The sequence below is a fragment of the Oppia nitens genome, unplaced genomic scaffold (genome assembly GCF_028296485.1).
Source record: "Oppia nitens isolate AA-2021 unplaced genomic scaffold, nextdenovo-longstitch-racon4-pilon3 scaffold2_pilon_pilon_pilon, whole genome shotgun sequence".
NCBI classification, from domain to species: domain Eukaryota; kingdom Metazoa; phylum Arthropoda; class Arachnida; order Sarcoptiformes; family Oppiidae; genus Oppia; species Oppia nitens.
The window spans coordinates 4,255,930-4,380,861 of record NW_026533210.1 but is presented as its reverse complement, the minus strand read 5'-3'; the positions used below and the strand labels follow the sequence as shown (position 1 = coordinate 4,380,861).

Genomic DNA, 124,932 nt, shown 5'->3' with positions numbered 1-124,932 from the left:
GCTGTTAACAATCACCAGTGCAATATGTTTTGATGATCATTATAATTTTGAACGCAAAAAATATACTAGATATAGATGCGTATGACACCCCAGTGCCTGCCTAATGTGCATAAATTATACATTACTAGTAGCACACATACATATATAGTTATACAATATACTAGTGCACACATACACATACATACTGTCAACTAATAATTATTTTTCTAAATACTGTACAACAATATTTCGTATCAAACAGAATATTCTGTATAAAGCACTGGTAGTGTCACTAGTATTGAGAGTTATATACAATACAATTTACTAGAGAGAGTAAATKTCTAAATAGATAGATAGATAGATAGATAGATAGAGAGAGAGAGAGAKAGAKAGAKAGAKAGAGAGAGAGAGAGAGAGAGAGAGAGAGAGAGAGAGAGAGAGAGAGAGAGAGAGAGAGAGGACTGGTATGTACTGTATGTATATATGATATAAGGATGATATAGCATGCGCTCAGTTAGTTCACTTGAATAGCTCGTTTAAAGATTGATTTTTAGCCAACAATTTCTTAATAATAATAAGACCATATATTTGAGTTAAACAGTAGATTTCAAACATTTTCTTATTTGTTTTTTATTTTGTTTTTTGTTTGTTTGTTAGTTAGTTATAATCTTTTAAAATATTTCAAAATAGTCACATCTTAAGGATTTTTATGACAGTTCTCGAAACTTAATTAAATGATTTTGTAAAATATTATTTTCTGTATTTAGCAATAAATTTGATAATACTATTTTTGAAATATTATTGTTTTAATTATTTTTAAATAAAACTTTTATTATCAAAATACTGTACTAATTATTACTAAATATTTAACATTTTCAATAGCTACACACTCAAATACACACACACACATACACACACATACACACACATACACACACACACATACACACACACATACACACACATACACACACACACACACATACACACACACACACACATACACACACATACATAACACAATTATTGAATTTTATAGTTTACTTAAGCATTTAATATAAATGTCATTTTGTCACTGAGCGTCATAGTTGTTGTTGTTTAGCAGTAAATTAAAACTAATAGATTTAATCTAAAAGCAAACAAAGTATAAATTAATAAACTATTTATTATGAAATGCTTGACTCAATTATTATATTATGATAGAGTACTACTGTATTAGTTTGTCTATAATTTTAAACATATTTTTTGTTTTGACACCTAACTTATTATTTTGTTTAACATAATTAAAATTTAAAAATAATTTTTAATCTAGTTAAAAAAACAAATGTACCATATATTTAAGTTTTATATTTTTAATAATAAAATTAAATTAAATACTTATCAAAATGTATTAAAAATTTCAATGTTTTAAGATAAAACAAAAAACATGAATTTTATTTCAATTTCATATATTTAAAGACATTATATCATTTCATTTTGTTTCAGATACCATAGCAAGTAATAATGTAACCGATTGTTTGGCTATAAAGTAAAATCTATAATAAATTTGAATCTATAAATAAAATAAAAAATAGTTAATATAAACAATAAATAAAAAAATACTTTCAACAAATTATTTTATTTTTAAATATAAATATTATATTGTATTCTATTATTATTTTTATTCAAATACTGTTTGATAATAATTTTATTTAAAATTAATTTTTAAACAATTACTGTCTACACATTAATACAGTTCAGTTATGATACAATTATTCAATTATACAAATACAGTATTATAATAAATTATACCAATATTACATACATTATTTGATTAGGAAATTTTATAACAATTTTTATGATTTAAATCTTGATAAATATGTTTATTTTTAAATTAATAATCGATCAATATTTTTTTATATTGTTTAATAAAAATTAATTTTAAAATTATTTTTAGATCAATTTAGTTTAATATATTTTTATTATTAAAATAATATACAATAAGATTTTTTATTTAAAAATTTTAATAGTAATATTTAATACATTTTAAATTATGTATTTTCAACAATTTTATATAATAATTTATAAATAGTATACATTTAAAAGAAAAACAACATTTTTAGTATTATTGCTATTTAGATACACTTTTATAATTTTTTTTATTATGTATTACATTTTATTATATTTTTTATAATATTTATTTAATAATAAATTTAGTTTATTTATTCTAAATATATTAAACTTAATTAATTTTAAAAACTAATAATAATAAATTATTATAAATAAATAACAAACTTTTAATACCTGTATTATAATTATATAATTAATATTATTTTTCAATAAAAGAGATTATCATTGTTTTCATTATAATGTGTTAGTTTTGGTATCATATTATATGAATCGTTATCATTGAATGCYTGCTCTTTGAAAAGTTTCCACAATTTTCGGAAATTATTAGCATTTCTTTTACCGAAACGTGACGGCACTCGGATGTTGAGAGCCGACTCCTCTGCCGCTAACGATGTGTCCAGCATTAGGATGAGCGACAATATTACGACTACAATGGCTTTCATTATCATTGAGTCAAATAATTTTGATAATTTCATTTTGATTGTCAAATAAAAACTATTGCAAATAAAAAAATGAAATCTTCAAAAAATTTGATGATTTATATATAATATATTCTACAAATTATATAAAACACTTTATGTGTACTAATTTTTATTACTATTTGTTAAAGTTTTTCAATTTAACTGATTTATAATAACAATGTTTAATATATAAATTGTTGAATTTTTGATTTACTATAAAATTTTAGTAATTAAAATTTTCATATAATTAAAGTTTATATATATTTAAAATTTAAATTTATTTTATAAATGTTTTTAATCACTTTATTTTGTATTATAATAATTTTGATTAATCTACAAATAATATTATTTAAAAAATATTATTTATAATTAATATATTTAATTAATAGTTAATACAAAATAATTAAAATTAAAAAATTTGATTTTCAAACATACCTTTTAGATGACTGTTAGTATTCCTATGTCTAACTGTCTATCAGATCAACCGATTGATTCACTGAGTGGTATGAATTGAAATGATATAAAATAACTGACTTCAGAACCATAAGCATAGGTATTATCTATTAGTTTTTATACCCAAACAATAGGGACTGACTATTTTTTTAGGTGGATCATCATTAATCCTATTGTTATTAAACAAAAAAAATGATCCTAATTTCTAGCAAAAGGGCATAACTCAATTGTATAATAAGCCAATAATTATCTTTTGATAATAATTACCTAAATAATTATTTTTAATAATACATTTATTTTTTGTTATTAAAAGAGTTAATAATTATAATTTTCAACTTTTTCTCATTTAGTTAATAGAAAAAATGAATCAATTATGAAATTAATTTTTAAGATATAGTATTAAATAATTTGCATTTTACATTGTTATCTATTAAGTGACTTATGCCCATTTAATATTATTTGGCATTAGAAATGTTATTAGCAATGCAATGCAAATTTAATAAATATATTTATACAAAAATATTATTATTTGGTCCATAAGTTGTTTTTTTGGACATATAATACAATGCTTTGGTAAACCCAAGGGGTCCTTCAAATGGCATAATGTTTTTTTGATTCATTAATTATTTAATCATTTATCTACTTATAAAAATTTGTTTACTATACAGTATATTGACTAATATTTTGTATTATAGAATTACCCTATTATCATATTATGTTTAATAATTTATAAATTAGTTTTTAACAAAATACAATATTAATATATTAATGATAAACTAAAATATAGACATAGAATCTGTAGGTTTGAATAATATTTTTTATTAGCTATTGCTATAATATTTATTAAAAAATTAAATTTTTATTTTATACATAAATTGGCCAATAATATCGAAGTTATGTAATAATATAAATATTTTGTTTTTAATAAAAATAATAAAAACACTTATTGATGTTTTGCATAATCTTGTTAAATAAGCAAAATACAGTATTAATTACAAAAATAATAAATTGAGTTTATTTAGTATAATAATAATATTTTTTAATTTTTAATTAAAATGACAAATAATCATTTCCTCATAAAAGTAAGTATTTAATTAAAAATAATAGAGTATAATGTTTATTGCATTAATTACAAATCAATAGCTTTTTAATTTTGTTATCAATAATTGTTATACAATTATATTATATTATATTTTATAAATAACTATTTACTGATGAATAAAATGAAATTTTTATTATACTATTTAAAATTTATTTATAGTATGTGAATACCGATATTTAATTACAAACACTATAATGATACAATAGATTATTATAATGCTAATTAGAATAATAATTAATTATATTACAGTTTATTTAATTTGCTTATATTATATAATATTAATAAAAATATTAATAAAATAATTATAATTGCACATTTACTTTAATATTATATGTGGATATTATAAAATTTATTAGTAATTAATAATTAGATTTTTAACATTGAGGATCTTTATTTTTAATATATTATAAATAATATTATATATATATTATTTGTTTACTTTCATTGATTAATAGTAAAGTTAAAAAACTACTTTTTCTTATAAAACAAAAAAAACTTAATCTAAAAATTATTAGATATATTTTATGTGTGTTTTTCAGATAATCTTTAAACATAAAAATTATTATCAATAACTTGTTTAGATGTAACCCATTATCTCTAATATAGATTGTCTATCATTACTGACAAACTTTCATCTAATCTATAGGTCATTAAATGAGTCTACTATTTGGTCTTAACATTAATACATATCAATACAATTAAGTGGTTATACTATTCATTATTATTGTTGTTGATGTTGTTGTGGTCGGAAAAATAGTAATAAATTATGAAAAATATTTGGCAAATACTAGTCATTAATTTTGTTAATTGAAACGATATGTCGCACTTTACTTGTTTGCTTGACATTACATATGTTTGGCAAATGCTATGTAATATATTAATTACAGTATAATAAATAAAAGAGTTAATCTTCTAATGATATATATATATATATACTTTATATACATATACTATATATAATTATTGGTAACATGATTTCTCTGTGATTAATCTGAGGAAAAAAAATAAATCAATAAAAGTGATAAATTTTTTATGATATCCGATATATTGTAAGTACAGTACTTTCATTACGTCTACCTTAAGGCTACGTCAATACTTTAGTATAATTACAGTATATTCATAATGTTGAGTATATTCATAAAAGACTTTTGTAAATTTAATTAATATATTTTAATAAATTGTCTTATATGTAGATATAATGTTTCTAAAATTTCTACATAATAATTATATTCAAAAAATAATTTTTAGCAAAATAAAACTATCAAATTTCCAGCAAATTATTTTCATTTATAGATATTTTTACATTTCAAATATTTGAAGCATATTAATTTGAATATATTAAATATTACATATTAACTAAATATTTTTAATGTTCAAATTGTTTACTTTGAAGATTAAATAGAAATTAAAGATAAATTGAATTTTTAAAAAATGGTTGTAAGCAATATTTATAGATACATTGTATACGATATTTATTTTATATGTATTTATTTTACATAGTAAAAACTACCAGTATACTATAAATATTATGTTAAAAATTATACAGTACATAAAATAGTTGACTCTATAAAGTATATGATTAGTTTTATTGAAAGCCAGTGATAAACTATTGAACTTTATATCATAAATGTCAAATGTCTATATAAATAGGTCAATTAYRTATATATAAATATATATAATTATTTTAGGAATAAATCTCAGTTTCATTAAAAAATATTACATTTATTATTAGTAATTATTACGGTAATCATTAAATATCATATAATAATATCTACGAATTGGATAAACCAAAGATAAAATTATTATAATTCTACACTTAAATTGAATGTAAGATAATTGATATGACATTTGACACCAAATTACTAGATTTACTGACATTTTTTATTCAAACTAAAATTGCCGTCAATTTCTTACTGCTATTCATATGATGGACTCTATTTTATTATAGCACTGAAACTATTAAAGTTATTAAATATTTATAAATTAATATGTTTTTTGTATTTATTTAATTATAACAATCTCTCTCTCTCTCTCTCTCTCTCTCTCTAAGTAGGTATGTACTGTATATTACATACTTACTTAGAGAGAGAGAGAGAGAGAGAGAGAGAGAGAGAGAGAAAGAAAGAAAGAGAGAGAGAAATAGAGTATATATATATATATATATATATATTGTGTGCCTATAGTGACAAAATAGAAAATATAAGGAAAGGTCAGAATATTGCAGTGAAAGCAAAAAAAATGATTATTTGTTTGTCTATTATTGAATTTAAGCTTAACTTTAGCGCTGATTGTTTAACATCAGACGTGACAAAACACTTTAATTAATGCTTTGTCTCTATATTTTGCTTACATTTGTGTTGTTTTCAAACAACTTTCAAATAATAAATTTTCTTATTTATCAAAATGACATAACTCTTTACAAATTAGACAGTTATATAATAGTTGTTATATAAAGTAACTGCTGATAGAGCTGTATATACCATAAGTGTTTACATGTTTACTGTCTTAATACAGATAAATAGTCGGACAAAATATAGTAGTGAATCATAACTGTGATTGTATATCATTGTTAAATTGATAATATGTCTAAAAAGATTGATTTTTTTATTAAATAAAATATTTCTTTTATATTTTTTTTTATTAAAGTACAAGTAGTTAGTTATACACGTGTATATCAAACCAGTGTATAATCTGTAATTTGTTTACTATTGTAATAATCTACAGTTTTTATATCACAAAAATGTATTAAATTTGATTTTTTTAAAACTAATGTATATTCTCTTTGATATAAAATATTTAATAGAAAACCTATTACAATATAAATGTATAGTAAAACGTGTTTTAAAACAAAAATAATTAACTATCATATTTATCCATTGCTTTGATAAACTTATAGATATTATACTTTAGCATTACATAATGATATTACATCACATTATTGAATGTTATATTTTTCTAAATCAAATGCTATATACGGTATTTATATATTGTATATATACTGTATATATATATTCAGTAGATTAACTATTTCATAACCAATTAATAATTATTTAATTAATAGTAATTCTATTAAATTATTAATTATATTTTGTTTTATTAATTGATTTATAGGTATTTACAAATATGTAAGTTATGTAAGATATTCACTAAATGCGATTCATATGTTAGCTTATTAATAAAACATACATAATATTAAAGTTATTTATAAATAGTCATCTCTAGTTTTGTATTTATTCAATATTTAAAATTAATTATAATAATAACAATTAATTTATTTAACATTTAGATTTTTATTTAGTATAATTTTTTAATATAACATTTGTACATTTTAATAATTTAAATAACAATAAAATTAAGAGCATTTGATTATTAAATAATCAATTAAAATTAAATTAAAATTTTTTACATTTTATAACAAAATTAATATATTATCATAAATTACATAATATCACTCATTTTGATCATTTAGTGGCTTATAAAGCATTGAAACAGTTTTTCTAAAAACTTTATTATTATTTTTAATAATATCTTTTGTTATTTCTTTGATATGATTTTTAGCCTCTTTTGTAATCTGATACATACAACCAATTGGATGTGGAGGGGGTGCCCGATGACAGGCCATCACATAGAGACCGAGTAATCCCTGACCAGCTTTCAAAGCTATAGGTGCTGCTGCTATACCAGTGCTAAGWGCCTAAAGTTTWTAWTAATAATGATTATTATAAATTAATTATAWACATAAATTGTAATATATTCAATAAAATTAAYCATACCAATGGTAATGCAAGTGGCGATATTTCATCATATATCTAAAATATTTTTTWWAARTAAATAAAATTAATTAGTTTTATTTCCAAAAATTGACAAAATATTTAAATAACAAAATAGTGACAATTATGAAATAACATACCTGTCTATTAACATTTGATTTTAGCGGCAACAATGTATTCATCATAGGATTATAATAATCATCAATTGGATAGCAATTGATAAAAGTTGTACACAAATTATTAATTAAAATAACAATAATAACAAACTCAATGTTGATAACAAATTTGTACATTTTGTGGCAGTTATTGAAGATTATTAGTAAAAAATAACCAAAAAATATAATATAAAAATTAATAAAATATAAACTTTTAATATAAAATTTTGATTTCAATTTTACTGATGATTTTTCTACGACTAACGCTTTGTTTATATACATATGAAAATAACCCGATTATAACTAAAAATAAAAATATAAGTACATTAAACTTGAATTTACAAAAAATATGATTACATAACTGTATTTTCATTTGTCGGTTAGTATACTTTATTTAGATATTTGTTGTTATTGTTGTTGTATTACTTGTTAAACTACTTTATTCTTTAAATTTTTATGTATTTAAAAATATTAGACAATACTATTGCATCATATTATGCAATGCATTGTTATATTTAGTAAATTTATTTTTATTTATATTATGAATGGGATTTTCTGATATCTAGAGTTCATGTAATAATTGAATTAATAAATGTATTAATAATAAGAAAAATAATAAAAATAATAAATAAGCATATTAAACTTAAATATTAATATATTTGTGATATAAATATTTATGGGTAACATTATAATTTATTTTATAAAATTACATAATACTGTAATTATTTTAAAACTATTATTACGACTGTCGGTAAAATAATATCTAAATGTTTAATATTAATGGACAGTAATGACAATCAAAATTGGATCTGAGTTTAATTAATACTATCGGTAACTGCAATGCCGATCACCTATGCAACTGAAATAACCCAAAACATAATTGTTTAGAGTTATTATATGCAAACAATTTTAAATATTGTTTAATATGAATATAAAATAATTATATATTTAACGTACAGTAATATAATGTACTAAAACATCAAATAAATATATAAATTTTAGAATGACTTTTAAAGTAAGTAAATTTTATTTTACTAAATAATTAATTATACATTTATCATTTAATATATTATAATTATGAAAATAAATCAACAATATTATTTCTTTATGATATTATTAATAAAATAAATTATAAAAATTTACAAAATTTTGAAAATACTTATGATGTGTTTAATTAGAAATACCAAAATATATGTCTAACAATAATTTGATCAATAAATTGTTTTTTAACATATAATGCAATACAATACTAAAGCCTAGAAGTTCAATAAAATAATATATAGATATAATAGTATCAAAATTTAAAGACAACTGAACTATACTTGATTTTGAATAATAAAAACTATTATTAAAATTATTATTTCTAATATAATTTAGATTAGATTAATATTTATAGTAATTTCTATTTTGTATTTATGCAAATTTAACAATAAAAAAATGAATTAATTGATAACACTCAATTAATTCATTAGACATTTATGTTTTTATTTATTATAAAGAAAATTCAAATAACATTTTTACAATTTAAATAATAAAATTTAAAACATTTAAGTATTAAATAATTTATAAAAAAGCAAATAAAAATTATATACATATTATAAAAAATTACTAAATTATCACAGATATAACTGTCATATTTGATCATTTAGTGGCTTTACAAGCATTGAAACAGTTTTTCTAAAAACTTTATTATTATTTTTAATAATATCTTTTGTTATTTCTTTGATATGATTTTTAGCTCCTTTTGAAATCTGATACATACAACCAATTGGATGTGGAGGGGGTGCCCGATGACAGGCCATCACATACAGTCCGAGTAATCCCTGACCAGCTTTCAAAGCTAAAGGTGCTGCTGCTATACCAGTGCTTAGAGCCTAAAGTTTATTATAATAATTATTATTATAAATTAATAATAAACATAAATTGTAATATATTGAATATATTATTCAAATTAATCATACTAATGGTAATGCAAGTGGCGATATTTCATCATATATCTAAAAAAAATTTTAGAAATAAATAAAATTAATTAGTTTTATTTCCAAAAATTGACAAAATATTTAAATAACAAAATAGTGACAATTATGAAATAACATACCTGTCTATTAACAGTTGATTTTAGCGGCAACAATGTATTCATCATAGGATTATAATAATCATCAATTGGATAGCAATTGATAAAAGTTGTACACAAATTAGTAAATAAAATAACAATAATAACAAACTCAATGTTGATAACAAATTTGTACATTTTGTGGCAGTTATTGAAGATTATTAGTATATTAGTATAATACAATAAAAAAATAAACTTATATACAATTTTAAAAAGAAAGTATATATTTTAATTTGACTGATATTTTCTATGACTATCGTTATGTTTATATACATATGAAAATAACCCGATTTATTCTTAATACTAAAAATATCAGTACATTAAACTTGAATTTATAAAAAATGTGATTACATAACTGTATTTTCATTTGTCGGTTAGTATACTTTATTTAGCTATTTGTTGTTATTATTATTATTGTTGTTGTATTACTTGTTAAACTACTTTTGATGTGTTTAAAAAATGATATACAATAATATTGCATCATATTATGCAATACATTGTTATATTTTTTATAATGATTGAGATTTTCTGTTATACAATATTTAAAGTTTATTTAATAATTGTATCTACAAATTTATTAAAAATGAAAAAGTTGTTTATAAATAATAAAATAAGCATCTTAAACTAAAACATATTTGTAAAATCAATATTTATTGTTAACATTATTATTTATTTTATAAAATTTTGTTAAGTAAATATAAGTATTGTTAAGTAAACATAATAATACTGTTATTATTTTAAATCTATGAATTGTATAATTGTTTAAGAGTTATTAATATATATTTTAAAATTTTAAATTAATTAAAATTTTTACTTTTATACAATTTATAACTAAAGTAATATATTATCAAAAATATTTTTACTTATTTTGATCTTTTAGTGGCTTATTAAAACAGTTTTTAAACTTTATTATTATTTTTAATTATATCTCTTGTTTTTTCTTTAATATGCAAATAAATTTCAGATATTATTAATATTTATCATACAGTTATTTACTATAACATATATATACTGTATATACTAATAAATATAAAAATTTTATTAAGAATTTTCATATATAATAATTTTATTCTATATAATTATTGTTACATTATAATATTTTTACAATTATAAACAATATTTCAACTTTTATAATAAATAAAATAAAAATTATAAATATACAAATAAACAAAATATTAAAAATACTTATTAAGTGTTTATTTAAAAATACCAAAATTTAAATAATAATATTATTTATTATTTATAACTATTACTATATTTTAAAACAAAATAGATTATTAATAATATTATTAATTATATATTGTTATATTTGATGTATTATTACAATTATTTACAATTAAACTATAGATATTTTGAGTAATTTATATATTGTAGTTAAATGAATTGTTATCTTATGTGAAATGTTATCTTATTACTAAAATATAAATATTATAAATTTAATTGAATTCTGTAAGATAATTTTAAATTATACTTATTATTAATAATAATAATTAAGACAACTGAATAATATTTCAATTTAAATTATAAAAACAATTATTAAAATAATATTGATTAATATTAATATTTTATTATTAATAATTTAGTTTTTAGAAAATACTTTAATATTAATACAATAATAATCAATTTATTTATTTATTTAACATTTATGTGTTTATTTATATAATTTATTTATATAACATTTGTACATTTTTACAATATAAATAATAATAAAATTAAAAACATTGAGTAATAAATAATGTATTAAAATTTTAAAAATATACAATTTATAATAAAATTAATGTATTATCAAAAATATTTTCACTCATTTTGATCATTTAGTGGCTTATAAAGCATTGAAACAGTTTTTCTAAAAACTTTATTATTATTTTTAATAATATCTTTTGTTATTTCTTTGATATGATTTTTAGCCCCTTTTGAAATCTGATACATACAACCAATCGGATGTGGAGGGGGTGCCCGATGACAGGCCATCACATAGAGACCGAGTAATCCCTGACCAGCTTTCAAAGCTATAGGTGCTGCTGCTATACCAGTGCTTAGAGCCTATAGTTTATTAAAATAATTATTATTATAAATTAATCATTTACAAAAATAGTAATATATTCAATAAATAAGTATTATTAACAAATTAATAAAATTAACCATACCAATGGTAAGGCTAGTGGCGATATTTCATCATATATCTAAAATAATTTATTTAAAGTAAATAAAATTAATTAATTATATTTTTTATTATCATTTACATATTTTTCTAAATAGTAATAATAATAACATACCTGTCTATTAAAAGTTGATTTTAAAGGTACTAATGTATTCATCATAGGATTATAATAATCGTCAATTGGATAGCAATTGATAAAATTTGTACACAAATTATTAATTAAAATAACAATAATAACAAAATAAATGTTAACAAATTTGTACATTGTTTTATTGAAGATTATTAGTAAATAATACACAACAACAAAATTAATAAATATTGAAAATGTAATTTAGTTTTACCGGTAAAAATAAAGTTTTGATTTTAATTTTACTGATATTTTCTATGGCTATCGTTGTGTTTATATACATATGAAAATAACCCGATTTATTATGACTAAAAATAAAAATATCGGTACATTAAACTTGAATTTACAAAAAAATATGATTACATAACTGTATTTTCATTTGTCGTTAGTATACTTTATTTAGCTTTTTGTTGTTATTGTTATTATTGTTGTTGTATTACTTGTTAAACTACTTTATTTATTTTCTTGATGTATTATATTTATAAAATATAAGACAATACTATTACATCACATTATGAAATGCATAGTTAAATTTAGAAAATTATTTTTTTTAATTACTATGAATAGGATTTTCTTATGTACAATATTTTTAGTTCATTTAATAATTGTAAGTTACAATATGTAACCATAAATGTATTAATTGTAACAATAATGTTTTATATAAAATTAATAAATTATGCTTATTAAACTTATATTTGTGAAATAAATTTTATTTTTAATTCATAATAATAATGTAATAATAAATCTAAAACTCTATAATTGTATATAGTTATTATATGTAAATAAATTTTATGTAATTCACTTAAATAAACATTAAAAAATTATAATATTGTCTTTTATATAATTTGATTTTATATGTTATTATCAACACATTTACTAATTTATATTTATAAGTTATAATTATTTAATTAAATTAACAATATTATTTTTTAATGCTTTTCATTGACAAAATTTCAAAAATACATTTTATACTTAAATTAGAAAAAATTGTTATTTATAAAATAGTTTTACTCAATATTTATAATTTTGATAATAATTTTTTCAGTCTTAGTTATGACGACAGGTATAAAAAATATAATATTAATTGATAACAACTATTAGTTATGATTTTGAATATTGTCTGCAATCAATAATAAATACTTTAAAATAAATTATATGTTTTGTAATAAAATATAAAACAAAAGCAATTAATTATTAGAAATATTACACAGATGATATATCTAGTGAATTATCAATTATCTAGTATTTTAACAAAATTGTAATTTTTTATAATAAAAATTTAAATTATAATCAGAATAAATTAGATAGTTAATATAAAATGATTAACATGATATTATATACAGTAATATATATTATGTATAGTATATTTGTATATCATTAATCAAATTGATTAATCTATTATAAGAATTTTTAAAATTACTAAATTTAATTAAACCTATATCTTATGTTAATTTAATAGCATATTATACAATACATCTATAATATTTTGTATAAACCAGATTTACTATTAATATTATAATTTATTATTTATTTGAATTTATTTAATATAAATATAATATATATTTATAAATCAATTATTTGACTTATTATCGTTATATTATTTTTTTGTAGTTTTATTTGTTGAGCACTCATTTCATTATTTAATATAAATGATTAATTTTAATGTTTTAAAAAAATTATATTTTATTTATCTTTAAATATTATATTACATTTATACTTATAATATTACAAAATTAGTAAAATTTATTAAGAAATTATAATTGTATTTCTAAAACAAAATATATTAATTTCAAATTAATAAATTATAACTTATTATAGTGATTTTTTAAAATATTATATACTGTAAATACTAGTATAAAAAATTTGTAAAAAATAATTATTATTTTAAAAAACAAAATATATTTTACATCACTTAATTAAAATTCAAAGTTATTTTATTGATATATTTATTTTTAAAATATAATTTATTAATACAGAATAATTTTTTAACTGAAATTTGCAATAATTAATAAAATTAAGTTAAAAATATATGACATTATTATTAAATAACTTGATTTACAAGTCACTCAATGAAAATCTTTTTATGAATTGTTTTCTGTTGGCGTCTTTTTTCTCAATACTTTAACATTATTTTTAACATTACTTTTAACAATATCTTTAATATTATTAGCCATATGTCCTATTCTTGTATAATGATTTAGACAACCAAGAAAACTGTTAGACATATGACAGGCCATAGCATACAGAGCACCGGCATGTACTGGTATTGATACTATTGCTGATGGTATAGATGCCATAAACTTCTAAACTTATAAAATGATTATTTTAAAAAATGCAATTAATATCAAATAATTTCAACAACAAAAAACAATTAATTTACCAATGGTTTCATTAAAGTGTCACTCAATTGTTTAGATGATATATCGTCACTTATCTAAAAAATATTAATTAATTTTTTAAACTTTTTTATTTTAAAACATAATTTTATATAAAAAAAATTATAGATACATACATATTTATTTATATTTGAATCGGATGATAACAGTGAATTGACAATTGGTTTAGTCATATCATTAGTAGGATAACAATTAATGATATTTTGTGTCAAAATATTAATTAATAATATTATAATAAATTTATATTTTGTTAAGTTCAACATTGTGCTAACCTAACAATAATTTAATTAAAAATTTTAAATAAATAACAGCCAAAAAATATAATTTATATGTTATTTAGTGGTAAATTTACAATCTTAATAAATACTTATTTAAACATAACGTTACATAAACAGTTAATAATATTTTATAACATATATTATTTATAACTAACTAATATTTTGGTACTTCAAACTTGAACTTAATATTATGATTACATAAATGTATTTTTTGTTGTATTACTTGTTTAGACAACCTTTTGCAGTGTTCTCACGCTTAGTCATATCAATAATCACTTTTAAAATACTATTATATTATATTATGTAATGTTTTGATAGATGCATATAATTATGATAGTATTTTTTAGAAACATTTAAATATTAGTTTTAAATTATATCGATTTTTATAAATAAACGCAAAGTATTGATAAGTAAGTATAAAATTTCAATTGTCATTAGTTTCTAAAAAATATATTATTTTATTTTGTATCATTAATTATATAGACTTATTTTTTAAAATATATTCATTGAAAACATAATTACATGTATGTATAAAAATTAATAATATATTTAAATTAGATTAAATATTATAGAAAATATAAATTCTTAAATTGCATTTAAAAAATTTGATTTTCAATTAATTCTTATTTTGTGATCTTTTTGATGATTTGTTTTTTCCATTGATTTTCTTTTCTTTTTTTCAAAATTTTAATAATCCTTTTAGTAAATCTTTTGCATAATGATTAAGACAACCAAAAAAATTTGTAGACGTATGGCTATGACAGGCCATAGCATACAGGCCTACCGCATGAATAGGTAACGATACTATAGCCGACGGTATAGATGCTATAAACGCCTAAATTATTAGAAAATACATTATAACAGTAAAAATATTAAATAAATTTAAAAATCAAGTAATCCTACCAATGGTTTCATTATATTGTTAATCAATTGTTTTGATGAAATATTATCGTCAATTGTCTAATAAATAAATAAATATTTTATTATTTTTAAAACTTTTATTAATACTGGATTTATGATAATAACAAATCCTATATATATWTAWAYATTATACAATTTATTATGCTTTTGATGACTTAAAAACTGTTGATAAATAAATTGAAATTAATCATTTTTATTATTACTATAAAATATTTAAGTGTCAATATTTTTTTTTAATTATTTTTTTTTAATTTTTTGTATAGTAACAAAATTTTATATGTTTGATAGATACTGTATTATAATGACAGGTCATCACATAAATACAATTTATCAGTATATACAGTAAGTATATTATTGTATATAACTATTAAATTAACTAAAAAATATGAATTAGATACAAATATCAGATAAATAACTATCATATATATAATATTTAATAATATAATTAATTAATATTAAAATTTATCTAACAATTAATAATGGCAGTACTTTTTCAAATATCTATAATAATTTATAATTATAAAAATTTATTAAATACATACGTGTCTATTGATATCAGAATTTGATAATAACAATGAATTGTCAAATGGTTGTGAAAAATCTTTAGTAGGAAAACAACTTATTATATTTAATGTTAAAATATTTATAAAAATAATAATAAATTTATATGATGTAAATTTTAACATTATCATAGAAATAATAATTTAACTAATTTAACGAAAAATAAACCAAATAATGATCAATTACTATATTTATTATATAATATAATTTTTCTAATTATTATTACTATTATTTCAATCACATCATCCCATTAGCATTAAAATGATAAGAATAGCATAAATACATACAACTAACTAATATTTTCGTACATTAAACTTGAACTTAATATTTATGATTAAATAACTGTATATTTGTTGAATTACTTGTTAGACAACCCTTTTGGTGCTCTCATATATATACTGTATAATCATATCAATAGTAACTCCTAAAATGCTGTTACACTAAATTATGCAATGCTTTAATAGTATGCATAGTACCGGTATTATATTTATGATACTATTTATAAGATATTTAAACATTATTTAAAAATTATATTATTTTTAAAAATTATATTTAAATTTATTAACATATAGATAAATATTACAAAATAATTATTGTTTTATACTTTATATACAGACAGATGTTTACTTTGAAATTACTTTTGTATATTTAAATTTTAAATATGTTTTTATTTATTAATAATTTTGTATATGTTGATAAAATAATTTTATTTAAAAATTTTAAAAATAATTTATTTAACATATATCGTAAATAGATTATTATTATTTTTTATATAAATAGTTAATACTCTATCAAGTATTATGTCTAAAATTTAAAAAAATTAAAAATTAGAAAACATATTTACAAATTTTTATATTTAATTAATAACATAATTAATTTATAATATTAAAATAATGTATAATAATATATAATTTATATGATAAAATTGTTTGTTTACAATTTCTATTTAAATTAAAACATTATTATCATTAGTGGCACAGTTATCATATTTACAATTGTTTGTATCACTGTTTTCTATATTAAAGGGTGGGACCCACCCGCCAAACTCTTTTTCCAATAGTTCGGCTACTCCTATAGTCAAGTGGTCATTATATGGTGCGGCCACCACTTGGCAACCCATTGGAAGACCATCTTTGGTCAGTCCTAATGGCACCTGTGTTACAGGATTACCAGTTATGTTAAATATCATAGTATAGCCAATATTATTTGTGTTCAATAGTGTCACATTATGTTTGGGTGCCGTAAATGGTAGGGTTGGGTATATGAGCACACCATTGTCACCTATAATAATAATAATATATAAAAAATAGTTAATATGAAAACTTATTATTTTTATCAATCAAACAGACCTAATAATTGGTTTAACTCTAACTTCAGTTCCTCTCCTTTGGTGACATATTTCTGAAACTTTTCCGTATGTCGTCTTTGATTAGGATTATATAGATTATAGAGAAGTACATTAATAGTAGTACTGAGCCGAAACTGTGACCGTCCGATCATACATTTGGCTAACTCTGACCAACCGTGTACTTCGCCGCATCTTTCGGTAAGTTCTGAGCCGAGATACGGGGCCTCGACGTTGGCCAACGAACAGCACCAAATCCATACCGAGTCCTTCATATTGCGCAACACTTTATGTTCGGCTGGTCTACCGGTTTGGGTATCGAGAAATTGTGTCACTCGTTGTATGCATTGTTTAATATCTTCGGATACATTTGTTTTGAATGGATCGCCGTCTTCAAGCATATAATATATTTGTAATTTTTTAACATCCAGTTTCTGATCCAATTTCAAATGTTTCGCTGCATTGCCGGCACAGGCCGTCAACATTGGCTTCAAATCACTGGCATATCGACACATGGGTCCGATTTGTAGATACTTTTCCCGGTCCGGATGTCCCACATCTGGAAAGGTTTCTGTTATGGGAACGATATCTGGAGTTGGCTTATGACCAAAAATACCGCAAAAATATGACGGTATACGTATTGAACCACCCAAATCGGTGCCAACACCAACTACACTTCCAGCAGCAGATATGAGTGCGCCCTCACCTCCCGAACTGCCACCCGATATACGAGAGTTGTCATAAGGATTATTGGTTCGACCGTATATTTTGTTGTTAGAGTCCCACCACAACAGAAACTCCGGTACATTTGTCACACCTATTGGTATAGCACCGGCATCTCTGAGATTTTGAACAACTCTAGCGTCCCGTTTAGCTTTTGTCCCTTTTCTTGAGTAAAGACCAGCAGTAAAAGTCATGTCCTTAACAGACACACACTCCTTAATGGAGACGGGAATGCCTAGTAATGGTTTTTGAAGTATAGATTGGCCATTAATGGGCACCTGACCGGCCAATTCAAGTGCAACCAATCTGTCCACTTCACGAGCCTCGGCAATGGCCGCATCAAAACGATTGCCAATCAATGCATTGATTAACGGATTGACACTTTGAATGCGTTCAATGTATGCTTTGACTAAATCCTCGCTTTTAAGCTTTTGTTATCAAATGAAAAATAAATAACAAATATTTATTATTTTAATGTTTACAAAACATATCATTCAAATAATTTTATTATGACATTATTAACATTTGATATTATTTGTACAATTTAATAAATAAATTTATTTCCAATGAATTCATTGTTATAATTGCTGCACAAATAAACAAATGACTTATATTTAATTGTAATACTCATATAATGATACAAAAATATGTGAAAACTAAAATACTTGTCTAACAACTGTTTTGCAATTAAAAAACATTATTTAAAAAGGAAATAAATATAAACATATAATTAAAAAAAAATAATAATACAGTGTATTTTTAATTTGCAAATTATTAAATTATCATAAAATGCAATGTACAGGTATTTTGATAAAATGTAATGCTTTTTTTGGTAATAAATTTAATATATAATACAAAAAATAACTATTAAATATCTTACTAAATAATATCTCATCGCTATATAAATATATATCTTTTACAAATATATAATTTAAATAAAAGTGTCATAACAAAATATATACACATATACATACACACAAACACACATACCTTTCCATTTTTTATACGTTTGCTTAATTCAGATGCCGGCTCAAGTAGTAGACAATTGGAAAGTGGAGGCAAATAGTTTTTATGAGACAAATATATACTACCGACACAAGCGGTCAATATGTCGGCACATAAACGGACAGTTCTTAAAAAATAATACTCCAATAATTTCATAGACATCTTAATTGTTTACTATAATAAAAATAAGTTAGAGTTTAATAGAATCTGTAAATATAATAATAATTATTAAACAAAACAATAGTAAATAATATTAATAATATACTATATTATGTATTATATTACAAAAGTACTACAAAAAGTAAAATAATAATATTGGATAATATTTATCTTATAAATTATATAAGATGCTGTTATACAGATATTGTATACATTAAATATTGAAAATAAATATAATTAGTTTGCTATTTAAAGTTAAACAATTTACCATTTATTGTATGAGTACTTTATATACTGTATATACAGTATTATTAACTTTTCCTTCTATAGTTTTACTCTAAGTGAGATGATCAGGGAAAATTATATTTTATTTTTATCACACACACACACACACACATACAATGTACTCACAATTTTTATAACAAAAAATATCATTAAAAAATTACTAACAAATAAATAAAGTTTTAATAGACATTATTTAATAATTATTTCCCCCACACGTCATATAAATTTATATTCAATAATATAAATAAATTTTGTTGTTTTGATAATATCGTCGGCGCACATGACATAAATAATATGACTAACACTTTAAATAATAGTTTTTATTTGACTTTAATATACTCTAAAATGATTGACATTAATAGACATTGACAATACTGTATATATATATATATATATATATATATATATATATATATTATACAGTATATACACAATTCAAGGTTTCACACTATCAGGTCCGTGGTTATTAAATTAGATATTTGTTTAAAAAATAATGGTTTTATAATAGAAATATTTTTTTAATATTTAAACGATAATAGACTGCATAGCAATAGTAATAAAAATGCCGTAAAACATACAGAAATCCTGTATAACAGATGAAAGACTATTGAACTTATATTATGAGACATTTTTTTATTGCAGGTAAACATTGTTGATATTTTTTAAATTAGCAAATATTTGCCAAAATGTTTGGCATTACTTTTACTTTCAAAATAACTATTTATTTTAAAACTAATAGTGCAATAATAAGCACAAACACAAACAGATACTTTTTTGAATAATAATTTTTCCTCAATTATTAAGTATAAAATATAATAATTTAAAAAACTCAAAATATTATAATATCTTACAAACTATACATAAGTTAATTGTGTTTAGTATTTCCATATCATTAACGATAGACTAACAGATAAAATCAGGAAAAACAAGTTATAAAACTTAAAGTATCCATCAAATGTATAATAAGTATTAGTATTACTTTTAATTTTTTTATTCAAAAATTATTAAAGTTTAAGTAGTTCATATAAAATGTCATATAATTTTTATTTTTATTAACTAGTTTATAATATTAATATAAATTAGAGTTCTATATAATAACTAGATTACAATTATTTAAATTTATTTTTTAGATAAAGATAATTAAATATTATATATTATAGTTTAATATTATGTAAAAAGACTTTTAATCTTACCTTATAATCAATATCTAATATATACAGTAATGCTAAAACTTATAGTTTACTTATTAATAAAAGAATTAATATATTTGTATTATGTTTTATTATTGTTTAAATATTTTATTAGATGATATTGTTTATATTAAAAAGTAATTATTAAATCTTTATAAAATTACTTAGACTTATAGTTAAATTATATTAAATTTTGATTATAAAATAATAGTTATTATGATTTTTAAAAATTATAATGACAACTGAAAAAAGTTATAATGACTATTGAAAAAATTGATTATAAAAATATATTTCATAATATTTAATAGATAGAAAAATACTATTGTTAGTTATTTATATTATTAAAATTAAATATAATACTATATTTTAATAATTTACTAATTAATAAAAATATATAAAACCTTATATAGATTTTTGAAAAAGTATTGTTGATTTTAACCATAATTGTTGAACACTTTGCGATTTTCGTTGTATAAAATGATGAATAGTTTGCACATAATATTCACAATACAATAGAAAAACTTCACATAAGAGTTGTCCAAAAAATATAATATCATCACAAAGTGTGTTATCATCCAATAAATTACAATAATAGACACTCATATTAATTAATTGTAACTTATATTTTTTAAATAAAAAACTATTACGCTTTAAGATTTCTTTTTATCTGAAAATATAAAAATTTATGTCATTTTATCTAAATCATTACTAATGTTTTTATGATATAACTAATTTTTGTTGAATAGTATAACAATATTATGTACAAAAAGAGAGTAAAAGGTTTATGAGTAAACTGTTTTAGTTTTTTCAGTCAAAATAACACTTAGCCTTCAATTTTTAAAGGATATCCGGACATTATATTTATATTTAATATTATATTTTAACCTTTAAATGTAAACAAAACTATATATTAAGTTTTTTTATAGTTTTAGACAATATAATTGATATGAAATAACTTTCAATTTTAATATTAAATTTACATTATACTCTATATAATTAGTCAATAGAATTGAATTTTATGTAAAAATTTTTAATTAATAAGACATTTAAATATTATATATAATACATTATTATGACATAATCTTTCATATTATATTTGATACCAATTTTCTCATATCTCTCGACAAAAAAATCTGACTTTACTTATATGGCTATTAAGGAAATTGTCAGATCTGATCCTCAGTTGACCACAACTGTTGATAAAGTGTTGACTCACACCACAAAACAATTGTCGAAAAATTTACCGCTAGTTTTCTAATAGAAACTTATGACCAACAAAATAAGCAAAACTTAAATTTTATTTTTAAAAATTATTTTAGTTATAAAATTTAAAATTAAGTAATTAGTTTTTATATCTAAAATATTAAAAATAATAACAAATTTTGTTTAAGTTTATTATAAAACTAAACAATGTATTGAAGATTATTTTCATTTTTAGTAACCACATTTGCAAATAATATGGTTATGATTTATAAATTAATTATTTTATTAAAACATTTTATAATATAAAAATAATCAAAATTATATGACAATAATTTACTTTGGCATGAATTATGAAAATATCAATAAATACTTCATATAAATAAAAATATATATATATATATATCAAAAATTATATTATAAATTAGATTAGAAAACATTATTAATAAAATTAATAATAAATATTAAAGTCTTAAATCAATCATTTATGCGCCACTTCTTGATAAATATCAAACTCAGCACATGTCAGGTCCCTGGAGTTACTGCCCTGAAGTCGCCACGTTGTGTACCGGAAAACCTGGTCATCATTGGGTATATACAGCAATAGTATATAAATAATTTGTTTCATTTAATTCAATTAAATGGTTTCATTAATTAACTTACATTGAATCTGCTGGCGTACGGCACAGTTTGGATTAATACAAATCGATAGGTTTTACCCTTTTCCAGTGGACAGTCGAGTTTATTTTTATTGTAACCCATATTACAGGCATTTTCATCGATACCAAGATAGGGCACCTCTACATCAAACATACCACCCGTTCTCAACGATCCGTAAAGTTTGACATTATCGGTGTTCTGGTTGGCCACAAAGTCTACGGTAATATTGACCGATTCTCCGGCCCGAAACTTACACGGRCTTCGGGTACAGGGCTCAATGCGCAATGATTTGATTTCATGTTTGCCTATATAATCAATATATTAAATTAATAGTATTTAAATTTAAATTATATCACAATATTTTTACCGCAGTCTCTAAATGGCCACTCTATCGTTAATACATAACATATTAAACAATAAAATATTATCAATGAAAACACTACATTAATCGACATTTTAATGTTTATTAAAAATTTATTTTTAGTAAAAAATCTGTTGAATTAGTATTTTTTAGAAAACTTGTGTAAAACCAAATTTTTTAATTATGTGTTAAAATTGTTAATAATGGCTAAAACTTTGATATCCATAAAATTATAGTAATTATAAAAATAGTATAAAACTTTCACTTTTGTCGCAATCAATGTTGTATTTATAGTTGAACTTAAATATTTCATATCTAAACTGTTACATAATTATTATTATGTAATTATTTAGTATTATTTATTTATTTCAATATGATGGTACTTCCGATGATCTATAATCCAATTTTTACTTTTTTTCAATTGGCACACTATTGGAAAATTATTTTCAATTATAACTTTTACTATTTTTTTACCTTCAAAATAGATAAAAATAGATCAGTTTCATAATAACAAATATACGTTAAATTTTATTTACACAGATTTAACCTCATGAACTGAACTAATTAAGTAAAATAGTGGTTAATAAAAGTATGTAATTTTTTCACTTATTTAAAAAAATGTAATAAACAGATATAACAAATAATTTTATTTACTGAAATTACAATTATATTATTTTTGACTGGATAACTTTCAATATATAATTTTAAAAACTTTATAATAAACAAACAATATAAAAATTATTATAGTCAAATTATTATTATTTTTTAATTAAAACAATAATTTAGTCTGAAAATAAATTAATTTATATAAAATTTTATGTTTAACTTAACACTTCATATTAATTATATAAGTTTTGGTAATTAGATTAAATTCAAAATGATATAATAAAAAATTAAAAATCTCGATATAGAGTATAAATACAATTAAAGCTTTGACAACATATAATGCTTATTGTAAACAAAAAAAATAATTGAATAAATTAATCAAAATATAACATAAAGTCAATTGTCATAATAATTCAAAAGCATTTGGAGTAATGGCATTATATAAGTAGTCATTAATTGATTTTATCAATAATTTTATTTTGTTTGAAAGTAATGGTTCAACAAGTGATCTGACAGGGACTGACCCAACCACCAAACGCCCGTTCGAGCTCTTCAGCAGCAGCTATGGTCAGCCTATCGTTAAGTGGAGACGATATAAGTTGAACACCAATGGGTAGACCATTACGAGTGAGACCCATCGGCACCGATGTAATGGCAACGTTCAATGTGTTAAATAGTTGAGTATATGCAACGTTCCACACCTTAAGCAGTGTTGCGTTATGTTTGACGGCTTTCCCATAAAAAATTAATAGACAATCAATTAATGTTAATTTTATTTATTATTATTTTTTTTAAATATATTAAAACAACAATACCTTCTTGAGGATGTGCAGGAAATACTAATATACCATTATTACCTATAGAATCAAAAAAAATAAAATAAAATAATAGTACCGTATATTATATATAAATTATAGTGAAAATAATAAATTTCTAGTAAATCATATCTAATGTATCAGTGATTCAAATAGTTTACCTAAGAGTTTGTGCAAATCATGTGTTAAATTGTTTTTCATTTCTTCAAATCTTTTCTCATCCAATGAATTAGCTATCAGTTCCGTCAGACACAGTATGAGTGCACAAAAAGTATGGTTTGAAACACCTATTAAGCTCTTCAATAGCTCTTTGAATGGATTAATCTCTCCGTTATGATTAGCCAAATGTTGTGCCGTTGTGTACGTCGTCTTATCGCTCATAGCGCACAACCATATCTCGAGACCGTATTTAAAGTCTTTGAAGTAAACCTTACGAGAAAGTGATCCCTGTTTAGTGAAATGACCGATCACTTTATGCATGGCATCGGATATCTCCGGTTGTATTGGAGTATGAAATGGGTTGTCGTCGGACTCCATGTAATAAAAGCGAATGTTTTTGAAATCGACCGGTTTGTCCAATTCAAGCTTCGCTGCCGACGGACCGGCCATCACACGCAACATTGGCTTCAGATCGCAAGCGTATCGACACATCTAATACAGAAATGACAACAAATTAATGTTACAATCATTTGTCAAACTAATTATCGATAATAAAAACAACTCACGGGTCCGATAGAGAGCAGTGATCGGCGTTTTTGCGACGGCGGCGGATATACCTGATCGGGATCTAAGACTAGCGGTGTTGTCTTGTGGCCGAATATACCACAGAAAAAACAAGGCATACGAATGGAGCCACCGATGTCAGCGCCAACCTATCAGTAAAATAAATCAAAATCTTAATAATACTGTAAAAACATCCAATTTATTACTATTGATATGATACTAACCCCAAACACTGAACCACACGATGCTATAAGAGCAGCCTCACCACCGGAACTGCCTCCCGATATCCTTGACTTGTCATAAGGATTATTGGTTCGACCGTACAATTTATTATACGAGTCCCACCACATGCCCAGTTCGGGCACATTAGTCATGGCTATGAATATTGCTCCAGACTTTCGCAATAACGATATGATTTCATTGTCTTTTTCAGCGATAATACCTTTTCTTGTGTAGAGACCAGCTGTCAAATACATGCCCTTCACGTACATCGTGTCTTTGGCAGTAAAAGGGACGCCAATAAATGGCAACGAAAGAACCGATTCATTATCATCGCGACTCTCGTTATTACTAATGGCATGTTTGATACGACTGTCCACTTGTTTGGCTTCATCGATGGCATTGTCGAAATCATTTTTAATGATAGCATTGATATGTGGTTGTACTTCACGGCACCGGTCGATGAATGCACGCACCACTTCTTCGCTTCTCAACTATATAGGTGTCGATATTTATGATAAAATATATTTATATATTAATATATTATAATATATTTCAGATAACAATCAATACTTTACTAATATATGTAAAAACTAATTATATTTTTAGTAGTACAGCAATTGGGCGGAACATATTATTGTATTATTATTTTGATTATTAATTCATATCAACTATAATATGTGCAATATTTCTGATAATCTATTAATAATCTATTATTTCTTAGTAAAAAACTTAGTACAATGTAATACAATGTAATCTATTTTTAAGATTTATAAACAAACTAAGAAAAAAATGCCAATAAAGATAATAAAGATTAACCATTAGTTAAAATATACACCATTTGCTGATTAAATATATTTGAAAATTATGAAACATTAAAATAAAACTAATTGTAAATATACTAAAATAAACAAAATTATATAATTTTTAACAAATATTTGTAGTTTAAAGGTTAATACAATATTTTTAATGATAATCATAGTTTATAAATCATTAATACTGTAGTTACTGATAACAATGATCAAGTATTATCAATATATATATATATATACTGTATATACATTATTGAAAATTACTAAAAAATTACTATTTAACTCATTAATCATATAAGTCTAAAGTATTACAATATGATAATGTTTTTACTAGAATTTTTAATATTTAACTAATCAATTTGTCAAATAATACAATAATTATTATTAGCTAATTCAAAAAATATTGAACAGTAATACAGGGTTAGGCATATAAGGCGCAAAAATATAAAAATTCATTATAAAAAAACTACATGAATTAAAAATCTGAAATAAATTTTATAATGTGAAAAAAAGACTAAAGTTTTGGTAAAAAATAATTTTAAAAATTAATAAAATAATATAAAATACAAAGTGATATTTTTAAAGATATGCATATTTTCATCTATATATTAAATAATGAAAATATCAAATTTTCAATATTTTTTCCATAAAATCTTAATTTTTCAGGCCTAATTTAATAATATAAATTTTTAAAATTTAAAAAAATTCATTAAATTACTTTAAACTTAAATTTTACATTATTCATGGTTTTATATTTTTTTAGTTTCATAAAAATCTAATTTTTATTAATTTTATTAAAAATCACTTTTACTAAACATATGACATACAATATAATTTAAATAGTTTATTTTTAAAATTTTAAAACACAAATTAAAAAATTGTGTTATTTGTGAAAATGGTTTTTTTATTATTTAAATTTATTTTATCTTTACATTATTTTTTTAATAATTATTATTTAAAATATTATTTAGAATACTAAAAAGAATGTTTTTTGAAATTTTCATTTAATTTGCTAGTCAAATATTTGATTTAAACTAATATTTATTTTAAATTTAATTCCTATTTTCTATTACTTTAAAATATTTTAAATTAGTCCAAAGTTTTAATTTATCTTCTATTAATTGTAATGAATAATATTCAATCGAAAATTAAATATTTATAATCGTAAAAATAAAAATAGAGCAGTTTTTAAAATTTTTATAATTTTTTATCAATTATAAATTTTTATATTTTTTAAAAAAATTATAATTAATTAAAATTAACTTAATTAGTAAAATTTGACTTGTGTTTGCTGTAATTCAACACAAACTTAAGTTGATTTTTGTGAAAGATTTACATGATAATCTTAGTTTTACTAATATTGTAGTCAGTTTTTCCACAGACGGTATATTAAAATAAAAACACTATCATAAAAATTTTAAATTATTTTTATAAAAATATATATATAATTGATAAAAATAAATATGAAAATGACAGAGATATAGCGTTATTCTATTTTGCGGCATATATGCCTAACTCTGTATAACTTATATTATTGAAATTATAAACTCAATTAATTACATCTACTGTAACGTAGAGTACAAATGTAATGCTTATCGTATATAAATCATTAAACTTATAAAACAATAGCAAACAGTTGTTTTTAAATCATTTGTTGAAAATGTATTTTTGAAAACTATATATTTTTACATGTATGACAACATTGTGTGTGTGGAAACCAATTAATACAATAACTTTCATACAAAACTTGAAAGTATAGTTATATAAATTTACTGTTTATATTATATAAATGATCCAATATTTAGATATTTTTAGATAAAATAAACAAATGCTTACAAAATTTTGCGATAGATATCATATGCGATGGATAGACACATATGAAAACATACATTAAGTGATTTAAAAGCTATTTTAGAAACCATTAAATTTTTAAACATTAGATGATAAATATATAAATGTCATATTTATAAATTTATTTTGTTATAAGTTATGCAAAATCTAATAAATATAACATAAAATATAATTATTTTTTGAAAATTTTAAATTTAGCATAAGATTTACATAAATAATTAAAAAAAATTCACTAATAAAAATTTGACATTATATATATATATAATTCACTAATTTAATTCAATTTAATTTATTTGTGATAAAAATAAATATTAATCAAATTATAAAACACATAATTTGCATATCCGGGAGTAAATAATTTTAATATATGATATMTTAATACTAAATTATTAACTAATTCAACATTTTATTAAAATATTAATTTAAWCAAYTTTTATAAAAAATTATCCTGGATACAATTTTGTTTATCATTAAYACACACACACAYACACACACACACACACACACACACATACACACACACACATACACACACACACACACACATACACACACACACACACACACACACACACACACACACACACACACACACACACACACACACATACACACACACATACACACACACAATCAACATTATTATTAAACTGTATAAATAAATAAATTAATAATAATATATACAAATGATCGTTGATTATTGAATTATCTCATAATAATAATAATAATATTTATAATATAAAAGTCTAATACCCTTCCGGTTTTGATATCATTGGCCAAATCGGTGGCACTCTTAAGGACAACTCTGTTGTCAATTGGCGGCAAATATCGCAGTTTTGTCGGATGCCAGACACCGATGATGGCCACAATAGTGTCCAAAATTATCCGCAATAGTCGGGCCACAAATCGTTTACCGCTTTTGATTGACATTTCGCTGATTTCACGTAAAAAATTGTGCGAAACTTTTGTCATACTTTTCAATCCAAAAATAAATAAATAAAATAATACAATAATAATAACTATTATTATATTTAAAACTAATGTTTTATAAACAAAACTTAAAATCTTTTATTTTTGTCGGTTTGCTATTTAATTATAAACTTCACAAATATAAGTATAATTTTTTTTATTAATTAATAACAAAAATATTAACAAAACATTTTTTCTTTGGTTAAAATAATCAATACTTTGAGTGTCTCTTAACTGTAGAAAAATATTCAACAAAAAAACTAATTCAAAATATAGAGGAAATTATTTACTTTTCACCCAAAATACAAACAATTTTTTGTTTTACTTATGACTAAAGCTTTATAATAATTATTAAGTTATAATAATTAACACAATTATATGTATCACTGGTTTTCATATCAAACAACTACAGTGTAAACTGCAACTCGTAATGCAATGCAATATAATTATTGGGAAAAAATGGATTTTTTCCTTAAAATATATGGTTTGCTATATATCTGTATATATGATATATATTATATAATTTACAGTATTTTATATTATAAACAAATATAATATGCTTTTTTGGATGACAACACACACACGATATGAAACACACACAACAACACACAAAACACCTATTATAACGATTCAATCAATTTATTACTTAATATATTACTTATTATTTCAAACAATATTACATTACTAATAATAATACTAATACTATAATATACTACATATTCTAAGCACTGTAATAGTTGTTAGTGTATGTCATTTAACAGTAAACACATCTCACAGTTATTAAAATAATATTAAAAATATTAATAATATTAATAATATTAATATCATATATTAATATGTATTTACACGATATGTTTAGTTTCCCTTTCACTCTCTGTGTGTGTGTTTTGTGGTGTTATGTTTTGCTCATATGTTTTATGCATTCATCGCAATAATAGTGTATGTGTTGTAAACATTTTGATGTCATTTATTATGTTTGTGCCTATAGTTTATAACACCAGATGATAGCATCGATACTATAATGTATGTATGTATGTAACACAGTGTGTGTGTGAGAGAGAGAGAGAGAAAACAAATTTAAGGAATTGAAAGTATTTTTTAAAAACATTTTAGCCTAGATTTAGGCGAAATTAAATATTTGTTTTTGTTTTGTTATTTTTTTGTTAGTTAAACTTTTTTTCCCATCAATTCTTTTGGTATTTGATTTTTAAAATGAAAAATATTTTATTGTAATGTAATTTTTATTATATACTAAGTTTTTAAATAATTTTAGTGATTAAAATTAGTTTTGTTTTGACAATTTTACTGATAAGCTAATAAAATTGTAGACTTATTGTATTAATTTACCTGTACTATACAAAAACATGTAATGTTTGTATAAAAGTGTTATTTAAATAATTTTCATCAATATTATATTGAATGCATAAATCATATTAATAATTAAATCGTTTAAAATATTTTTTAAAGATTTTATTTTATACACTATATAAAAACCTTGATTTTTTATTTAAAATAATTAATTACACACATTATTTTTATTTTAACGTTTTTTATATTTATCATATTTAAAATTAAAATTAATTGAATATTTATCTTTAAACTTTTTTTTGACTTGACATTAAAAATTGATTCATCAATTAAATAAAAACACTTTAATTTAAATATATATTCTTTAAAAACAATAGATTTAAAACTTTTGCATATACTGTACATTAAATTACGTTAATTATATAATTGTTATAAATATAATAAAATAATTTTATTAATATATAGTGAATATAAATAAAATTACTTTATGATAGTGTGTTTTRCGAGACAATTAAATTACTGTTTTATATTTAATTACTTATTTATATTACTGTATAATATGATAATACAGTATAACTTATTATAGTCTATAGTCTGTACTATAGTAGACTCTATAGTATATCAGCTACAGTGTATCTTATAAATTATAATCGATAAGTACTGTATTTTTTGACTAATGTTTTTCAAGGAAAATTATTTCAAAAATTAAGTACAAAAAATGTATAGATATAGTTAACGATTAATATTTATGATATTAATAATATGACATGATAAATTTATATAATTGAATACAAATTGACCAAGTGCTATTGGACTGTAGGTTAACTTACTATTACATATATAATATAGTAGTAATACTATGACTTTCATGTACATTGATTACACAATTGTTTGTACCTAAACGGCAATTAAAAAATAGGTAATAAAAATTATAATTATTCAATAATATTCAAGTAATATTTAATATTGATTTGATTAATAGTTGGAATATTCCTATTGATACAGTGATAGTAAAATTGCAATATAAAATGATTACAGCTGTTTACACATAATTTTGTTTTAGATTACTAGCCATAAGTATTTTGTTAAATATTTATCAATTATAAATTATTAGKATTTTTGTTAGAAATTATAATATAGAGATAACACTTATTATTATATTTTAATTGATATAATAATTGCAAAATTAAGCTATTTATTATTTAAATTATTTATACTAATATTGATAAACTAATTGACTATTTTTATTACTGAAAAAAATGTTTTTGAATCTACTGATAATAACAGCAAGCTTTTTGGCCAGAAGTATGACAGATGATAGTAATGTAGACATAACTAAAGGTCCGCCCGATTATGACAAGCCATGGGTKGACGGCTGGGGATTCAACGTTAGTGATCCGACTCTATGGAAGCAACTGCACGACCAAATAGTTAACACAACCCTTCAACACAAGGATGACATAAAAGTAGTGTTTTTAGGCGACTCTAAGATTGCAAGATATATGTCTGAGGGAAAGGCCGTTTGGGACGAGTATTTCCGCAAAGATGGCTATTATAACTATGGTATACGTGGAGACAGTACTCGACAAATATTGTGGCGAATGAGTCACCAGGAGTTTGAAGGATTGACACCTAAAGTACTAGTCTTTATGATCGGTGGCAATAACTTTAAAAATAATTATAACAAAGGTTTCCGAAAATAGTTTCCCAAATAGTTTCCCTTTTTTAGTTAGTTTACTGAAAAAAATATTATTTGAAATATTTATAACTATTTTTTAGGAACCGACGAAGAGATAATCAAAGCTATGGTTATCATAATAGATAAACTCAAGGAAATGCTACCGCAAACAGAGATAGTAATTGTGGGACAATTGCCTCGTAAAGGTAGTACAGATAAGAGGGCCCGTAATATACACCAACAGCTGAAAGATGATTACCAGAAGAAAACAGTAACAAAAGTGCACTTTTTAGACATCTTTGATGAATATCTCAAAAGTAATGGCAAACAAAACAAACAGCTTTTCATTGATGATGGCATTCATCTCAATGAAGATGGATATCGCATATTAGCCAAACATATGACTACTATAATCGATAAATTGTTGAAATGATAATAATAATGTATTTTGAAATAGTTATTGTATCATATTATATGATTCACAAGTATATTAAAAATTAATAAAATTATATTTTTAATAAAGTATTTAATACATATATAATATACATAAAATTATTTAATACCTATTTTTTAAAAGCAAAGGATTATCTAAATAATTCATTTATATTTACAATTAGTCTTTAAAAATAAAATATTTATTCAGAATATATATAGTGTAATATCATTATAATTTAAATAAATGTCAGTCAAAACAATTCATTTTCTGTTAATTTATTTAAATACAAATTCATTAATATTTTTTTATTACTATTTAATAAAACAAAACATGCTTTGGTTTGAAGTATTAATCTTTGTATTTCTTATTAATCTATTTTAAAAAGTTATAGCAATACGCGCGACAATTATTTTGATTTTTAAGATTAACGATTATTATGTTTTTATATTTTTCAAATTATTAAATATACTGTAATATAGATATGTGTTATTAAATAATTTGATTTATGATTTTGAGACAACAAATATGAGTAATAAAACTATTAGCAATGAAACTGATGTGAAAACAACTACACCACCATTAATAGCAAAACATAGTGATTATAGTGAAGACGATCGACCATATAGTGAGCAATCTATACGCCAAAGACCACTGTCATCGTTGAACGTTATGATCAAAAACAAAGGCTATCAGTTGAAAGAATTGATGGGAAGAGGACATTATTCACTGGTCTACCGGTGCTTATGGGATCGGTCACCTAAAATGGACATTGCCTGCAAGTGTATTGATTTGGATACTGTTGATAAAGAGTGGAAAAGCAAATGTTTGAAACATGAATTGATTGTTATAAGAAAACTAAAGCACAGACATATTGTCCGAATGTATGACATACTGGAAACACCTAATATTGTATTTATATTCATGCAATGGGGTGTCAACGGTAGTATAATGTCACTGATGGCTAATCAGAAAACAGCTTTTAAGGAAAATCAGGCAAAACAATGGTTTCAGGAGCTGACCAATGGTTTGTCTTATATGCACCGCAAGAATATAGCGCACAGGGATCTCAAACTCGACAACTTTTTGTTGGACGATAATTATATGGCATTGTTATCTGATTTTGGTTTCTCCACAACCGCACCAATTGGTCAAAGTCTTATGCGTCAAACACATTGCGGTTCACCGATATATATGGCACCAGAAGTGTTGACGGTCAACAAAACTGGCAAATATGACGCCAAGATAGCCGACCTGTACTCTATGGGTGTGTGTCTCTATGAAATGATCACATTTGACAAACCATTTACTGATGATATATCCATTGAGAATCTCATTAAAGAGAAAATCAAACGTAACTATCAATACAATGTTCAGATAAACGACAAGTTGAGTACAGATGTTAAAGATATTATATATAAGCTCTTGGATCCCAATCCCAAGCATAGGATAAAAATAATTGATATTTTCAATCACAAAGCTCTTGAAAATATTATTTAGTTAATAAAATTAAATTTAAAAAAACAAATAACATATAATTTTCAGATAATTACAACAACACAAATACTTTAAATATTGTTTATAATTATTATGATTTAAAATCATTTTGATATTTAATAATAAAATGAATTTGAACTTTAGAAAAAAATTATTTGAATATTTTTGACATTTTAATAAATAAGTTAATTAATTAGACTATTTGTTTGGTAACACTAATATGATATTGTAGTAATAGTCAATTATTATTTTTTTTATAAACGCTATTGTATTTTATAATAACATATAAATTTGATAGGTAAATGAAAATTTCCCAGATGAATTCAAAATTTTGTGAAATTTTATTTTTAAAATACTATAATAATCATATGATTACCGTATATTGAATTATCTTTTTTTTATTATCTAAAGTAAAAATATATAGAAAAATATATTGATATGATTTATAATTTTTTCCACAATACAATCCGGTTAAACGTAATTGTAATCTATTATTACTATAATTAAATAAAATTAATCAATTTATATAAATCAAATTGAAAAATATATTTTCTTTAATATTAATAAAGTATTATTATTTTTATTAGTAATCTCTCCACTATATTACAAATAGCATGTGATAAAAACATTTTTTTTTGAAAAATAATTGATAAATTTGTGAGAAAATCAAAACATGATTTTCTAAATCAATTAGAGTAGATATAAATGTGTATTACAGTACATGTAAATGTATATGTGTTTTATCATATTTTTTCGATTGCAAAAAAGGAACTAGGTAAGTTACAGTATATAAAGATATGAAAAATTGTTGAAAAATTTAGTATTGTTTTTTTCTTATATACTGTACTGAAAAATAAAATATTGAAATTATGTATATACAGTTAGCAATTGTATTATTTTCATTAATAAATATAATACAAATGGAAGAACCGGATATAACCAAAGGACCGCCACCTTATGATAAGCCTTGGGTGTCGGCGTGGGGTTGGTTTGGGGAGACTGACCCCAAGGGATGGAAGGAAAGACACGACAAAATGCTTAACCAAACACATAAACACAAGAAAGACATACAGATTGTCTTCTATGGCGACTCTAAGTCAGAGTACTGGATAAGAGAGGGCAAGAAGGTATGGGAAAAGTATTATGTCGACAGAGATGGTTATAATTATGGTATTGGAGGTGACAGTACTCGACAAGTGCTTTGGCGGATACAGCACAAGGAGTTGGATGGATTGACACCAAAAATACTAGTCTTTATGATTGGCGGCAATAATTTTCACGAAAACTATAACAGAGGTTTTGATTTTATTTTAAACAATATTTTCATTAATCATTTGAATGGTGTATTAATTTGTTAATAATTAGGTACCGATGATGAGATAGTCAAAGCTGAGCACTTGATTGTTGAACAATTACACGAAAAACTACCGAAAACACAGATAATATTTGTATCACAATTACCCAGAGGTAAAAACGATGACAGAGCCCGTGATATCAACAATATGTGGGACGAGTATCTCAAACACCATAAGAATCCATTGTTTCATTTTGTCAATCCTTATACAAAGTATAACAATAGTGACGGCACACAGAATTTGAATCTTTATATTGGAGATCACATACATCTAAATGAAAAGGGATATACAATACTGGCTGAGACTCTTGAACCGTTAATTAAAAAATATTTGTAATTTATTGATTATTAACTTATTTTTATATAAAATGTATAATTTATTCTAATGAAAGTCAAATGAATTTATCAAAACATTTTTTTAAAAGTTTCAATGTTTATTAAAAATAATTGTGAAAAATAATATAAACTATTAATAAATATTACAGGTACTTAAAAAATTAACTTAGATTTTTATTACATAGTCATAATGTTTTTTAAAACAATAAATTGTATACAATAAGAGAAAATTTAATTTAGAAGAATTTATTTCTGACAACAATTTCTAAGAAAAATCCAAAATATTCAGTGAATTTAATGACAAAAAAATAAAAAACATATTTTTTATATTATATTTTTCTTTTCATTGTTTATATAAAAAAAATCATTTTGATAATGAATCTAAAAGAAATGTAAAGAAAAAAATCTCATCACTGGTTATCATTATTTCAAACATAATAAATAATTAAGTTTCTATTGCAACAAATATTTCAATTTATATGCTAATGGGACTATTATTACAACTTACCGTAATATAAAATCACATTTTTATTACATTTATGTACAAATAAATAGTATTATTATTATAATGAATACAAAACTGTGTAAATTATTTATTTTAATTTATATATAATTTATTTAATTGATTAAATATTTAAAAAAATGTATGTCAAAAATAGTATGTCAATTGAATTTAATATTAAATTAAATGTTGAAATTACAGATATTGTTTAAATGATAAAATTATTTAATTAAAGATTTACGATAAAAAAAGATTCTAATTTGAGATTTCATTTAATTGTTAATTCAATTAATAATTATCTTTAAATATATCATAAAAATGTAATAATTTGGTTAAAATATCTTTGAATGTGAATTTTTTTATAAAACACAATTCAGTTATTTTGGGCACATATTTACTGTAATTACATATTTGAAATAAATCACATATTTTGATACCTATATACCGGTTAATTGATAGTAGCAATGACTTCATCAGTCATTCATCTGTTATGGCATTACTGATGAGATCTTTACTGTCAAACAATACAAGTCTTGCCATTTGTCCGAATGTCTTGTTGTATGTCCTGATGTTTCGTTCATCAAATAAGACGATCGGATCGTTGGGTACCAGATATGACTTATGTCTGGACAACAAATGAATAGTATAAAAGTTTTGTTCCCAAAGTGGATACATATCGTTGTAGAGCATTGGCACTAAGTTTTGGACGCCCAGTGAGCGCGGCTCCCGATGTACTAGCGATGGCTTTGGGTTCAGTATGTCCTGTGTGGGCAACTGTCCCGCGTTGTAATACCAACGGGTCGGCCGATATTTTTTATATGACTCGTACCACAGACGCGGGAACCGTGCGTTCTTATGGCCGATCAGTATCTGAGTACCTGTTCATCAAAATATTGTTTAGTAATTTAATTTTATCAGTAGATGACTACTACACGACAGCGCTGTTGTTTGTATAGCTTATACCTATATTTTCGTCAAGTGGCCAACCAATTGTGAACTCGTATTTGCGAAATATGTCCAAACTTTTGACAACATAGACATCGTTGTCCAAAAATATACCGCCGAAGCGCATCATAATATCTATGCGGACAATGTCTGACTGATGATAAACTGATGATAACTTTTTGCCAAATATAAACACCGGTTTGACAATAGATCTGAGTTGTAATCTGTGACTATCACTTAATGACATCAATTTTTCCCAATATCGGCCCCGAAGTCGATCACAATTACAATGAAAGACAACTGACACCGGTTTCTGGTTTCGTAGGACTGATAGAACCGACACGTAATGAGAGAAATCCATATACGGGTTGTCCAACACTACATAGTGGACAATGTTTGGCACTACGGATGACCCAAAACCGGTTACATTATTACTGTTATAATCGGTAAACACAATATCCCGATATTGAGACTCAATATTTGTGTCAACAATATCGGTATCACTAAACACTTGTCGACCGATTGGGTCATTGTTTTTCAGATTTTGCGGTTGTTTTGCGACACTTTTTATAGAAAATAATGTCTCAATAAATAGTGTAATCAATAAAATTGTTATCAAAATTGTCAATATTTTGCAATATTTTTTGCCTACACTTAAGGTATTAATAAACATTTTTTATAGGATTTTAAATTGAATTGAATTTATAATTAGTTTATGTTTTATGAATTGTTTTAATAATCCATAATTTTTATATAAATAAATTATAAACTGAATAAATTTATATATATTTACTAAAATTAACATTTCTATATAATAGATGTATAAATGTATAAATTATATATGTATTACAAACTTTCAGAAACAAATACTTTAAAATAAATATTATATTATTTCTCGAAATATTTGGCAAAATATTATTAGTATTTATTTGATGTTATAATGTTTACATATAAATTTTATATAATTTATATCAATATATACTATATTGATATATATATATATGATAACATGTTGTTTGGCATAAAAAAATCATTATTTTATCCAACAATTTATTACAAGACTTTTACTTTTATTTTTAAAACTAAAGGTTTATATAACATAATAATACTACTGTTTCGTTGGTGTTGTTATTGTTGTTGTTTTTGTGATGTTTGAATAAAAACCGGTTTTATATTACTTATTAAGTAATACTGTACTTATACTTAACATTACTATAGATTTGAATGCAAATGCATTTGGATTTTAAATAAATTATATATACTGTATATTTGCGCTATTTTTGAAAAAGTATTTTTTTTGTATTGATCTATTATATCATATCATATCTTATTATATTAAATTATATTATCTGTTATACCATATGATGTATATTATAATATTATGTATATCAAATTAAAATATAAACTCTTATGTTTAAAAAAAACAAATTGAAAAAATTTCAATCTCACTTTTGTAAATACTCATGATATTTACGTAGATCAATAAAATAAAGTTTAAAATATATATTTTTCGAAATTTAATAAAATAATGTAAGTTATAGTCTAAAAATGATTACTTACTATGAGTAAAATATGTAATATTAAAAAACAATTTATGAATGCAATTTTAACAAATTTAAACAAAAAGATCTAAATATTATGTTATTTGCTTTATACTGTACTTTCATAATTAATAATTAATTTTTCAAAAATAATAAATTAGTTTCTAGTAGTTGTCACAAACATAATAAACATGAATTTAATTATTTTATAACTTTTGACCTATTGTTTGTCGAGAATCATATTTTATTTGTTTAATTAAAAATAAATACAAATTATAAAATTTAATGTCAAATATTCTTATAATTAAATCTAATAATATTATTTATAATATAAAATATATAATTTAAATCAAATTTTGAATTAGATTTATTTGAAACATTTCTAATACATTGTATAGTTTTTTATTATTTATTATTATTTATTTTCTATTTGGTTTTTAGCAAAATTAAATCAAAATGAGTGATTTTTTCTAAAACTTTATTTTAAAAGACATTAAGAATAATTTAATTGTATTATTAAATGTATTATTAAATTAAAAATCTTATTTATTATTAAAACAATATCATGTATTTTCTTTTTATTAACACATAGTGTATAATATACTGATAGTTTGCTATCTAAATATTTTAATTATCTTAATTATTGTATAAGAAATTAGATTATTTACACTTAAATTCTTGTGCATTATTTTTATGTTTGACTTAAACAGTATATATTATCAACTAATTTAATACAGCATTTGCTTATTTGAATAATTCATTGACAATCATTGTCTAACTTTTTTACAGGTAAATACATTATAAGTAGTCTTTATTATCTTAATAATTTAAACATTATTCTGCATAATAAAGTAATTGAGTTTGCATATAGTTTTATCTAAATAAATTATGTTTTAAAAAAATAAAATTTGGCAATAAAAATTAATAAAATTTAATTGGATACAAATTAATCAACAAAATATTTTATTTAAAATATTAGTCACTTTATATAATTAATAAATAAATTTAGATTTATTTTATTAACATTTATAATTAAATTAACTATTCCTAGTAAATTTTTAATTAGTCAACAATAAATAAATAAATAAACATAGCTAAGTAACTAGTAAATATTATATTTGATAAAAAATTTAAAAATACATTTAAACAAAAATGTTTTTATTGTCAATATTTGATATTATTTGGTCCCAAATGAGAAACTTTTATTTTCAAACTTTTCAGGTGTTATATATTCACAACTTATCTAATATTTATTAACACAATTTCTGTAGTGTACGGCCAACTAAAGTGAAGACCAGTATATCTAACAATATATATATATATATATATGATTTGTTTTTAGTGTACATTCATTGATTGTGAGTAAGAGCCAAAATAAAGGATGTTTTATGGATACAGTAATTATTTATTAGCATTAATCTATCAAATGGTCGGCTAACTGGAAACGAGTGGCCAGTCGTGTGAAAAACGTGTACAAACTTGTACTGTGTTTCTATGTTTAGTGAACACATAGGTTCGTAAATTTACAAACACTTATATTTTATATACTCTATACACTTATATACAGTAAAGTAGTAATATATATCAAAAATGTGTCTTTCATGAACATTATTAGTATTAAAACAGTGTATAATTTATATATGCTAGTTTATAACTTATAAAAACTTAGATTTTTAAAACTATAAATCAATTTTGACAAACGATTGTCTAAACAATTGTAGTGAAAAATACATTTTTATTATATTCATTGTGTTTTGTTTTGTTTAAAAATATAGTTTCATTTCCAAAGTCTATTACACAGTATACAGTATATTATGTGTGATAAATATATCATTTTATTATACCATATACACTGTATATCGGTATAAATATATATATATATATTTATATATATAAAGTTATATGAATGATGGATATAATATCTATTACAAAATATATTACTATTAAGATTTTTTGTTGTTGTCAGCTTGAATGTGTGTCAAATCATTAATATATTGTTTCACAATTGCTAACTGTTTTGATAGATAAGAGAAATTTGTTTTATAATATTGTACAATAATTTATTGAATAACATGTATATACTATATATCATATTTATATAAAGTGTTATATTGTATATAAAATTTTGTTTTATATATTTATATATTTGCTATTTATTTTCTCCTTTAATTTATTTCAGTTTATGTTCAATTTATACTTAAATATAAATATAAATAAAACAAAATAAAAAATTCAGTTTAATATTCAAAATAAAAAATCATTTTTTTCACACACAATATAATTATTATTCTATATATTATAAAAAGTGTTGATATGAATGAAAGAAAGAAAGAAAGATTGATAGATAGAGACTTCAGGTATTGAATTTGTAAATATGATTATTAAATTTATTTAGTTTATTATTTTATTTGCCTTTATATATATACGCTATACTGTATATACAGTTATTGTACTATATATATATATATTATACAATAAAATACAATGGCATCTTTATTTGTCAGTAGTGTTGTGTACATTATTTACTATACATTTACGTGACCGGCAGTAATGATGACAAATATCACTATGAATTTAAATCTCAATAATATTAAGCACACATTTTGCTTTTATTTTTTTTATATCATCGACTTCTTTAAAATATCATAATGTTATGTAAACGCTATGTACAGTATATGTATGCTTTTAGTGGACAGTATGTATGTTTATAAGTGAACTGTTTGTTTTTTAAGTACAGTAGTATAGATATTATATATATATATATATATATATATATATATATATATATATATATATATAAATCATGCGGTGTTTTTGAAAGTTTTTTATAAGAGTAACAGTACTCACAATCCAAGAATCGATATGTTTGTCAAACTTGAAGAATATTTTTACAGAATATAATCCGGAACAACACATCTCTTAAAATAGATATATAGTATAGAATAATCTCAGTGTTTATTCTGTATATATATATATACAGGAAGTTTCAAAACTATGTAACAATTATAATTGTTTTAATGGTTTTATTTTTATTTATAATATTTGTCAATCAAAATAACAGGTAAACAATATTTAAACTTATCCTATTTAATATAAAAATTAACATAAATGTTAAACTTGATATAATGAAACATTATGAACACATCATTTTAACTAATAAATATCAATTGTTAATTGTTAAAATTTTACTTAATTTTATTAATAATAAAACTTAAAATGTTAATAAATATATTTAAAATAATTTTTTAATATAAATATTAAATTTGGTTTAATATAAAAAATAAACTTAACTAAAATTTGTCAATGATTTTTGTTATATTTATAATTTTCTTTATATACTTAGTTTTGAAATAAACTGTATGGCTATATATATAAATACGTTTAAATCTTTATATCATTTTATAACTGCAAATCAAGACATTGATTGACAGGTATTTAGTTATAAGAAAAATAGTCATTCACTTAACAAAAGTTATGTCACTCCATATGTTATGAATGAAAAAAAACTTTTAAAATGTCGATTATTTTATAGTCACACTATATTTTTCGACAACTATTGCTATACATGTATATCTAATATATTTAACGATCGGGTTTTTTCAAAATTAAACTTTATTTATTTAAATGTATATCAAAGCTACTATAAAATACTAAAATTAGATATACTGGTACAGTATATACTATTTATATAATAATAAACATGAAAATATTTTGCATAAATAAAATGTACTGTATTTTTATACTACATATACTTAAAAATATACAGAAATAAAATATTTATAAAGATATTCATTAAATATTTATATATCGTTTTTACGTAAATATCTAATAAAATTATTAATATTGTGTAATTAATATTTATATAATTACTACAAACAACCATAACTTTGCACAACATAATAAATTAAATTATCAAAAATTAATTAATATATTTAATATATATATAAATTTATAGTAATATACAACTTTATATTGTAAATTACATAATCCACACAATTTTATATCATCAATTGTATTGTTGATTTAATTATCTAAAAATAATAAATCGACAAAATCAATGCTATTTAGTGTGTTGTTTATATTATTTGTTACAATTAGCACATTATGTTTTGTCAATAGCAAAAATCTATGCACTAACGAATGTAATTAATTAACACTGGATTATATTATACCATTATTAATATTAATAATATTTTATAAATAATAAAAATAATCTAATTTACATTAAATTAAAATTTATTATTATTATATTAATATCCATTGTTTTATTGTCACTTATAGTTGACATCGAGTATGAATGTGATTCAAGTGAACAAATAAAATCAGATTTATTAGACATCGATCCGGAGGACACCCCTGAGGTCTCTGAAGGCAATAATTCAACTCAATTCATGTCAACTCCCGATCCAAACGATGAATTCACAGAAGACACTGAAGATGAAGAATAGTTGTTTAAAACTTTATGTTAATTATACTGTATATACAGTATATTATATATGTTATAATAAATTTTTTAATTATATTAGAAATTTTTTATTAATTTCTACAATTTTAATCTATAAAATATTATTTATACTAAAGTTTTATTTATATATACTGTATATTTATATTTTATACAGATGTAGGATATTATTTTTTAGTTAATTTAGAAGTGGATTAAATTTTTGTTATACATTGTAATCAAAAAGTATTTATTAATTTAAACTAACATACAATAAAAAAATAATATTAAATAAAAAGAATTATTTTATTGTTTGTAATATTCTATTAAATATTAGATAAAATTTAATTAAAAAATATTTAAAGATACTGAATAAAGTATTTTACCTTTTAGCTATTATTTCATATAAAATTTTTAATATAATATAACATAACGTAATATATATTTAAACATTTGTAACAAAATGATTGGTTTTGAATTATGATACCTCTATTGTCTAAAAATATTAAATTGTCTTTTCTTTTTTATTCAATTATTATTATTATTATTTATGTATTTTTTATATAATATATAAAAGTATATAATTAAATATTTAATAGATATATTAAATATATTATTTATATATTTAATAGATATAACAGCATATCAAAAATTAGAAAACAATAAAAATATGTTGAATTGATTGAATTGGAGTGCTAAGAGAGTAAATGAGTGAGTGAGTGGGTGAGTGTGTAAGTGAGTTAGAGAGAGAGAGAGAGAGAGAGAGAGAGAGAGAGAGAGAGAGAGAGAGAGAGCTTATGGAGAAAACTGAGATGAAAAATACGACTTTTCCTTTTAGCTGTGCGCGCATGAGAGCACTGGCATGAGTTTAGTTGGACGGGTATATCAAATGATGAGTTGCATTATATAAGACATGATATATACAGTATATATACATATATTCTGAGATTCTGAGAGAAAAGTTTGCATGAATTTCTCAATCTTTACAACCATAGTGTGTGCTTAAGAGACAATCTACTTGTGTGTCAATAATACATTATTTGATATCATATGTATAAAGACTTCTCATATGAATAGTAGTATTAAATTATAAGTTGTATGACTTTTGATATCCATTTATTTATATTCTAGATATACTACAGTATATATAATATGTATTGTATATAATTCGGAGTATATTATATGAAAAAAATATTCTGTTATTGTATTCTTATTTCACAATAATATTCTGTTAATAAGTGTCTCTAACATTATTATGACTATAAGTACAGTATATATATAAGTTATCTAAGTATTATATCTATATTTTCATCATTAAGTTTAGGTGTGAATAACATTTCATAACAATACACAAATCACTTAACACAACACTCAAAGATGCTTCACTTTAACAATGAAACAAAATTTATTATAATAGTGTATCAAATCATACTGTCATTACAAATGTACTGTATATTGATTATTACTTGAAAAAAATTTACTATAATATATAAAAATTTAATTATAAATAAATATTTTTAGTGTTAACTATTATAAATCTACATCCAAGTGTATAAACCTAAACAATTGAATCAAAAATGAGTAATTATACTGAATTATCTGTGTTTGATAATATTGACAACAATAACAGCAATAGTAACTACAGTAATAGTAGTGAAGTTAAAAATTTAGATACAAGCAATCGGGACGAAAATCTGGCCATAATGGAAGTCATTGTTTTGGCCATCATTTTTGTATTGATTATTGTGGGCAACATTTGTGTTTTAATAGCACTGGCCGTTCGTCGGTTCAAAATGACTCGTATGTACTATTTTTTACTACATTTAGTCATATCGGACATTATGACCGGCTGTTTTACGGTAATGCCTCAGCTGGCCTGGGATATCACCCATCGATTCAATGGTGGTAACATACTGTGCAAAAGTGTGAAATTCATGCAACTATTTGGTCCATATTTGTCATCGTATGTATTGGTTGTGACAGCAATTGACAGATATCAAGCCATCTGTTATCCATTGTCTAACTGTAAGTGGACTTCACGTAAGTCCAAACTGATGATAACCATTGCGTGGATGATTTCCATACTATGTTCAGCTCCCCAGGCGTTCATATTCTCCTATCAGGAGATTCCCGGAAATGTCGGTGTATACGACTGTTGGGCTACATTTTCTGTACTACCGGCGCCGTGGGGCGAACGTATATACGTAACCTGGTATACAGTGACAGTGTTTTTCATACCACTCATCATTATTACCTATACCTATGTCTATATATGCTATGAAGTGTGGAGTAATGTTCGCCATAAACGGCAAACTTTGAAACCAGAGATCAGTTTTATTGAAATGAGAAAGACATGGATGAGAAACGAAACTCAAGGCAAACACGACGATAGTTGTGACAGTACTACTGATAATAGTTTTTCTGCTGATGACAGCAATAGCTATAAAGTGTCGGCAAATGTCTCATTAAATCCGAGAACTCATTCAATATATCGTTTATCAAAAGCTAAGATCAAGACTGTAAAAGTTACTGTAGTTGTGGTCATCTGCTATATTGTGTGCTCCAGTCCTTTCATTTGTGTACAGGTTTGGGCTAATTGGTGGCCGGGAGCTCAACAAACGGACTTTTGGAGAGGTATGTTAGCTTTTTTTATATTGACAATAATAAAGACATAGTTATGATCGATAACAACTGAATCATAAATTATTTATTATAAAGTTTTTTTTGTCGATCATATTGTACCTAAATATGATAATACAATATATGCAGTAATATAATTATGGTAATTATACGTACATATACAGTACATATTGGTTTATTTTAGATATATATTATGCAAGAAATATAAATATATTTTATTTTATTAGGAAAATTATAATTAGTGATTAAAATATTTATATTCAAAAAATAAATAAATTTATGTTATATTGAACTACTAAAATGAAATGTAAAATAATTTTTTTAAAATTTCTAATTATATAAGATATAATTTAATTTATTTTTTGATATTGAAAAAAATCATAATTATATATCGTATATTTAAAAGTTAATAAGTATAAAATATACTTATTTTATTTTATTTTTATTGTTGAACTTTCTTATCATTATTATATAAAAGATATTTTTCACAGTTTGTGGCACATAAAAAATACGATATTTATATTATTTAAATTTATAATATTTTAACAAAGATTTGAGTAAAAAGTTATGATTGAATATCATATATATATATAATTTTCGGATGAAATTAAGCATAAATTTCTTTTTTCATGAGCACAGCACCAGATTTTTGATAATCATTTTAAAAAGAAAAAAATTATTATTATTTTGCCGGTCATTGAGATTAAAAGATATATTAAATTTAAACAAAATCTGTTGTTATATTTATATGAGATTTTTATATTTAAAATAAATTTATTTTAACATTATCATCATACATGAATAAATCGATATTATAATGATTTTGATTATTTGTATAAATATTATAATTTTTTTGATAGGCTGCTTATAATTAGGTAAATTTTGTTTTCATTGATTTTTTTATTAAAAAAATATTTTAATCAATGTTTTTTTGCAAAATCAATAAAATAATTTGATTAAGCAATGTGAAAACTAAATTAATAGCAAATATGTTATTTCGATTATATTATTTTCTAAAGACTAATGTTTATTTAGCACAAACACGTAATTTTTATACAAATGTTAAAAATATGAAATTACTGTTTACAATAAAATTTGAATCAATCCATATATAAATATTTAATTATTGTGTATATTATGTGTCTCTATGTTTTGTATTATTATTTATCAATATTTAATTTAAGTATAGTATAATATTCTTGCAATATATCCACCAAAAAAATATTTGCACATAATATTTAATTCTTACTTATTTTTTTACTATAGTAATAGTATAGTTTATAATTTACTATATGTATAAATATGTAACTTGAAAATCATTTAAATGATTTTTAATTAATATATTAAAACGATTAAGTACTATATTCACAAATAATTAACTAATTAATATTAATAAACAATATAATTTATAGATTTTATTTAGCTTATAATTTAATATATTTTACTTTATATTACATTTTTACTTATCAATTCTGGCTATAATATCACATATAATGTTTAATTTTTTGAAATTATTATTGTATCTAAAATAAATTTATATATTTTGATATTATACTTAATGTGAAAAACCTATTTAATCTATAATATATTTATTATATAATAGAAAATGGTATAATAAATAAAAATAAATAATAATATAGTAAACTCATTATAAGTTTATAGTAAATAATATTTTAGTTGTTAAAACTCAAATAATATTGAGAGTGTAAATGATATTAAAATATTAATACAGACATATAATATGATAAATTAATAACAATAAAAATAGTGTATAATATAATAATAAAGTACTAAAAAAATAATCAGATGACTTTGACAGGAAATTAAAAAAATATTGTTAAAAACAAAATTGAAAATTGTTTTTTTTAAAGCACTACAAATATTATTAATTGGTTGAAAAAACAATTACAAAAAAATGATAAAATAATTAAAATTTGATCATTCAATTATTGATTTTGCAACTAATTAACTACAGTTTAATTTATGCATTTTATATATGATATAATGTTTTCTAATTAATAACTTTATAGTCTTTATTAAAATATTGTTGTTGTTGTTAAATAATTTGTGGTAACATTTGTTGCTAAAACATTACAACAACAACAACAACATTAACAACAAACTCATCGTTAATATAAAAGATGAAATGGTTTTAATCATAAATTGACATTAAATTATATTTTAGTCATTTTTATGAGAGGGACTCAACTCCTCATTAAAACATTACATTATTGTTGACATAAAACGCTTAAACAGATCCTTACTTTTGCTTACTTACCATTTCATTCACTAAATGTTAAGAAATATTCAGTAAATAAATTATACGACAGAAACTACAGTAAATATATATAATATTTTTTTTTATTTACGTTATTATTATTATTATTGTCTTTTGTTTGCTTACAAATACTTTAGGGAAATATCTATATTTCTCTCTCTCTCTCTCTCTCTCTCTCTCTCTCTCTCTCTCTCTCTCTCTCTTCTCTCTTTCATATATTCATTCGTTTTATGTTAACTCTTAATACTCTAATATAAACAATATTAGTCTCTAAGAAAAACCCAATTAAATTTTGTATAATTATTATCATTTAGTGAACATCAAAAATGTTTTTTTTTGTGTCTAACAGTTATTTGTATATAATTTGTTGCAATACATTTGAAATATTTTAATTTACTTTTATCTACAAATAAATAATTTAACAAAACATTTTAATAATTTATTTGCAATTCATTTTTATTTATAAAATATTATTTTTAATATTATTAAGCCTTTTATAATATTGATTTTTATGAACATTATATTACTGTATATATTAAAAAGATTATTTTTGATGTTTTATATATATTTAGGGAAAATTGTCACAATAGTGATGCTATTGTCGAGTTTGAACAGTACTGTCAATCCATGGATTTATTTATTATTCAATCCAAACCTAATGAAAGCGTTGCAAAACTTTTGTTGTTGTGGCCGACAACCAACTGGCCATCGATTGAGGACAGGTAGAGCAGGCAGTCGAGTAAATAGTACAATAAATACCAAATTGGACAGTGATTTTACACGTGTAACTTAATTTATAACTTATCACTAATTAAATGTAATATTTATTTTATAAAAATAACCTGTATTAATTAATAGATAGTTTGTATTTATGCATAGATCATGCATTATCATATATCATACACTATAGAGTAAATATCAGTAAATATTTTAATTTATTATTGTCATTTATAATTTATGTTATTAACTAATTTATTATATCCAAAATAATGTTGTACTAATCTAAATCAAATGTTAATAATTAATCAATAAATACCTATTTTAAATAACAAATTATTAGTTGTGTAATATTTTTGTCTTATATAATGATTTCATATATTATTGTAGATTAAATATTTATTACTTAATTTTAAGTTGTGTTCATATATCTATAAAAAAAATATTTGCTTAACTTTTAATATTTTATCTATTTGCTATAAAACTTTCAAAAAACCAATACATTTATCATTTATAATAAATGGCAAATAACTTTTAATATTCATATTTTGAAACAGATCACATAAAATGATAAGATATTTTTTGCTTTAAATAATTTATATGTTTAGTAGTATAATCTAATGTAAATGTATATAAAATTAATGCATAACAAAATTCTAAGTGAGAATAATCTTTAAAAAATATATTTTTACCATAAAATATTTGAAACATTATAGGATTAAAAATAATTATACATTAAATAATAAGTTAAAAAAAATATTTTTCTTTTTTAAAATTTTAATCATCAAATACAATGCTTTGACAAAAGCTTGAAAACTGTTATCAGTTAAATTATAAAGATTTAATATACTTTTTATTTATATTATTTATAAATTAGTTAATTGAGTAGCTAATAATAAATTCAAAATCCATTTATTTAAATTATTTATAATAATAGATACATACGTTAATAATATTACAATCATAAACAGTAGAAAGTAATTAAATAATTAGTATTTATAAGAATAGTTATTATACTGTAGTTTAGAAGTATTAATATATATATATATATATATATAAAATCGATTCAATTGATTAATGATTAATTGTATGGTATTTACAATTTTCTTTCAATCCTAACAATTACTGTTGAGATAAATATGTTTTAATTAGAAAATAAGTAAACAAATTTTTATAATTTTCAAACACTTTTAAATTAGTTTTCATGTAATTACATTTTAATATACACGAGTTGATTGCTTAATTAACTATAAAATGTTATTATGGTAAAGAAAAACTGTAAATAATTAAAATTTTTATATAATTACTATATTTTTAAATCTATTTTTTATTATTATTTATAATATACGACAAATATTTTGATAATTAAAACTTATAGTATACTAGTCAACATATTTATTATTTAAATGTATATTTGTTTTTGAATAAATTTAAAAAAGAAACAAATTATAATTATTTTTATTGTCTATTTATCATAAATAACATTATTATTATTACTCTCACAATAAATAAAAATAAAAATATATATATATATTTAAAATTTGAACACAGTTTWAAAAATATATTTGCATATTATTAAAATATGATTTGTTTTATACATAAAGTAATTTACAATAATGTGTACATAAATTCTTATTTATAAATATATCATAATTAATTTAATATATTTTTTATTATTATTTAATATAAAATTTTGAGGTCACAAAAAATTAAATTAAAATTTTTACATTTAACCATATTTGCATGATATAAATTATATTATAGATATATTTTATAAAAAAATAGTTTTTATATTTTCTATTTTATTACAATTTTATCTATTTTTAAAATCAGGCATTTATTTTTTTATATTATGTTTTTATAATTTAATAAATAATTTATAAACCGAATAAATATTAAATGTATTTTATATAATGTCAACTTTAATAATATTTTCTTATAAATTCATACTTATTCAATATAATATATTTTCTATACTTTATATTATATTATATATATACTATATATTGTAAATTCAAAATAAACTAACAAAATCTAAATTTATCTAAATATACCCTGCAGAAATATTACGAATAATTTAAGTATACATTGAGTAAAATTTTATTAATATATAACAATTTATTTTATATTATATTATATAATTTATATGGTATTTAATGACAAATTATTTGTCAAAATGATGACAAACACTCAAATGAACACTTATTTAATTTATTAATCAATAGTTTTTTCCACTAATAGACACACACTCTCGGTGTTTGTAATGTATCTAATAATCTTAATTTTATTATTATTATTATTATAACTTCAATTCATACAGAATATTAGTGTCTAAATGTTACTAATATAACAGTTACTAATAATAAAGATATTATCATCACATTTAGTATGTCAGTGATAAACCAAACTCTTTGCCAATGATGTCATAGCAAAAGTATCTATCATTTGTGACAATATTATTAGATATTATGCAGTTTTATACAATATGTCTACTATATTTCAATTAAATATAAATTATATAATACATATTTTTTTTATTTATTACACTAAAAATATTTTTTTCAATTATAAAAATAAATAGTAAAAATAAATTATGTTTAACTAAATTATTATAATTTGTTTATCTAATTAATAATGAAATGAACTTTTTAACATAAATCTTTATTTATATGAAATTTATTATTATTAAATAATATTAAAATAATAAAAATTAGTTTCTTATAAAATAGAGTAATTTATACTAATAGATAAAAAACATAATATAAAAAATGCTGTTAAATAGTAAATGAAATAATTTTATATAAACACAACTCAAAGCTTTATATACTTGAAAAAACTATAATTCAATAAAATTCTTATTATTGTAAAAAATTATAGTAATGTAATTGATTTACAGCATAAAATGTACATTATATATGAAATTTAATTATAGATTTATTTTATTTATTTATTTATAAATTATATTTTATTTAAATTAATATAATTAATTATGGTTAAATTGTAACAAGCATTTAAATAATTCACAAAATTACTAATCAATTATTTACATTACAAATTTTCACAACTAAACTATTAACTATAGTTATTAATATTAATTATATAAGTCATATTTATTTTAATATTTTTATTTATATTTGATTTTTATTTCATGAAAGTTAGTGTACTTAAAACTACACATAAATTTTTTTATAAACATTTTATATGTGAAAATTGTTTCTATTATTCTAGAAATTCTATATTACTATTGATTTAGGAATTACTTATAAAGTTACCATTAAAAAAGTTATATAACAATATTGAGTATAGATTGAAATAAATATTTTTAAAAACTATGTCTTAATATAAATATTTTATCAAATTAATAAATTAAATTATAACTGTCTATTTATTGGCTTTATGTTTATTGATAATTAATGGTTTTAAGTGCAATATAAAAGTGTTTATATTATGTAAATAATTTAATTAATAAAAATAAACTGTAATTTATTTAATTTATTTCTGATTAAATTATATAATTTATATACAGTGTATATGAAATATTAATTAATTTAATGCTTTTATTTAAAATGATATTATATTATTTTAAAAAATAATTTAATATAATTTACATAATCTTCAACATTATTGTTATATCTATAAGTTTGTAATATACGGTTTATATTAATTTCTAATGTAAGTTATAAAGCTTAAGCAAATTATTATAAAATGAAAATTAATTGTTTATTAATTGATACAAAAATGACAAATCTCATTAATTATTGTATTAAACAACACATAAAAAATAGAAAATTTAGACTTAATACAAATTATTGTAAATGTCATATAAAAATAAAAAGATTTAATTGATTTTTTAATTGAATGCAGATTTTATTTTACTGTAATAATCAATATAATATTTTATATTAAACGATATATAAAATATATATAATATTGTTTTATTATAAATTGTTGTTAACAACAGTACTACAGTAATAGATACAAATGCCAACATTAATAAAAATAATAACCAGTTATATGTGTGTATCTGATATAATATTGCAAAGAAAAGTAAATTTTATTTATTCAATTATTTATTATTTTATTTTATAACAATTAATATTTTAATACATCATATATTTATATAGCAATTTATGGTTATATATAGTATTATACCTGTATATATCAATAATAATAATAATAGTAAAATAATCAAAGTAATTTATATTTATAAGTGTATTATATTTTTTWAAAAAAGTTTATCAACATTAGACACAATATAACAATATTTTTTTACAATAAATAAAAATTAATTTTTTATTAAAAACAGTAATAATATGTTAGACAATAAAAATCGTAGAAATTCAAAAAACTTTGAAACAATTAATTTGGAAACAATTTATAATAATAATGAGCCAGAAATTGAAGAAACTACCAGTGCCTGGACTGAGACATTTATTATAAACAATTTTAGGTTTAATGATCGTAATCAACAACAATCATCATCACCACAACAACAACATTGTTCATCAAATATGATAAATAATAGTATATTTTTATCACAAAATTATTTATGTAATTTTATGTCTACTACAAGTAAGCAATGATAAAATAGTATACATAAATTAATTTTACAAAAATTATTATCTAAATTAATTATTAATACAGTTACAGGTTTAATATTTCAATTAATAGCTAATACTATATGCATTATTTGTATAATTATAGGTAATAAAACTTATTTAATATTATATTCTATAATTTTTTTTAATTTAAAAATATATTTTTTTATATTTAGGATCACTATATATCACTGATTGTCCTAATTCACCGGTTATACCGAAAATACTTATAGCTAACAGCGGTTTTTATATAATGATTTGTATTATTGAACGTATTAAGCAACTTATGATCAAAATTAATTTGACAATTATACTCTATATTAATCGCATACAATTGATATTAATCATTGGATCAATTGTGTCATTTTTAATATGTAATATTATATTGAAAATTAATCACATAATAATTATTACGAGATCATAATTTAATTGAAATATACTATAAGTACAATAACTTTTTTAATTATTTTTATTTTTTTAGGGATTATTGTTGTCTACGACAGCGTGAGTCCTAACTTTGAAGACAGATATCAACAAAATTATTGCAACAAAATTTTATATCTATTTTCATTTTGGTTACTTAACTTATTGCTAATAAAAATTGCAATTATTATAATTATAGCCACGGGTTGTTGTCTGTTGAGATAAATTTAATCAATATCAATATAACACTTTAAGATAATAGTTCTGTTTGTATGCGTGCACATTTCATCAACAACCATATTTTAATTCAAATCTAAAAATGTATTGTTATATTTTCAATTATTATTTAAAGTAATGTTATTTCTATTGTAAATTTTAAATGATTATTGAGCTCAGGTAGGTTTTAGGGATAGGTAGGCAGATGCTGTGTAATAACATATTGCTATATTCTATAAGTCACACGGCACCGGGAGGTTAGCTACCTGTGCTAAAATTTTGTAAAATTTTCTCAAATGCAAAAATTTCCAATTTGTGTGAAAATTTTCAATTTTTATTGAAAGCAATTTTATTTCTATGGGAAATTTTAAATGTTTATTTAGCACTGGTAGGTTTTAAGGACAGGTAGGCAGGTGTTGTGTAATTACACTTTGCTATATTGTGTGAGTTTTAGGGCACCGGGAGGTAATCTACCTGTGCTAAATTTTTGTAAAATTTTCTCAAATGCAAATTTTTTTTCGAAAAAACCATTAAATTTTCAATTTTTATTAAAATTATTTAAATTTATATAAAAACTAAAAATTCTCAAAAGTTTAGACCAAATAATGTCTAATGGTTCAGTAGTTTTGTTACATTAGGTTATGTAGTAGTTGTATAAACAAATTAAGTCTCATTCAAACTACTTATGATGAATATTTTAAAATTAGTAAAAGAATTGCACGGCTATAGACGTTGCGCGGGTTAAACTAGTAATATTTTATGATTATAACAAAAAGTTTATATAATATTTTATTATTTTGAATTTAAATTATTAATTATGTGATAGAATTAATAAAATATTAATTTATTATTATTATTATTATTATTATTATTATTATTATTATTATTATTATTATTATTATTATTATTATTATTATTATTATTATTATTATTATTATTATTATTATTATTATTATTATTATTATTATATATCAATGTACTGTGTTTGTTGATTTCATATGAATATTTAATTTATAATTTTATTGTCAATTATATATTCAATATATAATATTATATATAAATTATTTTTGTGTTATAAATATGTTTCTCGAGAAACGGTAGCATCGATTAGTAATAAACAATGTACAGTAAATATTTAGTGTATATATATATATATATATATATATATATATATATATATATATATATAATATAATATAATATAATAAAGGTATATTATATGATAAAATAAATAAATATGTTTAGCAACTATGGCAACACCCTATCTAATAACCCACTGACACCTCATCACTACAACACATACTATACACTACATGTATATACTGTACAATATTTTATAATTAAAACATTTTGTCTGTAATTATCAGTAATTTTTTAAAAAATAAATAACATGTCTTTCAAGTTTTCATATAATTAAACTAATTATCAAATACTAGAAATTGAAATAAAATTTAATGTTATGAAGAAAAAAATATTTTTATGTATACAAATAATAAAACAATGTTATTAAGTGTATAATATGTTGCTTTGATTGCCTATTAAGTGCCAAAATTGGCAAAAAACTACATTTGTAATGTAAAAAACTATTTTTTTATATATTAAAATTACATTTATTCTTATCTGTTATACAACTAAATTAATGAGAAATAATTTTTTAAAATTTGATTCATAGTTAAAGTGTGTGTCCATTAAATTTATTGATATATAAAATGACCAATAAATATGATTTGTTGTCTAAGCCATCGCTGGCCAATAGATTATATAATCGCTTGATTCGTGAGACAATATATCCGACAATTGCTATCTTATTATCGCCAATAGTGGTAATGATGGCCACGTATATTGTGGTCATCAAAAATAGTTATCTTAAGCGTGCACTTATACCACTGACCACTACCGCAAAGCTAACAGTGCTCGAGGCTTATCATTCTATCAAATGGTAAGTTCATATAATATTAATATTTATATAATAATACTATAATAAGTTGCTTTGTTAAGCAATTTTATTTATCATAAGGTATATTAATTAGGATACAATTAATTATTTATTCATTATAAATAGGTCAGACCTAGAGTGCTGGTCAGTGGTGGGCGGACTTATACTATGGGGTATAATATCGTTGCACTTTCCCGGACGCAAATATCACGGCCCGCCTACGCCTAATGGCTACAGACCTGAAGTATTGGATTATTATTTTCCCAGAATTTATGGATTTAATTAATATTAAATTAATTTTTTAATCCTATTCCTAGTACTGGCACTCGGGCTTTAAATACTATATAATCTCAATGATAATAATATGCCCACTCATATGGAAATACTCGGTATTGCACTTGTATTACAAAATACCGAATCTCATGGCTATACTTATATTATTTGGCATTATATTTGTATTTATTCTTTACTTAAAAGGTAATGTATTATATTAATAAAAAAAATTATAGATTATATTTTATTAATTAGTATAAATCTAATGTACTCATAATATAGGTCTGGTATTTCCCGATCCGGGTGTGTGTGATATAACAAAGAATCCGATATTTGATTTCTATTGGGGTATCGAACTGTATCCACATTTGGGACCTTTTGTCAGTCTAAAGGTGCTGATAGTGAGTCGCTTTGGTATGTTTCTCTGGCAATTGTTGGCACTGGTAGCCTGGAAAGCCAACTATGAACTGTATATAGCCAGTTACAATCGGGGTCATATCAATTGGCCACTGACCACCAATGTATTGCTCACCAGTTTATATTTGGCGTTCAAGTTCTACACTGAAGACAATTATATGCAGGTTTTGTTATAAAAAAAATTACTTAACATTTTAGACTAACTCTCATATAATTAGTTATTAACCTAATATTATTTAGTACAATGTTTTTCAATAATTTTTAATTAATCTCTAATATAATTCAGTAAAAATCTTATTTGTTTACTATTTGCCAGTCATTTGATGCCATTCACGATCGGTTCGGCTTTTACTTGGCCTGGGGTTCAATTGCATTTCTACCGGGTATATACTCACTGAGCAGTATATATCTAGTCAAGCACTCACCTATGGAACAGTTTGGCCTTTTGTCGGCACTGGTAGTATTATGTTTGGGTGCTATAGCTATTTACCTAACTTATTGTGTGGACAGTCAGCGCTCTCATTGTCGACAGACAAACGGAAAGTGCAATATTTGGGGACAACCGGCTAAAGTGATACGGTATTTAATAATATTATAGTAGATTTCAATAAAACCTAACTGTTTCATATTATTATCAAAGTGCAACCTATTTGGACAACTATGGTATCACAAAACGCACAGTTCTATTAGCATCGGGATACTGGGGTATAGCCCGACATATCAACTATACGTTTGAAATATTGGCCACATTTGCCATATGTTGTCCATCACTGCTAACAAGTCCCATACCGTATATCCATTTGGCAACAGTTGTCGCAATGCTTTTACACCGAACCCATAGAGATAACCAACGGTGCGCCAAAAAGTATGGCTCGCATTGGAAAGAGTATTGTCAAATGGTGTCATATAAAATGATACCTGGCTTATTTTAATATTTCACAATCTTTTTAATATTACAATAATTGTAATAATCACTAATAATCACCAATAATATACATTAATAAGTTGTTATTTAGTACACAATTATTTTATGAATAATATTTTATGTTATATAATGTTAATAATTATTATTTTATTAGAGACAAATATCAATTATACGAATTAACAAATAAAATAATAATTTATTATATTAAACAAAATTATATCTATTATAACTAATAATTTTGAAAATCGCAAAAAAATGAAATTGTTAATCGCACAATCATTAATTAGTAGTATAATAATGTGTAATAATTATTATTTATATAAAAATACTGCTCAATATTTTATATAAATTGTAGATTATTGTAACAATTATGATCTCATATTTAATAAATATAATATTTGATAAAACTATTTTGTTTTAATGATAATAATAATTCATTAATAATTTAATTTAATTTTGTTTGTTAATGAAAGCAATGTAAATGTTTATATAAAGTAGATAAAATTAGTTATTAATTCAATATTATGTATAGATATGTATAAATATATAATAAAATATACTTATTAAATATGAAATTAAATGCAATAAGTTATACATCTACTGGGTTATTTTTATTAAATATTTAAATATTTAGATTAGTATTCAACTATTTCTCTATTTCTTATTATTTTAATAAATATTTTATTTATGATTAAATTATTATCTATTAATAGTCTTAGACAATAAGTTATTTAATGAGTAAAAAATGTAAGAAATAAACTACAAGTGTATGTGAAAAATTTAATTTTTAATTACAGATTCTTTATAATTATTGATAATTTAAATTAATAAAATGTAATAAAACATTACTAGTTAATTAAATAACTTGATTATTATGTTATAGAATTTATAATTTTTATTGTTATTAAAATATATTAATATTTCAAATAATTACTTAAAATATTAAGATAATTACAGTAAGTTGTACAGTATTTGATAACCACTATAAAGTACAATAGTGATTTATTTTAATTTATTATACTATAAGATCTGATAATTCATTTTTGTTACTATTATTTTTAATTTACCGGTAATTATACAAATAAAATAAATATAATTTTATAATATTTTTTATTTAATATATTTATATAATAGTATATGAATATTCTCGTAATATATAATTTTAGATTAAAAATTGTTCATTTTATTTATCACTAATTTTACGACCAAATGCTATAAAGTAATTGAATTTAAAATATATCTCTTTAGCCGATAAGTTATTAATCTTTAGTATTGATTGCAATTTATGTACGATCTCTTGTCTCACATAATCAGCTGTTTCGGGATCTTTAGCTACCAGTCCCTGATATAGAGACCACGACTCAATGTACCCGAGAAACTCTTGGGCCGACACTGTTATCTGTTCTGTAATACCGTCGATATGTTTTGATTCGTAATTTGTTGGAAATCTCATCTTTCGGTAATGATCTTCAATGGCCACTATTTTCGGGTTCTTAAACGGCGCCAATCGTTCATCAAAATACACGTCATACATGAGCTCAGTTAGACTTTTATCGTCCGGATCGTACGGATCTATACAATCGGGAATCATATACCCGATCAATGCTATCACACCGTTGTTGACCAGTACTMGAGTAGCTTCAGTCATAAAGACATCAAAATCAAACCAATGCGCCGCTTCAAAGGCGGTCAACAATTGGACACTATTTGTAGAAATTGACGGTAACTTTTCAGCTGTCGATACCTAATATATTATCAAATTTGAAAAAATAGTAAAATTCATTAAAATATAAAATATAATAAGTATTATTTATAAAAATATTTTTTATAATTTTATATAATTTTTTTCATTAAATAATTATGACTTACACCATAGCGTATATTATCTAATTGGTTGTTATCGTTGGCCTCTTTGATTTGTGCGGCACTTACATCAAACCCGTAACACTGTTTAAAATGTGGGGCCAATCGTTTAGTTCCCTGACCCGAACCGCAGCCAACATCGACAGCGATATCCCATTTTTGTTTATCAATTTTTTCACCTAGATAATCCAATACGCGCTTGATAACAGTATCGGGAACTGTAGGTCTAAATCGGGCATAAATGTTGGCGTGATTTATGCCTTCAAATATACGAACAGACATTATCCAAGTATTTATGAGTGAAAGACAGACAGACAGACAGAGAGAGGAGAATAAAATTAGAAAACAATTGTCTTTTTCCGAAAGTTATATTGTTTTCAAAGGAAAGTATCTAAAAATAATATTAATGTTGTTTTTAATCACTTATATATAATAAAATTTAACTGTATTTACAACAAATCTAACAGGAATTACATCACACTTATCATAGAGTAGTGACTATTTTCATGTGTTGACAATATATCACAAACAAGTTCATTGAAGGACATGTATGGCATAGTATTCAAGGCTTTTTCTATGTAAATCAATGATCAAATAAACATCCAGATCATAGTCAATAGCTAACTATGATAATAATATAATTATTTTTCAATAAAATTTACATATAGTATGAACTTATCATGTTTTAAATGCATGTGATTTTATAATAAAAAATTATTATAATTTATTATGTGATTTTATAATTAAATGAAATTGTATATGTAAATTTATTTATGATTAAAATTTTTGAATTTCAATCATATTGTGTCACTGGCTATGCAATAGATTGATGATACTCAATAAGCTCAGGTATCCATATTATGCCATGTTGTATCCATGAGCATGAGCACTGTTACTTTTATTGGCTAAGTTGTTATAATTATTTATTAATATTTTTATAATAAGAATCTAATGTAAAAGAAATTAAATATAATTATATGGTTTTAATGAAAATATTTTAAAGTATATTTTACATAAAAAAAATTTTTTAAAAAGTTTATTAAATATTAGCATAATAATAATAATAATAACACGAAATATACAATATATAAGACACAGTAGAATATAATAGAAAATGTAGTAATTATAGTAAATTATTTTACATTAATAAAAGCTATACAGCATATACAGTAAATACAATATAAATTTATATATATATAATTTATATATAAACTATAAAAAAATTTAATTTGTAAATCAAATTATGATAAATATATATGTGTTTTAATTTGATAGTTTACGGGCCAATGCTATAAAACAGTGATAATTGTTAATCACTTGTATATTCGATAAATCATTTATTTCCAGTATTTCCTGTAATTTATGTCTTAATTGTTGTAATATCTGTTGTGCAGTATTTGGATCATTCTTGACGATTGTCTGGTATTGAGAGGACGACTCAAATCGGCCGACAACATGCTGTGCCGGTACTGTTGTCGACATTTTAATGTCATCTATATATTGAATCTCGTAATTGTCCGGAAATTGTAAATTTCGGTAAAGATTTTCGTGTAATGTTGTCTGTAGATTACGGATGTGATGGGGATTACGATAAGGGATCAGCCGTTGGTCAGAAAACAATAGTTCATTAATCATATGAGTAATGCGCTCGTCATCTGTATTACGAGGATCTCTTGTGTCGGGATATGAAAAACCAATGATAGCGACCACTCCATTGGTGACCAATACGCGCGACATTTCTATCATAAATTTTTCAAAGTCAAACCAATGAACCGCTTGGACAGCGGTCACCAATTGTATGCTATTTGTGGGAATTGATGGCATATTTTCTGCTGGACTAACCTAAATGAAACAAAAACTAATTTATTAATAACTAATAATATGACTATCAATATAAATGGTTATAATTTATAACAGTATACCTCATAACTAATATTATGTGGATATATGGCCTCTTTTGCCATTTTAATCTGAGCCGGACTAACATCCAAACCGTAACAGTGTTTGAAATACTGAGCAATACGATTGGTTGCCTGACCCGAACCGCAACCTACATCTACAGCATTGTTCCAGTCAGTACTGTCTATTTTATGACCCAGGTAATCCAATACCCGTTTGATAACACTGTCGGGAACCGTAGCTCTATATTTAACATAAAGATTGGCATGTTTTCGGCCCTCAAATAATCGTATAGACATTTTTTTGTTTCAAACTTTTCACGATTGTATATAAATTATTATTAATAATAATAAACTAATATTTCATTGATAGCACAATACATTTATTGACTAAATTATTAATATTATACTAACCTTTATATAATCCTTTTTTTAACAGTTTTCACAGAATTATTGAATTATTAAATTGAATATAAAATACAATTTCAAATATATTACATCACATTTATTACCAAATTTGTTTCGTTATAATGCAAACACACATTCAATGTAAACCAGTATTTATTATACTCAAGGATTTCAGTTATGGATGTCATATGTTATTTAGTATATAAATTGTTTATATTATAGTTTAATGTACTTAACTATAGATTATATAGTAGTATATAGTATATAGTATATATTTATAATATATATATATATATATATATATATATATATATATATATATAAATGCAAAGAAAAATATTTGATAAATTTTGTCAAGTCATTAATATATATTTAATTTTTATCTATTTATGTCAAATTTATTGTTTAGATTTATTATTTAGATTTATTGTTAAACACATTTTTTTATATATACTGTTTAATTAGTTAGTTTACGTCCCAATGCTATAAAATATGTATAATAAGCGGTAATTTGTTTGTTAAGTAAATTATCAATTTTTAAGATTGCTTTTAGCCTGTCTTTGTAGTCCTCTATTATCATCTGTGCTGACTCGGGATCTCTGGCCAACAGTTCCTGATATCGTGAACTGGACTCGAGTCGACCGATTATATCCAATGAAGTGATTATTTTAGGTTGACGTATGTTATCTAAGTATTTATATTCATAATTGTCATCAAACTTGTAGTCCATATAATTGTTGTCTTTAATTTTTGTGTCCGAAAATCGTGGCATTCGTTGATCGCATCGCCAGTCATATAACAGTCCATTAATACTGTTGTCTTCGGGATTGTTCGGGTCTATTGCTTCGCCAAACAGATTGCCCACCAGAGCTACCACACCGTTATCAACCAACACGCGTGTTGTTTCCCGCATAAACTTTTCAAAGTCAAACCAATGGACACATTGAAATGCTGTCACCAATTGGACACTATTTGTATCAATTGTTGACATATTTTCTGCTGAACAAATCTGTTATCAAAATTTAATCATTTAATTAAAAATATATTTATTGTTTTAAACACACAATTACTCACTTCATAGACAACATTAATAGGGTGTTGACTATCGGTGGCCACTTTGATCTGTGCCGCACTCACATCCAATCCGTAACAGCGATGAAAATATTGTGCCAAAGAGTTGGTTGCCTGACCCGAACCGCAGCCAACATCGACGGCAATGTGCCAATTGTTTGGACTAACTTTTTCACCTAGGTAATCTATTATTATTTTGATTACATTGTTTGGAGCAATACTTCTATATTTAGCATAAATATTGGCATGAATTGGATCTTCAAACAAACGATTATCTGACATATTATTACTAATTACTATAAATATTTCCAAAAAAATAATTATTATTTTTTAAAATCTTTTATAGTTTTTTTCAATACTATAAATAGTATACTTGACATAAAATAATCTAATGCAATGACATAATAGTTAATATATTTATCAATTTTCTAATGAAACTAAATTTTAAATTTATTTATATTTAATAATATAAAACTCTTGAATTTTATACACTTATATTATCAATGTTTTTCATTCAGTTAGTTCATGTTTTTTTTGTATTTATTATAACTCTTGAATTTATTAACGAGTAATTTATAATTCAAGGCTATATTATATAAGTACTGTAGTGTAGTGAGTGTTATATCATATTATATCATACAGTATAGTTTTTTTTGTTATATTATACAATACAATAATTAAAAATATATTTATCAAACAATTACTTTATGTTTATTTAGACTAAAATGTGTGATGCAATCAATTTGACACATGTATAGATGTAACCAAACATATTTATAGTTTAATTTATTTTTATTATTATGAAAATTATTATATTTCTACAAAATGTATAGAAATTTAAAAAATACATTATACAGTAATTATTGTACGATATTTTATTATTTATCAATCAATCATATTTTGTTTTAGTAAGAAATTTGTTTTTATTTTAATTTAATCATTTAATTTTCGGGCCAACACTACAAAGTAGTGAGTGATATCTAAAAGTTGTTTTGTGGACAAGTCATCTGTTTGGAGAATTTGTTGTAATTTTTCTGTCAATTCTTGTATTATAGTCTGTGCTGTAATGGGATGTTTGGCTGCCAGTGCCTGAATATGTGAAGCCGATTCTATACCCTTAACAATATCAATAGCCAACTCTGTTTTCTCTGTGCTAATACTATCGATGCGAAGGAACTCATAATTTTGGGGAAATTTAAAGTTTCGATAACTGTTTTCTAGAGATGAAAGTTTGGGATTTTTGAACGGTTGTATTCTGTCATCTAAATATAAATCAGTATATAATTGTGTAATACGATTGTCGTCGGGTTTGTCCGGATCGATGGTGTCGGGTATGAAATAGCCGACAAGTGCTACCACACCATTGATGACCAAAACACGCGATACCTCTGCCATAAAGTTGTCAAAATCAAACCAATGAACCGCTTCAAAGGCAGTCACTAATTGAACACTATTTGAGACAATTGATGGCAAGTTCTCTGCCGGACAAACCTATTGAGAATAAATGTTTTTTATATATAAAAAAATTATTTTAATTCAAAATCAATGTCTGACCTCATATTTGACATTATCGGGATGTTGTGACTCTTTGGCCACTTTAATCTGTGCTGCACTCACGTCAAACCCGTAACAATGTTTAAAATGTGGTGCAATACCATTGGTTCCCTGACCCGAACCGCAACCCACATCAACAACTGTATCCCATTCATTTTTATCTATTTGTTGACCCAGGTAATCCAATATTTTGTCAATTATAACAGTGGGAACATTAGACCTGTATTTGGCATATAAATCGGCGTGTTTTTTGGTCTCAAACAAGCGATCCGTCATATTTTCAATATTTTTTAAAAATTTCAATAATACTTTCTATCCGTATATAAAGATTATATGATATTAAATATCATCTTTTATACTGTACTTACTGTAGTTTTTTAACACAGCATTCATTAAATAGATTAAATGCTTTTTCGTTTTAATTACAAAATAGTTACGTAATGTACTTATTATACATTATTATTGCACAGATACTGGTAATCATTAAATACTGTAGTAATGTATTAAAAACTATAACTGCAGTTCACAAAATGAGCTAAATTTTATTTATTTTTTTAAAATTATGTTGCTTATTTTGTAATATAAAATATTCATCATTAATCTATTATAAAATAGTTGGGGTATCTATTTTTGAAATAAGCTAGGTAGTCTATTTTTAAACATTAAATTTTACATATGTTTTGGGAATATCAGGGAATTTTGGGATGTATTATATAAATTTATTATAAATATATAAAAATATATAGAATACTTAAAATATATATTTAAAAAAATAATTTAATATCGATTAAAGCATTTACAGCTAATTTTATTTTACGAAATTATTAATTACTAATTTTACGACCCATTGCTATAAAATAGTTATAATTCATTGTTAATTGTTTAGCCGACAAGTCCTCACATTTCAATAGTGATTTCAAATTATCGGTAAACTCTTGAGACAGTTTTTTTGCCGTTTGCGGCTCATTACTGGCCAGTGACTGATATCGGGAAGCAGACTCAATGCGGCCGAGAATGTCAGCTGCGGTAACCGTTTTGGTGGCCGTGATATTATCCAAGTAGTGGTACTCATAATTGGCTGGAAATTTATAATCGCGATAATAATTCTCAAGCTGTGATCGATTCGGGTGATTGTAGGCCATCATTCGGGGATCCCGTCGGGTATCGTAAACAAGTTTAGCAATAGTCCTGTCATCGGGATTACACGGGTCTATTGTATCGCCAATTTGATTGCCTACCAGTGCTAGCACACCATTATCGGCCAAAACGCGCGATGTTTCGTCAATAAACTTGTCAAAGTCGATGAAATGGACGCATTGAAAAGCGGTCACCAATTGGACACTGTTTGCTGTGATCGACGGTAAACTCTCTGCCGGACAAACCTAATGTAATTAAAAACACTTTCACTAAATATGATATACTATTTCTTTAATATATTCATATACCATGATAACTGACCTCAAATTGGACATTATCGGCATGCGGTGACTCTTTGGCCACTTTAATCTGGGCAGCACTTACGTCAAACCCGTAACAATGTTTAAAGTACGGGGCAATACTATTGGTCCCCTGACCAGTGCCGCAGCCCACGTCCACAACAGTATCCCATTGGTTTGTCGGCAATTTATGACCTAGATACTCTAAAATAGCTTTGATCACATTGTCGGCAACAGTGGCCCTGTATTTGGCATAAATGTTGGCGTGTTTTATGCTCTCAAATAAACGGATAGACATTATTGATATTATTATTATCAATAAAACTGATATTTTATACTTTCATATAGTTATTTTGAATGGGAAGTATTTTTTAATAAAATTGGAAAGTTATGAGAAATACCTTATCGAAGCACTGGTAGGTTTGGAAACACAGTTGAAATTTTTTTTTATATATAGGATTTTCTCATTGAAAGCTAAAGTAACTGTAAATTTACTGTTAAATTACAGTAATAAGTGATCACATGTTTTGCATGTTTTTAGACAACATAACCATTTGACTATTGCTGTCATCTATTGATTAACTAAATTGAAGTTTAATATTAGGAATATTGCTGTAATCATATTAATTATAACAAACAAAATTTATCATGCTAAATTATTATATTAATACAACAGTATAAGTTTTAATTTATGATATGTAATTACCAGATATTGTGTAATTTATAGAGTTATACTATATATTTATCGCAACTATTTATATTTACAGTATTTTTATTGATATTATTTTTTTTAATTATTTAATTATGATATTTAATTTAAAAGATATATGTTACACATTTTTTTATACATCATATTTCCTAATTGAAAAATATTTAAAATGTTAATATAACTACAGTATATATATAAAAAAAATAATATTATAATAATTTAATATTAATTTCTAAATATATATAATTGAAAGTAAATAAAGTATTTTCATTCAAAACATATTAGTAGTCAACGGGTTTTTTGCCACTAATATTCAAAATAATATTATTATTACAATATATATAATATGTATGTCTGCTCTTTGTTATTGTTATGTCTGTCTGTATATATAATTATAAATCATTGAACACATGACTTACACTAACAATAAAAAATAACAACACTTTTTTCTATAGGATTACATCACAGGTTTATAGTTGCATATCCAGAGCTGGGAAAGGCCTATCTTAGAGAGTGAATGAGAGGGAGAGAGTGTGTGTGTGAAAGAGRGAGAGAGWGAGAGAGAGAGAGAGAGTGAGAGAGAGATAGCTATGTGCCAGTACTTTGAAGGACAGGCATGTATTAGTTAACTGTATATATAAAAGTTGTAAAACTTTTCACTATTACTACTACTACTACTACTTCTACTACCACTACCTTTACTACTTTACTAGTGATACTAATACTAATATTACAGTCATTCAAGGTTTTTACACAATTCATCACATGTTTTATATAACAACTTAATATTATTTTTTTTATATATATTTTAGTTTGAAATCACATGAGAATAGTTTTTTAAGAGTCACTGAAAAATATGATATTTTGATTTTCAAAAATTTATATACAAAACAAAGTACACAAAAACACAGTGATTGTGAAAAACTATGAAAAAAGACGTTTCGTACGATTCAATTCAATTAATTTATAAATAAATAAATAATTATTTTTATTTATTATTTACCGAAGAAAAAATCAAAATAATAAATTCACACAAAAATAAATTATCATTTATTTTATGTGTTGTGAATAAAATCTTTTTTTTTTGTGATTATTATTATTATTATTTAATATAATATTAGTGTAATAATTGATTTATTTGTATGTATTGTTTAATATTATTATTATTTATTGCTTAATTCAGACTATGAGCACAATTACGTCAAATGCCAAGCCATACACACATACCGTGTTTGCTACGGCCCGTCACGCGGATCTGTACGCTAAGTTCAGACCGATACTGCCAGGTGTGGTCATGGACTATGTGTTGGCAAACCTGCGCCTACACTACGAGCCCCACGAGTGGGACATTGCAATAGATGTTGGCTGTGGTGGCGGTCAGAGTACACAAGTGTTGGCCAAATATTTTAAACAAGTTTATGGGTTTGATGTAAGCGCCGCACAGATTAGGGAAGCCCTCGACTCATATCATGCACACAATGTTCACTTTGATGTAAGTGCTCTCAAATGTTATCTTCCGTTCCTCTTAAAACTAGTTGTCCTATCAAGTCATTCACCCCATATATATATATATATAATATCATAATACTATCATATGTTTTAATGTTTATTTAATTACTTAATTAAATGTTTTTATACGATATATATCATATGTTTATATATACAGTATATATATATTTGAAATATCATGTTTGGGAACTGTAGGTTTCGATAGCCGAGAGTATTCCGCGCATTGAATCCAATTCCTGCCAATTGATAATTGCCTGTCTGTCCGCCCAATGGTTTGATTTGCCAAAGTTTTTCGCCGAAACCCGCCGAGTGTTGGCTCCGAACGGTATTGTAGCCCTCATCGGTTACACAATGTTCGAGCCCATAGACCCGGACCGGCCCAACGATCAAACACTAACCGAATTAATGCTGGGATTGCGTACCGATCCCGTGATAGCTCCGTATAAGTTGCCGAACGCCGATGCGGTTGACAAACGTTACCGAAATATCAGTTTTCCGGATTATTTTGAATACATATATAAAGATAATATCTTAAGTCAAATAGTGATCTGCGCTCAAGACATCATCGGTTTCATTGAAACCTGGTCTCCATATCAACAGATGTTCAAAAAGAGTCAATCGGAGGCCAACTATTTCCTCAAAAATTTTGAACAAAAACTAAAATCCATTCTCACTGTCGATGACTTATCTGAGAAACGGTTGTTATGTAATTACAGATATTATGTGGCAATGGGGCGCAAAAAGCCTACCACTTAATTATCATTCAAGTCTATACCGTCACCTCCTATGATATTATTATAATTATATAAATTACATAATTATTTGATTCATTAAATAATTTAAATTTATATATGACATAATCATTTTAATATATTGTATAAATATACATACCATGTGATTGTTGTATACATTATTGCTATTAATTGTCAAATAAACATATTTTTTGTTTTGAAATATAAATGTTTGGCTAATATAAGATATAACTGACGACAATCATCATTACGGTAGTAACTATTGGTAACACTATTAGCTAATGTTATCAAAACAAACATTATATTCAATATTCTCGATTCTGCAACAAAAAGCACTGTTAGCTCAGGTATAACATAGAATCTATAATATTATAGATTTATTGTAAAGTTTTAACATTTCTATAACATATAATGTCTGTCCCAAAAGACATCCCATCCATTGAACGGTATAATTGGTTATTTCATATACACTACGCTCGGGGCGAGTATGACCAGTGTCTCAGCCAAATAGATAGGTTGGGCACCTGTAGTGAGTATGCAGTCTATCTAACTGGACTCATACGGCTTCGCAAAGGGGACGCCAAAAGTGCTTTACAGTCTTTTGATTCAATTAAAACCATTAACAATCCGACGTATGTCAAGGCCATCGCCCGGTGTCTGACACTGTTGGGTCGGCACCAACAGGTATGCGACCTCATCAAAGAGATAGGCTTAAAGGTAACGCCCAACGACTGGCAAATGTGGTGCCTGTTTGGCAATGCTCTGCTGTATATCGGGAATATACAGCTGGCAAAGGATGCCTTCCAGAATGCACTTCAGACTACTAACCAGATCGAGCCGTTCATATCACTGGCCCAGTGCCACATTGCAGAAGCAGATTATAAATCAGCCATTTTTGTGCTCAGAAGGGCTACCGAGTAAATAACTGATCTCATAATTATATTTTATCTAATACTATATATTACTAGATTATCACCCAATGATCCGCAACTAACTATCAAACTGGGAATTCTTCTCATAAATCATGGTATGGCTGCCAAAGGTGTCGAGAAAATCCTTCAGATACAGAACCAGACCAATCCGGCCGATCTTGCAGTTGCGCTGGCAATTGGTTCGGTATTGCAAGACATCAAAATGGACATCGATTCGGCACTTTATCGCTATAAGGGAACCAATGTGTTTGAGAGTCCGTCCCTTTGGAATAATATAGGTCTGTGTTTTGTTCTCAAGAAGAAGTTTGTGGCCGCCGTGTCCTGTCTTAAGAGAGCCCTGTATTTGAATCCCATTGATTGGCGCATAAACTTCAATCTGGGACTCATTAATCTACAACTACGACAATATGCCAGTGCTTTTCATTATTTGAAGAATGCTGTGGCCAACAGTGGTTCCACTAATCTTAATATATTGTCACTGTTGGGCATTTGTTTAGAGTGTTTGGAGGACAAACAAAATGCACGACAGGCTCACCTAACAGCAGCCAAGTCGACCAACGGTACGTGGAATGCCGTTCCGGTTCTCAATTATGCCGTTTTTCTATACAATGAGGACAGCCATGAAAATAGAGACACAATAATTGAGCTGTTAATGGAGTTCGAGCAGTGCTGGCTTAAGAGATCACAAAATACTATCGACTTTGAAGATAATGTCATGAGAGTAGCCACTAGTCTGGCCACAGCACTCAGTGTAGCCAACCATATGGCATGGGTTAAGGAGGCCACACAGGCTAACCGTATTGAGGCCAATACTGAAGTTAATGTTACCGCTGCCGCTGTGACCAATGATGGCGATTGAAGTAAAAATATTTATACATTTTCTATATTTTTATTTCAAAATATCAAATAATTTGTTTAATAATACAAATACAGTTAAGTTTTAATACAAAATTCAAAATATTTTTCAAAATTATCTATTTATCTAATTATTGATTATATATCAAATTACTTAAGTTTTCAAAAATTAGTATCAATTTATATCAAAATTATTTAAATGAACAATAATTATATAATTATTTTTATAATATAGTATAACAAAATTATAAGTTTAATTAACAAAAAAATAGTATAATAAACATATATTAAGGAAAAAATATTTGTATTACCAGTAATATTAATTAAATTTAACAAAAACGAAATGCTGATTAACAAAAATTTATTATGTCATAAACAAATTTTAAACATATAAATTGTAAAAATTAAAAAATATATTTTTGAAAGCAAAAAATAATTGCAATTATAATTACTTCCTCTTATTTTAATTTAAATACTGTGATTACTGTATATCAATGATTAATTATAAATTTAGAAAAAATAATAATTATGTGTAATTATAATTGCATCCGATATCCTGAGTGCCGTTTATCTGGTCAACCATGCATTGGATGCGATAATTAAGTTATAGGGATAAACATTTTAACACTAATAATGCTAAGAATTAATGTATTATTATGCTAAATATATGAGTGACCAGATAATCGCAGTCAAAATTCATATAATATATTTATATATATAAAATAAATTTTGACTGCGATTATCTGGTCTTTCATATATTTAAAAATGTAAATAACAAATAGCATGAATACTAAAATGTTGAAATTTATAACATTACCATTTGATCCAATGCATGAATCACAAGATAAACAACAATCACATTTTTTGCTCATATATGAGATCAAATACGGGTATTTTGGACAATAAGTTTAATGGATATGTCCCTCAAATCAAATGATGTTTCAAACAATTGCTGAACCATAAAGATTAAACAATTTTCATTATCTGATGTAAAAACACCTGATCTGATGAATAAATCCAATGTGTCTTTAATACTATCGCTGATATCAATCCATTTTGACCGACGCATCAATTCGTTGACAATTTTGATAATTACTTTAAAGAAACGAATTTCTTGTTGAATGTCATTGATTTGTTGGACAGTGTTTTCAAATGAGTCGATCACAAAATACAAGATCTGTTTCAAGCGGTCAATCATTTTACAAAAAGACTTAATTTGATTAATATTTTGCATATCTTTTAAAATAACAGTAATGTCATCAACAATATTGATCTTATTTTCAATGGCCAACAATTGCTCTTTTGACGGAACAATTATCTCTTGTTGTTTGATTAAATTGGAGTGAAAACTGTCTAACAATTGGTTAATCAATTTCTCAAGTTTTCTATATAATGCAGTAAAAATTGCCTGCTTTTGGATAATCTTGATTTTCTGAATCAATTTTGTTTGATGTAATTCATTGGCATCAGTCAGACAATACATATTACGGGACCAATTGCATAGTTGTTGAAACTGACTCTGAATTATATCATTAAATGGCTGACAGTATGTGATAAATGTCTTACATTTGGGACAACATTTAAAAATCTTTTGTTTGTCATCATTAGTGTCTGTTGTTAACAACACTTTCAATGAATTAGCAGTTATAATGTGTCCACAATTTTCCAGTTCAACGAATTTTTCGGCTAATATCTCATCGTTGGTCATATTGTCGATACCCAATAAATCATTAATGTTTTCGATATTACAAACTTTACAAAATTTCGGACATTTTTCTCCGCAAATACCGATACATAGATGTCCACACTTAAGCAGCTTTTTGCATGACTCCCGACAGTAATATCGATTGCATTTTTCGTAACACAATTTCGTACATTTTTCGTGCGGACACTTCCAGCCACATATCTCAAGTTTTCCGTTATCTGTGGTCACACATGAAATACATAGTTGACTACATGTGTGCTGACATATGCCGTGAAAGCATCGATTTTCACATTTATGATCACACGGCGGACATAAATCGCCGCAACGACTCTGACATTTGTGGCCACAAATCAAAACTCGATTACACGGTTCCTCACATTTGACGTGAAGTCTACTTTGCTGACAATCCCGGCATAAACCTTGACATTTATGACCGCAAATTAATGTTTTCTTACATTTAGCCAAACATTGATTACACGATAAATCCATTTGATTTCTTTCATAGCATTTGACTTCACGTGAATGTCCACAATCGAGGTCAACGGTAACAACTGTCAAACAATCAGTTTTTTGCAAATCAATTGAACACTTGATGTTCACCATATGTTTACAAACGGGAAGTTGTCTTTCTATTATTTCTTGACATTCATTTGAATCGCACGGATCGGAACACATGAGTTTACAGTCGTGACCACAAATCAATTGTTTCTGACATCGCAATTGGCAAGCAATGGGTATATGACATAAACTCCAATAGCTATGTCCACAATTAGGATCTGTTTTGATGACACCGACCCGACAAAATGGTTGACAATCTATTCCACACTTCAGATCACATTTGTGTCCGCAATCGAGTATATTTTCGCACGGATTATTGCATATCATATCACCCGAACAAATCTCATCAATTTGATGACCACAATTGGGAATTGTTTTTGTTACGATTACTTCACATGGATTACACTCTTGGCCATAATGACACTTTTGTGGACATTGATGGTCACAATCCAATTTTTGTTGACAATCTTCTAAACATTTAATATATTGGTGACCGCCGTGACATCGTGTTTCAGGACATGGATGTCCACAATCCATCAAATGGATATATTCTTTAAGACAACCTCCCAATGGAGACTTTTCATCAAAATCTCGATCAGTTTTGACAAATATTTCTTCGGTTGGATGATTGGCACACTTGAGTTGCATTGATGTACCAATTGATTTACCAATTGATAAATGATCCCCTATTTGTTTCCACAAATTGCTGTTTTTGGCCAAAAAATTAAAATCACCGATACAATAGAGACCACGTTTGGCTCGGGTTAGGGCAACATTGACCCGATTGAGTGTCTTCAGGAAACCTATTTCATTATTGCGATTACTTCTTACAAATGACAATATAATAATATCGTTTTCTTCGCCCTGAAAATTATCCACACTTTGAGCTCTTAATTCACCAAAAATATCTGTCTGTGTTCTCAATAATCTATTGATTAAAAATAATTGACCGGAATATGGTGTCAATATTGTAATTTGATTGGACTCATAATCTTGAAAAAGCAAATGTTTAACCAAACGGATGACAAATAGTGCTTCAAATTCATTTGATTTAGTCTTAAGCTCTTCATTACCCAACTCATGATTTGAGTGACACATGAAATAAATGCTTCGTTTAATTCCTTAAAATAATAAATATTTAAAAAATTAAAAATTAGAAAATTAATTAAAATAATAAATTATATACCATTGATGTCAGGATATAGTAAAACACTTTTGTCGTCTTCAAGAGTTTTATAAATATTTAGAGATTTAATAACAGCCGATATTTCGGGTCTCATTCGGTGCTGAAGTTTTAACTGATTGAACGGCAGTTTGTTGTTAATCATGCGCTCAAATAGCGAAACATCCAAACCATGGCATCTACTCAACTCATATACCGCTGGTTGCGGTCTTAGCTGTCGGTGATCACCGATCAGAATCAAATGTTCAGTATTTTTGGTCACTGATGTAATTATATGACTCTCCAAAACTTCTGCGGCTTCTTCTACGACAATGATCTGTGGATCTATGGCTTCAATGGTTGCCTTATATTTAGCGGCACCAGTAGTGGTCATACCGACAATGGCTGACTCACCAATCAATAACATATCTTTTTCTACATATAGTTCTTGAATTATTTCTGTCTCGAAATCATATTTCTTTTGCAAAGAAATCATATCTCGTTTATATGATTTCAGATATAACTGAAGCCAACATCGGTATAGTCGCCACCGATCGCTGTAATTAAGTTGAGTCAAATCGGTTATCTTCTGGGCCTTATCTTCAGCCATTATATCCGTCAATTGTAGTTCTCGTTTCATTTCTCGCTGTAATTTATTTATCTCTTTTTTAGAGATCCATTTCAGTGATGGACGGTTTGCCAGAAAAATTGTATTTTTAGGTCCAATTTTAACATCTTTTTTGACTTTAATTTTGATATCAGTTTTTCGATCCGTTTCTCGCATTTCATTTAATCGATTCACTTCTTGTTTATCGACTACAGACTCAATCAAAGTGTAAACATCGTTACTATTGTCTCCTCTTTTAATAATTGTTTCTTCAGAAGGATTATATTTATAGCTACTATTATCACAGTTTGCTAACCATCTGACTAATGCCACATCCGATTCACTCCAATAGTTTTCCTGAAGAGATCGGATCTGTTTCTTAATCCAATTATAATTTGATAATTGTTTTATCAAAAACCGGGGATTCAATAAATCTGAATTACAATTTGAAATGAAAAAATCAATTCTTTCAATTTGAAATTGCATTTCTTCAATGTATTTAATCCGGGAATAGATATCGCGATTCAATTGCTTATATTGTAATGATTTAACATTTGCTGAATAATTTACTTTTATTTTGTCCCTGAGCTCAGTCAACGTATAATCTTGTAGTTTTTCACTTCGAGATCGACCACCGATTCGGATAATTTTATCGGTAAATTCAAGCATTCCTTCCAAAAACTGGTCCAATGCATGATTAGTGTAACATATAATGACAATTGGTTTCATATTATCGGGCGATCGATTCCATACATTACGATTTTCGTGTAGTGTTTGAACAATTTTGAGGCCAACATATGTTTTGCCGGTTCCCGGCGGGCCTTGAATTAGTACAAAACTTTGCAAAAGTCCTGATTTGTAGGCATCATATTGTGAATCATCGAAACCAAATGTTTGTGCTTTTGGCCACTCTTTTGGTTTTGTTATACAAACAGAATCATACGATTCTTTGTTAATAATACGAGAAAAGTTATATTTTGTCTGCTCTTTGACATAGAGTGGTCTCGAAATGTCTTTACGAATATTAATCACTTGTTTCTGAAATGGAAACGTTTTATCCGTCATCTTCTGCAATGTCTTCAACGTATACTTATAGGCCTCGAAATAGACTTCCGATTCGAACATCACATACTTTGTATCGGGTTTTCTGTACCGAAACTCATCAGTTATTGTCGACAATTCAAATTCCAATTCAAACTGACCAGTGGCCAACTTTATCGGGTTTCGATCGCCGGCCACAGTAGCGAAACAAAATGTTTTGAAGTTATTGGATGAAAGACATAATAGTGAACCAAAGATTAAACGTTTTGAGTTCTGTTTTGATAATAAATTTTTAAAGTTATGTTTGAATATTAATTAATTAATATTAATCAACAATTAAGTCAATATAATTGTTAATACCTCCCAATTAATGTGTAAATTTTTAGCATCAAATTTGGCCGTAAAATTTGTCACCCGATCCTCGCATCGCTGGCCAATAGTAACATCTCTATAAATTCGTATGTCATCTAATTTCTTCACTTTTTGGCCATTAGAGGTCAACTCTCTGTACTCTCTAAGACCCTTACGTAGCGATCGATTAAGGTCTTCGCGAAGCAAATTAAAGTGTATATTAAGATATTGGTCAACACTTGTGTAGTGACCGCGAGTAATGTTTGACTTTAATTTTGGCCAACAATTGGTATTAATTTCATCGATTGTCGGATATATTGATACTTTTCGAAAGTTTTTCATTTCTTTATCAAATAAAATCAAGTAATTAACTGATCCAATGATAATAAATAAACTGTTGCTTACCATTATTGGTCACAAAATTTTTCGGTAAATTTTGTTCTCTTTTAGGTGTTTGACCATCTTTAGTCTGACCACTCGTCTTATCACTCGTAATCTGACCACTCGTAGTCTTACCACCCGTTTTCTGACCACTCGTAGTCTTATCACTCGTAATCTGACCATCCATTTTCTGACCACCCTTTCTCTGGTCACGCGTTTTCTGGCCAACCGTTCTCTGACTACCCGTTTTCTGGCCACCTGTTCTCTGACCATTCTTTGTCTGACTATTCATTGTCTGAACACCCGAAGTGTGATCATTACATTTATCGGGTGCCTTACGTAGGCCATCCTCGGTATCGCCAACTTTGTCTAATCGTTGTCCTCTTTTCTTCGACTTTTTATTTGATTTCTTAGTGACCGGTAGTGTCGTTGACGGACTACTCTTCGTCGGTGTTGTTGTTGTTGTCGCCGTCAACTGTGTGGACACTATTGTCGGCATCTTATGACAGACAGACAGACAGCAGGTATTAGTTATTGTCGTAAACTTCTTCTTTAACACAAAAATTATTGACTAAAAGTATTGTCGAAACTAAGTGTGACTTCAAAGATGTTATTGCATTAGCAATAAAAACGTTAACCAATCATATACTGTATTAAAACACTAATAATCGTTGACTGTATGTAATGTTATGCAATATATGTGTAATAGTTATTAGGGTTTGAAGATATACTGGAAAACGTAAAGTTTATGAAAAATATTATTAAAATTTATTGAACTAATTATTCAAAATACATATAATACGAGACAATTAAATTATTATTAAATAATATTAATATTAATATTATTTTACAAACAAATCTTATATTTATAATAAATTTATGTATATAAAAAATACAGTATTATATTACATACTGTTTATTACTGAAATGTTTAAAAAAAAATAATAACAATAAAGTTTAGGAAATAAATTTATTAGAAATAAGATATTCAAGTGTTGTCAAAATAAGTTAAACTTACAATAATTTAATATAATGTTTGACATCAACTTTAAAAATCTTATTTCAAAGTTTTTATCAATAATATAACACTAAATATTTTTGAATACAGTCTTATACCATAGTTTTATACATTTCAAAAAAAAATTAATACAGTATACTATAGTAATACCTGAATTACATCAAAATACTGTATCAGTTTTGTTTGGAAAGTGTTAACAAAAAAGTTTACTTTAAGACTAACGAATCACTGAACGACACATACAGTATAAATGTTTTTTATTTATGTATTAGTTGTGCCATACATTTGCTAAATACCAGTGTCTTAAATATTAATAGCATTTAAATACCGGTACAATAATATGATGCACATGTATTATTTAATATATAATTTTTTAAATAATGTTTTTTTAATGCTATTTATATAGATGCAAGTTATTTGCAATTTTTGATTATATGCGCAAAGGGTTATATAATTTTTTTATATATATAAATACATTTATTAAGTTTTAATTTACTAAATAAAGTTGGCATTGAAACTATGATTCATTTAGTAATTTATAACATTGTGTCATAGAGTAGTACCGGTAATATACTATTTATTTAATTAAAATATTTATATTTCATAATAGTTAGAAATATTATAATTGTGTAAATATTATACAAGAATATTAATTCAACTAATTCAATGCAAATTTAATAAATTATACATGTATATGGTTTGATAAAAAAATAATTTTAATCTTAGTCATAATTTTTATCAAAAAATATTAATGTACCGGTAATAACATTTTATATAATCAATTAATTTACTTTCATTTTTAAAAATATATTAATAATATAATTTTATTTATTAATATAAGCAATGTTTATTATCGTTAATATAAGATAAATATTATTTCTAAATTAGTTTTATATGACTAATAAAGCATATGTTTAAAATTCATAAAATATACATATAAATGTTAAATGTATAGTTATCTTATCTTGTATTAAAAATAATTATTACATAATTTATTATCACTTTTATTATATTATTTTATTATTTATTTAATAAATGTAAAAAATTGTATAATAGGTTTACACAATTATAAAACAGTTGTTTAGCAATTTATATGAGAATATTATGCAAAAGTTTTTAATAAGATCCATAATTATTTGCTTAAGTATTATATATAACTTTTAAAAAATAAATTAATTGAAATTATTATTTAATTGGCATTATATATATTAAACTTATAAATTGACAATAAAACAAAAACTACTTATTAAATAAAAATAAAATAATTTAATTATTAATTATCATAAAATTAAGATTTTCTTAAAGACAAACAAAAGTTTGTAAAATTTGTAATTTAATTAATAAGTAATTAAAGTAATAATAATAACACTAATGATAATGAAGATTAAAAAAAATTATGATCGACTTAAATGTTTTCATATTTTTGTTTGGGATATCCGTGTTTCGGTGCGACAAACGGTTCGGGATTATTGACGCGCCTTTCGTATTGCATGAATGTCCTGACGGCACAACATATGGTCAACAATGCCGTCACCGCAACCAATACACCCAACAAAAGCAATACGAGACCAATTCGTTTGGCAGCACTCGTATGATTGTCACCAAACCAACTGTTCGCTGGCGTAAACAAGAGTAAACCGCCGATGACTGCCACCACTGCTGCCGTACACACCAAACAACCCATACATTTAAGACAACACATGAAATAACTCTTTTCCTTTTGGTAGCGAAGAGTTAACGGATTGTTTTTTATGTCCATCGATGACAAAACAATTTCAGATCTCAACTGAATAACACTTAAACTATTGATATGATTGTCGTTTTGCTTGAAAATACTGTACAATATATGAATAAAATCAATAAAGTTGTGTCAAAAAATATCAACAAAAAAAATAAATGATTTTATTTCTCAGAAAATTCAAAATATTATTACAATTTGTGTTAACAATATAATAATACATTTTGATTGATACTAAACTTTTATTAATTAATTACAATTTAACAATAATTAATTTACAAACATTAAATGAAATAATTTTAATTAAATAAAAATGTATAACAGTTTTTCAATATAAAACATCAATTATTATTGATAACATTATTATGTAATGTATTTTAAATTATTATTATTATGACAATAGAGTTGTTATTCAACGCGTGATTCAAATTATTTAAATCACAAAAAAATTATTACTATTATTATAATATTATTCTTAACAATTGTTGGTTAAATTATAACTGTTTTTTCTACTAAAAGATTTTCATTAATTTATTGAAACATTTTTGTTTTGTTTTTTTAGTTTTGTTGATTGAATTATGTTAATAGTTAGTGATATGACTGAACAAAAACAACAAAAACAGGAATCGCGTAATAAACTGACAACTGAACTGACAGATGAAATCAAAACTATACTCAAAGATCAAGACATAGAAATGTTAGAACCTATAGATAATGGCAGTACAAGTATTGTGTTTAAAGGCTTACTAACCATAGATGGAGGTCAGGTAGTAGATGTTGCCATCAAGTTTGTCAATTTGGACAAACAGAGTGATAAAGTCAGAAACAAATACATACCACAAGAGATCAGTCTTGTCGAGCGTCTCAAACATAAACATATCATACGTACGTATAAAGTGGTTAAACACAAGAACAAGTATGTGTTTATAGTAAGTGAATTGGCTGACGGAGACCTAATCAAAGTATTGGAAAAGGGAGAACTGTTGGATGAAAAGTTGGTCAGAGAGTGGTTTCGGCAGATAGTAAAGGCCGTGGAGTACATTCATAGGAAGGGTGTGGCGCACAGGGATTTGAAGGCCGATAATATATTGATCGTCAAAAATACGATGAAATTATGTGATTTTGGTTACGCCCGACAGTCCCGTAATGATGACGGATCCGTCAAAATGGTTAGGACACTTTGCGGTACTATTGAATACGCATCACCGGAATCGCTGTCCCGTTTGCAACCGTTTGACCCAATGGTGTCCGACTGTTTCAGTTTAGGCGTAGTCTTATATACGATGTTGACGTTGAACTTTCCCTTTGGTTCAGGCGATTGTGTCCGCAGTAAAGAAGGTAGAAGTGAATTGTTGGCCAACATTAAGGCTCAACAGTGGTCACTGCCGGACAACTATAAAGACAATAACAATATCTGCAGTTTACTAAAACAGTTACTGAATCCCGATCCAAGTGGACGAATCCGCAGCTGTCAGATATTATCTCATCCGTGGTTCAGTACAATACCATCGACTAATCATTTACAACAAACTAACGGTTCTCAATAACATTTATACAGACTATATGTAGTAGTAATACATTAGTCTCATATTTAGTATAAAAATATTATAAATATATAAATGTTATAAAGAATTTGTTACAATTATTGTAAAATCTTATTGTAATTTATTGACAATTGTATAAAATATTTTTTAATCTTAATTAACCACATGTTATGAGAATCATCACATTTTTATACATTAATACATATCATAAAATATTTTATAGAATTTATTATAACTTATTTATTACATGAAAATCTATATTAATAAAAATAAAATAAAATGATTTTATTTAATTAATAATATTATTCACAATAACTAAACAATAGTATACAATCGAAAAGAGAAATTAATTTTGATTTCATACATTAACATATCTATAATATAAAGCTTATATTATAAACGATATCAATAAATTATTGAAAATAAATTTAACTTTAAATAAATATAAAAAATAATTTTTAAAGACTATATTATTAAAGCCAAGCTATAAAAAAATTATTTTTATTTTATTTTATCTAATTATTTCAAACAATTAGTAAAATATACAATTATTATTCTACCGGTAATTGTTTTACGCGATAATTATTCAAATGTTTTATTTTATTTTCTTTATGTCAAACTCTAAAATCATTTAAAGTTTTAATTGTCTGATTGTTTATAAAATGTATAAATATTTAATGACATTAAGGTGTTTAAGGTTAGTTCATTAGTTATTTAATTAATAAATTTATTTTTTTTTACTTAATGTACAATAATATTATACAATATAAGGCACACTATTGTTGGGACAGTAATCACTTCTATACATTACTTCTATCATCGCAAGCATACCAACCAATTTGATGGTCCATCAAATTGGTCGCTCAGTACTATTATGCCATTATTTTGTTTAAATAGAGCTCATCTCAAACATAAAGAGTGGGATCAGATATTTACAGAAGGAATCAGAAAATGTGTTTTAGTGTATATATTAGGTCGAGATTTTAGGGAAACAGTGAGCGGCACCGGTACTATAATTGTTAAACATGAGGATTACAAATGGATTATAACCAATGCACATGTTGTGGGACAGGTTAGCACTATCAGCATACACGGCAATCAGGTCAAAGGTCAAGTCATATTTGCCGATCCCAGTGTTGATTTGGCGCTCATTGAATGCGAGCCCATCGATAAGCTTAAGGAGTTTAAAATAGCAACAAAACGACAAGTATTTGGTGACGATTTAGTGACAATTGGTTATATGAGTTGGTATGTCCACAGTGGACATGACATAATCAATTGTCCGGACAGTCTATATTTAGCCAATGAAAACAATGCTTATCGCATAATTTGTTCGCCATATACCCGACAAATACACCATAAAGCCATAGAACCAAGCGGTTGGTCTGGCGGTCCCACCATTAATATGATGGGACAACTTATCGGTATTAATAATGGAATGTCTAGAGTTATGGGCAGTTTTTCTATACCAGTGCACACGTATCTATTAGGTTAGTTAGTTTTCTTCGTATAAAAGTATAAATAATATATTGTATTAAATTTGATATCATATTTCTGTGTGTTGTTTAGATTTTCTTAAAAGGGCTGAAGAGTATCGCAAAAATCAAGAAATTAGACGTAAATTTGAACGATCTATTAAATTGGGCGTTGAATTGGATGTCCGATATAATGATAACAATCTTATAATTAAAAATAAATTTGTTGATACAAATATCAAGTACAGTACAGTATTGATCAAAGTTGATAATAATTACTAGTATATTGTTAAGAAATTATTGTTAAATATTTAATAGTATTAATGATAAATTGGTGGAAATTAATGGTCAACCCATGGAAACACTGAATCAGCTAAAAGACATACTCAATAGATTGGATGACAATAGTGTGCTATCTATTACTCTGGTATCGCAAACCAGTGAACATCCGGACAGTAAAACAGTAAACATTTCAGCACTTGATTTATCGTTAATTTAATAAATTTTTTAAATAATTAAATTATTGTGTTGTTTAATATTTTTATAGATAATTGTCAATAAATTAAATTATTAGTTTTCAATTTACAGTAGTAAACAATTTTATAATAAACAAATATACAGTATAAACAAGTACAATTGTATAATAAACAATATTGTAGTAAATGATATAAAGGATTTTATTATTTTTTGTGTAATGATATAATAAAATATTTTGTACCAAAACAATTAAAAGTTCTTAATTTATGTGAAAATAGATTTACTTAATTGCACTTAATAATAAATACTCTATAAAATATTTATTATTTATCAATTCAATAAAAACTATTTATGTAACTAATTGCAGAATATATTTATAATCTAATTTAATGATAGGTATTAAATGTGTATAATTGTACTGTATTTTATAGACATATTAATATTAATAATATAAATTTACAATAACTTAGTACACAATATGTTAGAGCTTAGGTACAAATAGTGCATATGTTTTTTTTTATTGAAATATGCAATCAGTACATTAAGTACTAAATATAATTAATTAATAATAATAAATTATTATCACAAATTAGTACATTGGGATGATTGTTGAATGCATGCAATAGCAAATGGCATCTTTAAGCTAACTAAGCTCTCACTGGTAATTTAGCTTATACAGTATTAATGTCATTTATAATATGTATGTACTGGTTTGCACTCATGGTTAACATTGCTAATGTTAAGCTAATATTGCAATTACTTTTTTGTTATCATTTTATCAGTTTTATAGTTATAACTTATACTGTAAATCATTTGATTATTTTATTATTCATCAAACATGTTCTACAAACATATATAAATAGTTTACTACAAATGAAATATATTGTCAATCAGTCTATTAATGAAATATAATTTTATAAATAAATATATCTAAGTCTACATAATTTATTTGTATTGACTAATAAAGTATACTCTAATTGTTAGTATATTTAAATTATTGTTTAAGTTATTTAGTAAAAAGTTTGTTTAAAATGTTACTATTATTGGTGGCATTAGTTGCCGTTTTGCTGGTAGTCTACGTGGTTTACCGCAAACGGCACTTCTCATTATTAGAGAGGAATGGTATCTATGGCCCTAAACCAAGTATAATATCCGGAAATATTGCTGATGTTGTCAAAATGCCATCCATTGAAAGACACGACAGTTTGGTCAAAAAATATGGTAAAATTGTAGGATATTATATTGGATGGCGTCCAACGGTTTTAGTAGCCGATCCCGATTTGGCAAAAAGTATACAAATTAAAGATTTCCACTATTTTGCCGATAGGCCTCATATGACACTGAAACACGGTCTACACCCGAACCCATCGCTGTCGAAGATGTTGATCCGCGATCAGGGAAAGCGCTGGAAGGAAGTGAGGAGTGCACTGACACCGACATTCAGTGGGGCTAAGCTCAGGATTATGACACCTATTGTCAATGACGCCATCAATAACCTCCTCGATATCATTGATCGCCAGTCGAAATCAGGCGAAGAGTTTGACATATATGATATGTTTCAAAACTTGACTACCGATGTCATCGGACGGACAGCTTTTGGTATACAAAGTAATGTCCAAAACAAAGAAAACGACAAATTCTTAAATGCGGCCAAAGATGTCTTCAATATGTCAATCAATCAGTGGATGTTTTTTCTTATTCAATGCTTTCCGAGCACCGATACTGTACTTTACCCGTACAGACGCTTCAAAGAAATGATTGACCATAAACTGGGAAAATCACCGAACGGTATATTATTAGATATGGCCAGAGATATCGTTCAAATCCGAAAACAGAATCCAAATAATCGTCGAAAAGATTTGTTGCAACTTATGTTAGACACAAAAATATCAACCGATGACATCTCATACGATAAGATGGTCGCCGGCAATGATGTCGACGTTAAAGAAAGCGATAACAACAACACATCCACCAAAAAGAATGGTTCTGCAAATGGCGGCGGAAGACGACTAAGTAAAACTGAAATCACTTTAACTGAAGAGGAGATCCAAGCAAACTGTGTCCTCTTCTATGAAGCCGGTTATGAGACCACAAGTACGGCTCTGGGATTTATGGCACATATACTCGTTAATTATCCAGACGTTCAAGAAAAGGTCAGACGAGAAGTACAACAGTTGTATGAAAGCGAAGGAAAATTGGATTTCAATACAGTCAACAAACTCGAGTACATGGAGTGTGTGCTCAATGAAACTATGAGAGTATATCCGCCGGTCATCACATTTGTCTCCAGAGAGTGTCTCCAGGACTACAAATACAAAGACATAACTATACCAAAAGGTGCAGCCGTTCAAGTGGCCACATATTATCTGCATCACGATCCAGACTATTGGTCCGAACCGGAAAAGTTTGATCCGGACAGATTCAGTGCCGAACGTAAACATGAGATCTACCCGTCCTCGTGGCAACCATTTGGAAGTGGACCGCGAAACTGTATTGGTCTCAGGTTTGCTCTATTCGAGGCTAAACTAGCGTTGGCTAAACTGTTGCTCGCATACCGATTGGAATCGGTACCTAAAACCGAAATCGGCAAACTGACCACACAAGTCAAGATACTAACGCTCACACCTAAAAATGGTGTCTGGGTTAAGGCAGTCAAGCTATAAACTAATTAAAGTTTAATTTTTATGTGTGATAATTAATATTTAATGCAAATTTATATTCATAAAAAGTTAATAATTTTTATAAATATAGTCTTAAAAAAAATTATATGAATTCTCATTTTATTTAATTTTAATTTTGTAACATTTAGTAATTGAAATAAATATTTAAATTATATGTTTGATTATTTTTTATTATATAGTACATTTCTAATTATTTTGCTTATTTATGATTTACAAATAAAAAATCATAAAATGTAGATTCAAATAACCTTGGATATATATATAATTATCTTATTAACTTACAGTTAGTGTAAATTATTTATACACTACTCAAATAATTTGATAATGATTGTTTTTTAGCAAATATATAAATTGATTTATTACTTAGTAAATAAAACAAGTTTATAATTAAGGATTAAGTTATAATACAATAAAAAAAATAAATCCTTTAACTAATTTCACTAAAATAATTTATAATCATTGTAAAACTTTTATGATAATTGATACAAAAAATTTAAGAAAATTTTAATATAGTTATATAATTATTAATTTTAATAATTTTTTATTAGATATAAAATAATTTAAAATTTTTTAAAATACAGTAATTATATTGTAATACAAATATATCAGACAGTTCAATGATAAACGTTATCAAATAATAAAATTGGTTAAAATGAATAGCTAATTATTATACAGTACACAATAATGTATTAAATAAACACTTAATAAAAATTTAATTGATAATACATTACTAGTTATACTTGACAAATGATAAAATTACTAAAAACACATTTTTTGATCATTTATTTTTATTAAATGTTCTAATGACTAATTTGAAAAAATAATGTAAAACTAATTAATTATTATTTTTAAAAATTAGACATTGTTTAATAAATTTAAATATGTTATTTTTATTAGTTATAGTTTTATGTGTACTATTTGTATATTTATTTTATCGACGGTTGCAATGGATGTCCAAATTGAAGAGGAATGGCATTCGGGGCCCAAAACCGCACATAATATTTGGAAATATGTTTGATTTCAATGGATTGAATTCAATAGAAAGACAAAATGTTTTGCTTCATAAATACGGTAAAGTTGTCGGCTATTACAATGGCGCCAAACCAACGGTGCTGGTGGCAGACCCGGAGCTCTCAAAACACATCCAAATAAAAGACTTTCAGTATTTCTATGATCGCCAGCATTTTGTGTTGAAATATGGCACAAATCCTATTCCCGTAATGAGCGGTGCCGTCCATCGGAGTCGAGGCAGCCGTTGGAAAGAGATTCGCAGTATATTGACGCCAACGTTCAGTGCGGCCAAACTCAAGACAATGACACCACTGATTGATGACGCGATTAATACTTTATTAGAAATGGTTGACAAAAATTCGCGCGAAGACAACGAGTTCGATATCTATGATCTGTTCCAGGGATTAACTACTGATGTGATCGGACGCACAGCTTTCGGTATACAAAGCAATGTTCAAATGGATCCGAACAACAAGTTTTTGAAAGCGGCCAAAGATGTGTTTGCCGCCCGACCGGGCAGTAAGTGGTACTCAGTTGCCGTCAATTGTTTTCCTCAATTGGATCACATTTTATACTACTATCGTCGCGCCGAAGAGTTACTTAAAGATCGATTGGGACGATCACCAACTGGTATACTCTTGGATATGAGTCAAGAGATAATTAATATAAGAAAAACCAATTCAAATATGAAACGTAAAGACCTCTTGCAGTTGATGATGGACTCGAAAATATCGGGTCAAGAGTTTTTCGATTTAAGTGATCATAAACTTACTGCCAGTACTGATCTACAAGAAAGTGATGTCTCGAATAATATAGAATTAGATACTAGTCTTCAAACAAAAGTTGCCAAACATGACATCCGACTGTCTGAAGATGAAATCAGAGCTAATTGTGTACTGTTTTATGAGGCCGGGTATGAAACGACGAGTACAGCACTGGGATTTGCCGCACATATACTGGTCAACAAACCCGAGGTTCAGGAACGGGTCAGACGTGAAGTGCTGAAACTATATGAAACTGAAGGACGGCTAGACTTTAATACCGTTACCAAACTCGAGTACATGGAGTGGATGCTCAACGAGACTATGAGATTGTATCCACCGTTGATTACATTTGTTACACGAGAAACCATTGCTGACTATTCATACGGTAACATAACAATACCGAAAGGCACGTCCGTACAGTTTGCCACATATTTCATGCATCACGACCCGGACCAATGGCCCGATCCGGAAAAGTTTGATCCCGAGCGGTTCAGTGCTGGGCGACGACATGAGGCGCACCCGTCATCGTGGCAACCGTTTGGCAACGGACCCCGTAATTGTGTGGGCATGAGGTTCGCATTTTTTGAAATGAAACTATGTTTGGCCAAACTATTGCTCAATTACCGACTGGAACCGGGACCGCGAACCGAAAGGGGAGAAATCACTGTCGATACCAAATTGGTTTCATTGTGTCCCAAATACGGTGTATTTGTTAAAGCCGTCAAAATTAGATAAAACAAAATTAATTATTATTTTGATATTTTGCTTTAAAATAATATGCAAATTATTAATAAATTAGATTTACAGATACTATTGTAAAAAAAATTAAATTTTTTATTTTAATAATAACTTGTTGACCACTATAATTATAGTTATAATTAACTTAAGTTGACTATATTAAATAAATAAATATATATATATATATATATATATAATTTTACAATTAAAATCATAAATAAAACTAATTTTATTTAACTAACAAAATAATTAATTAATTAATTTCTGTAAATTATAATTGATAAATTTACTATTGTAAATAATAATTATCTACTATATTTATATATACAGTATAAAACTTTATTTAATAAAAATAATAATAACTAACATAATAGTAAATAAATCAAAATTGCATCATGTACATTTTTGTATAAAAAATAATAATAACTAAAATGTCATCATGATCAATTTAGGGTTCAATTGCCATACAATTGATGAACACGTGATTTATGGAAACACTTGTTATTATTATACAGTGGGAGTCAATCATATGCTTAAACAATAAACACAATGCAATTGATTGTTGTTTGGGTTTATTATTATTATTATTAAAATATAGTGTTTAGTATTAACTGTATATTAATATTATTACTGTTTTTATAGTTATTAATAAATGTTTGCTATATTCGAAAGTGTCATTTGATATAAGGATTATAATTAATATAACAATAATATCCAATCAATGCATACAAACAATCAGTGTGTTTGACATTAACAGTGAAAACAACATTACTGTTACATTACTGCAGTCAACAATACATACAGTATTAAGTGATAAACCAATTGATAAACAGTTTGTTATCTCAACACAGAGTCTTGCGGTGATAATGGGTATCATTGTGTGACTGATACCACTGCTAGAGAGAGAGAGCACTGGTAGCCAATAATAACTGTTCTCAACAACTGATTAATTAAATACTATTTAACGCAATATTATGTTAAGCTATGCGATGGATGACAGCAATCATCGACAGCCACAACAACAACAACAGCAGTCACTTCTGCATCAGTCATGTCGTCATTAAATGTAAAGCCATTTCCAACAATCAAAAGGAGTGTCTCAACACCGGGTACTCTGCTATTCAATTGGCGATCACTTAATGTAAGACAAGTAACACAAGACATCTGTTTTGTAATATTAGTTAAAACCTGTTTGCAGAGCGAAATGGATCGCATGGACAGCCGTTTTCAGTTGTTGTCGACAACAGCTAACAGCGGCTCTTCTCCGGCCAACAGTTCGCACACCAGTGACAGTCAAGACGAATATCACAGTCTGACGACACCTGATATCGTCAGAAACAAGTCCGTCGATTACTATAATTGGTCGCCAATTAATACATTCCGGTTAGATGTTGGCGACTATCACTCAAAGTATGACAATATTCATGATGTACTTCGTGTCGCACCCGACGATTTGGCCACACAGTTGACACTAATTGATTTGGCTATATTTGTCGACATACGATCCGAAGAGTTGTCGTCTTGTCAATGGAATGGTAGCAAAAAGTTGCAAATATCACCAAATGTGGTCAAATTTACGCAAAGATTCAATAGAGTGAGTCATCAACTTTGTGGTCACTCAACCATATCATTAGTCACTCCTCTCTTACTTTCTCTCTCTCTCTCTCTTTGTCTGTCATTAGACAGTTAAATACATTAATTTAATCCATATGTTTACTCTTTAGATTTATTTTATTTATTTAATATGTAATTATAATGAAATATTAGTTTAATTAGTCATAGTTTGAGGAAAATCTGAGAAATTTTAAAATTAATAAAATAAATGTTTATTTCATTTTTAGGTCAGCTTTTGGGTAATTAAAGAGATCTTAGAGCACAAGTCGGCCAAACATCGGGCAGAGGTTTTGAGTCATTTCCTCAAAGTTGCCAAACGTTTACACGACTTAAATAACTTGCACTCAGCGTTTGCAATTACATCAGCCCTGTCCAGTGCACCCATACATCGATTATCAAAGACATGGACCGTAAGTACTAAATAAATACTATTAAATATTTTAGATCTGATTGTAATAAATCACAAATATTTTTGTTTTGTTTTTATAAACTACTGTATGATTCAGTGATAACATTGTTCAATAACAATGTATTATTGGTTTTATATGATAAGATATCCTGTATTATGATATATGATATTTAAATATTTAACTTTCAGTTTCTAAATTGTTTGCTAAAAAATAAAAAATAATTTATTATTGTTTGATTTATCTTTATTTTCTGATTATTTGCCAGAATTTGTCAAAAAAAGATAAACAACTCTATGAGCGTCTCAACGAATTGTTCTCCAGCGACGACAACTTTGACCGATTACGGGACCATTTGTCTCACACGAGAAACCCATGCATTCCATACCTGGGTCTCTATCTGACGGACATTACACACATAGATGTGGCCCATCCGTTGTCCAAAGGAAAGGAGACACCGAACCGAAAGCATAAAATGGATTCAGTGCTCAACACAATATCCGAATTTCAGAAATCAGTTTATGGTATTAATTTGATGATAATAATCACTTTAGATTACTATTGATTTTATTGTTTATTTATTTATTTGCAGACAATCTTCCAATTATGCCAAATCTACAGAAATATTTATTGTCCGTTCGATATATCGAAGAGCTTCAGAGGTTCCTCGAAGAAGACAATTTTAAGTGAGTTATTATTTATTTGTTATTAATTATTGAATTGTTTGTTTATTTTTATTTTTTATAAGGAAATCTCTATCACTTGAACCGCCAGAAACTGACGGCAAAAGTGTATTTTATGTCCGCGAACTTAGCCAAGCAGGCGGTTCGCAAACCAACTCGACCTCCGGTGATCAATCAACACTGCAAACACCTTTATCTCATAGCGGGACAAACAATAGGCTGTCCGTTAGTTTTAACTGTGCCGACACTCACGCCAACGCTAACTCAATGCCAACTTATAGTAAGCGAATCCCGTTTATTGCTGGTCACCGAAAGTCTCATAGTTTGGGCACAAATGTGTTGTCGACAATAACGAGCGCCATTCCATCCAATACTAAATATTTGCTTTCGACCCATCATTCAGATGTCGAGAACAAGAAAAACATTTGCCTTATAGATGATAGTCCTCTCATTGAAGAACCCGTTATACATAAGTCTAGAGATATTACCGAACAGACAGTTACTGTCATTACATTACCGACGATCGAAATTATTTACGACGACGAAGAACTAACCGAATTACGAAAAGATGTGGTCAATGATTATAAACAATATAATAGATATATTGAAAGAAATATACCGTTCATTAGTGGAGATATACTACTTCAAGGAATGGTTAAAAGAAAGACTATCTTAAAGGATGGAAAGAAACCTTCTGTAAGTTTATAAAATTTTTATCTTAATTTTTCATAACTAAATTGCAATTATTAATAATTAAATTACAAAACTGTTTGTTTATTAGATGGCCGGTTGGGTTAAATACTGGCTGATACTACAGGGCAATCATTTGTATTATTTTGATTCCAAACAATTTAAGACATATCAAACTGATATTGTAAGTACTGTTTGGTTTTTTTTATCCGCTAACTAATGTATATTAAATAATTACCGTAATATATATGTATATTCCTTTCCTACATCCAGTTTCCTTCAAATCCTCTAAAGTGTCGTTCACTCATCGGTTGGTCGGTATCTCTGTTTGAAGACACACAATATACGGATACCTTTCGATTGTCAGACAATTACGGCAAAAATATGTACAAATTTCGTGCGCCAACACCCGGACAGGCCTACGAGTGGTTCAAAAAGATTAGTCAAGTGGTGGCACAGTTCAAGTGTCGACAGCAACCGATCGATTCACTCATTGACTTTTGCGACGATTCCATAAACTGCAAGAATTATAATTACCTGTGAATTAGTTATATTTGAAAATATATTATAATTATATTTATTTTGTTTTTATATAAAAACCATACTATAATTTACTTTATTTTTAGATATTTTTTATAATTATTATCCACACTAAATAACCAAAAATTTTTTTAAATACTAGAATTTTAAACGAAACAAAGTAATCAATTGATATTTAAACTCGTTTTTGATAATCTATTTACCGTATTATATACTGTATATAAATTAGTTAACTCTATAATGTTATACAATATTCTGGTATAATTTTTAAATAATCATTATTTAGTATATGATATACATGTTGTGTATAATTTGTTGATAACATTTATTTGTATTTTTAAACATGCATTTGATTTCTAAATGTATGTTTCAAAATAATCACTCATTTTTTACTCATATTTCTATATAACTATATATAACATGTTTTATTCTTCAACTTAAAAAGTTTGATAATAAAAAACATTCATTTTATAAATAAATTTTTAGACAAAATATCAATATATAATAAATAAAATTATGAAATAAATAAAAACGCTTTTTAAATTAAAATATAAAATTCATGAAAATTATTAAACAAATAGTTTTATAGTATTTGTTTATATATTATTTTTATAAATGCTTTAAATGTCAATTAAACCAAATGATAGTCTGTTAACTCAATTTAGAGCAAACAATGACAATATATTTATGATAGTTTGGGTTAATTGATTGTCATTAAAATTGGTCATCACTTTGGCCACAAAACCATGAAAGCCAGTCAATGATTTCATTTGACTCCGACTCTTCGTCCGAATATTCAATCGTCGGGTCATTATGTGATGATCTCCGCTTCATTATGTGCTGGTCGGCTACCAATCGTAAACAACTGGCCAACCGTTTAAGTACTGATTCACTCCACTCTTGTTTGACAGTCCAAAGAACGTCGCCCTCGACTATCTTCGGTGTTGTGATATTATTGCCCAAAAGTGTCAACAAAATCGACTCGTATTTGTTCCAACTTTTGTACGATGATATTGATCTCTCCGATAGTATAACCAAATTTCGCGGACAAATAAATTTATCGACAATTATACTGAATTCGCGCCAATAATCAACAAATCTTTGTACAACACTGTCAACTAATAGATCGGGTTTGTTGGCTATGAGTGCCATCAAAAAATCTTTAACATTGACATCAATGAAATCAAGTGTACGTTTTGGCAGTTCTCTAGATTTCCGTCTCAATTGTGACAAATCACTGACCAAATCGCATATATTTATTGTCTCAATTTGGACTAATTCAGGACACTTGTATAGGTCGGCCATCAAATCACGAACTGTGTTAAACACGGGACAAATATCGACAACAGTTGACACGTCTTGTGGCTCTTCAACATCTGGCGTCACATTCGATGATTTGTTTAATTTTTTCTTCAATCCATTCTTTAGATTACTTTCCACAAGAGTAGTCGTAATATTCGTTTGGATCCAATCGACACACGTTTTCTCTGCATACTTAGTGGTAATACTAGTGGCAAACTCGTAGACAGTCGGATCAATGTCTTCATTGAGAAGAAGTGGTAAAATTTTGGTAATTTGTTGCGCACAGTAATCGTCAACAAAACTATTACACTGTTGATGAATGCAATTAGTTATGACAGTAAAGTCCAGGTCATCGACGGTCAAAGGGTCTGTCGATTCAATGTAACACTGTTTGCATTTAACAAACACTTCAGTCTTCACGCGGCGAATACATTTCGATGCAATTCTGTCCGACAAAAAGTCTACGGTCTTCTTGAGCGACGGTGAATGACCGGTGAAGAACTGATCTTCAATTTGAACACTCAGATCGTTGTTGTCGACGACGACAGCCATGTCTTTGGAACTATTGGTGTTCTTCTTCATCGGCGAAACAATTTTTGCCATTGATTTTGTTGTTGGACATGTCATCGGCGGTCACAACATTTTTTTGGTGGTCAACCAAATATGTCAACCGATGATTGTCTTGGATCTCATCTTTATTTGTCTTAACCCATGCTTTCAATACTTGAATATTGTTTGTAATAATCATTAATAATAACAATATAATCAACAAATGAGTCCAACTGTTCACACATTCATTGATAGGTCACTAACCTATACATCATATGTAAAGACCGCCCACTTGTCAATCATTTTCAGTGTTGACAGTTGTATCAAAAATATAAGCGGATATATAAATCACATTTTATCATCATTTTTATGGTAATACTGTATAATAAATCTAATAGACAAATGTCCATGATACAAATAATAATAATAATGAAAATTTATTAGTAAAAGTACATTTGTTAAATTTTATTGATAACAACAAAAACAATAAACAAATTTATAGCAATGTTAGCGCATTAGCTAATACTACTGTAGTATTACATACCAATACATGTAATATTGGTTGACATCTGGCGCTACCAAACAAACTCTAATGTTTTATTTGTATTGAACTTTGTTTTCAGCAATAATTTTATTACATTTTATTAATAATACAAAAATATATTCACAAATAACGTCCCAAATTGAGTCAACCAAAAAAATATATTGTATTCAAACATTCAAATATCTGTAATATTACTGTAATATCAATGCATTCAATAGACAGTAATACACGTAAAAAACCAAACATTTTTGTTTTTGGCGTTCATTCGAATCAAATGATTATCTGTTTGTATGTCAAGTGTTATCTGTTTTTTATATAAGACATCAAAAACACTATTATTTTGCGGCAAAACATTGCAATCAATCAATTAATTTGGTTTTTATTTTAAGAAAATTTTATTGTTTTTATTGTTTTGATTTGGTCTCAAAAAAGTGTGTTTAAGTGAAACAATGGATCAGTTGAATGACTTGATTAAAGCTGCCCTCACAGCAAATACTGATCAACAGCATCACACCATCAATACAAGACCACTGGAAATCATTACCATCGATGATGACGAAGAAAGTATTGATGATTACGATGACAACCATAACGACGACGAGGAGGAAGACAAATACGAAACCGTCGTTGAAAATGAGGTCAATTGTTGTTTGCAGTCATTGTATTTGATATTAATATCTCATGTCTTAAAATTGTTATTTAATTTTATCGTTCAGATCGATGACATTGAGATTGTCGATGAAGTGATCCACAAATTACCTGATATGCACGCAATTCGTAAGGATATCGGCCGAAGACTTGATGAGTATATAAACGATACAAAGTCACTGTTGGATACATTACCTGATGATGGACTTGTAATGACTAGTCTGTTGGACAGTTGCCATACAATTACTGCCGTAGATAATGGTGAGTATAAGACACCATTGCCAACCAAAAGTACCATCAAACGCATTATACCCACACCAGTGGCCACCACTTCCTCATCGCCTCACGAATCAGATTCAATACCGAACAAAATAAAGAGGATTTTGTCGCCGAAAAAGACGAAAAAAGTGAAAGACCCGAACAAAGTTAAAGCCGATCCCGACGTTTTAGTACAAAGCTATTTACAAACATTCAGTCATCGTATGATTGAGTTGAACGGTAGCGGTCAACAAACCGAAGATTTAGCGGATAAACTAAATATAGTTTTCGATAAACTTAAACAAAACAACAATCCGTTTCTTCAGTCATCACAGTTTGAAAAGTTGGTGACCATGTTTCGGGACGAAGTCTCCGCTATGACCAGCGATTTCCGTGTGATAGCCCATCACAACGATCTGCTCATCGAAATGAATCGATTAACTCAAGAACCGAAAAAGGCGGCGAAAAAATCTGCCGTAAAAGATAAAACTAAAGCTATCGAGAGATTGACACTGACGTTGAAGAAGTTGCAGCGACAGATGGTTGACTCAGAGAATGAGGTACTCGACTACGAGGCCATGGGTCAGAGGTCAAAGTTTACTGATATACCGAAATTGGCGCGTCGTATACAACAAGTCTGGGAGAAACGCGAAGAGTTGCTCAAGAGGTCAACCAATTGTGGCCGAACGGCATTCAAGCGTTTCAAATACGAAGGAACATCACATCCAGACATTAATAAATGTGTTGAAGATATTTTCAATACACATATGAAGAAATTAAAATCATTGAAATCCAGAGGCTATGTGGACGAGTCGTTTACTTTTATTGATTTACGCAAACAGATTCTCGATGTGATTCAAGAAAAAAATCTGTCGATTATGAACACAGAGTCGACGGTTGAAATGATTTATAGAGATTTGTTAAACGAAAAGAGGTCACGACGTATGCAAGACACGGAAGAGACAATAGAAACGCTAGAATTGTTGGACGATTTGAAACCCGAAACAATGCCAACCAATGATCCGGAAGTTGAGATCGAAATTGCAAAAAATAAATCGCTTTACGAACGAAAACTTCAGGATTTGTTTCAAAAATATGCCGAAGAAGACAAACGAAAGAATGGAGACCTTATAAAAAATGGATTAACAGAATGGGAGAACAATTTGGATGAAGACAATGAAGAATTTGAATCATTGGACGTTAAAGAAGGAGAACTTGAAGCCGAGTCTTCTGATGACGACGAAGATAAGGAAGACAAAGAAGAAGAAGAGAATGAAGAAATTAATTTCGGCGATACATCGGTCCCTAACTTTGACAATAGAGAGACTATTGAAACTGAAAATATAACTCTTGACAATAACAACACTATTAATTTGGACAGTAGTCAAAGTATTGCCAACTGTGCCGAAGAAATATCAATTTGTTAATCATTTGAAATCTCGTTGTCATTGTATATAAGTTATTATTATTATTATTATTATTATACCGTATAATAGACTTAAATTATAAACACTAACAATATATTCAACTTTGCTTTTGAAAGTAATATATTTTGTATAATCATATCATTTCATAATCTGTATATTAATGTTATGGTAATATAAAATTACATCTATAGTTGATTTATATTTGATTTTGCATGATATTATTGAATGAACATTATTTAAAAATAGTTAATATAAAATAATTTTATTATTATAAATGATGTATAAAAGTTTATATTCATATTGTACTTATTATTACTGATTATTCTAACATTAAAAATAATAACCAGTAAATGTGATTCTAATATATCTGTATTTTATTTAAATTAATTGTTGTAATTAATACAATAATTTTTAATTGGATGCAATTTATTAGATTTTTAAATAAATGAATTTTTTATTAATTTCATGAATTTTTGTATTATTATTATAATTATGATATTTAAGTTGATAAAATTTAAATATAAAATAATAGAAAAAAATAATTAATTAATTTCTAATGTTTTGAAAATAATATATTTTATTATTAATATATTATTTAATAATTAGTTTTTTAAATAAAACATAAAACAATAATGAATTGCCAAAATATCATTACTAAAAAAATGACTGATTTTTCTCACTAATATAAAACTTGTTTTTTTATCTAATTATCTCAAAAAATCTTTAATTATATTTTTAAATACACATTAATTACTTTTGTCTAATAATATAAAATAAATTACTATTAATATCAAATATAGAAGCAATAGATGATTCATAGAATATTTTTATCTTGATAAAAAATCTTATTTTTAACTTAGCAATAATACAAACAATACAAATCAATTAAATATAAATTTTAAATTAATTAATAAATACAAATAACAACAATATAAATATATAAACAATAAGCTAGTTTAGTGTATATGTAGAATATATAAGTATATAAATAGGATATATTTCTAATAAAAATTGAAATTTGATAACTTATTTTTTGGATACAAATTTTTGATAATTTTTGGTTATAACTAATTTTAATAGCAATACTGCAGTATTAATACATATAAAAATGAAAATTATATATTATTTATTGATAATAATGTCGGTTTATATGATTGTTAATTGTGTTGATGACGATCAAAGCACAGATAATGGCAATTCAACTGATCCAACAATCAAGACAACCACAACAGATAACCCGACGTCTACTGTAAGCTCTGATGAGACAACTGTCACTACTGTCCGATCATTTGGTAATACAGAACATCAACAACCAAGACTTGCAAGACATTCAACTGATAAACCATTGATTGATCAGAAGTCAGGATCAGAGGACGAACCGATGGCATCGGACCAAAAGATTCATGAGATCAGAGTTCCGGTCAAAGATGATTACCGTAAGACAATCACCACCGGCGATGATCTCGCCTCCTCTTCTACAAAGTCAAGGTTTGTGTCCAATAATATTAATATAAATTATTTAATACAATATTTATTCAAAAGTATTAAAATATTTTTCAAAAATGTTTACTTCAGTCATATTTTTATTTATGTTATTGAAAATATATTATACAATTATACGAAAAGTTTTTACTATTAAATAAATACCTGTTTAAATAATTTCATTTTAAAAGAAAACAATTTTTTTGATAAAATACTGAATTATATATTTATATATATAATTGAAAATCTCATATCTCTATAGCTCTGAAGTTTCAATCATCAGAAAAGTTTTCTACTATTTGAAGAATAAAATAATCGAAATATTTCTCTATTTATTAAGTTTGTTGACCACTACTGAAGGCACTACCGTTGAAGACAACTATACGGACAACACGGCGGCCACCAGTGCTGATGAAGTTCGGGAGTAAATATTCATTACTAATAAATATTATTTAATATAATATTACAAATCATTTAATTTACAATACTTATAATGCTTTAATTTTTTTATATCAATTATAATAATTAACATAAAATTTGTATCCTAAATAAATAATTATATTTAGTTAAATGTTTATTAGCTAATTATTATTATTATTATTATTATTAGTCAATATAATTTAGTTTAGTTTGCTTTTTAATTGCTTTTAATAATTTTTTTGAAAATATAATTTAGCTAGATGATTATAAAAATGTTTAATTTGTATTTAATAAATAATAAAATTGAATTTTTTGAAAAATAAATTATTACTATTGTTTGCTAAATGTTATAACTTAAATAATAAAACAAATTTATAAGTGACTGATAAAAATTGTATTTTAAATACAATATCAAGCTTTTATAGTTTAAATAAAAGTTTAAACTTTTAAAACACATGTACTGTAAGTAATGTAATGTAAATTATTAACTAAAAATTGAACTAAAAATGTATAAAAAAAATTTTAAAATGTTTTATTACAAAAACAATATATTTAATAATTATTGATTAAATATGACCTCTAATTGACCTCTAATTGACCTCAAGTTTGCCAATAAATCACGTGATATTAGACTTACGAAATAGTGATCACATGAGAGACACTTAAGATTTGTTCTATAAATCAATTGTCAGATCATTTAAAAACCCAATTAATTGCCGAAAATACGTGTATTTACGGGACATTATCCGAACACCCGAACAGTTCAAATGGCCAACAGATTATCGGATGAAGACGTTATTCGAGTACTAAAGCAATTGGGAATCAAAGTAACGGCCGAACAGTTGTTGCGTCCGACCAAAGATCTGGTAATTCAGTTATATGTCAGCATTTTGGCCGAATTCGGTGTTTACAATGTATCGCAACCGGACATTGAGGTCACGTCGGGCTTTGATGACATATCCAACTACGAGTCGGTTATTCAAGTGGTCAATATTAAGAATTTAGTGACCAATTTTGTGTCATACGATGGTATCCGTGATGTGACACTTAACGATGTGGTCAATCCTAATGGTCGCCGAACTAAACGTATATTGCGGTCATTATGTAAATTGGTGCTCAAGTTATCGGACATCACAACGGTATTCAATCGTCGAAATCAATGGTGTGTCGACCTTCCAGTTCGCAGACAAGCCATCGAACAGCGTATTCGGGAACAGAAGAGACAGATTGAGGCCAAAGCAATGCATTTGTCGACCAATAAGTGTCAAACAGTGGCCATCAGTAGACAGTTGAAAGAGATGGCCAAAAATTTTGAGACAAAAAGGACGTCTGCCATCAAACTCATCAATGAAACCAAACAAATCAAGTCATCGATTCTTCAACAAAATGTATGTTAATATATGATATGTTTTGATGTCTTTGAGTTTGATTTTTGTTTGATTTTATTTTAGGAGGAAATCAGTGAACTAGACATCAAAATCAGTAAAACTAAAGAAGATATCGAAAAACTGAATGAAAATCTGGTAAAAAGTCCGATAAGAATACAAATGAATACCGAGAAAAAAGAGACAGAATTGAGTGACAAACGAAACGAGAAGAAGATTTTAGAGAAACAATACTTACAGCTAATCAAAGGCAACGATAGTCTTAAAGAGTTTTCTCATAGTTTGAAGCCATCACTAGAAACGCTTAGCAAAACATTTAAAGACATTGAAACGATTCGTCAAGAATGCCAAAAGTTGTCGGACATGAAGACTGGAATGAATGCCAAACTCGAGAGACTGAAGTCAATAGATGTTCGGATCGGCGAACAGGAAAAGAGTTGGAAAACATTGAGACAACAAATGGTTAACAATGAGAAACAATTTGATTATCAGTTTCGGACATTGAAACAGATTGTCGACGGCATGAAAGGTGATGTTATTGTCAAGAAAAGTAATCAATGCGAAGCTAAGCGTCGGTATGTCGACCAACGCAACCAATTGTTGTGTCGACTCAACCAACTCGATGGCCAATACAATGCATTCAAAACAAACTGTGCGACACTTGAGAATAAAATATCGCTGCGAATGAATGCCCGCATCGATAAAGTTAACGATAAATTGAATGATTTTAATAATATATTGGATATAAAAAATTAAACATTAAATTAGTTAACATTAATAATATACATAATTTATCACATGTTTTATTAAATAAAACATTTAAAATATTAAAAACCGGGTTTTAATATTTTTAATGTTATTTTTATTGTAAATACAGTATAATTTTATAATTCAAGAGTTATACAGTATTATCATATTGTTTTTGTTTTTCTATTTATGCATAATATAAGAATTTATTGAATACTTTAATATAATTTTATTAATAAATGAATTTTATTATAATTGTTTGTTAATTAATAATAATGATTAAGAATATGTTAAGCAATCCGATTCCAAACCCTTACCGCCATATTTCTTGGTCTCACTTCATCATTGGAAACATCAAACTGGAAGAACCAGGGATTGCCAGTAGAACCGGCCTTAATCTTGGCGTGACCTCCCTTTCCAATAGGATCACTCTTATCCTTATAACCAGTGGCGTCGGCGATCTCAATCATTGCCAATCTGGGAGTCGATTCTTCCTGAATCTGACCAACCGGTGCGGCCGAACCACCGGTAATTCTGAAGAAGACACCCGCATAGTTAGCGCTGACTTCTTGCCACTTAAATGTCGGCCATATATCTTGCGGCGCTTTCTCTTTAGGCAACTGTACGTATGTAAAGCCAATTGGTATGGGATTAGCTTTTTTCAGTGAATCCATGTCTGCTATAATTGATTGCAATTGTTTTCGTTCATTCAGTAGTGTCTGTTGAATCATATCTATTGTCCACTTCTGTAGCTTTTGGCAAACAAACAAATTTTTTTTCGTACAGTTTTCGTCGTCCCATTTGCCCATATCTTTGGATTTGGGGACCATTTGTAGGCAATCTTCATTTGTGTCATTAGTTGGTGACCCATTCAGCCAATTAGTATACGGACCGATGTCAGCCTTTTCTTGAATCCACTGAAACACTTTTCCCTCCCGATGGCCACCAATCCAGACCTCGTCGACTACTTTATGTGTGATAAACACTAGTTTAGTGATAAACTCCTGTTCGTCGGCGTTGTGTATTGTGGCCAACGTTGCGCTGTTATTCTCGCAGATGGCCTGAGCCGAGTCGTACGTGTGTTGACCTAAATCGGTATATACACGGAAACATCTCTCATCTTTAAAGGAATCCCAATCACCGCACACGCCATCCGATCGGATATAACTGACTATATTTAATAAATGTTATAAATTTATGTGAATATAATAAAATGTTTTTATAAATCACATACTTGTCAGTAAAATATCAAATAATATTAATATATATTTTATAGTATTCATTGTTAGAATTATATACCAGTATATGGTATTATTGCAATGTTAATGAATTTAAATTATTATTTAAAAGAGTATAATTACTTAACTTTGATTTTATATTTACCGTATTTATAAGCTATTTTGATAATTGATAAGTTATTTTAGACAAAGACTATTTAAGTATCGTTTGATAACTAATAAATGATTATTATATTTTCATAATTTTTTAATTGATTATTATTTTCCTATTTCTAATGACTTACATTAGACAATATGTTAACAATGTAGTGATATCTAATCTAAAAATATTTAATTATTAATAAAAATTTAAATATAAATAAAAAATGTGTAAACTTGATTTTAATTTATAATTAAATATTACAATATATTAATAAATAACTTTTTATGTATAATGTTTAATAATAATAAAAATTATATGAAATTGATAAAATTGTTAACCACTAGACTCTATGAATAATAATAGTACAAAAGTCAACAATTTTTTTATTGATAATACTATAATAAAATATCGTTTAAATAGTTAATCATTATTATAAAAAAGTATATTAAATTTTAATCTGTTTAATGCAAGGATTGAAAACAATTAATATTCATATATTTTATACAGAATTTGTAATATTATTTGAAGTACTGTAAAGTCTTACATCATTACAGTATAACTATTGACATCTATTTTTAAAATAACTGTCAAATAAATGTATATTATTCTAACAATTAATTAATTATATAAATTTATTGTATTAAAGAAAATAAATAGAAACTAATTAAGATAACTAAAGTATTAATCAGTAAAAAAAGTTTAATAATTGACTTTATATTTAAATAAAAATAAACTTTTTGAAAACCATAGTATTTATTTTGAATATTAATTTTTGTATTTCATTAACAGCTCTTTATAAAAATTTCCAATATATTGTAATTTTAAAAATATATGTAATTATTATAGAAAGTCAACAATTAATAAATTACCAAAAATTAATTATAAAAACTTTTTTAAAAAAAGACATACATATTAATCATAAAAAATATTTAAAAAATTAATTTATTATTATTATTAATAACATCATTGAGACAAACATTACTAAAACATCTGTTAAAAAAATTGCGAACAGTTTATACAAACAAAAATTTATTTGAAACAGTTTTATAAAATGAATACTACTTTATATGTAATAATTTATAAATTAAATTTTATCAATTTTAATAGACAAATAAATAATAAATTGATTAAATAAATATATATATATATATATTTTAGTTCAAGATTAGTGAAATATTTTTACATAATATAACCAAATATAGTGATAATAAATTTTGTTTACTATTGATAACTCTAAATATTAATATTTAATATTATTAATTCATATTTTTATCGGATGATACTATTATTATTTTTTATGTGTGTATAATATTAACGTTATTATAAATTTCCTGATCAATTTTTTTTAGTTGATAAACGATTAGTTGTTTGTTTGTGTATACGATTTCCTAACAAATTAGATTCAATGTAAATAAATAATAATATATATGTATTTACTATTTTTTAGATAATATGATAAAATATATTTTTTATTAAAAAAACGACAATATTAACTATGTTTTAAAACTTGTATAGTGTATTAAATTTTTGTTGTAATATTTTTTTCGATAGTTTTAATTTAATATACTGTATCATATGTAATATGTTTTGAAAAATAGTTTTAATTTTTGTTATTGAAATTGAATTTTTAATAAATTACAATATTATGGCCACAAATCATAATAATGTCAAACATATTGATAATGATAATAATGACGAGAAAACAATAGACAGGGAACTGGAGTTCAAAAATCGTATTAAGTATAAGGAGTATCGGTTTAAGTTAGTTATTGTCGGCACGTTTGGCGTCGGAAAGACCAGTCTTATGATACAACACTTTGACCGACAGTTCACCGCAGACCCGAAGACAACAGTCGGTGTCGACTTTCGGCAGAGAAAGTTTCATTTGAACAGCGCTTCGGTGATACTCGAAGTCTGGGACACTGCCGGTGAGGAAAAGTACTCAAATATTGTGCAAATATATTATCGGTAATTAAATAAATATTATTAAATTTCTTATGATTTCTTTTAAATGCTTTTAATTATTCATTTTTTTTTGTTATTAGCGGCGCTCACGCAGTGGTAGCCGTCTATGACATTAGAAAACGATCGACATATACCCGTGCCTTACAATACATAAAAGAGATCAATAATCAGGCCGTACCTCCATTGGTGATCGTATTGGTCGGAAACAAACAGGACCTGTCCAGTGAACGTGAGGTAGACTACGAAAGTACATTGAAGTACGCGTCGGCCCGTAATCTAATATTTATGGAAACTTCGGCAAAATGTAACTCCAATGTCGACCAACTGTTTGAATCAGTAGCCGAACGGTTGGTCGAGGAGTGTGTCCGACGAAAATATGAGAGCGATCTGAGAAAGAAACTACAGTTAGAAAGTCATAGTATTCGGCAATCGTCGACACCAGCTATCGATCGTAGAAACAGTTGCTGTTCGACCTCATGATCTCGATTACAACACATAAACTACTGGTGCTATTAGTTATCAATTTGTTTTTGTTTTATTTAGTTTAGTAAATAAATGTTTCAGTTCATCAAAACAAGTAATCTAATAGTTAAACATCAAATTAAGCATTTGGGACACAAATATTGTGTTTATGTGTGAGTCTATGTGTTTGAATGATTGCATATCTGGTTAAAAAAAACAAATCTGATCAGATAATTAGGCAAATGTTGGTTAGGAAGTGCTACCTGTGCGCACATTTGACACCTTAACCATAGCCTATGTGTACCGGTATCTGTGTTTATAGTACTGTATATTTATCTGTAAATGTTTATAATGACTATTAGGGTTTTTAGTGCCAAAATTAAATATAAATATTATAATATTTTTTATTTTATTTTGTGTCAAATTGATAGCAATTCAATAGATTTCTCACCATTTCATTAAAAAAATACTGGTTTATGTAAAATATTGTTTAAAATATTGTATCACTTGAATAACAACAGTAAGACATATTGTGTACATTGAGTTAATCTATTTTATAAAATAAAATTTAAATTATAAAATACAACTTTAGATAAACTAATTAATTTGTTTGACAATAATTATTATTGATGATTAAAATATCTAAAATTATTTCTATATTGTTTTTTAATAATATTCTAATTATTAGTATAGTATAACTTATATTGTAATATATACTATATATTTGTAATTTTCTATTAACTATGAGAAATTATATAAATATGCATTTATATAAATTTAGTACAATATAAGTAAAGTAAAATATGTTTATATTTTTAGATATTAATAATGCATATAAACATAAAATTAAGTTAATTTACATATATATATATTAACAATATATTTTAAAATTATTGTATAAACTTAATAATATGAATAGAATAATAATATGTTATATTTTTTCGCAGACATAATTGTCTTTAATTATGTTTAAATAATTGTTAAGTAATAATAATTATGCACTTAATTTGTTTAGAGACAAATTAAAATAGTGTATTTATTATTTTGTCACTATTAATACTAAAAAATATTTATTATGTCAATATTATTTATGGTAATGTTAATTATATATTATTATTTTATCAATTATAAAATATTTAGTAGTCTTACATTACATATTACCAAATGAAAAATCTTTAAAAATATTACAATATGAAATATATAATTTAAATACAAAAAAAAAACTTTTTTCATACAAATTTAAAGTTGTATAATTTCATAATTTCATTACATTTTAAATATAAAATTCAAGTGGTTTTGAGCGCAAAGATTTTTTAAATAGAAGTTTAATTTACAATTAAATTTTAAATATATCTATAATACTATTGTGAATTTTTATTAGGAAAAAAATAAAAAATAATAATCATAACAATATAAGACAAGATCATCAATGGCATAGCTCCGGGTCTTTCAAATTCAACCAAACATACCTTTATAGTGTACATAAGGTACAGTATATTCTGTTTATATTGAGGCCATATATTTATCAAAGGGTATGATTGTAAAACATAAATAAAATAAAATGATTTTTTATGTAATAAACTATGTTTTGGTGTTCAAACAATTATAATTTATACAAAAAAATTGGTTAATTTTAATTTAATTTAAATTAACTAATTTGAAACACAAACTTGTATTATTTATTTTATTAATTATGCAAAAACCGCATAACTTTTTAAAAATATTTTGCTTTCAATTTCAATCAATACTTCCAAATCTAATACATAAAAATTGTTTTTGTTGTTGTTTTTGAACCAAATTTTATTTTTTTATAAACACATGTTTTCAAACTAATTTTTATTGCATTTATTATTGTTTTATTTTATTTTGTTTACAAAGTAATAATAATAATAAATTCAACAGTAATTGCTTATTGAAACTAGTGTTCAAATAATTGTTCATAACTTTATAATATCATACATACATACATACAAATTACTGTTTTGTAATAAAATAAATAATTTGCTAAATACTAAAAGTAATACTAATAATTGAATATAAATTTGAAATTTAAGTGTTTTGTAATAACATTATTGTAGTTTAAAATAAGTATTTTTATGGAAAAAAAAATTAAATGTATGTATTTTAAAACCTGCTATTATTAGATATATAACCAATTAACTTCTATATTGATTTTTTGACATAATATAAGTTTATAATATATGTGTAAAATTGTGTGCATATGTATAATAATTTATATGATGTGTTAAATTTGTTATATTTATTTAGCACTCATCGATAATTACACACAAACTAATGCTTTTTTTTGCCCAATTAACCTTTCAATTGTAAGTAAATACAGTATTATTATTAGACAACAAGTTTTTTTGTTTGACATCAATTGTCATTAATTATCTTTATGTTTGTTATTAATATAGACTTTATTTATAAATTGTGTTTTGTGGTGATAGATACACGCAAATAGTAAAACATTAAATGTTAAAACATTAAATGTTAAAATATTAAATTTATATCATATATGCAAAATAATAATAACAACAAAATGTGATAGTTTGAAAAAAATTTATTATTTCATTTGATTTCATATTTATCAAATATTGTAAATTATATTATGAAAAATTATCAATAATAATAATAATGCCATCAATTTGGAGTAAACTATTGATGCCCGAGTGGGCACTGCCCTACAATTGCTATGAAATTGGTAAATCATTTATCATATTTTAAAAACAATATAAATATATCAAATAATGTAAACTTTAACCTAACTGTTCCCATCATAGGCCATACGTGGACGCCTTCATGTGAAGACGCGGCTATAGATGTCTGAATCAACAATTGAATCAAAATATTATAGATTATAAAAATATATTAATATTATTATTAATTATTTTTTTCAGATGACTCTAACGGTGTTTGTAGAGGCCGTCAAACTGTATACACCGTTATATTTGATGAGCGAAGTTATGCGTAGTCGTCGTCATCGTAGCCAAAAATGGTCACTTCAGTCGGTGGTCACTTCGGTGGTCAGCAATACGTTGCGTTCATCAAGTTTTCTAGGATTTACGGCTATGTTAATGATGACAGTGTTTTGCAATATGAGACGATTTACCGGTAAATATCTAATTTATACAACAAAAACCTACTGATACCTAACCTTACACTTAAATAATGATTTTTGTGTATACTGTCCAAAAAAAACTATCCAGGTAAATTTTATTACACACTATGCGCTTATCTACCGGTATTTCTCAGCAGTTTGTTTGCCATACTTATCGAGAAGCGGTCGCGAAGGGCTGCGTTAGCCATATATTGTGCTAACATTGCCAGCGAAACACTATACAGAATGTTAGTCAACAGGAACTACATTAGACCCGTTCCCAGGGGTGAAGTCATACTGTTTACGTATGTATTTATTCAAAATAAATGTTTAAATGCAATCAATTTTTGAATATATGTTAATTACCAAACACTATATATAGTGTTTCAATTTCAGTCATTTTACTGATAGTACGTAAGTATGGCTATGGAAAGGATGCCGTCAGCTCTGGACTTAAATTTATTTTGGGTGCCGAAGAAAGTGGCAATTATGTGATAAACCACCGGTGCTCTAACAACATCAAGATTTCCAATAATAATAATAATATCAACAACAATAACAAAATTAGTGATAAACATAACAGAATTTTTAATAATTTTAGTGATAAAATTAAGTCATTAATACTAGAAATGGACAGTTGTGTTGTTAGACACCCTAAATGTAAACATACATATAATTCTTGTCTATTGAATACTCTGTGGTATTCAATGAGAAACTTTGCAATCGGTTGGTCGGCACAGTTAGTATTGTCGGTATTTACAAAACAAAAGTTTTTGAAATTACCGATTACCACATTTATTAATGGACTGACCGACAAACGTAATATAAATTTTGGACTATTTTTAAGTACATTTACAGTAGTCTACAAATCAATGATATGTTTGTTACATAAAACAAATAGTTTACCGCCTGAATGGTATACTATTATAGCTTCTCTATGTGCTGGTAAGTGTGATAAATAAAAAATTTATGACCACTTAATTAATAGTATTATAATAACAAAATTTTGAATTTAGGACCAACAATGTTATTATCGACATCCAGTATGAATACAACAATAACTATGTATTTATTATGGAAAGCCATAGAAATGGTTTATCTATTGGCCGTACGTAATGGTCTGTTAGGTGGTGTCAATCAGACAGTAATATTGTTGTACGCGATATCAACCGCACAGTTAGCATACGTGACAATACTGGAGCCGCGCGCTATGAGATCGTCGTATTTAAAATTTATTGATCGCATAACTGGCCAAAAGCTCAATAGTTTCAACAGATCAGGTATTTTAAAAACAAAATATTACACTAAATGCATATATAAAATAAAGTAAAAATCATGTATTTATTAATTATTTGTTACAAGTGCTGGACGTTTTTGGGACAGGCGCTTCAAAAGGTTACGAACACATACAGTTCCCTAAGTTATGGTTTCAATATACAAGTCGACAGTTTAAGGAAAATGTTTTAAGTTGGCTTATCTGATAGTAATAATAATTATTATTATTAAAATAAGTTATATTTTATATTAATTAGTCAATAAAATAAGTAAATTATTATTATTACTATTAATGATTTATTGCAATTATACAGTACAGACAACAATTATGCTTTTTTTAAATAATTTTATACAAAAAAAAATATGAAAATAATAAGAATTTTTCTAAGTAATCATTTCAATTAATTATATTTTTAACAAAAAATAAAAAGAATCTTTTATTTATTTTTAATGACATAAAATACTGTAAAATAACAAAAATAATAATAATAATAACAATAATAATAATACATTAATTTATAATATTGCTACATCTAATAATTACTTGTTGTACACTGAATAAATTAGTTATCAATAAAAGTATATTATTATTGTATTGTGAATAAAATAATTTGTTTGAAATTTCAAAACAAAATAAATTATTTTTATTTTTTCTTAACGCATTAAATCTTGATAATGATTTACTATTTAAGTATTATTGTTATATACGGTATTATACTTGTATAACAATAATATTAATAAATATTATTATTATAAATATTATTAAAATGCATAATAATTTTCAATAGCAAGTATAGTCTACAATGAATAGAAATCAATATACAGTATATATATATATAGAGTATATACTGTATATTATATATCAGAATATTCTAAACTATATTTTTATGAATGTATTAACATTGAAGATATAAATTAAATATTAGATAAGAATATAATTATTTTCATAAGGATTTCATAATAACTATTTTGTTTCATAAATAGTTTGCCTGTAGTTTGGATATTAGAAACGGAGAGGATATTCATTTTAATAATAATAAAATGATATTATCAATTAATTATCATTATTTGAAGTAATCATATTAAATACACAATATATTTAATCTACAAAATTTTATAATAATTAAAAATTTAACTAAATAAAATAAATGTAATAAAGTATTTATATTTCTGACCTAATATTATGCAATTGATATATCTTTTATATAGTAAATAAATTGTTGTATATGATTACCCGTTACTTAAATATTTAATACATTTTTTAAATAACACATATTAATCTATACTAGATTTTAGAGTATCTTAAATATACTTAAAGTTATTAAATTTTTAAAATATTAGTTTTTAAGAAATTTATTAAATATATATACATAAATGATATTTTAAAATAATAATATAATGTTATAATTATTATAGCATAATACATACATTACAAATAATCAATAATAATAATAATTTATTACTAAGGTATATACCGAGTATCCATTGGCAACATTAGTAAATATTGTACTATAAGTAGTTTAAATTATTTTTTCTTAAACAACATATTTGACAAAATATGATAAAATTACATATTTATATTTATTCAAACTATATTTTAAATATATAATAAAATAATGTTTAGCCATTTGTATGAAATGCATAATATTATAATTAATAAAATGTTAATGACTTATTCGGGTGCCATTAAATACTATTGATTACTTTATTTAATAATTATCATTGAATTCATATTTTAAACTAAACTAATTATAAATTGATTTTTGATATATGAAATTTTCTATTATTTAAAAATTTATTAAATATCAATCTTCTTTAATTTGTTAAAATGTTATTAGCTATTAAATAATTAACTTTAGTACTGTATATATAAATATTAAATATATTTAAAGAATCTTTATTTATATATATATATAAAGTTGAAAAAATATCAATAAAATTAGAAAGAATATATAGCGTGATAATTATTATTTTATATTTTATGGCAATAAAAACTACATTATATTCATAAATTTTAAAAATTTATTACATATATTATATTAACTTTAATAATATATAAATACAAAAAAAATAAATGCTATTGTTTTTTTATATTATTAAATATGATATTTTCATATTAATGACAACAATTGTGAGCATATATCTACAGTAAAAAAAATATCGGAGTCAACTCAGAAATAAACTTATTTATTATGTTTGTGTATTCATCAATAAATGTATTATAAGTAAAGGTGTTTTATTAAAAAATTTTTATAATGACAAATAATTTGTTATCTATTTAATGATAGCAACAAAAATTGTAATGGACACAAAAGTTTGCCATTTTATTATTGCGCTTATTATTTATATCAATAAAATATAATAATATTAAGCTTTATTTGTGTCAATAGAAAATATTGTGAATACAATATTCTACTACTAAATAATAATTATATATATATTTATTGTATAATATTTGCAATAATGTTTATTTCTAGTAAGATATTATCAAATAAATCGATTAATTAACTCAACAAAAAAAAGAAATAAAACGTTTCTTATATTTTTATTTGTTGATATAAATATATATTATTATTTTAAACATAATTTTATTTTCATTTCATATCATAATAGATTATTTACATAAAACTATATGTGCTTAGCTTTTTTTTAATTATTGTACATCTAATTATTAATATATTTTGATTATTATTAGTACAATATAGTTAATGATTTTTAAAAATAATAATAATAATAATCATAAAAATAATAAATGTTATATCTATTGATGATGTGTAAGTCTTTCATCAAAGTTTATAAATAATCAATAATATTATTGAGAAAAAAACTTCATTAAAAAGTCGTCATATGATGTTTAAAGTGTAAATTTAGTTAAAAATAAATTTCAAACTATTAATTATTCTTAAACTAAATTATTATTATTTATTAAATAAAAAAAGTAATAAACATTTAAGTTTATTAAAATTATGCGGACAAATAAAGCCAGTATTGAAGCCTTCACTGAAAGTAAGTCTAAATTATGACACAGTATTTATATTTATATATTTATATAATGTTTTTCATTTTTAAAATTTATTTAATATATGATTACCCCTATTATATTTATGATATAATTAGTGTGTATTATCAAAATTTATATCTTATTAAAACAGTTAAATCATTTTATAAGATATTTTTAAGACACTATATATATAATTTATTTAAGTAATTATAATAATTTAGATTTTTTCAAAAAAATTGCTGCTATTTTTTAAAAACATATTTTTGGTTAAAAACAGTAAATTATTAAAAAAAATATGTTTATAGCTTTATTATGTCACATACAAATTGTAATTTATGTAATATTTACTTATTTTTTACTAAATAATAAATATATTAGTAGTTTTTTGTGGATTATCTAAAGTTAACATAAAAAACACATTTTTAATTTATACTATTATACCTGTAATATATACTATATACCGGTATAATATAAAGTATTAATTTATTTAACAGTTAAAAATGTATTAATTTGCTGTATTTAGCTATAATATAATAATTTGTTTGTTAATTACATAAACAGATGAACCGGAGCAAAACAGTTATGGATTAGTTGGTACAATCATATTAATAGTATCGCTGATATGTATCGCCTGTACTCTACCGATCAGTCTATTTATATGCCTTAAGGTCTGATAATTTATGTATTTAGTTTTATTACAAATTAATTAAAATTTTAATTACCATTATTTTTATAACAACTACTACATATTTATTAAGTTTTATAGATTTTTTTAAATTATCAGATTAATTTGTGATATTTTAAAAACAAAATAAATTTAATTTCTATATTTGCATTTTTAGTATAAATTAGAGATGGGCAAATTTCTAATAAAATTTTTCTGAGAAAATTTCTAGTAAATTTCTTAGGAATAAATTTCTATAGAAGTTTTAGTTATTATTATACTATGACATCCTAATATTTATATCTATTGTAGTACTATATTAATTAGACATGATATACTGTACACTAGTCAACTATACATATATAAAATTAATATGATTATAAGGTACAATCTAATTATAATTATAGTTTTTGTAAAATTTTATTTATCAATTAATTATATTTTTAGTTTTTACATTTATTATCTTTTACTTTCAATATTATTAAACTACTATTAATAATATTTAGTTATTATTTGTAATTATAATGTATTGTTAGAATATAACAAATATTGAGAAAACAAAATTAACAAATGGATCCAATAAACAGAAATTTCTTTTAGAAACTTTTTAGAAATTTCTCTTTTCTGCCAACACATGTAAATACATGAATACTTACAGTAATATTTGATAAAATTTAAATAATTATATTTTATGTAAAAATGAAGCATGTGGATATATATTAATGTTCTCCAATCCAGGAAAGTTATATATAAATATAATAATGTATTATATACAGCATACAAAAAATTAACCATACAAAATAGTTTTTACTTTTCATAATTTTCATCATTAACTCAGATTGTTTATCAAATGAATTGTTGCAAATATTTGTTGGATTATTGGAAGTTTAAATTATTAAAATTTAGTGAATATTTTTAATTAATTTACAATAATTATTATTTAATAGCCAAATCACTTAGTTTTTATCAATTTTTTAAACTTGAATTTTATAAATTAATTTTTTAAAACTATTTTTATATAAATATTTAGTAATACTAATAACAATAATATATAATAATGAGCATTAATTCAATTTACTTAATTTTATTATTATTCTATATATTTATATATATAAATTTAATAATTAAAAAATATAACTTTTATAACTCTTATTAATTTTAGTTAATTATATAATAATTAGATTTTAAAAGTTAAGTTTAATTATATTTTTAATGTCTTGTCAATTTTTTAGCTTTTTAATTATTAAAATAAAAAAAGTACTTTATCAAAAATAATATTAATATAATAGATATATAATAAGTTCAATAAATAAATATATATAAATTTTTGATAAACAATCTGAGTTAATGATGAAAATTATGAAAAGTAAAAACTATTTTGTATGGTTAATTTTTTGTATGCTGTATATAATACATTATTATATTTATATATAACTTTCCTGGATTGGAGAACACTGATATATATATAAAAATAAATAACTAAAATATAATAATAAAGAAACAAAACTAAGTTTATTAATCAATTGAAAAAATAATATTTTACACTTGAGTTGCATAATAATGTCGTATATTATTGTATTTGACATTTAACATGCTATTCAAAAAACAATTATATTTTTAGCTAAATATATCAATAAAAGTATTTTATTTATACAATATTATACTGAATCTATTAATAAAATATTTATTTATTGTTTTTGTTATTTTTAAAAAATATAAAAAACTAGCATTAAAAAAGTATAGTAAAAGTAAAAATGTTGTTGATTTTGATACAGTATTTATAATACTATAACATTGTCCATGGTCACATTTAAATTCAATATACTATTAACCATATAATCGTAATCAAAACACTGTTTCATATTAATAATTATTTACAATAATAATAATAGTATTTGTAATTTATTTTTATATCATATAATAACGTAAACAAATCATATTTTTATGATTTATGAGTCAAATTTTATAATAAATTGTCTATAATTTTTATTGTAAATAATTTAATGATATTATTATTATACAAATAGTAATAATAAAAATAATAATAAATTATTTCTAATAAATTTCTAGATTTCTAGAAATTCTAATTCTAGAACAAAACAATAAAATTTTGTTATAAATGATTATAATATATATATTTTTTATTTATATTAATTAAAATTTTTATATATTATTTTTATTTAAAGGTTGTCCAAGAGTATGAAAGAGCAGTCATATTCAGATTAGGTAAGAAATCAATTGACAAGTATTTAGAAAAAAATAAATTAAAATATAATTATCACTAAAAATTAGGTCGTTTGGTTGATGGGGGTGCTAAAGGTATTATATATAATATTTATTTATGTTTGAATGCATAATATTTTTAATGTTGGTATAAATAAGTATAATAATTGGCTTTAAACAATATATAGGACCTGGATTGTTTTTTATTGTACCATGTGTTGACTCGTACACTGTTGTCGATTTGAGAACCATTACATTTGATGTACCCGTAAGTTAGACATACATGCGCTAAATCTACCTGACCCTGTATCATATATCCACCCATATATGTACATTTATTTTTTAAATTAAAATTCAACTTCATAGTCTAACTTTTATTTTTTAATCTAATAACTAATTGAATATTTTTTCTTTTTCAGCCACAAGAGGTATTGATTTTAAATTATCATTATATATATGTATAACTAAAAAATAATTAAATATCGAATTATATTTATAATGATTTTTATTAATAACAATAAAATAATTTTAAAAAATGTTTACAATAATGACAATAAAACAATTGCCAGGTATTGACTAAAGACTCGGTGACTGTCAGTGTTGATGCCGTAGTATATTATCGTATATGGTTGCCAACAAGTATGTCATTGTTTATATGAAAATGTCAAATTAAACATAAATAATATTAATGTATTTTTATATTATACCAATATATATATATTACATGTCATCATCATAGTTGCCATCGCAAACGTTCAGGTAATATACTGTATTTTTTTATTATTACATTATACTGTTAAACTTAAATATAAATTATATTAACTTATATTACATACTGTAATATGTATTTATATTACAGTTATATAGATTCTATACCAATGCTAAAATTAGAATTATCACAAAATTAATTTCTATGTTAAAAATGATATATCAATATATAACTAAATTACAAAAACTATTTATTTATTTTAATAATTTTTAAGTTAAATTAGTATATTTATTATCCAGCAACAAAAATTATCAATAGCTTTACAAATAATCAAATATTAATAGTAAAAAATTTACTTAAAAAAAGATTAGTATACAGTAATTATTATTTGGATGATTAACAGGATTACGGTAAATCTACCCGATTGTTAGCGGCGGCCACTTTGCGCAATATATTGGGCACCAAAACATTGGCCGATATATTAAGTGAACGGGAAAATATCAGTACAGGTGTACGCAAACTACTAGAAAGTGCTACCAAATCATGGGGTATATTATTCAATAGATACATAAACTATAATATTATAAATATGATAAACACTTCAAATAAAAAAAAATTATTTTCCCTTTTAATTAGGTGTTCAAGTGGAAAGGGTTGAAATGTATGCAAAACTTAAATTAAATTATTATTATTTTATATAATAAATTATTTAACAACAGTAAAGATGTCCGATTACCGGCTAATCTTCAGCGATCAATGGCTGCCGAAGCAGAAGCGGGACGGGAGGCAAAAGCTAAGGTATGTCATATGAATTAATTGTGATATCATATGAAAAATAATAAAATAAAATCAATTGAATAGATCGTTGCGGCAGAAGGCGAACAAAAAGCCTCGTTTGCATTGAGAAACGCCTCACAGATCCTCGATTCAGACCCGACGGCACTACAGCTTCGGTATTTGCAGACACTGACCAACAATGCGGCCGAAAGAGACTCAACTATTTTGTTTCCCATACCTATTAATATGTTTGAAAATTTTGGACACCCGCTCATTGATTTTGATAAAATTTAATATTCATATATAGATTTATCAATTTAATAAACATAACTGTCCCAAATACACTACCATATAAATTAAGTAAATTTATATATTATATTTCATAACTGTCATAAATTTATGTCAGGTTGTATTTATTGTATTAAAACTGTTGAATATTATATATTTTATTTCAATATACAGTATATTTAATTAATACTATTATAAGTAAAAACAATACATTTGTTTATTATTTTAAATTTTAATAATGTGTGCATTAAAAAATATGTAATTATTATTTATAATTTAATTGTTTAAATTTTGACTTATTTTTGCTAATAAAAAAATAAATATAGATTTTTTTATTTATAGAAACAGTATATTTATTGTCATAATAAAATTTTATTTAAAAAATTAACATAAAAAATATATTTAGTTGTTGTTTGTGTGTCTCATTTGTGTATTAATATGTGGATATTGTGTGACATACAAACAAATATTATTATGATATTATATGTCACTTAGCGGTAATTTTTTTAATACAAGTTTTAATCAAATTGTGTTCAAAAAAATACAGTATTAATACAGCATTTATAATAGAAAATTATTTTTAAACAAATAGGAAATTAAAAATTATTTTTATTATGTCTCAAGTTTTTATTGACTACAGTATAATGTTAATAAACTTATGTTAAATTTTCCCAAACACTGTTAAATCTAAGTCAGTAAGCATTTTAATAATCTCATACACATTAAAATTTGAAAAAATAAAAAAACCTTAAAATTTAAATACTAAGTGTCCGTATCTTTTAGGTATGAATACTGTTTAGTTAGTTTAATATATATTTTTAAATATTTTAATGACATTTTAATAATGTAATTGATTTAGTTGCCTGTAATAGGACAGATACTTTAGTTAAATTTTAGTTATGACATTATATCATTAATTCGTATTTATTTTTAAAATAAACATAAGAAGATCAATGATATATAACTTTATGTTTGTTTAAATAATTATAAAAAATAGATTAAGAAAACATACATTATATAATGTATATTTTCTATTTAAATTATAAAGTTTAAAATCCATACTTTACTTAAACAATATATAACTAAACTAATTTATAAATATAATAATTTATTATACTGTAGTATATATATTGTAATATACAATGTTTTTATTAAGATTGTCTGCAAATTTGTCTTTTGTAAGTAAAGTATAAAATCGTTTTTTAAAGATATACTTTAGCATTAGTTTTATAATTATTAATATTTATTAATCAGATTATTTTGACATAAAAATATAAATACAAAAATTGCAAATAATTTAATAAATACATTATATATGTAAAGGTTGTGCTTTACCTCATACTTTGTAAGCATAGTTTTTATTTAGTATTTAAAGTATATTTTCTCTAAAATTTGTGTGTTTTGCTAACTTTAAAAATTAAGCATAAGTAGTGTTTTTATTAATAAATTTTGCAAAAAATTGGAGGCAATGCTTAATAAAAATAGGGTATAACTAAACTATTATACATTAGATGAATAAAATAAATAACATATTTTATAAGTTTTATGGTTTAGAGTAAAAAATACTATTGAGTGAATAATTGCTATTTAATTTATTATTATTCCTGTTCAGTATTCATTAATTTATATTATTGTTATAAAAAAATATTTTATCCATTTATTAAAATTATTATATTGTTATTTTTTGGAATTAAGATAACAAAAAATTTATGATAATAAACAAATAATACAATTTCTAATGATTTTAGTTTGTGTTCCCATTTTAGGTAATCATCCATTCATAGAAAAAATGTTTTTTCATATTAAAATGTAAATTAGTCGCTCACTCACTCACTCACACACACAGATACAYACAYACACACACACACACACACACACACACACACACACACACACACACACACACACACACACACACACACACACTATATATACTAATCTAGAAAATTTGAATTATGGAGTGAGAGTGCAAGTGAGAGACATAGAAACCTACCTGAGCTCACATACATACACACCGGTTAAGGTCAGGTCTGAACGATTTGAAGCATTTCCTTAGAGCCACAGCTGACAAACCTAACCTCTCGTTTGCCTCAATTTTTTTGCTGCAATTTCTGCTCATAAATGTGTAATAAGTTTTATATTGAAGTGGAAGTGAAAGTAATGTAAAAAATGAGTGTAGAAAGCGGTCATTTTTGGTCTCAATTATATGTTTGAAATGTTTTTTGAGACCCAAAATCTATTGAATAGTAGTAGTGTTTCAATTGCCACCAATAAATCCATACAAACATTTGATTTTTGAAAGTCATTTAAAACTTTTTCAATTGCTACTTATTTTTCATATTAAAAAAAACTTTTAAATCTCCCACTAATATTATATATTGTTATATTATTTTCATCAATAAAACATACAATTATATGAAAAAACATAGTTTATTCAATTGCTATCTCTAATGTGCTATTAATCTATATTTTACTCATCAATTGATTTTTTTATGTTTATATTATATGGATAACTTTGAGTAAATAATTAAATAGAAATTTTGAAGTACACTATTCATCAAACTGTTTATTATTATTATTATCTTTTAAAATATAAGATATTTATTTGGAAAATACCAAAAATTGAAAATATTTTTGCGAAAATTTCCTTAAAAAAGAAACTATTTTGAAAAGTTTATATTAAAAAAAAATATTTATTTTAAATGATTATTATGTCTATTGATTGTCTGTATGTTTTGAATAAAAGATTCAAAAGTTTTTAAACTTTTATTATTGTTATAAAGTTCAGAATATAATAATTATAATATCTATTGTCATTTTTTAATATAAATAATTATACAATTAATTTGTTAACTACTATCACTTAACATCACTTAACGTAAGTAATAATTTCTATTATAATTTAATTATTTAAAATAGATACTTAAAAAAATTATCAACTAAAATTTATTTAATTGCGAAATTTTTGCCTACAAAATATACTGTATATTTGGTCATTCAAAATAATTACATGCTTTGTTAATATTTATGTTATTTTAATTGTAGTAAATTTTAACTTTATTTATTAACAAATTAGATTATAATAATAGATTATACAATGTATTGATATAATATACATCATATATTGTATGCTATTATTGAAAATCTATAAATAGTAAACAAAACGTGTTTTCACTCTAAACAGATAATATAAAAACCACATTTGAATGTGAAGTTTAACTTTTGCCTAAAGATTTTTTAACAGCAATTTAGATAATGGTTTTGTTAAAAAAAACTTAATTATGTTAAAGATTTTATTTATTTATTTAAAATTGACATTTTTATAGCTATTTAGTATTATTGTGTGTAATCTTTTAACAGTACATTATTGATGAGTTAATAAAAATTTTAAATATTCAGTTTAATTGATTTTTTACAATAGTTTATCTTATATTAAAAATCTTAATTTTGATCATTAAAATCAGTGAATAAGAGGTTAGGTTATAATGTTAATTGAAATAAACTTAAACTTTGAACACAAAAAAAATAAAAGTGAAAAAGTCGGTCATTTAGGAGGACATGTAGGAAGTGGTTATGTGTGTATGCATTTAATTTCATTATTATAAATATTAATAAAAGAGTTGTTATTATGTATGTATTACATGTCTGAGTGTATCTGTCGTGAAGTGGACCATATTTATTGGGTTTATCAGACAATTCAATAATTTAATTGCCATTCAAACCATCATTATGTGGGCACTTACAGTATATAACAGATTTTGTAATTATAATTATAATACTATTATTATTTAATAAAAGCATTTGGTTTTAAAAATATAAGAAAGTATAATAAAACTGAATTAATTATTTATAAACAATTAAAATATTATTATTAATATTTTATTAATGAATATTTAAATGAATAGAAATAGTTCCGATATTTCAATTGTTTTATTACATTTGCATTTATTTTATTATTCTTATTATAATATAGTATAATAACAATAATAAAGATTTTATGATTTAATAAGTTATTAATAAATTATTATCTAAGGTTTAGATTTAATAATACATTATTATATTGTATGAATAGCTAAATATAAACCAATTAATTATTGCTTAATAAAAAATGACAAAATAAATGTTTATCCAGTTTAGGTTAAATTGAGTTTTGGTAAGAATTTTGGTTTTTTCGGATCTATTTTATATTATAAAAATTATTATTTATTATATTCTATATTAATATATATTTATATTAATCATTTCAATAAAATATATTGCTTTAAAATTAAGTAATTAATATTTATTATGTTATTCATTATGCAAAAGTAATAATTTTTTCTAAAGAATAAAATATTTTAATTTTTAAATAATTGTTTTTCGTGTACACTAATGTTTATTACTAAACATCATAATATTTATATAGTATTAGAAATATCAAAATAATCTGAAATTTATTGCATACAAAAGCTTAATTTATTGTTTAAATTTTATTCATATGATATTAAATTATATTGATAATTAAATATTTTTTAAAATTATAAACAAAATAATAATAACAAAAAGATAATAATAAGTTAAATACTACAGTATATAATAAATATATTATTAATAATAAAACTAAACATTATATTCAATAAATTAAAAAAATATTATTAAAAATACAGTACTTTTCCGGAACAATATTTTATTTATTGTTTTTTAATAACAACTTTTTTTGTTTATTTGTTTTACTATAACTATGATATTAACTTTAATATGTTTTATCAAACAAATACATAGACACGACATATTAGACATATTAAGTGAAAGTACTGCAAATATTTTTCTCTATTGCTATTACTTTCATACAACCAAACTATATGTTATAAAACTTAATTTTCAATTTAAAAAATACAATTTGCTTTGTATTTCTTTTATATTTAATGTTAATATATTATTATTATTATTATGATTACATTATTTTTCTTCGTGTGTTTGAAAGATGAATAACTAGTTTTCAAGTTTTATATGTCGAGTAAAAAGAAATAAAATAAATAAAACAAAACAAAAATATATAGTTTGATAAAAAAAAATCAGATCAACAAAATTGTATATTTTATGTCCCCTTTTTACCGTATGTAAGTATATATGAATTGCTAGTATGCACTGGTATGTTAGTAGGCAGGTAGTTGGGTATATTGTACAGTATACTACAATTGATTTAACAATCAAAATTGATTTAAATCAAAACACTTTATATGTCTATCTATCTGTCTGTCCTGTAATACACCTTTCCTTCCGCAAAAGATATTTGTTTCACGAAAAAATAAAATTTCTATTAAACCACACATTTGTGTTAAATTCAATTCATTGTCTTGTTTTTTACAATATTGTCTATTCAATCAAATTGATGTATCGGTACTTTAATATTGATTATACAGTATTATGTAATTATTGTGTATCAAAAAAATTATTTTTTATTTAAATTGTATTATTTATTTTAACAATTACTTATTATCTTCAATACAGACAAAATGAGTGAGTCATGTCTACCAACATAGAGGAACTTCCCTTTTTTTATTTGAAAGTCATAACAATAAGTCTAAACAAAAATTGGTTGGTTTAGGGCAATTCACTTTTCAATTTTATTTCATCACTCACTTAACTATTTATTATTAATATTATCACATAAAATATAAATAGTTTTTAAATAATATAAGTAACTATAAATATATAATTTTGATATATTATATTATACTAAATATAAATTATTTGTTTATTATATTCTATTAACTGCTTACTGTATATTATAATACATTGTTTAATAAAACTATTTAATAAATAACTTTACAAAATACATTTTCATTATAAACATTTAAAATATTAATATATATGATACAAATAAATTTTTGCACTTATTTTCGATATTTAATTTATAATTATCATTAATAATTACTATATCTATTTTATTTATGTCAAAATTTTTGAAAAAGCTTGGGGGGTATAGGGGGAGGGTGAACAATTTTTATTGCATTTATAAACGACAATTTTTCCCAAATTTGAGTAAATTCCCAATAAATTCCCAATAAATTCCCAATAAATTCCCACTAAATTCCCATTAAATTCCCACTAAATTCCTACAAAATTCCCTATAAATTTACAATAAATTCCCTATAAATTTACAGAAAATTCCCTTTAGATTCCCTATAGATTCCCAATAGATTCCCAATAAGTTCCCAGTAAATACTCAGTAAAATCCCAATTAATTATCATTAAATTCATATTAAATTCCGTTTAAATTCCCATTAAATTTCCATTAAATTCTTCATAAATTCTCACATAAATTTCTTAAGACTCAAAATATATTTTCAATATTATTTTTACAATAATAAAAAATGAAATTTTACATAATATATATAAGATAAAAACAATTTTTTAAATATTTAATTTTTAATTTTTTACTGTTTGTTTTGAATTAAAATATATTTGATTGTAAATTCATTTATATATATTAAAATAAGATTATTATTAAATCTTATAATTAAATTAAAGGAAATGTACTGTATATGGTTTATATTTTTATTTATTTATTTTGTTAAGATAAGCTATTTATTATTAATATATTTAATTTTAAACTTTTAATAAAAAAATTTTCGGCCCCCTAACTTTTTGGCTAATATCTAATACACATACCATGTTGAATTTAATTTTTTATATTTTTATTAAAATGTAAAATTTAGTAAAATGTAGTAAAATTATTTTACTATTTTAGACATTAATTATAATGAAATTTTATTGTAATGAAATGTAGATTTTATGCATGTGATCAATATATAATAATTTTTAAAAGTAAATTAAAGTATTCATTAATTTTTATATAAACACCTAAAGTTAAAGATAATGTTTTTAATTATTAAACATTTAATATAATTAATATAATAACTGTTAGATAATATTTTTTGATAAAAAATATATAAATTACATATTATTTTAAGTAAGTTATATTTACAAATTTTAATTATAAAATGTAAATATTTTTTAATTRCACAATTTGAATTTTTAATTAATAATTTATTGTATATCTTGAAATCAAAAGTAAAAATGAGTTATTATGGAATAAATAACTTTAAAATTATAAATTAGTATATGTTATTTTTTGTGATTATTTTATATTATAGAAAAAGTGTCTTATAAAACACATAATTATCATTTATATACAGAAAACATAAAAATTAAACATAAATATCAAAATATTTTTATATAAAAAAAAATATTTTCCTCTTATTTAACATAGATTTTTAAAATTTGATAAAAAAATCTAAATAATATCTGACCTCTTGTAATAATTAAAATTTATATTAATTATTTGTATATAACAGTATTTAAATAAAAGATTATAATTTTATTAGTAATATTGTTATTTTATAATTTTATATTTTTGATTACATCAACTTAAACTATAATAATTAGAATTTTTTATTAAAATATTATTATTATTTTATAAATTATAGTTTATATTATGCTTTATAAATTAATTAAGTTTTATAGGATAAATAATATACTATTTACAGTTGCTAATAAAAATTATTATAAAAAATTATATATTGATTTACACATATTTAAATTAAAAGTCATTATAACTTAATAAATAAATTCATTATTATTGTTATGACTGCTTGTTATTATTGAACACTAATTAAATAAAATTTTATTTTTAAACAAATATAAATGAAATGAAATTTATATTATTTAAAATTAACATACTAAATAAATAATATTTGAATTTAATAAAAAAATCAATAATTATAAAAGTTATTTCAATCACTAGACAATTTAAACAAAATTATTTATTATTTAAAGTATATCGATTAAAAAAAWWAATTATGTAACTAAAATAAATAAATAATATATAGTAAAATTTATTAAAAATAAATAATTTTATTTAATTGATCACTAAAACTGTAGTTTAATAGGCTTTAAAATTTAAATCAATTGTTTTATACATTTGGATATACAGTATTTTATTTTGTTTTATATTACAATGATATTAAAATTGTACCAGCACATTTATAATTTTATTACAGAATTTCTTTTAAATTTTAAAARATGTTTATTACATATACAGAAAATAATTTTATTATTATGTTTTGAATTTATTCAATATTTTGTCATCAAATAATAAATATCATACTTAATAATTGTTTTAATTTTTATTTAGTTATTGTG

At 24.3% G+C, this 124,932-nt stretch overlaps 30 protein-coding genes across 31 annotated transcripts; 18 read left to right on the top strand and 12 right to left on the bottom strand.

The window, feature by feature from the left end:
• Positions 1–11,939: 11,939 nt before the first annotated feature.
• LOC128955735 (fatty-acid amide hydrolase 2-like) lies at positions 11,940–21,742 on the bottom strand. Its single transcript, XM_054301407.1, has 5 exons — positions 21,695–21,742; positions 19,645–19,833; positions 17,936–19,082; positions 17,545–17,867; positions 11,940–12,185 (listed from the first exon to the last, which is right to left on the bottom strand). The coding sequence occupies exons 2-5, from the start codon at positions 19,819–19,821 to the stop codon at positions 11,940–11,942; spliced, it is 1,893 nt and encodes a 630-aa protein (XP_054157382.1). The 5' UTR covers positions 19,822–19,833; positions 21,695–21,742.
• Positions 21,743–22,931: 1,189 nt separating this feature from the next.
• Positions 22,932–23,609, bottom strand: LOC128954941 (mite group 2 allergen Tyr p 2-like). Its single transcript, XM_054300557.1, has 3 exons — positions 23,521–23,609; positions 23,157–23,458; positions 22,932–23,070 (listed from the first exon to the last, which is right to left on the bottom strand). Exons 1-3 carry the CDS (start codon positions 23,606–23,608, stop codon positions 22,975–22,977), a joined length of 486 nt encoding a protein of 161 aa, XP_054156532.1. The 5' UTR covers position 23,609; the 3' UTR covers positions 22,932–22,974.
• An 814-nt stretch (positions 23,610–24,423) lies between these two features.
• Positions 24,424–29,547, bottom strand: LOC128954938 (fatty-acid amide hydrolase 2-A-like). The gene is made up of 6 exons (XM_054300556.1): positions 29,294–29,547; positions 25,883–26,371; positions 25,661–25,807; positions 25,097–25,586; positions 24,936–24,977; positions 24,424–24,850 (listed from the first exon to the last, which is right to left on the bottom strand). Exons 1-6 carry the CDS (start codon positions 29,510–29,512, stop codon positions 24,618–24,620), a joined length of 1,620 nt encoding a protein of 539 aa, XP_054156531.1. The 5' UTR covers positions 29,513–29,547; the 3' UTR covers positions 24,424–24,617.
• A 961-nt stretch (positions 29,548–30,508) lies between these two features.
• LOC128955473 (platelet-activating factor acetylhydrolase IB subunit alpha2-like) lies at positions 30,509–32,967 on the top strand. Of its 2 annotated transcripts, XM_054301149.1 has the most exons (3): positions 30,509–30,532; positions 32,105–32,506; positions 32,597–32,967. In XM_054301149.1, exons 2-3 carry the CDS (start codon positions 32,125–32,127, stop codon positions 32,926–32,928), a joined length of 714 nt encoding a protein of 237 aa, XP_054157124.1. In that variant the 5' UTR covers positions 30,509–30,532; positions 32,105–32,124; the 3' UTR covers positions 32,929–32,967. The 2 variants fall into 2 exon arrangements, with proteins under 2 accessions (XP_054157124.1, XP_054157123.1); XM_054301148.1 differs by lacking the exon at positions 30,509–30,532 and having other exon boundaries at positions 32,076–32,506.
• Positions 32,968–33,414: 447 nt separating this feature from the next.
• Positions 33,415–34,428, top strand: LOC128955734 (testis-specific serine/threonine-protein kinase 1-like). Its single transcript, XM_054301406.1, has one exon. The coding sequence runs from the start codon at positions 33,457–33,459 to the stop codon at positions 34,426–34,428; it is 972 nt and encodes a 323-aa protein (XP_054157381.1). The 5' UTR covers positions 33,415–33,456.
• An 822-nt stretch (positions 34,429–35,250) lies between these two features.
• LOC128955407 (platelet-activating factor acetylhydrolase IB subunit alpha1-like) lies at positions 35,251–36,131 on the top strand. The gene is made up of 2 exons (XM_054301074.1): positions 35,251–35,721; positions 35,791–36,131. Exons 1-2 carry the CDS (start codon positions 35,295–35,297, stop codon positions 36,114–36,116), a joined length of 753 nt encoding a protein of 250 aa, XP_054157049.1. The 5' UTR covers positions 35,251–35,294; the 3' UTR covers positions 36,117–36,131.
• A 933-nt stretch (positions 36,132–37,064) lies between these two features.
• On the bottom strand, positions 37,065–40,614 carry LOC128955733 (uncharacterized). The gene is made up of 3 exons (XM_054301405.1): positions 40,583–40,614; positions 37,581–38,125; positions 37,065–37,495 (listed from the first exon to the last, which is right to left on the bottom strand). Exons 1-3 carry the CDS (start codon positions 40,612–40,614, stop codon positions 37,095–37,097), a joined length of 978 nt encoding a protein of 325 aa, XP_054157380.1. The 3' UTR covers positions 37,065–37,094.
• A 4,507-nt stretch (positions 40,615–45,121) lies between these two features.
• On the top strand, positions 45,122–49,255 carry LOC128955732 (oxytocin receptor-like). The gene is made up of 2 exons (XM_054301404.1): positions 45,122–46,178; positions 49,035–49,255. Exons 1-2 carry the CDS (start codon positions 45,122–45,124, stop codon positions 49,253–49,255), a joined length of 1,278 nt encoding a protein of 425 aa, XP_054157379.1.
• Positions 49,256–56,125: 6,870 nt separating this feature from the next.
• Positions 56,126–57,974, top strand: LOC128955422 (uncharacterized). Its single transcript, XM_054301091.1, has 6 exons — positions 56,126–56,355; positions 56,479–56,596; positions 56,670–56,829; positions 56,908–57,206; positions 57,359–57,621; positions 57,683–57,974. Exons 1-6 carry the CDS (start codon positions 56,126–56,128, stop codon positions 57,972–57,974), a joined length of 1,362 nt encoding a protein of 453 aa, XP_054157066.1.
• Positions 57,975–59,117: 1,143 nt separating this feature from the next.
• LOC128955380 (putative methyltransferase DDB_G0268948) lies at positions 59,118–60,305 on the bottom strand. The gene is made up of 2 exons (XM_054301046.1): positions 59,837–60,305; positions 59,118–59,711 (listed from the first exon to the last, which is right to left on the bottom strand). Exons 1-2 carry the CDS (start codon positions 60,110–60,112, stop codon positions 59,151–59,153), a joined length of 837 nt encoding a protein of 278 aa, XP_054157021.1. The 5' UTR covers positions 60,113–60,305; the 3' UTR covers positions 59,118–59,150.
• Positions 60,306–61,093: 788 nt separating this feature from the next.
• LOC128955442 (putative methyltransferase DDB_G0268948) lies at positions 61,094–62,183 on the bottom strand. Its single transcript, XM_054301113.1, has 3 exons — positions 62,143–62,183; positions 61,753–62,042; positions 61,094–61,672 (listed from the first exon to the last, which is right to left on the bottom strand). Exons 2-3 carry the CDS (start codon positions 62,026–62,028, stop codon positions 61,094–61,096), a joined length of 855 nt encoding a protein of 284 aa, XP_054157088.1. The 5' UTR covers positions 62,029–62,042; positions 62,143–62,183.
• Positions 62,184–62,593: 410 nt separating this feature from the next.
• Positions 62,594–63,489, bottom strand: LOC128955731 (putative methyltransferase DDB_G0268948). The gene is made up of 2 exons (XM_054301403.1): positions 63,211–63,489; positions 62,594–63,145 (listed from the first exon to the last, which is right to left on the bottom strand). Exons 1-2 carry the CDS (start codon positions 63,487–63,489, stop codon positions 62,594–62,596), a joined length of 831 nt encoding a protein of 276 aa, XP_054157378.1.
• Positions 63,490–64,140: 651 nt separating this feature from the next.
• On the bottom strand, positions 64,141–65,037 carry LOC128955730 (uncharacterized). Its single transcript, XM_054301401.1, has 2 exons — positions 64,762–65,037; positions 64,141–64,698 (listed from the first exon to the last, which is right to left on the bottom strand). The coding sequence occupies exons 1-2, from the start codon at positions 65,035–65,037 to the stop codon at positions 64,141–64,143; spliced, it is 834 nt and encodes a 277-aa protein (XP_054157376.1).
• Positions 65,038–65,585: 548 nt separating this feature from the next.
• LOC128955729 (putative methyltransferase DDB_G0268948) lies at positions 65,586–66,615 on the bottom strand. Its single transcript, XM_054301400.1, has 2 exons — positions 66,220–66,615; positions 65,586–66,143 (listed from the first exon to the last, which is right to left on the bottom strand). Exons 1-2 carry the CDS (start codon positions 66,493–66,495, stop codon positions 65,586–65,588), a joined length of 834 nt encoding a protein of 277 aa, XP_054157375.1. The 5' UTR covers positions 66,496–66,615.
• Positions 66,616–68,080: 1,465 nt separating this feature from the next.
• On the top strand, positions 68,081–69,210 carry LOC128955414 (putative methyltransferase DDB_G0268948). Its single transcript, XM_054301082.1, has 2 exons — positions 68,081–68,398; positions 68,611–69,210. The coding sequence occupies exons 1-2, from the start codon at positions 68,093–68,095 to the stop codon at positions 69,169–69,171; spliced, it is 867 nt and encodes a 288-aa protein (XP_054157057.1). The 5' UTR covers positions 68,081–68,092; the 3' UTR covers positions 69,172–69,210.
• Positions 69,211–69,853: 643 nt separating this feature from the next.
• On the top strand, positions 69,854–70,958 carry LOC128955728 (Bardet-Biedl syndrome 4 protein homolog). The gene is made up of 3 exons (XM_054301399.1): positions 69,854–69,910; positions 69,954–70,084; positions 70,136–70,958. Exons 1-3 carry the CDS (start codon positions 69,854–69,856, stop codon positions 70,956–70,958), a joined length of 1,011 nt encoding a protein of 336 aa, XP_054157374.1.
• An 843-nt stretch (positions 70,959–71,801) lies between these two features.
• Positions 71,802–77,466, bottom strand: LOC128955188 (NFX1-type zinc finger-containing protein 1-like). The gene is made up of 4 exons (XM_054300833.1): positions 76,784–77,466; positions 76,388–76,722; positions 74,404–76,300; positions 71,802–74,338 (listed from the first exon to the last, which is right to left on the bottom strand). Exons 1-4 carry the CDS (start codon positions 77,256–77,258, stop codon positions 71,835–71,837), a joined length of 5,211 nt encoding a protein of 1,736 aa, XP_054156808.1. The 5' UTR covers positions 77,259–77,466; the 3' UTR covers positions 71,802–71,834.
• Positions 77,467–80,046: 2,580 nt separating this feature from the next.
• On the top strand, positions 80,047–81,062 carry LOC128955726 (testis-specific serine/threonine-protein kinase 3-like). The gene has a single exon (XM_054301398.1). The coding sequence runs from the start codon at positions 80,094–80,096 to the stop codon at positions 81,060–81,062; it is 969 nt and encodes a 322-aa protein (XP_054157373.1). The 5' UTR covers positions 80,047–80,093.
• Positions 81,063–81,706: 644 nt separating this feature from the next.
• Positions 81,707–83,033, top strand: LOC128955725 (serine protease HTR4-like). The gene is made up of 4 exons (XM_054301397.1): positions 81,707–81,756; positions 81,831–82,549; positions 82,629–82,776; positions 82,853–83,033. The coding sequence occupies exons 1-4, from the start codon at positions 81,722–81,724 to the stop codon at positions 83,031–83,033; spliced, it is 1,083 nt and encodes a 360-aa protein (XP_054157372.1). The 5' UTR covers positions 81,707–81,721.
• Positions 83,034–83,898: 865 nt separating this feature from the next.
• LOC128956226 (thromboxane-A synthase-like) lies at positions 83,899–85,710 on the top strand. Its single transcript, XM_054301913.1, has one exon. It carries the CDS (start codon positions 84,043–84,045, stop codon positions 85,672–85,674), a length of 1,632 nt encoding a protein of 543 aa, XP_054157888.1. The 5' UTR covers positions 83,899–84,042; the 3' UTR covers positions 85,675–85,710.
• A 751-nt stretch (positions 85,711–86,461) lies between these two features.
• On the top strand, positions 86,462–88,202 carry LOC128955724 (cytochrome P450 3A24-like). The gene has a single exon (XM_054301396.1). It carries the CDS (start codon positions 86,574–86,576, stop codon positions 88,200–88,202), a length of 1,629 nt encoding a protein of 542 aa, XP_054157371.1. The 5' UTR covers positions 86,462–86,573.
• Positions 88,203–88,894: 692 nt separating this feature from the next.
• LOC128955043 (ras-specific guanine nucleotide-releasing factor RalGPS2-like) lies at positions 88,895–92,144 on the top strand. Its single transcript, XM_054300675.1, has 8 exons — positions 88,895–89,346; positions 89,404–89,799; positions 90,047–90,229; positions 90,495–90,750; positions 90,819–90,912; positions 90,975–91,605; positions 91,691–91,783; positions 91,873–92,144. The coding sequence occupies exons 1-8, from the start codon at positions 89,257–89,259 to the stop codon at positions 92,140–92,142; spliced, it is 2,013 nt and encodes a 670-aa protein (XP_054156650.1). The 5' UTR covers positions 88,895–89,256; the 3' UTR covers positions 92,143–92,144.
• Positions 92,145–92,853: 709 nt separating this feature from the next.
• LOC128955723 (uncharacterized) lies at positions 92,854–94,283 on the bottom strand. Its single transcript, XM_054301395.1, has 2 exons — positions 94,255–94,283; positions 92,854–94,164 (listed from the first exon to the last, which is right to left on the bottom strand). Exon 2 carries the CDS (start codon positions 94,066–94,068, stop codon positions 92,854–92,856), a length of 1,215 nt encoding a protein of 404 aa, XP_054157370.1. The 5' UTR covers positions 94,069–94,164; positions 94,255–94,283.
• Positions 94,284–94,738: 455 nt separating this feature from the next.
• On the top strand, positions 94,739–96,923 carry LOC128955260 (uncharacterized). Its single transcript, XM_054300910.1, has 3 exons — positions 94,739–95,172; positions 95,251–95,443; positions 95,504–96,923. The coding sequence occupies exons 1-3, from the start codon at positions 94,984–94,986 to the stop codon at positions 96,865–96,867; spliced, it is 1,746 nt and encodes a 581-aa protein (XP_054156885.1). The 5' UTR covers positions 94,739–94,983; the 3' UTR covers positions 96,868–96,923.
• Positions 96,924–98,005: 1,082 nt separating this feature from the next.
• On the top strand, positions 98,006–98,777 carry LOC128955722 (uncharacterized). Its single transcript, XM_054301394.1, has 2 exons — positions 98,006–98,355; positions 98,690–98,777. The coding sequence occupies exons 1-2, from the start codon at positions 98,006–98,008 to the stop codon at positions 98,775–98,777; spliced, it is 438 nt and encodes a 145-aa protein (XP_054157369.1).
• Positions 98,778–99,357: 580 nt separating this feature from the next.
• On the top strand, positions 99,358–100,936 carry LOC128955329 (uncharacterized). The gene is made up of 2 exons (XM_054300993.1): positions 99,358–100,157; positions 100,221–100,936. The coding sequence occupies exons 1-2, from the start codon at positions 99,537–99,539 to the stop codon at positions 100,908–100,910; spliced, it is 1,311 nt and encodes a 436-aa protein (XP_054156968.1). The 5' UTR covers positions 99,358–99,536; the 3' UTR covers positions 100,911–100,936.
• Positions 100,937–101,164: 228 nt separating this feature from the next.
• On the bottom strand, positions 101,165–102,258 carry LOC128955441 (uncharacterized). Its single transcript, XM_054301112.1, has 2 exons — positions 102,136–102,258; positions 101,165–102,072 (listed from the first exon to the last, which is right to left on the bottom strand). Exons 1-2 carry the CDS (start codon positions 102,182–102,184, stop codon positions 101,192–101,194), a joined length of 930 nt encoding a protein of 309 aa, XP_054157087.1. The 5' UTR covers positions 102,185–102,258; the 3' UTR covers positions 101,165–101,191.
• A 1,658-nt stretch (positions 102,259–103,916) lies between these two features.
• On the top strand, positions 103,917–105,068 carry LOC128955424 (ras-related protein Rab-5A-like). The gene is made up of 2 exons (XM_054301093.1): positions 103,917–104,249; positions 104,327–105,068. The coding sequence occupies exons 1-2, from the start codon at positions 103,927–103,929 to the stop codon at positions 104,724–104,726; spliced, it is 723 nt and encodes a 240-aa protein (XP_054157068.1). The 5' UTR covers positions 103,917–103,926; the 3' UTR covers positions 104,727–105,068.
• A 2,274-nt stretch (positions 105,069–107,342) lies between these two features.
• LOC128955721 (transmembrane protein 135-like) lies at positions 107,343–109,289 on the top strand (the record flags this gene model as incomplete). The annotated part of the gene is made up of 8 exons (XM_054301393.1): positions 107,343–107,412; positions 107,492–107,532; positions 107,609–107,822; positions 107,918–108,113; positions 108,191–108,337; positions 108,410–108,753; positions 108,825–109,088; positions 109,171–109,289. Coding segments are annotated over 8 exons (1,395 nt in total), but the record flags the coding sequence as incomplete, so codon positions are not given.
• A 2,755-nt stretch (positions 109,290–112,044) lies between these two features.
• LOC128955720 (band 7 protein AGAP004871-like) lies at positions 112,045–116,751 on the top strand. Its single transcript, XM_054301392.1, has 12 exons — positions 112,045–112,089; positions 112,646–112,752; positions 114,935–114,974; positions 115,041–115,067; positions 115,160–115,239; positions 115,391–115,399; positions 115,541–115,610; positions 115,711–115,730; positions 116,084–116,228; positions 116,317–116,341; positions 116,400–116,478; positions 116,542–116,751. The coding sequence occupies exons 1-12, from the start codon at positions 112,050–112,052 to the stop codon at positions 116,749–116,751; spliced, it is 852 nt and encodes a 283-aa protein (XP_054157367.1). The 5' UTR covers positions 112,045–112,049.
• The last annotated feature ends 8,181 nt before the right edge of the window (positions 116,752–124,932 follow it).

Coding starts and splice junctions, on each gene's coding strand:
- LOC128955407 (XM_054301074.1), top strand. CDS start 35,295: ATGTATATACAGTTAGCAATTGTATTATTTTCATTAATAAATATAATA. Junction 35,722..35,790: donor TCACGAAAACTATAACAGAG/GTTTTGATTTTA, acceptor GTTAATAATTAG/GTACCGATGATGAGATAGTC.
- LOC128955723 (XM_054301395.1), bottom strand. CDS start 94,068: ATGACATGTCCAACAACAAAATCAATGGCAAAAATTGTTTCGCCGATG.
- LOC128955734 (XM_054301406.1), top strand. CDS start 33,457: ATGAGTAATAAAACTATTAGCAATGAAACTGATGTGAAAACAACTACA.
- LOC128955720 (XM_054301392.1), top strand. CDS start 112,050: ATGCGGACAAATAAAGCCAGTATTGAAGCCTTCACTGAAA. Junction 115,731..116,083: donor TTGCCATCGCAAACGTTCAG/GTAATATACTGT, acceptor GATGATTAACAG/GATTACGGTAAATCTACCCG. Junction 116,479..116,541: donor GACGGGAGGCAAAAGCTAAG/GTATGTCATATG, acceptor TCAATTGAATAG/ATCGTTGCGGCAGAAGGCGA.
- LOC128954938 (XM_054300556.1), bottom strand. CDS start 29,512: ATGACAAAAGTTTCGCACAATTTTTTACGTGAAATCAGCGAAATGTCA. Junction 24,978..25,096: donor TGATTTGCACAAACTCTTAG/GTAAACTATTTG, acceptor TTGATTCTATAG/GTAATAATGGTATATTAGTA. Junction 24,851..24,935: donor TCCTGCACATCCTCAAGAAG/GTATTGTTGTTT, acceptor TTTATGGGAAAG/CCGTCAAACATAACGCAACA.
- LOC128955329 (XM_054300993.1), top strand. CDS start 99,537: ATGGCCAACAGATTATCGGATGAAGACGTTATTCGAGTACTAAAGCAA. Junction 100,158..100,220: donor CATCGATTCTTCAACAAAAT/GTATGTTAATAT, acceptor ATTTTATTTTAG/GAGGAAATCAGTGAACTAGA.
- LOC128955722 (XM_054301394.1), top strand. CDS start 98,006: ATGTCGGTTTATATGATTGTTAATTGTGTTGATGACGATCAAAGCACA. Junction 98,356..98,689: donor TCCTCTTCTACAAAGTCAAG/GTTTGTGTCCAA, acceptor CTATTTATTAAG/TTTGTTGACCACTACTGAAG.
- LOC128955725 (XM_054301397.1), top strand. CDS start 81,722: ATGTATAAATATTTAATGACATTAAGGTGTTTAAG. Junction 82,550..82,628: donor AGTGCACACGTATCTATTAG/GTTAGTTAGTTT, acceptor TGTGTTGTTTAG/ATTTTCTTAAAAGGGCTGAA. Junction 82,777..82,852: donor TTTGTTGATACAAATATCAA/GTACAGTACAGT, acceptor AATATTTAATAG/TATTAATGATAAATTGGTGG.
- LOC128955188 (XM_054300833.1), bottom strand. CDS start 77,258: ATGCCGACAATAGTGTCCACACAGTTGACGGCGACAACAACAACAACA. Junction 76,723..76,783: donor AAATTTTGTGACCAATAATG/GTAAGCAACAGT, acceptor TATTTGATAAAG/AAATGAAAAACTTTCGAAAA. Junction 76,301..76,387: donor ATTTACACATTAATTGGGAG/GTATTAACAATT, acceptor TTATCAAAACAG/AACTCAAAACGTTTAATCTT.
- LOC128955414 (XM_054301082.1), top strand. CDS start 68,093: ATGAGCACAATTACGTCAAATGCCAAGCCATACACACATACCGTGTTT. Junction 68,399..68,610: donor CACACAATGTTCACTTTGAT/GTAAGTGCTCTC, acceptor TGGGAACTGTAG/GTTTCGATAGCCGAGAGTAT.
- LOC128955728 (XM_054301399.1), top strand. CDS start 69,854: ATGCGACCTCATCAAAGAGATAGGCTTAAAGGTAACGCCCAACGACTG. Junction 69,911..69,953: donor CCCAACGACTGGCAAATGTG/GTGCCTGTTTGG, acceptor GGGAATATACAG/CTGGCAAAGGATGCCTTCCA. Junction 70,085..70,135: donor GTGCTCAGAAGGGCTACCGA/GTAAATAACTGA, acceptor ATATATTACTAG/ATTATCACCCAATGATCCGC.
- LOC128955735 (XM_054301407.1), bottom strand. CDS start 19,821: ATGTCTATGAAATTATTGGAGTATTATTTTTTAAGAACTGTCCGTTTA. Junction 19,083..19,644: donor AACGTATAAAAAATGGAAAG/GTATGTGTGTTT, acceptor TGATAACAAAAG/CTTAAAAGCGAGGATTTAGT. Junction 17,868..17,935: donor AGAGTTAAACCAATTATTAG/GTCTGTTTGATT, acceptor TTATTATTATAG/GTGACAATGGTGTGCTCATA.
- LOC128955731 (XM_054301403.1), bottom strand. CDS start 63,489: ATGTCAGATAATCGTTTGTTTGAAGATCCAATTCATGCCAATATTTAT. Junction 63,146..63,210: donor CTATTAATGTTGTCTATGAA/GTGAGTAATTGT, acceptor TTTTGATAACAG/ATTTGTTCAGCAGAAAATAT.
- LOC128955724 (XM_054301396.1), top strand. CDS start 86,574: ATGTTATTTTTATTAGTTATAGTTTTATGTGTACTATTTGTATATTTA.
- LOC128955441 (XM_054301112.1), bottom strand. CDS start 102,184: ATGAATACTATAAAATATATATTAATATTATTTGATATTTTACTGACA. Junction 102,073..102,135: donor ATTTGATATTTTACTGACAA/GTATGTGATTTA, acceptor TATTAAATATAG/TCAGTTATATCCGATCGGAT.
- LOC128955260 (XM_054300910.1), top strand. CDS start 94,984: ATGGATCAGTTGAATGACTTGATTAAAGCTGCCCTCACAGCAAATACT. Junction 95,173..95,250: donor AAACCGTCGTTGAAAATGAG/GTCAATTGTTGT, acceptor TTTATCGTTCAG/ATCGATGACATTGAGATTGT. Junction 95,444..95,503: donor AATTACTGCCGTAGATAATG/GTGAGTATAAGA, acceptor TACCCACACCAG/TGGCCACCACTTCCTCATCG.
- LOC128955730 (XM_054301401.1), bottom strand. CDS start 65,037: ATGACGGATCGCTTGTTTGAGACCAAAAAACACGCCGATTTATATGCC. Junction 64,699..64,761: donor CCGATAATGTCAAATATGAG/GTCAGACATTGA, acceptor TATTCTCAATAG/GTTTGTCCGGCAGAGAACTT.
- LOC128955732 (XM_054301404.1), top strand. CDS start 45,122: ATGAGTAATTATACTGAATTATCTGTGTTTGATAATATTGACAACAAT. Junction 46,179..49,034: donor ACAAACGGACTTTTGGAGAG/GTATGTTAGCTT, acceptor ATATATATTTAG/GGAAAATTGTCACAATAGTG.
- LOC128955733 (XM_054301405.1), bottom strand. CDS start 40,614: ATGTGTTCACTAAACATAGAAACACAGTACAA. Junction 38,126..40,582: donor AACATAGAAACACAGTACAA/GTTTGTACACGT, acceptor TTCTATAAAAAG/TGTCGCAAAACAACCGCAAA. Junction 37,496..37,580: donor GCCACTTGACGAAAATATAG/GTATAAGCTATA, acceptor TTTGATGAACAG/GTACTCAGATACTGATCGGC.
- LOC128955424 (XM_054301093.1), top strand. CDS start 103,927: ATGGCCACAAATCATAATAATGTCAAACATATTGATAATGATAATAAT. Junction 104,250..104,326: donor ATTGTGCAAATATATTATCG/GTAATTAAATAA, acceptor TTTTGTTATTAG/CGGCGCTCACGCAGTGGTAG.
- LOC128955043 (XM_054300675.1), top strand. CDS start 89,257: ATGTCGTCATTAAATGTAAAGCCATTTCCAACAATCAAAAGGAGTGTC. Junction 89,347..89,403: donor TCAATTGGCGATCACTTAAT/GTAAGACAAGTA, acceptor ACCTGTTTGCAG/AGCGAAATGGATCGCATGGA. Junction 90,230..90,494: donor GATTATCAAAGACATGGACC/GTAAGTACTAAA, acceptor ATTATTTGCCAG/AATTTGTCAAAAAAAGATAA.
- LOC128956226 (XM_054301913.1), top strand. CDS start 84,043: ATGTTACTATTATTGGTGGCATTAGTTGCCGTTTTGCTGGTAGTCTAC.
- LOC128955729 (XM_054301400.1), bottom strand. CDS start 66,495: ATGTCTATCCGTTTATTTGAGAGCATAAAACACGCCAACATTTATGCC. Junction 66,144..66,219: donor CCGATAATGTCCAATTTGAG/GTCAGTTATCAT, acceptor TAATTACATTAG/GTTTGTCCGGCAGAGAGTTT.
- LOC128955442 (XM_054301113.1), bottom strand. CDS start 62,028: ATGTCTATACGATTATTTGAGGGCCGAAAACATGCCAATCTTTATGTT. Junction 61,673..61,752: donor CACATAATATTAGTTATGAG/GTATACTGTTAT, acceptor TGTTTCATTTAG/GTTAGTCCAGCAGAAAATAT.
- LOC128955726 (XM_054301398.1), top strand. CDS start 80,094: ATGTTAATAGTTAGTGATATGACTGAACAAAAACAACAAAAACAGGAA.
- LOC128955422 (XM_054301091.1), top strand. CDS start 56,126: ATGACCAATAAATATGATTTGTTGTCTAAGCCATCGCTGGCCAATAGA. Junction 56,356..56,478: donor GCTTATCATTCTATCAAATG/GTAAGTTCATAT, acceptor CATTATAAATAG/GTCAGACCTAGAGTGCTGGT. Junction 56,830..56,907: donor ATTTATTCTTTACTTAAAAG/GTAATGTATTAT, acceptor CTCATAATATAG/GTCTGGTATTTCCCGATCCG.